The following is a 144,179-nucleotide window of genomic DNA, read 5'->3' as shown; positions in this document are numbered from 1 at the left end:
TCCTCATTCAGTACTTACAGTATATGGCTTATTATCTGTCTACTCCCCACCTTTGTCCGTCTGACTCTGGTCTTCTAGCTGTCCTCAAGAACATCTACATTCTGTAGGTGACAGGGTCTTCTCTAGCTGCACCCCAGAGCTCTCAATTTGTATTCCCAGTGATATCAGTCACGTACCCTTTACTTTGTAATCTGTGGTCCTTTTATCTGTTTTTACATCTACTGTATTGCTTTGAGATGCCACTTTTAAAGGTGGTATATAAAATAAAGTTTTTTATTATTGTTATAGAGAAACATGATCAGATTTTCCCTGGTTCAGAAAAAAAGATCTAAAGTATACTAGTTTGTCACTCTTCTCATTCCCTTTGCTAAATGACTTTTCATACTAATCTGATCAATCTAACTGCCTGTTTTCTGTGCTTTCTCTATCCTGCTAGATTTGCAATTATTCTGAAAATTTTCTTCTTGAAATAACTCATTTCTAAATACCTTTTTTCACTGTTAACATCTTGCAGCAACTCTGCGACAAAACATACACTTAGCTCAACCTGACAGTTCATCCTGCTACCAACATTGAATAAAAAAAATCTTAAGATTTCTATATTTATGTCTTTATTTAGTGGTTTCATTAGTGACAAAGGCTAAACTTTCTTGGAAAAATTTATTTTATGTGTTGTGGAAAAAAACTGACTTGCTTTAACAAAATATGTTTACAAATCCTTTCACCTGGCAATCTACCTGAATGCCCAACTATCTGAGAAGCCCTCCATGAAACCATGGTTGCTATTAATTCATTTAGGGCTCACTGACAGAATTGCTGTTTTTTATGCATGCTAATTTTCTGATTCCTCACTCTGTTTCATGTTTATAGATAAAACTATTGATCGCGAAGGGAAATTGATGTACATGTTCATGTACATGATGAACATGTTTGCATGTTCTTTTGTAACATACACCTTTTTGTGATTTTTTTGTATATCTAAGCAAGTGTTCCTGCATCCCTCTTCTGCACTATAGTCATGGCTTTTTTTCTGTTTGCTTATTTCAAAGCAACATCTCCTCCATTTCTAAAACTTTTTGCTCATGTGCATTTTTGTAGTTTTTACACCTCTAGCACTTTAACGTCCTGAATTTTCATTTGCCTTAATTTGTAGAATGAATTTGAGTTTTAGCCTTAAAAAGCTTAAGTTTTCACTATCTTTTGTTTCTTGTCCTACAACTGTTATTATTGATCACCGAATTATTGTACTTGACATGACTTCATTCAGCCTTTCCTGAACGTCTATGACAGGCAGAGAGAGTGCTGTTTCTGGTGCGATCTTTTGCAGCTGACATTTCAGTTTTAAACGAACAAGAAATTAGATTGTTCATAAATCACTTATTCTATATAAACACAGCGTAATTGCCCTCCGAAAATCCTCTTTTTCTTGTTCGTTTTAGAGACCTTGATCGAAACTGATTTTAGATGTCAGAAAGGATTTATTTTCTCTGTATTTCCTACATTGCTTTGTCGAGATTTTAACTTTATATTTAGGCTCAGATTTCAACTATAAATCGTACAGTAATTAATAGCAGTAAATACTGATGTTTTGCTCCCTCTTACCACAAAAATATATATGTTTTATAGCTGGGATGAACTTTATTTCGTACGCGTAGCTACTACGGCTCGGACACGGAACAGTTAAAGATGGCGACAAATCACGGACCCAGAGGGGTGGGGGGGGGGGGCGTCTTCTCGCCTCCATAACTAAAATGCCAAATAGGAGTGGCTTAAGCGACATACACAGTCGTGTAACTGACAGTTTGAGGTAGCCTATCGTGTAAATTTCGCTTTGTTGCTGATAGGTTAAGCTTTCGAAACTCTGCCCCATAGTCATGTGACTGATTTTTCGCCCTGTTTCATTGGTTAAACGCAATGATCACAAGCACCACCATGGTAACTGGGATGTGTAGTTTTTAATTCCGTTTGAATTATAACTGTACGTACTGTCTTCATATTTGGCCAGGGCTTTAAAGAGAAGGCGCGCCAAAAAATTTCGGTGCCGTCGTCTCCGCTTTAAATGTACCCCCGTGCTGGAAGAATTTGACCTCGGAACGTTTCCCCAGCCTACTTTAACTTGTATTCTCACCAAATTCAAGTATAGAAAGAAATATAAAAATATTCAATTGACTTAAATAGGTGTTTACAAAATATAAAAACACTGCACTCTTACAACATTATTTTATTGACTTATTTTTTTTCAAACTCAGTCACTATTTCTTTAAGATGCATTTTCCAGTGATTTTATGTTCTACTGACATTGTGGCAAGTCCAACAAATCTCTCTTGCACCATTTTAATGCAGTGTTTTTTTATCACTTCTAGCTTTGAGAAGTGACGCTCACTGCTAGCAACAGTATGTAAACTAGCATTTTTTTTTAAATGTATAGAGCTATAAAAATCTTTGGAAAACTGTCTTAAGAGTTTATTTTCACAAATAAGCTTCAGTACTTCTTCAGGGTTGGAATGTTCCGGAGGTGGTCTTGAAAAAACCTGAGGCTCACTACATACTGTAAATCAGCAGCATCAGTGTGTTTTGAATTTCCATACTGTATGCCAATGCCACCTTTTGCTAGCTACAGTATGGATAGTACATAGAAAACCAAATACTGTACTGACTCTAGTTGCTGCACCAGTTTAAATCTTTCATTAACTGAACGAATAGCTGTATTAAGGACTGTAAAGTAGAAATTTACTTTTAAACTCTTTTTTTGGGTTCTGAATGTATGTCTAGTCCTTCATAAAGTATGTTTTTACCAAATGTGAATTGGCCCTGTCTCACATTCTGTTTAAAATTCTATTTCTTCAGCAAGCTTGCAAGAATCTACCAGTGTTCTTTCAAACCCTTCGGAATTCCTCCAGAATATTTTTAGCTTGCCGCTGTTTTTGAATAGCCAAATGTATGTTTGAGTTATTTTTCTGAAGCTGCTTAGTTGTGACAATTGTGTAATACAAAACGAGTGAAGCATCTGAATGTGTTATATTGCCTGATGGTCCAGTAAAGGTATTGTTATCAGAAATTTCAATTAGGGCATCATAAATGTTTTCTAGTTCATAACAAAGAGACTTCAAATGAATAGTTGTTTACAATAACAGCTAATGACAACTAAACAACACATAAAAGTTATCCTATTTGCAAAACATGACATCTCAGAGGCCTTAGTCCTATAGACCCAGAAACCCAGAATGCTAACCCTGTCACCTGAAGTCCTTTGTAACACCTGAACAGGCTAATTAGAGAAACCCCCAGCATCCGGAATTAACAGAATCCAACACAGTTCTAAATCTCCCATCCTGCAATACTGGATGTCCAAAAGTGAGAGAGACTCCATCTATCTATTCTAAAATATAATCACCAAATCCAAGTCTAGAACAAGGTCTACTCACCTACTGCTTCTACTTCATTCTGTTAATTTCCATCTCTTTTCTCTGACCTTTCTCTCTCCTGTGTCTCTTTATGATGTCTTTCTGGGAGTTAAATGTTTATTCTTCAATTTTGATAAACGAGAGGAGAAGATTTCATTTGATCCTGTCTCGCACAGCCCACCCACAGCTAGATAAACAGTTCAGTTTCTGCCTATTGTTTTTTTTAATTTTATGATCTCTTAAGTTGTTACAGTATTATATAATGTATCCCGAAAATTAAATGACAAAAGCATATCTCAGCCCTTATTTCTTACACTCAAGCCAGTTATAGGAAAGAAAGGTTCATAATTACACAGCACAATATAGCTAAGATTTAATAACTCTTATAAAATACTCACATTCTAGACTGTATAAATCTGAAAAACATTACCTCGTAATATCCCCCTTCTAAGGCCTTGCTGAGCGCAGTGACAAAGTGTGCGATGAGACTGGAGTTCATATTTTTCGGTCTTGTAAGTGTATTTCTGATTCTTAGAAATACTGTATGTAGACATTAATTCAAATTCATATTCCCTCCTTACACACACATGAGTTGAAATAATTACATCCTTGTTATTTTATTCATTTCTAATCTTTTAATTTTTTAAACTACAATCTTCTCCTCCAATTTGGCACCCCATTTAACTTGGTGCCGTAGGCAACTGCCTAATTCCCCTGTACGTATGACCCGGTCCTGATTGAAGAGGGCTCTGATTCAGAACATTTTAATTATTCAGACCAGCAATCAAATACAGTACGTGAGCCAATATGAAAATATAATGATTACTTTGTTGTACAGTATATCTATCACAGAATGCTTGTCAATGTCAATATAGTGCTAATTACATTTTTAAAAGAAATTAAGATATTTATTTATAAATAATAAATAAATGTATGTATGCAGGCAGCATAGTGGCACAGTGGTTAGCATTGCTGCATTGCAGCGCTGGGTTCAGTTCCAGTCCTGAGGAGCTATCAGCGTGGAATTTGTACAGTATGTTCTCCTCACATTCATGTGGGTTTTCTCCAGTTACCTCCCACATTAAAAAAAACATACTATTAAGTTACTTGCCTTCTGAGAAAAATGGCCCTGGTGTGAGTGTGTTCATGTGATGGGCTGGCACCTCATCAAGTGTGTATTTTATCTTATGCCTACTGCTTCCCCCCACTCAGACACAGGAAAACATACAAACCCCACACAGATTCCCCAGGAACTGAACCCAGTGCCCCAGCATTGCAATAATTCCTTACACTTATATAGCACTTTTCTGGACACTCCACTCAAAGCACTTTAGAGGTAGTGGGAACTCCCCTCCACCACCAATGTGCAGCACCCACCAGCCATAGTGCACCATAGTGCACCAGAACTCTCACCACACATCAGGCCAATGGGAAATTTGTTTAATACCCCTACTCTTTTCGAGAAATGCCCAGGGATTTTTAATGACCACAGAGAGTTAGGATTCAGTTTTATGTCTCATTCAAAGGATGGTGCCTTTTTACCGTATAGTGTCCCCATCACTATAGTGGGGCATTAGGACCCACACAGACCTCAGGGTAAGCACCCCCTGCTGCCCTCACTAATACCTCTTCCAGCAGCAGTTTTTTTCCCAGGAGGTCTCCCAACCAGGTACTGACCAGGCTCACACCTGCTGAGCTTCAGTGGGTTGCCAGTGGTGAGTTGCAGGGTGATATGGCTGCTGGCTACAAGGCAGCAATGCTAACCACAGCACCACCATGCCACCCCATAGAAAGACATTAGAAGCAAAATTAATCTTCAATATGGGTTTGCATAATCTCTTAGCATTCAACAATCAATTCAACTTTATATTTGTTGAATTTGTTTGCAGATTGATCCAAATGGAATTTTTCTCTCATATACAGTATCTGTCTCACTGTCTCCATTTCTATCACCCCCACCTTAAGACATTATCACCATTTCACTTTTCCTTTATCCCTGCTCATTTTCTTTCCCTCATAGCAAGATACTCTTGTTTGTACAGTATGTTGGTAAACATCAAGTGAATTGTCAGCCATTTACTATTAAGACAATTGCATGTTTCAAGTACATTATTACTTTAGTGGTTTCAGTCACATGCTTGATTGTATCAATAAAACAGATATTTTGTGTTGTTTTGTTGATTGATTCCTAATAGTCAATGAAAAGCTCACGCAATTTACTATCACAGTTGCTGAATTGTAATGGTAAATTCACACGCCACTACACATGTATTTACTTTTATTTTATGTTTCAGGATATGTTTAATTCCTTTTGCATTCTAACATTACATGTATGCCGTATATTGCTTTTCCCTTTGTCAAAATGTCAACAATTATAATCATAATCAAAATTAAACTGTTTCTTCTGATCATTTGTTTCTTTCAATATATTGCTTTTCAATATACAGTATTTACATATATATACACACATATACAGTATATACTGCACCTTTATAAACCAATTTGTACTATAGTACTTCCTGTTTGGCTGCAGTAAGTATTATATAACTTTAATAGTCCTAACTTTGATCAAACAGAGGAAATGCTGAAGAAAAGTATTTCCTCTATGGTGCTGAAAGTTTTACATGTGTAATTAATAAAATCTGCATTATTTTAATATCCCCAGGTTGTCTTTACTAAGCTTTAGTTCCATATAGCTTAGGTGAGTTTTACTAAAGCTCATTCCAGCACAATCATTCTGTGATTTTTCTGTGAAATGGGAGAGATTAAATTACTTTTTTATTTCTAAAGAATCAAACATTTATTCAATGTTGAATGTTGCCATAGCTCACCTGAGTAATCCTCAAACTTTTCTGAGTGTTAAACAGCTTTTCATTGGTAGTTGTAAGAATCTGTTAGATCCTGCTTCTAAGAGAACACAGTCTAAGATGAAAGAAAACTGTTCTTTTTAATTTTAAATGTAGCCCTCATGTACAGTATGTGCAGGTTTAAACATGTTGTCTGAGGTAGTAAAATAAGTCTTTAGGATTACTCTGAGTATGTTACTGTATAATAGCTATAGCCTTCCGGCTTTATGATGGATCTAAAAATTAAATTAGTTATTGTGTTTGCACTAAAACACTGTGGCTTTTTCAATCTATTTACACACAAGCAGAGGAGCTTTTTCTTCAGCATGTATGACTGATGATTTTCCAACAGAGATTTCCGCTGTCCTACTGTCTTCAACGGGATTTTACAGTAGACAGCAATACTAACGGCATCCTCCAATTCCTAACTTAGGTCTACTGCAAAGCATGTGATCACTACAAAACACTGCAGGCAGCACAAGAATGCAGCATTTGTGACTGTTATACAAGTCACCATGTGATGAGCACCAGGCAGCTCCACTGGGGTTGGGTCATTCTAGGAGGAGTCAGGTGCCCCCCCGTCCCCATCCCTGACAAACTGTATTCGACAGCTCTCGTGATGTGTGCTCTTGTTCTTTTATGTCTCTTCCACAGCTAGTCAGAATAATGTTTTAACAATTCAAAACATTAGACACTATTGATCGTGTCTAATAGATCCAATGAGGTCACTAGAACTAGTGCTTTAGCTATGGCATTCAATGGTGTAGAGAGAAAACTAGTGTTTAAAAAAGGTGTCAGAAAAAACAGATGCATGTTTTAAAAAGGTGTTATCATGCACTGGGCAACAGAAACATACATTATTGGAAGGGGAAAGCTGTTAGTGAACAGGTCATTATGAGTACCTGGTTTATGAAAAAAAAGATATAATTATCACAATTTGTGATTTTAGGGTTGTTTACAGCATTGTTTTACCTTTGCATTTATAATTGTTAGTCATTGCGTAGTGTTTTAAAAATAATAAAATATTGCTTTGGAGCAAGACTGCTGGGTGGCTCCATTATTTACTGTACATTATGGATCATATGAATAGTGCAGCTGACCAAGTCACAGGTGGTCAGAAATTTGTATCTACATAAAAACATACAGTGCATAAAGAAGAAACCAAATTTCAGATTGAAAGTGTTTCATACAACAGAAGAGTCCTGAAATTTAATTTTGTAAAACTTTGTTTTAAAGCATTTTATTAAATTTACGGCTTCAGTGTAAAACAAAATAGCAGTATAATGATACACAATGAAAACATAACAGTCTAAACAGTTTATGTTTTACATAAAGTTCTTATTGGGTACATACTTAATGTTATTTACATTTTAAATAGAGACCAGATGTGTTTTTTTTTTAATTGTTTGAGTAGTATAGTTTCTTCAGATAGAAAAATAATGAGCTCAAGTCAAACGTTTTCAACACTAGGTGCTTACAATTTGGTATTTCAGTTGAGATTATATTGCTAAAATAAGATGAGTAACAATCTATATACTGTACAGCAGATACTCGAAAAGACAGTTTTATTTAGGACTAGAACAGAAAAATATACAATAATGTCTCTCTGAAGTAATGTCAATCACCTAGTTGCTGTCAGTATGTTTGTGGTGGTCTGTTTTAAGAGAATTTCCCCAGAGAATGATATGTTATTTTGACAATCAACAGATTAGCCCTAGCAAATCACAATCTCAGCTCTGTGAGGGAAAGCTGTGTTTTACCACACCAGGTCATCACATCCATCTGATTTGCCTGTGTGGTTGCTTTCCTGATTGTAATGTCACTAGCATGAGAGATTCTAGGACCTTGTTATCTTGAAAATAAAGTGCATGCTGATAGTGTGATGTTGGTCAAAGGGGTGCATGAAGACCACCTCCATTGGTGTCTGAAGCTCATGACCAAGCACTAGGTGTGAAGTTGTGCAGCCTGTGGACTCCTGTACCACCAAGGTGAGGAGCAACAGGGGCAATTGTAGGTTCCAGTTCTGTTCAATGACTAGGGACAGCTGCACGCCCAGGGTGCAATTGAACCTCTCAACGAGATGAAGGTTAGTGGTCCAAGTCTTTCAAATGCCCAGGGGCTGGCACATATTCTGGGACACTTCAGGCTCCAAGATGCAAGAACTGCACTCACAATCCCTGGTTTGAGTGCAGTTCTTGCATCATACCAAACTGCCTGAAAAAAACCCTAATTAAGCCCTCAAACACTGTCTCTGCCTCCTGGTCTGGAAAAGCATAAGTCTTTGTCCAGTGTCCAAAATGGTCTATGGCCACGAGCAAGTGTACCTGTTGCCGCAAGGTGTGAGAGGGAGCCAACTCAAGAAATCCATGGTGACTCTCTCCATTAGGGCACCCATGGGAATGGCTGCAGGGTGGCCCAGTATTGGTCCAGAGACCAGACACCACAACGCTGACAGAAGTGTGTGACAACCTGTCGTAGTCTCCTATACTAATAGGTCTGCCAAACTTGCTTCAGGGTCTTTGTGACCCTACTCCCAGTGCACTGTGGAACACATGGAGGACATGAGCCTTAAGTTCTGTGGGTGCAACCACCTGTCACCTGTCCTCTCCTGAAGCAGGGTTCACCCACTGCCTCTTTAACACACCATCCTGGATGCTGTCCAAGCCACTAAGCCCAGACAGCTTTAAGGGAGAACAAACTTCCAGCCATCATTGCTCAGATGGGGCCCTCATTTTTACTCATCCAGTTTTGGACCTCTCTGGGCTCTGGATCAGTCCTCGCTATCTCCCAGTGCTTGCACAGCATCAGGAACCTATATCCTGCAGCTCACTGTTTGGGTGGGTTTCATGCACTTGCATTTGTGCTGTGCTTCCAGCTGGCCACAGTGCACAGTCTCCTGGAGAGTGCATCAGCATTTCCTTGTAGCTTGCCAGCACAGTGCTGCACAGTGAAGTTGAATTCCTGCAGCCTGGAGATCCAACGAGCCAGCTGACTTTCCAGCTCTAGGGACGAGAGAAGCCAGTGCTGTGCGGCGTAGTCAAGGACAGCATGAAGAGGAGCCCACAAATCTAATTCCAGAAATGGTGAACTGTGTTTTTCACCTCCAGGAGCTCCCATCTAGTGACACAGTAGTAAATGTACTACAAAGTAGTAAAAGTGAATGTGTGACTGTAATATGCTATAATTCTATCACCTTCTGGCACCTTCTGTCTGAGCACTGTGCTCAGTACTTCTGCACTGGCATCTGTGTCCAGGATGAAAGGATCCAACTGTGGATCGGGCAAGGTAAGGGCAGGGGCTGAACATAGTGCCACCTTTTATTCAAGGGTCTCAAAGGCCCTCTGTCTCAGCAGGTCCCAGGAGAAAATTTTGCCAATTTCGGGAGTGAGGCAACAGGGTGGCAAACCATATGAATGTTCCTTAGCCCATTCCCTATCTTGGCCGAGCCATTTGGTGCCAGCTCCACTTGCCAGTACCTGCTTTTCAGGTCAGGTTAAAAACCAGGGTGTCTCCATTAGGTGTTTCAGGGATTCCTGAGTGCTGGGTATGGGATATGAGGTTTTTTTCAAGCACAGGTAGTCAACACAGAACCTACAGGTTCTGTCCTTCTTGGGCTTCTTGGGCTTCAACAGGAGAAATCTCATGTTAACAAACCCACTTTTATTTTTGTCTGATCAATGAAATAAGAGGCATCAAGGGCTTAGAGACATATGAAGAATTATATGCTTGTCCAGACTCTACACAACATGGTACAAAATATAGTATGTGTAGTAGATATACTGTATGGCTTGCATTACTTCCATCGGTGGTCATACAGTATTTGATTTATGTGGTTTTCACAGTGCATCCTCTGTAGATCAGTCCTGTTATTGACAAATGTTAAACAGAATTTATTGAATTTAAAATGTTATGTTTATTCAATAAAATGTAGCACTTTCTTACAAAAAATAATTTTCTTGATAACTTCTGATGCTCAGTATGGTTCTTGCAATATATTAACTTGGTTCTGGGTGAATTTTGGACTGTGACAGTCATGCTGTCTCCACACATGTGTGACTTTACAATGCAACTTTTATTGTTCCGTTTGGTTTCTATTTTGCAGTCATTTAAACTTTTAATGATTAAATTAAACATTTAAATAGGGAGCTGATAAAAACAATAGAGAATCTGCATTAAAAATGCAAGGACAATAGTTTTTAGACTGTTTATATTAACAGAGTTTCAATTTAGGGGAAAAACATACTCCATTTATTTTAGACTAAAGACAGTTATTGTTTTCTTTGTAGGCACAGAACGTTGTAGGCACAACTTCACATCATCGGTATTTTAAACAATATCAATATGTGAACTCAAACACAGGAATGAAGAAGTACTGTATTCATATTTACTTTTGGATATCATACCCTGAAATGATGACATAATCTTATTTTAAAAAAACAAACATGCAATTTATACCTGAACGCCTATTATTATTTCATTCTCTGACATGTTCATTTTTACAACATGCATTTATGGAAGTTGACATCATGGTTCAGCTGCTGCATACAATTTCAAATGAAATGAGAAGATTTTCTATATAATTGAGTCAGACACCAGGGACAATAACAGGAAAAAGAATGTTTGAGTATCGAAAGAAATGTCTGTGATACTCCACAACACCAGAGCTACAGTAAGTAAGGAAAATGATGAACAGGATCAAGTTATAAAGTTGCTATGAATTAACTTTAGTTAAGTAGTTACCAGTGTGCTTAGACATATTGTATAAATAGTAATTTTATATAATTGTTCTTGAGATTGTACTGTAAGCATAATGCTTTAAATCTGGTTTAGTTGAATCAGTCTCTAGTATCTGATGTATTTTAAATGCATTGAATTACTAGGTTCTTAAAAATACAGTACTTGAATAAAAGTAATTCTAAAGAACTGCCAAAGTAACGTTTTCTTATATAGTTCAGGTGGGTAGCTGCGTCTGCATGCGTAGGCTGCAAAGGAACAAGTAATACTGTAGGTTTATTCCATGCTGAAAAAAAGAAGAAAGAAAACACAACGTTTCTGCCGTGCCGTGACACCCTCACACCTGAAGAAGGCTCCACGGCCGAACGTTGTGTTTTCTGTCTTTTTTTTCCAGCATGGAATAAACCTATTAACTGTTTTCTTATATATGTACTAAGTTGCTTACTGTTGACAAAAGACATTTTTGCAAAAAGCATGTAGTGACAATAAAAATTCTGGCAGGTGAGAACCAAAATGAGATTTTACAAAAGCAGTATTTTAAAGCGCTTGATAAGGTACAGTATGTTTTGTGATTTTATACGAAATTAACTCCTCTTATCTTGTTTTAAACTGGACCTCGGACCTTTATCAAAATCAGAGGTAGATTAAAATCTTTGGATATAAATGTTTAAGTGATAAACTAACTTTTACATTAGTCTACTCTATACTACTACTGTACCACATGTCAGTTCAAGATAGCAAGTAATAAAGATGACTTAAAAAGTTCATTTTGGGGGGCACTGGATAATGTGTTCAATTTTGATCAAAAAGAGGTTTCAATGCATATTGTAGAAATACGCAAAATATTCTGACTTATGACTTAACATTCCAAAGGAAAAACAAAACTTGAAATAGAAGCCTATATGGATGTTAGAAGATATGACATGGTATTGCAGTAACTTAAATATATACTGATACGCAACATATACGCAACATTTTCTGGAATGAGAATACTATAGTTATAGCTTACAGCATGTACTTTCACAAAAAGTTGTGAATTTGTTTTAAGCCCTCTGACCAGCAATACAGCTTGTGCAGTGAGACATTGCAACTCACACAAAAACTCGTTAGGTGCACTTTTACATAACGAGGTCCAGGTGGAACAATGCCTGATCAGATCACCTTTAAAAAGGCCTTAATTCAAAGCTTAGATCACTGCAAGAAAAAGACCACACTTAGTCAGTTTTCTGTGCATTCCATAATGCCTTGAATGTCACCAGAAGCAAGAGAGAGGGACATTGGCATGCTGCAGGCAGGCATGTCATGTGCCAGCGTTGCCAGACACTATGGAGTAAGCCGCTCCACTGTGTCCCAACGGCAGAGAAGGTTTTAACAGACCGGCAGGACAGATGACTGTCCAAGATCCGGTCTCCCTCTAGTGACCACACCAGACTGGTCCATCTGAGAGATTGTTTCAGATCTGCCACCCATACTGCTGCTGGAACTGACGGCAGACACAATGCCCACATCAGTGACAAGACAGTGAGGCTCCATGCTGCTGGCCTTAGAGCAAGGCGACCTGTCAAAGGCCCTCTGCTCACACCTCCTAGACATCACACCTGACTGGCATGGGCCAAACAGAGGCTGCGATGGACTCGTCTGCAGTGGCATCAGGTCCTCTTTACGGATGAGTCACTCTTCAGCCTGTTCCACGCAGATGGGAAGGCCAGAGTGTGGAGGAGGAGGTGTTGCGTTTCTTTTTTCCATCAGTATATTTTTATAGACAGATGCTGAATGTTTAAATATAACTAACTTTTAAGAGAGAAAACACTTGACTGATTGATTGATTGAAAATCTACCCTGCCACTTGTCAAGCACCTCCTAACGTATACAGAATGTAGCTCATGTTTCACACAGGAAGCTGTTCAAATTCTGTGATAATTGTATAGTTCATATAAATAGCTAATATTGTATACTAAGACTATGAAATGTGAGAAAGGTCACATTAAAAAATGTTTGATACATGGGAAAACAAAATGTGTAAAGAGCAGCTTGGAGACAAAAACAGTGTATTGTAAAACACAAGATTAAAATTGTAGTAAAATGTCCAACAACATTGCCAAATGGCAAAAAACATTTTATCTGTTATAGTGAACTTCAAGAACTTGGGCAGTTTATAACCATGTAATTGATTAAATAGATTACATAACAAAGTCAAATTTACTGTGTATTGAAATAGTACTACTGTAGGTGCTAGGGAGGATCAGAAGTAAAAAAATCACCAGTTACCTAATGGTATTTCCTGAGATGCACTGTACTTAGCTAAGTTGTATCAGTTTTCAGTAACGGCGGGTGTTGCACCTACAGACTGGAAATCGATAATACTGCACCATTAAATAAAATGAATCTATAAACGAATCAATCTTACTCATGCTATTGGTGAAGTTATGACAGTGAGAGTTAAATAGAAGAATACTTTTGAAAGCAATGACATTTTAAGAGATAGTCAACATGTATTTACATAAGATGTTCTTATTTAACTACTGTATGTTACTAGAATTCTTCAAAAAAGGAGATTGTAAAGGGACTAGCTACTGAACAACCATAATGCAAACTGCTATTAAAAGCGGGCCATTCAATTTTTGTCTTTGGAATGCAAACAGAATCCAGAGAAGACCCTTACAGACATAGGATTAACATACAAACTACACACAGAGTATAAATCCTCTTTATTCTCATTGTTTAACAAAAAGCATCTGAATTTAAATTTGTAAAGATAATTTGGAAGGTGTAAAGTACTGTATACTTTATAAGCAAATACTAGAATTCTAGACTAAAGGTAAGGTTTGGGGTAAAAATAAGTATTATTTTTTTTTCCAAAAAGAGCAAGTTATTATTATATGATTCAGCTATATGAACAAAAGTGACATTCTTGTTACAAGTTTGATCCTCATGTAAAACCAAATTCACACACGGCTTTAAGTAAAGCTTTAAGTGAAGTCTGTTCTTGCATGATCATAGAATGCATTCCAGTGGATTATATACTGTATCTATCTTTTTTGTATGTTGATGTCTAAAAGGCATATAGGCATATGTGTGTGAGATCCATAAATAGAAGGCTCAACATCTCAACTGCAGTGACACACAAATGAATCATCACATAATCTGATTTGACTTCTAAAGTCTTTTACAGAAATAAGCTTTGATAATACATTCTCTCTAGAATTAAACCTACACACCTAAAGTGTAAGCAATAACAAACAATGTTGGATATTTTATCTGGTTTCCTTTCCTTATCCTAACCATTAATATCAACTAATAATGGAAGCAATGTGATGTTTATATGTCAAGTTTGGCTGATCTAGCCTACTCGTAATACTTCCTAAATAAAGATTAGGTATTGTATAGTTTAATCCTTTCAGAAAACATTTTCAGTTACCATATCAAATAAAAACAAGAAACTGGAAAGTAAGGGGCAATAGTTTATTTTTTTTCTGTCTTTTGCATTTCTAGCATATTTGCTAAACATTCGGAAAAGGAGGTGTAGCATACTTTGTGTACTGTACATTAATTATTACTGAATAAGTAACGTATACTGTACTGTATTACAAAAATACAATACAGAGAAGTTCAGTAATACAAGACTATAATTTATATCTAGATAAAATACAACTAAAATATAAAATATACTGCAAATACCGTCACAGTCTCATTGTGGCTGCACAAGTTTATTTAGTTGTGAAATAAAAAAAACATAAAAAACAAACACAAAATTAAACATTCTACAACTTACCTCAGCAGAGTAATACACTCATTTTGCAACATCAATTAATATCTCTGATAATGAATTATTTCTAAGGAATAACAATAACAAATTATTGGCATAATGCTTAGCCTTTTGGCATCAGTAATTGTTACTATAGGCAAAGTAGAGAAGAACAAAACAATTATCTGTATATGGCTACCACAAATACCTGTAATTAGTATTGTCAGAGGAAAAATTATTTGTACCAAAATAAGTGTTTGTAGTGTTGCACAACTGTAATGATCAATATCATATTGATGAAAGCTCGGAAAGAATTTAGGTCTTGCTGTCTGTGTCACTGCCGCATTATGGTTTGGGTTTAACCTACTTTGAAAAACTGGTGTCCAATAAAATAGGATGTTCTACATTTGTTTTTAAATAACAAAGTTTCAAATTTTCTGTAACAATTCATTGTGTTAGCTTGGAACATTTTCTAGAAAAATCCTTAAGTAAATTTTCATTAGATGGGGGATTTATTAACTTCTGGTGATGGTAAAATAAATGTAATAAAAATTGTTGTAAATATTTTTAAAATGTTACTGTATATTGCACTAAAATGTAGGCAATGCATTCCATTTTTTACAAGGTATATCTCACCTGGAAATGTATTTTAAATCTACTTAAAGTTAAAATACCACAAGTTAGATTGCCTCAAGCCTTTAGTGAAGTGTACTCATAAGTACTTCATTATTAGTGTCAAACAGGGATTGGCCTAGCTTTAAAAGAATAAGAACCTAAGGCGACTGTCAATAAACATAATCAGATGCTTTCTGTGAGCATGGTTTTGTTTTAAATTTATATCCAATGATTATAAGACTTTTAATTGAGGATTAGTTATCCAAAAAAATATTCTGACACACATGGCCTGCATTCCAGAACTATAAATACTCTAACTCTGAATTTATGCATTTGAAGCCTATTATGTTTTGTTGTTTAATACTAATTTATTACAGTACCTTGAGGCAAAAGCATTGCTTTCAACAGATTACTGTTTAGATTTAGAGTTATGTTTTTATTTTGTATGGTATGCTTATCTTCATACCATGTGCAGTCCATTTCATTTTTTTGAAAACAACTATCTAGTGGAGAGTGGCGCCATGGTGCAGTGGTTAGCGTTGCTGCCTTTCAGAGCTGGGCCTCTGGATTTAATTCTGGACCTAGAGTTTGTACAGTACATTTTTCCTCTGATCTCTGTTTTCTCCAGGTGCTACAGTTCCTTCCCACAATCCCAAAACATACTGTGTTAATGTCTGTGTCTGCCCTGTGTTGGACTGGCATCCAGTCCACAGTCCAACATTTATCCTGTCTTGTGCCCATTGCTTGCTGGGATAGGCTCTGACTCCCCTGCAACCTTAAATTGGATGAAGAGGTAAGAAAATGAAAGAAAATACCAAATGGGTCTCAAAAGATGTATTTTTTATACTCTCAAGCGTTTACTGCCCAATTCCCCTACATTTATGTTTTATCTTGGTAAATCATAAAATATGAGTCTTATAATATTACAAAGGTGCAGAACACACTGTAATTTCTATTCCTACTCTTCCTTTGTTAATGCATAAAAATTCCTATTCCCCTTTCATGGGTGGAATGGAGGAGCAGTGGTTAACATTGCTGCAGTGCTGGGCCCTGGGTTCAATTCTGGACATGGATATGTGTGTGGAATCTGATGTTCTCCCTGTGTTCCTGTGTATTTTCCTCAGGTGCTCCGGTTTCCTCCGACATCCCACTGTCCAGAGACATACTGGTAGGTAAATTGGCTCCTGGGAAAACTGGCCCAGGTGCGAGTGTGTGCATGTTTGTGTCTGTGTATGCCCTGTGATGGACTACCATATGCTGTATACTGTGTCACAACCAGGTTAATAATTCCTTAACTACGGAACGTTTAAAGTCATCCTGTACGTGGTAATTAAATAGAACCTACAGTATTTGTAATGTATGTCTTGCAATTGTATTCTGGGCTCACAGGTATTTCGGGTCTTTCAACCATCAGACACCCTCACCCAGTTGACCCAGCTGTGGTTGATCAGACCCCCGCCTGTATCCAGATAGCGCTAGCCTGAAACAACGGAGCACTTTCCCTGACACGCAGCCTCAGTGGCAGCTCTGATTGGCTTCCTCCTCTGATTGCCATGATGCCCAGCACACTCTAGGCCATATTCAAGGATTTCCCTGCAAAGGCCCTGCGGCCTACTTCAATAGGCATGCACCTTGCCATCCAGCCCTTTGAACAGCACTTCTTTGCCAGTTCTTCATTCTTGGCTCTCTTCCTCAAGGATCAGCTTTCCAAACCTCAGCCCATGACACCTTGAGTCCATTGCTTGCTCCTACATATTCTAGGCTCCCTGCTGCTGCATCTCCGCCATCCTGTTGGTTTTCTCTTCTTCTATTACTGCTCACACTCCCTCCTGGATCAGCTTGCATCTTTCCTTCCCCTGGACCTTGTCATAGCGTGACGATGGAACACTGCCAAGAACAGCTCTTACGGACACAATTCTGACCCACAACAAGCTGTGTTGTAGCCATGCAGCCGGCACCTTCCAGTTCCTCCCTGTCCTCACCTCGATGCCCACTTTAGAATCTTAAGGACCTGTTGAATCTCTATACTGCAGCGCTTCTCTTGTACGAGCAACTTTCAATTTCTCATTCAGGCTGCTAAACAGTAACTTCAGCTTGTTATGCAGCATGTCAAGGCAATCCTGCTCAGTCATAAAGCCAATCCTTCAAATATTAATATTGGGTCTTAGTAGACCAGAAGGGACCAGAGGATCCATGGCAGGATATTGTATTGGTACAGTACATGCATGTTTTGAAGTTACCTGCCTGCCACCCCTCTTGGTTAGTCTGGATGGTTGGCATGTTGCTGCTGTCAGCAAACAATATTTTAATTCATGGTCTGAAATGACAAATATAGTCTTGATTTAATCAATTTTAATAATACAAAGTTTTTGTATGATGAAAGTGTAAAAATAATTTCCAGTTAGTGAGGAAGTTATGACATACAGTGGGTACAGAAAGTCACCACCCTCTTTCAAAATGTGTACCTTTTGTTGTATGACACTCTGAAAATAAAAACAAATTAAATTGGGCTTGTTCCATTTTTATTCACACAAAGTAACCCACATTAGCCAAGTGGAAATAAAATTCTTAAACATTCTGAAAATTAATAAATATTACAACAGTAAAATACCTTATTTGGATAAGTGAACACCCCCCTTACAATTGCATTTGTAAACTTGCTCAGGTACAGTATAACCAATCATCTTACAGATCACACAACAAACAAATTGGCTCCCACCTGCGATCAATTGTGGTGATTTTAATTAGTTCAAAATAAAAGCCGCTGCTTCTAGAGGATTCAACTGCTTGGAAGTGCATTTCAAAGCAAAGATTCCACTATGGGCGGAAAGGTGCTTTCAAAAGAACTTCGAGATAAGGTTGCGAAGATGGGTATAAAATGATTTCAAAGGCTTTAAGTATCACATGGAGCACAGACAAGACCATCATTAAGAAGTGGAAGGCACCACCCAGACCTTGCCTAGATCAGGCCGTCCCTCCAAACTGGATGACCGAGCAAGAAGGAGACAGATCAGAGGCTACCAAGAAGCCAGTGGCAACTTTGAATGAGCTACAGGCCTTTATGGCAAAGACTTGTCATTGTATGCATGTGACAACAATATCACAAGCACTCCACAAATTTAACCTGTATGGGAGGTGGCAAGACAAAAGCCACTACTTAAGAAAAGCCACATCAAGTCTCGTTTATATTGTGCTAAAAAGCACCTTAAAGATGCTGTGGTCAGATGAGACCAAAATCAAACTTTGTGGCCAGAATGCAAAACGGTACATCTGGTGAAAACCCAATACATCTTAACATCCAAAGAACACCATTCCTCCAGTAAAGCACGGTGGTGCCAGTATCCTGTTGTGGGGGTGTTTCTCTTCAACTGGGACTGGGGCACTTGTCAGGATAGAAGGGAAGATGGATGGTGCAAAATACAAAATATAAATAGACTCAAGGCTGTAATTCAAGCAAAAGGTGTTTCTACCAAGTATTACAGTGTTTTCAACATTTATTAAATGCCACTGTGAGGTGACGAGAATATTTGTCCCAAAAATAACCCAATTATTTATAGTTAAAATAAACTGATACTGTATGTGTTTACTCTCCCAAAGAAACAGACAGAGAATAGAAAAATGGATAGTTATGACATAGTAGTATTATATGAATCCATAATGCTATAATGCCTTAATTTTCAATTGATTCGGGCATCTAATTTTCCTTTATTTCAAATTAAATTTGATTTCTGTCACCACTTTACATAAAGATGAAAATGAATACATCACTCCAGGACATTATGATTAATCTGTTTTATATCTCCTTTAATGACTAATCAAGCAATTATTAATCAAAAAGTTTGAAGTGGTGTTTGCCAATATCTGCAAAGAAATTGAAGCTACTTTTCTTGACTTTATGGATATACTATGTACAGTATTGATATAGTTGAATGGGTCATAGTTGAATGTGTAACATTTGCTGTTCGCAATATGTTTAATTTAAGTTGTTTGCTTAGCGGTAGGTGAACTATGAAACAGGTAAACACCTATGATCAAAAGGAATTTTATGGTTTACTCTAGCTAATTAACCTCTTGATAAATCATTAGATGTTTCAAACATAGAAACATTAAAAATTATACAAGAGACAGGACAGGATTACAGAATTCTATATTTCCGGGTCTGTAGAATGTTTCGACATTTTTAATTCCCACTCCATCACTCCCACTGTAACAATGTCATGTATGTACAGATAAGTATAAGTTACGTACCTTAACTGAAGAAGACGAAAATCAAATTTTGTTGAACGGAATGGAAAAAAATGCAAAAATGTGCATCGCAATTTGATATTTTTCCATATCACTAAGTGAAATACAGTTGTCTTTACTGTCTTTTTGACATACTGTAGAGAGAAAATCAAACATTTTCTAAAACATTATGTCTTTTGTGTTGAAACTTATTATCTTCTTTATAAGTCTTTACAAACTTTCTATTACTCTCAGATGTTTTCTTGTGGAAATCAAAATGAAACCTTCTTAAGTATAAATACTGAAAGCCCCTTAAAGTATTATGTTTTCTGAAAGCTTCAAATGTCTGCGGTAATAATGAATAAATAATGACTTAAAATGTAAAATTGTAGAATTAAGAAATATTAAAATAAATATAAAAAATTGAAATAAACTTGATCTACTGTTACCTTTTCTATTTAATTTTCCACTTGTCTAGCAAGGGGGTTCAATCATAGGGCACACACAGAGATGAACACAAACACACTCACACCTGAGCCAAGTATGTTTTTTGGATTGTGGGAGGAAACCAGAGTTCCTGAAGGAAACCTGTGGAAACACAAGCAGAACATACAAATTCAACACAGATAGCACCCTCATTGAAACCAGAGCCCCAGTGCTGCGAGCCAGTAATGCTAACCACTGCACACAGGTTTTTATTATCACAAAAATGAATTTGTTTTAAACTTGTGTTATTTGTTTCTACATTTGGAATGAGCAATATTGTTATTATATATTCACCCTGTTGGGAATTGCATGAAGTGTCTTTACATTTTTGCTCACAACAATGACTCTTATACCCAGAGTGGGTGCATGAGGACAGACAGACTCCTTTGTTCCATCCTTCACCGGCATCACCACACGCCTGCAGGGGCCCAGGAAGTTGCAGCAGTCACCATTTTATTAGAAGGCAAGATGCTTTTGGTTGAGTAATCCGAAACCTATCCAAAGCTGGCCTGAGCCAATTGTTGCCCGCCTCTTGGGAAATTCCAGCCTCAGCCTTCTAATGACTTAACTTAGACTCGAGCACATGACATCTGGATGATAAAGCTCAATTTGCACAGAAAGTGCACAGTAAGTACCTCATTAGTTTGTGTCAATTGGAAAACCTCAGATGTGTGTTAATTTGTGAAGGATGTTTAATCTTTTATCTGGCCGTTACGTTTTGATTACAAGGGATATTGATCCCTCCCCACAGAAACATTTTTCTCTTAAAAGCAAAGCAAAAAGAAACAGAATATACCGTAGTTCATATAAAAAAGTTCATATAAAATAACTACTAAGGTTTTCTGTAGGTAAGATCAGTTATACCGTATAACACAAAATGCTTCCAAATGGTTTAAATTGTCTGCTTCGATATTGCCCTTCTCAGCAGTCGGGACAGTGGAGCGTCTTGCTCCAAAGTGTCTGGCAATGCTAGCACATGACATGCCTGCCTGCAGCATGCCAATGGCCCTCTCCCTTGCATCTGGTGACATTCGAGGTATTATGGAATACACAGAAATCTGACTATGTGGTCTTTTTTATTGCAGTGACATAAGCTTTGAATTAAGGCCTTAAGGAATAAAGGTGACCTGATCAGGCATTGTTCCACCTGGATCTCTTTGGGTAAAAGTGCACCTAACAAGCCTTCATGTGATTGGAACTTTTCAGATGAATAGTGACCTAGTGGGTAGGAGTGACGAGAATTGAGATTGTACAGCTTAGAATAATGTATAATCTTAGACTTCTTTCTGTTGCATTATTAACAATGCACTACTAGTGGATAGGGTATTCACCATGTCAATGCTCCTTCATAAGCCTTGATGCTCAGTGCCAAAGTGGAAATGATATGCTTGAAGCTGTTTTGTCCAGCAATAGCAACACAGCGGTTACATTAAACCCTTCACAGTATAAACATGAATACTATCCAAACTTGAATGTTGTTTGGACTAGGGCTGCTATTGATGCCATAATCTTTATATAAATATGGAGGTCTTGGCTGTCTGGCCTCTGTCTGGGTGTAGTACCCTTGAACAATGAATGCGAGCACCTTGCTCACTGACAAAAGACAGAATCTGCCTCTTGCTAATATGAGTAGACAAGGATTGCTGATGGAGCCATTTTAAGCAATTGAACTTGGTTGCAGTTCTTAGATCTGAGCAAATAGAGCATTACTCTTTCACGTAAATATCAGCTAGATGGAAAGGCCTTTGTTGTATTATGAAAGCTGTGCAGTAACATAGAATGGCCTTGGTTTACACAGTGTGTACTGTTTTTTCAGATTTTCGAAAAGTTATTAAATGCATTTTCCTGAAGAAGGTACTTGTATTGTAGGTAAGTGTATTGTCACATCATATATTAATATAAAAAACTCCTTTTCTTTTCCAAAGACTGGGATTTATTGACTTAGCAATTTGTGGAGAAAATGTATATTTTCTCTTTAGAGAAAATAATTTCCAAAATATAATTTAATTATGAATTATGTTGCATTTTATTTATTCTCTTAGTATTAACAGTAGCAATACTCAGTGCAAAAATAATAAAGTGGTTTAAAAATAATAATAGCAACAGAAATTCTAATATTGCGGTAGGACTGCAATTTAAAAAACAGTATGAAGTATGGGTATTCGTATTTTCATAACACAATAACACAGTTCATTAAGTCAATTACAATTAACTGAAAGCACCATTTTAAATGCAGTTCAACCCGTGGTAAGCCCACAGGTCCGTGCTACACAATTCTGTTACCTCAGAACCAATCGCAATGAACTTGGCTGCTGAAATTAGTCCACAGCACTGTACTAAATCTGTTCTCAGTTGCAACAAACCTAAAGTAACAGCTGCTGCCCTCCAGAGGTTACTAAAGTAGGAAACATACTTAAACAACCTCTTCATATAGTTTAAGCAAGTTAGTAGGATACTAAGCAGATCACTGGCTCACATTAGAATGTTCCTGGATATAGTGGAAATAATATTTCCACTACATTATGAATGTTTTGCATCTGTTGCTTGGAAATTTTTTATAACATTTAACTAAAATTGCTTTCCAGTTTCCTCATTTATTAATAATGAAGTTTATTAATATGTGTTTATTAATGAAAGTGTGATTTATTAATAATGAAGTTTAATATCTATATTTATTAGTAGCTTTACTACAGCTAATGGATGTAGAGCCTTTAGTATGTGATAATGGATTTTCAAATATCCTGGGGAATGATGAGAACATAAATTAAGGAAATACATAGTTAAATGGGGTGTAAGTCTTAAATGTGTCACATCTGGGTGTCAATTGAATAGATTTGATGTATTTTTATTGTAATGGAACTCTACACATGTGGTTATCAGGGGAAATCAGGCATATTGGGAAATTGGGGGTACAGAGAAGAAGGTAGCCTAAATGCTTCTTTGCCAATGATAGGGACGATCTGGAGAGCAGAATGTAATTTAGGCAAGTGAATAAAGTGGGCCTGCCTTGAAAATTGGATGACTACCATCAAAATGACCAAAAATCCTTGAGAAAGGGGCAACGCACTAACAAAATCAGCTGAAATGAAGCTTCGTGGGTGCTGAGGAACAGGCAGGGGCTGAAGAGCTCCAGCTGGTAGTGTCCTAGAATCTTTAGCATGGCTAGAAACAGGGCACACAGCCATATAATCTTGAATAACCTTAGGTATATTGAGCCAACAGAAGTCTCTGTACAGCAACTCCATGGTCTGTGACATGCCTGGATGTCCATCTAGGCGGGAGATGTAACTCCATTGCAGCACGTCATCAGGCCTGGCAGAGAGGGGAATGGACAAATTTACCAGGAGGCAAGTTCACAGGAGCAGGATCAGAGGCCAATGCCACCCTCACAGCCTCACAGTCTCTCCCACCACCAACAGAGTAATTCCAACAATGCGAGTGGATAAAAAATTAATGGGTTCCGTTTCAGCTGGGGACTCATCCAGAGCCTAGTCTGGACAGAGCATCTTAAAGCCTGGCCTGTATGAATTAGAGATGTTAAAACAGGAACAAAACAGCGCCCACCCCACCTGTTTGAGGTTAAGCCATTTGCTCCCTCAATATATGCAAGATTCCTGTGGTCCATATAAACCAGAAAAGAATGTGCCACACCTGCCAGAAGGACTTCCAGAACTGTTTAGCTCTTCCATGAAGTTGTCTCCTTTTGAATGTGTCTATGGTTTTCAACCTCCTCTGATAGCCATTCCTCCTGAGCGAGCTTCATAGACAACTCTCTGTTGCCCACATCATAAATCCATTCTGCCGTCCCAAATCATAACTCCATTCCACTGGCATCCACCTCAAGAACAAACGACTGGGAAGGATCAGGGTGCTGCAACAGTGAGGCTGAAGTTTAAGCAGCTCTTCAGATTATCAATCATGCTTCTGAGATCCACTACCCTATTTCAGACTTTTTATCTTAAGGTTCAGTAAAGGGCACCACAATGGTACTGAAATACCAAATAAAATGTTGATAATAAGTGACGCGTAAAACATGTTGCACCTGCTTTAACATGGAGGGAAAGGGCAGGTCTTTGACTGCCACAACATTCTGGGGTCAGCAGACGGTCCTTTGGTGGATGGTGGAGATGGCAGTTAGCAAGTTCTCCATATAAGAGCTGTGGAGGGTGAATCTGAGGCAGTGCCAGTAAAGAGGTGGAAACATGGTTGGGACAGAGATAGGAGCAGTGTCAGTAGTAGCACCACGTGTACCAAATGCATGATGTACCTGTGTTATGGCTTAAGACATGTTTTTAAGCACCAGTATAATTTAATCAAGACTTGCTTGCTGGGATTTGGCAGCTCCATGATTAGGCAGAGCCTGATGCACAGGTTTCCTCCAATGTCACCTCTTATTGGGGTTCTCAGTTTGTTTTCTAGTTTGTAAGTCCTTCTACAAAAGCTAGGAATTGGGACCAATTTGTCAACATCCTGAGAGCGAGGGCCAGACTGAAGGCACCAACAAGGATTTTCAACCTATCTAGGTTACCATGTTTCTGAATTTCAGAATAATTGAGTGTAGCTTCTGCCTTGGGCTGAACTTTCTAGGAACATAACGTTTACCTCTTCCATGATGTTGTCTTCTTTTGAATGTGTCTATGGTTTTTATCCTCCTCTGATAGCCATGAATCCTACTAGCACTTGTGTCCCTGTGCAGGATCTACAGGGGATTGGCATTAGATTTGTCAGTATCTCTCAAAATTGATTCAGAAGAAGTTTGCTGATCACCATAGACACAATCTTCCTTCTTTTTTGGGCAAAGGGTAAAGGGTATGGTTATCCCCCAAGAGTTCTGTCCAGTAAACTGGCCCCTCACATCATAGGCCCTTTAGGATTTTGAAGAGCATAAATCCTATTTACCGGCCAGCCTTGCCTTGTATTCTTGGTTACAGACTTTCTTTAGCCTTCTGTGTTCTTCTCCTGAAACCTGCCAAAACTAGCCCATTCGTGCTGTCGAACATCCTGCTCCTCCTGTTGAGGGCTTCGTTGACCTGGTTCCTCAACAGAGTATTTACTCTTGTCTGGTTCAGGACAGTGTTTAATACCTGATTAATTCGCTGGGTCGTGGTTTGGAGGAACGAGGCTATGTTTCCGCAAAGGACGTCAGTGCCTTACATCTGAATCATTTATTTATGCCAATTTCCCAAACAAGTGTGGTCCACAGCCAAAGGTCGCCCATTAGGGAGGAGGTACTGTCATATCTGCACTTGTCGGACTGACTACTAACAGCCCTAATCCTGTTATTGAATCAGTAACAACAACAATGTGCTACAACAGGCAACGAGGTCCGCCCACCAGACTCTGTAGTATATAAGGCCCAACTTCATGTGCTTAGTCTTAGTTTGCATACTTGTTGTAGCGTTTTCGTGTCACTTACCTTCTCGTGTACCAACAGTGCTTGCCTGCTCATTATGCTCTTGCATTGCACCTGTACTGGAATTGATTGCTCTGGCTTTGACAATGGACCGCTATTCTATGCCACTTCTTACTTTTACCTCTGGTGCCTTATTCTGAGCCTGGTTGGACTTTTGACTTATGTCTGTACCTGGATATGTTTTGAATAATCTTCTGGTTTGAGCGTTTGTTCCCTGAACTTGGACCATCCCTGTGAGTAAAGAGTTTATATGTTCTCCTCATGTTCTTGTGGGTTTCCTCCCGGTCTTCCAAAATAGGTCCAAAAAACATACTTGTAGGTCAGTTGGCTTCTGGGAAAACTGGACCTGGTGTGAGTGTGTTTGTTTTAGTGTCTATGTGTACCTTTTGATGGACCAGCATCCAAACCAGGGTGTATCCCACCTTGTGCCCCGTTGTTTGCTGAGATTGGCTCTGGGTCTCGCACAACCCTGAAATGAATGAAGGGATTAGGAAATGTTTATACATTTGCATTTTTTTTAAATATCCAATTGATCATTTAAATATAGAATATTTAAGTACTTTGAGGTAAAAAATGGTTTTAAGGCTGTAATGTCACACAGCTTTTGCAGTGATTTTTGAACACTGAAACATATTGTTTTGTTTTAGTCATTTACTCCTTGTAAATCATACAGAGTCAGATGTTTACCAAAAAGACCAACACTAGAGGCCCACCTATAAGTTAAAGCAGGAGAAAATCAATCTGAAAAATGTATGTGAACCTCAAGTAAGCAGATACTTGAATATAATTTTTGCTTTGTATAAATAAACCTCCCACTTATAAGCAGAACAACTAGATTCTTAAGTGTTTATACAAAGATAAAATACATAAGGATTATAAAGAGGTATGCACTGAAAAGTAAATAATAAAAGTTGTCTCTTTTGTGTTGGCAGTCAAAGACCACCAACAGTAAAAAAAAGTACTAACTCTCATAGAGAACAGATCATCTGTTGTTTCTTGGAGCATTTTTACAATATAGACAAACAGATGAAACATGTAACAAGTTCACAGATAGCTTGAGAAATTGTACAGCACAGTTTTTTTCCTGTCATTGTTTAAAGCATAGAAAAAAAATCAAACATTAAGGTGCCCAGGAGAGCTACCTGCATAGACCGTCTTTATTCACTAACGTTATCTTACTAGGTTTGGCAGAAAATTAAGATAATATGTAACAGACTTTTTAACTTGTTTAAATGTTATCTACATCTTAAATAACACAAATACAGAATTTAAATTCTTCTACATATATACAAAACAACCATCCATCCATAAATTCAAGGATAGATACAAGGGATAGATACAACATAGATCTCACTGTACTGTTCCAGCCTTCCTTCTTTGGGTCAAAATAAGTATTTTAATTTTGGCTCTGTTCCAATCTTCTGATAGTCTGGACAAACATGTCTGTTCACTGGTCTCTGAGAGCTAGATGGGGCACATCATCCTTGTTCATCCTACTGATTTTTCTGGGGCTCAGGTCTGACAAGGAGGGCATCCACTGCATAACTCAAATTTTCAGCAGCATGAGGATGTTGGAATGTTGTCAGATCAGGATGAGTCTGCAGGATGGGCTGCAAGTAGAGTCCCAGGACTTGATCAATGTAGGACTGTACCATGCAGTTAGGTAGTTATCACTCTTGTGTCAATCTGAAGGATCATGACTCAGGATCTTTTAGATTGTGACCTGTCATTGATAGCAGTTGTCCTTGGCTATAATGTTTTGCCTTGCTAGAGACTTTTGACTGTAAACCTTTGGTGAAAGTGAAAGTGGCACAGCCTCCAACAAACCAATGATACAAAGGTGGTGTTTTCTTGATAAGTGGGATTGGGATTTTAATTTATACCAGGTTTGACATTCAATAGATTATATCAGCTGATCACCAGAACTCAATCAGTCACTCAAGTGTGTCATGGCCAGTCATGAATTAGCAAATAATAACAAAATGACACCAGAATATTTAATCAACATCCAGCATCTGTATAATTTATTTAAAAAAACATATCTGCTTAAATAGAGGGGTGAGTTTTTTGTGTTCAGTATTATTTACTCAGGTCAATATTTTTTTTTAGAAGGCATCAGTTTTCCTGCAGTTCCATGCACATTCTTTAGAGGAGCATTAAGCCTTCCATCTGTAAACAGCACTCAAGAGGTCAATGCACAGTTGCCTGTCTGAGAAGCATGTCTATGTGTTTAAATTTGATTTGATATAGATTTTCAATAATTTGTACTGCATGTTCAGGGAATCTTCAATACAACATTAATTACAAGAGATCTGTTGAAATGTCTTACTCATCTTAATATTAATTTAAAACTTAATGTATTATTTTTAAAATTCTTTTTGGAGTGGGACTCCAAAAAGGGTTACCATTCTACCAGAATAAAGTTCAAACTAACAATAAATTTTAAAATAATTAAAACTCAATTTGGTTTTTAATGGTTTCAGTGCTTGCATTCACTTTGACAGAACTATCAAAGGCAGTGTAATGCATTTCAAATAATAAATATGTTGCATTTTATTTTTTTTTTACTAACTGTTTTAATCTGTTCTCTGACTGCTTTATTGTCTAATGGTCATCCACCTAACATACAAAGCTACAATGATACAGTTTTTAGTGTTCAAAATTCTGGATAAGTAGAGTATCAAGCAAGGTTATCATTGGAATACATACAGTACTGTGATCTCTGCCTTCAGCCTCCTGAGATTTGTTTTGTAGGTGGGCTGTTCTTTCATTGCACATTGAAATCAATTATTGGTTTGATTCATTCAAGCACTGTTATTCAAAGAACCTCATTAAGACCACTAAACATGGTGTGAGTCACACTCAAAGTGATAAAGAACTGATCTATATATTACTATAAAATAGGCACAGGAATGGGCTAGTAGAAAGGAACAGAAGAAGTTTAATTAGTAGCTCAAAGAGGAGCTTAGAACATTGTTTGTGGTTTTGTGTAACTCCCTCAAACTGTAAATAATGAGTACTAGTATTGTACTGTACCTTATGGTTATATTTGTGTCTGTATTCCTGAGACCAGCTTCTTAAAAGATTACTTACTATGTCCCCCAAATCTAAGGATGTATCACATATTCCACTGTATGTTCCCGTACTGCAAGACTTCTACAGAAACATCTTATTTTCATTGTGCCCATAAACACTGATATTTTACTCTTTCCTAGAACTAAGATATATTTATATATCTTATAATACAACACAATTACAATACAATATTTATCCACGCATCCATTTTCTAATACATTAGTACATATTCGCTGGAAGAGTCGGAGTCTAACCCAGTAAGCAATGGGCACAAGGTAAGATATGCTCAGTACAGGATGCAGGGATACAAACACACACACACCTACACCGGGGTCAGTTTACAGAAGTATTGATTTAAAAAAGTTTAAAATTAGTATAACAATAACCACTCAAAATATATAAATATTTTGTATAAAACAAAGTTTTGAAAACTTAACTTGTAAGCATTTTCAGTGTTTGAACCCACCATCTGACAAATTCATTACAAGCCAACAACTACAATATATTATATTTCACATTGTTCAATATTATAGAGTTGCACATATATTTACTAAAGAGAATACATTTTTTCTAGAGTTATTGTTAGTAAAGTAACACCACACTACAGCTACAGTATGACAGTACAAGAAAATAATACATACAAATGAGAGAGCCGTTTCATGAAACAAACTCAGCTGTTATTTTTTATCAAAGGATTTATTTTAAAATAAATTCATACTGTCTATTGTTAACTCATTCTTTAACAATTACTACATTTCTTGCAAAGGAATGATTTTCTTTTACCTGAATCTGTATTCGTTATACAGTATATGTTGTTAGGTTGGTGGTTCTGAAGCTTGTGTTAAGTTATGTCACATAACATACAGTATAGCTTAGGTTAATAATCATGTTCAATATTTCCTTAGATTTAGAAAAACTTCATTCAATTTGTGTTTTTGTTGTTCTCAGTTTTATTTCTAGTTCAAGCATATTATCTTACTGTTTTTTTCACTCCCTTTACATAAAAAAAACAGATCCAGCAGCTTTCATAGTGTTCCTTTGATTGTAGTGTTACATACAGTAGTGTTTCACAATTAAAAAAAATAGTTATTGTATAATTATTTACATTTGTTCAAATTTTATTTTGGGACTTAGTGAAATGTACAATGTAATTAAAAATGCTACCATGAATGACAAATAACTCATGTATTCTTCAATATTCTTAGTTTTTTTTCCAAAGAAATAAGATTTTACACAAAATAGCAGTAATGTTTTATTTTCTTTATACCTTACAGGTCCGTTACTATGATGCTTTCATTTTTAGTTTTCTGTGACAATGCCTGGTTTGTCTTAAGCAGTCTGATGATGCAGTCTTGCTTGCAGATCAATCCTCTGATAAAAAATATTAACATGCAATATAGCCTGCTATATTCTTCTTCCAATGTTTCTAAACAAATGAACGCCAATAAAGAACTGGAAGATCTAGAGAAAAAAGACATTTTAAAAAACTTTAATTGTAATACCATATTGGCTTATTCCACGATTTATACATTACTCACAGTATACATCTGTTGGTCTCTTAAATATTTGAATATTACTTTAATAAGGAAAAGAGTAGATCTGTAATGCCATCAAAAGTACATATTGTATGAAATAATTGTTTTTTTCTGTTTTTTTACTGATGGCAATCTTCACTTTTATCTATTGCTTATACTTTTTTGGTGTCTGTCTTCTAAGAATAAAGAATTCCATTGTTTGTTTAAAGAAAACTTAATGTATACAGTTAAAAGTCTACATTACAGCACACACGATGGAGAAATATCGCACAGCCCACTAAGAAAAAAGCTTAAATAAGAACTAAACAGTGAAACAAAGTACCATCCCTTTCTTCCCTAGTAAGTGTATGAACATTCTTATGTTTTCATTTTCATAAAGTACCTGAATTATGGTGAGTCCTAAGCCAATGCTCAAAATTCCAAAGATATTCTCTGACAGCCAGTCATCTATTTCTTTTCCACAGCCCTTTCCAAAAAAGAAACAACATAAGAAAAAGAGACCCATCAGTATTCCTCTATAACATAATCTATTAATGTCAGTAGATTATGCCCATTCTTTAGATTCTACCTAAGGAAAATAATAAAAAATAAAATTCTTTAAAAAATCCCTGTATGTTTCAGTAAAGTTGTAACAGAGATGTGATAACTACAACACTTCATAGGCAATTGGAAAGACTGAGAAGGAAGTAGGTTTCTGGGAAGGACTGAACAATGAGGTAAACACTAAGCACATACTGTATAGTATTTCTCAGGAAATATTTAATTAGTTTATGATAGCTAACATTACATACATATTATAAAATAATAACACATGTTTTTTACACCATAGGAAAGACAGAACTGAGAGTAGGGGGTTATGCAGTACTTTGTAAACTTTAGTAGTTCAGGTGGGTAGCTGCATCAGCATGCGTAGGCTGCAAAGGAACAAGTAATTGGTTTATTCCATGCTGAAAAAAAGAAGAAAGAAAACAGAACGTTTCGGCCATAGAGCCTTCTTCAGGTGTGAGAAAGACAAGGCAGTAAGCAAAGGTAATGTAGCAGGAGAACAAAAGCTGGGAGAAAGGAGGAGCAAGAGGCGGGAGCAGGGGACAGAAAGAGATGCCAATCAGGAGGTGTGAAGTCAGAATAGGTGTAGAGAGGTGTAAAATGAAACCTCCAATGAATAGAAAAAATTAAGAAGAAAAGTAGTCTGTCGTTAAGAGAAGGGGGAAGGTGTGATCCTAGCTGCAGGATCTTTTTACTTTGTAAATTTGTTTAGACCCTTACTATGGTGTCCCATTTTGTAAAAAATACAAAATGATACACACCTACTTTAAAAAAAAATCTGAATGCTCAAATTGAAGACTTCTAAGTGTAAGATACTGTATATACTGTATGTTACAGTAAATGAAAGCAAGAATAAAATATGGAATATATTGAAAAAAACGTATATATGTGATTGCATAAAGATTCAGAACAGTAAATTCAATAATTGGTGAAAATATTTTGGGTAGCAATTAGAGCAGCACATGTTTGCCCATTCTGCATGGCACATTTCCTCAGGCTCTCTCAAATTGCTTGGGAATCACTTACGGACAACGGTTTCAGATCTTTCCATGAGTCTCAATAGGATTAAGGCCAGAAATTCGACTTGATTAATTACTTTTTCTTATTCTTAAGTCACTCAAATGTAGTTTTGGCCTTGTTGTATGAAACATTGTTCTGCCTGCAGAAAGGTGAACAATAGTCTCAGTTTTAGATTTGAAGTAAGCTTTCCTCTACGATTTGCCAGTACTTTGATCCATCAATGCTCCAATCTATCTCCACACGATTCCCAGTCTTTACTGATGGGAAGCAAAATTATACCATAATGCTACCACCACCATGCTTGGCAGGTGGTGTTGACTGGGTTGATTGAGTGTTGCATTATGTGGAGTGTGCGTCAGAAGGCTTTGCATTTAGATGAGAAAGTTCAAATTATGTGGTGCCTGATCACTTAGGTTTATTGTTGTAAACTCATGCATATTTTGAGTTTTTTGTTCAGTTTGATATAAGCTCCCTTTGTTGAGTGACTGGGATATTGTTGAACTATCAACATTTTCTCCCATCTCAACAAATGAACCTTTTCAAAGTCAGCACTGGCTTAAAGTGGCATCCCTAAACATCTACTGATTAGTATCTACTCAAAGGGGTCACTCAACTATGTGACTTATTAAGATAACTTTTTACAGCTAAACGTATTTAAGTTGAACTTTATCTACTCTAGTCATCTAGCATAAAGTAGATTTTGAGGGATTTTAAAGTAACATAAACTTTTAATAATTTGGCTAATATTCATGTCAATCATATTCGTTTGTTAGCTTTCATTCTCACCCCTCACGGTAGACAGCACTGACTCTGTTCCATTAGTACTAATATTAAAGCAAAAAAGTTAGATATTAAAACCTGTACTCTAAAACAGACATCTTAAAATTGCATACCTTTTTGTAATGGTGTAGATTCTGCTCAGTTTCAGAACAAAATATCCTTGAAGTTGTAATATTAAAGCAGGAGCAAGGATAAACACTGGAATCATTAAGTGATGCAATGTAGCCATTTATCCACCAGTCTGTGAAGTTGTATATTCCACAGCATTCCAGCTAGGAGAGAAGGAAAAAATAGGAAATGGATAATGGTTATTTCAATTTCTCAGCTATAGAATATTTCTGTAAGTAGTATTTTACAGCTACAGGAAAGCCTACAGTGATATCATGTATTTTCTAGTTAATAAATCCCATCTATTATCTGTTATTCTTTTATACTATAATGATTCTAATTGATTATTTTATGTTATAAAGATTGGTTCTATACTGACAATAATAACTTAACACAAAGCTTGTTTCTATTACATGATTCTTTTTAAACTTAACTATGAATTTAATTTGCAAAATTTGATCAATCAAAAGTAAACAAAAGTTACTTTCAATTTAATTCTACAATATAATCTTGGATATATAAAATCTTAGTTCAAAAGATGGCATAAAAGTGATAGTATTGTGATAGTACTGTACATTGCCTTTAAAACACCATTTAAAGACTTCCGTCGAAATATATATACATACATTGTGCTGCACTGCATCCAGAATTTTCCATTCATTTTTGCTGTTGTCAGGTTCTGTGGTGCCATTTCCCCCATAAGTTGTAATCATATGGTGAATTTCCTTCTCTAGGACATCATTAATCTAAAATAATTCCAATTTATTTATCTCATTAATTTAATTTATTTTTTTTAGAGATCACAAATACTAACATTTTCTCTTTTTTACAACACTGATTGACAAATATAATACATAACATAACTGTCATGGATGTTTGAAGGGATGAACCGTGGAATGGCAGGAGAACGATAAAGACCCATATGCGTAGCGGTGAAACGGGGAATTAGCCCGGGCTCAGCAGTTCAGGAGTTGTATAGAAACCAATGCCCTCAGGCAGCGGACGTGGGGCGACCTGGTGCTAGGCAGGTCTCAGGACATCCGAACGTCAATGCTGAGCGAAGGTAAATGAATGAACCGGAAATATATATCCCCAGAGAGAGAGATACCGGAAGGACAGCAAAGCGCAGGAAACTAGGGACAGGACAGAGTAGGAGCACTTACTGGCTGCAGAGGGCGTGACAATAACATGCAATATCTTTAATCGTAATCATAATATCGTAAAGGCAAATGATTTTATATCTATTTACAAGTGCATGCTGCACTGGACTGAAAACAGTCAAGCTGATTAGAGACGTGAATATACGTCATATACGTATGGGTCCACAGAGGAGAGAGTTATGCCAGGAGTTCTTTGAACAGTATAAAATCAATTTACCATAATCCATTAGAGTTGAAAAATACATATTACAGTTGTACTGTTACTTTGTTTGCCAACCGCAAGTAGTCAGCCAATTCTAAAGTAGTTGTGTTTTAACCTGGTGAAGCATAATGGAATAATATTTGTTATTCGATACTGATTCGTCATTTAATTTATGAATTGTTTGTCAGCGAGGGTGATGTAGATGTGAGTTATATTAGTAAGACGAGACAATATTAACTTTCAAGGGTGTCCCACTTGGCGTATCTATTAAAAACATTTAAAAAAAAGTTGATTTGTAATTGGCTATTACCAATTGGGAACTGTAAAAGGGGCAAATGATTTGCAATTCTCACTTAATTAAAACATTAATCTACTTGCCTCTATAACAAAATGAAAGCGCTTGCATTTTATAATAAAATATTTCTTTGATCAATAAATGAATACATATTTGGAATATTTCATTTTATTCTAATATAGAAGTGGACGAGCAACGTTGTCATGTTTAAATTCTTTTTTCCCCCATTTAATATGGTATATGGTTAAAGAATGTCAATGAACTTGGTGTAATGTCAATGAACTTGGTGTCACTCTCAGTCCTTTGCTGCCCTACTCTCTTTACATATTTTTTGTTTCACGAGCTTGCACTTTATTTCTGAACAATAATTGCAGAAGTCATCATTTTCTCACTAGCTTGAATCTAATTAGTTTAATTCAAATCCCCAGCTTTGCTTAGGTCATGCTGCAACAATTTCTTCTGATTAGCCTTCATGCTTCTGCCATTTGTTTGGTTTCTGAAAACTTTGCTTTTCTCTCTGTACCCTTTCTAACTCACTTATCTTGTGTTAAAATGACAAACATTTCACACTCTCCATCAGTTTCTTATCCCCTACTCAAGTCCTTTGTTTTTGCTTACAGTCTTTATCCTCTTATCTCCCCTTATTCCCTCTCTCAACCACACCCCTCCTCTCTTACTGGTAAATGGAAATACCTTCTTCACACTCTCTATCATCACAATCCCCTCCATCTGTTACTGTGCTCCAATGTGGTGAAACCAGCTACAGAATCACAACCAGGTCTTCCTCACATCTAAGAATGCACTTTGCCTCTGCCTTCTCATTGCTCTTCTGCTCTGTTATTGGTACTGTCCAATTTCACCGTACATGTATGATGCACCGTGACATATTTTTTTACACTTCATAAAATTCTGCGGTTTGCATACTTTTATTACTGTATGTTGTACTGTGCTGCAGTTTTATTATAATAATAATAATTAATAGTAATTGCTTACACTTATATAGTGCTTTTCTGGACACTCCACTCAAAGCGCTTTACAGGTAATGGGGACTCCCCCCCACCACCACCAATGTGCAGCATCCACCTGGACAATGCGACGGCAGCCATAGTGCGCCAGAACGCTCACCACACATCAGCTATCAGTGGGGAGGAGAGCAGAGTAATGAAGCCAATTTAAGATGGAGATTATTAGGAGGCCATGATTGGTAAGGGCCAATGGAAAATTTGGCCAGGACACTGGGGTTACACCCCTACTCTTTTCGAGAAACACCCTGGGATTTTTAATGACCACAGAGAGTCAGGACCTCGGTTTTACGTCTCAACCGAAGGACGGCGCCTGTTTACAGTATAGTGTCTCTGTCACTATACTGGGGCATTAGGACCCACATGGACCGCAGAGTGAGCGCCCTGCTGGCCCCACTAACACCTTTTCCAGCAACAACCTTAGTTTTTCCCAGGAGGTCTCCCATCCAGGTACTGACCAGGCTCACACTTGCTTAGCTTCAGTGGATTGCCAGTTGTGAGTTGCAGAGTGATATGGCTGCTGGCAGCCATATTACTATGTAATTTACTGTATTAAGATGACTGATGAGATTTCCCTCTTTTTAATTTTGATTGTATCTTTCAAAAGCTAACTTAGACAAAGTCTTCAGCAAGACAAATAAGGAAATAAATAATTTCATCCTTATGAATGCAATAGAGAGATGAGATATTATTGAGTACTTGGTGTGACTCACCTAGCTGGGTGAATAGCAGATTATTGTGAGGAGTAAGCTAGGGACTTTGCTGCAAGGGTGAAGATGGGAAGGTGGGGAGGATATGAGAGATGTGAAGGGAAGACCTGGGTGTGAGACTTACTGTATAGTATATACTGTACAGTATGTACTGTAGGTAAGTGGAAGTGTGCAAGATTGCAAGAATTTTGCAAGAATCTAACCTTCCTCCTGAACTTCTGTTTTAAACATCATTGATTACCAGTGTAATGGGAATATTGCTATTGAATTAGAATTGAAAGTGCAGCATATGTCAATACAGTGTGACAGCAAGTGTGAGCACAAGATAGTTGAGATTTGTCAGCTAAATAAAGCTTATCCTACTTGCATTTAATATAAACTCTTCTGGACCCCACAACTATTTAAAAACACAAGGATCACAATTATGGGAAAGAATTAAGATTAATTTCTAAGACACAAAAACATATCTGGTAGTTATGTAATAAATATGTGTTACAAGTATTTTAAATCATCCAATCTGTTTTTTTGGGGGGTTAAAATAGTTTGTTATAATTGATAACATTCCAAGAAATACACTAACCTAATCTGCAAACACAATTACTCACTTACCTTATTTTTATTAATTAATAGTACCAAAGTGATAAGAACCTGGCCAGAAACTATTATGATCAAACAGCTCATATACTGAAAAAAAGAAAAGAACACAAGGAAACAGGTTAAAAATAAATAATATGCACAAGGGAAGTCAGTATGTTGCTGACTTTAAGGCGAAACAATATTTTATATGAATTGTTTTTGACTGTGCAGAGTAGTCTGGACAATGAAAATGTTTTATCGGGGAAGTTATGTATGGTCAAAGCCATTACAAAATCCTATATTATGATATATTCCTTCAATCTTATTAACATAAGTGTATACACACAAGGCAGCAAAAAAGTCATATATTGCATCAGAAGAATAAACATACTTCTTTGAATTGTGTGACCTTTCGGCCTGACAACAATGACGCTTGTTCTGCATCAAACTTTCTGAGGTCATCTATCATGATCAACACCCTGGGTATCTTACTGTCACAATAATATGTTCAGTTTCATCATGGATTTCCTTTTTATGTACTGTATATTATTTTTAAAGCTCCTTCATAAAAATTAATATAGCAAAGTTCTTTGTATTGGTTAAGTTAAACATTAATCTTGTTGGGTGCTGAGTAAAGTATCTATGTAATGACTAATTTAAATTAACTTTCAAAGTAAGTATCTCTGTTTCTTTCAGGACTAAAATGTCGTTCAAATCCCAACTGTATCATAATGATACTGTGTTACAATAGTATAAAAGTGAAATAATAATTGCATGTAAGATTTTCTGAATACATTAAATAACACATTAGTTATACAGGACACTTTAAGCATTATGTTATTAGCTTTCAGTGGGTGGAAAATAAAATGATAAATTATTTGTTTAGATACTCACATCTGTTGGAGAATTAACAGATTTCTTTTTAGTTTTGTTGAATATTTAACAAGTACTGTATGCTTTTTAATTACATTTCTGCACTCTGGATATTTCTATCATAAATAAATTGCCTATTTTGTCATTAAATCCAGAACTCACCATTAGTAGAAGGCATCTTATTTCTTTGTAAGCACCCAAACAACCTATGAAGCAGACAACTGCAACTACAAAGCCAATTATAAGAAGACAGGTTGCAACAAATTCTACAGGTTCAATAGGTTGATCCTCAGCTCCTATGAAAGTAAAATTACAGATTTCAAATAAAGAATCTAGGTAGGTTTGTCAGCACAATTACTGTACTCTTCTACTATTGCATTCACTAATAAATAGATATCATATTTTAATCTAGACAATTTAAACAGCTCTTAATTGTCAGATTCTTTAAGTTAAGAGTTTAGAATGCAGTGCCCAAGATAGCAAGAGACAAAATCAGACGAAGATGGTTTGAAAGAAACAACTTGAAGGTTTTTTTTTAGAATTGTTGTATTTTTTTTTTTAGGATATGATATGACTGAGAAGAGAAATGAGAAAAGCTAATTATTCACTATTGTATTTCCACAGCTGCTTATCCTGATAATATCCTGATATTGTTGACATGATATACTGTATAAGATATAAACAGATTTCTGTTGATCAAGAGTTATATTTGCAATGCCATTGCTGAAAAAATATTTAATATTTAAATCCTAGAAATAGTTTTATACCCCTGGACTGGAAATGCAGACTCCACTGACCCTTTATTAGAAAACATTTCCTGACAGCAGCAAACTCTAATCTCTCTAAACATGATATATGACTTACGTTGCCTTTTGAGTACCGGATACAAACAGTGCATTATATATATATGGTTTACTTACGTATTAATGTGATAAAACTATTTCTGTCAAACAAAATCCAAAGTCCACTTCCTAGAAGCAAGAAACCCAGAACCTAAAAAGGAATATTTACAGTGCATTGTTCTATAGTCCCATATCATCTTTCTGTATATTTACAATTTAATTATTTTGTTGATTTGTCCTGTAATCAACATCCTTGTTTCTTTTTTCTGGCAGTTTAAACACTAATAAACATCCAGGGTCACAAGTGTAATAGTCCATTATACCATAAAAATAAAAACATATGGAACTTTGGCACTCTTTTTTTCATTTTCTAAAATGTTCACATGGATTAACTTAGTAAATAACTTGATACACATGTAAAGTTCTGATATAAAAAAAGATTAAAGTTTTGTTTTACTTGTTTTCCCATTTGATAAACTTGGCATATTATCCTTTAGTGCTAAAAGTCAAAGAAAGTCAAGAATATGTCCTGTAAATAAGGATTAGAAAATACAGATTTGCCACAAATTCCTATTGAGTGCATTTTTAAAACATCATTGTGAAATGTGTTATAAAAACCATTTGCAACAATTAATATTTAACGATTCTTAAAAAAAACGTTAAACTAAGGAAGTGCAAATGAGTACCATGAGAAACCTACGTGACAGAAGCTGAAGAAAACCACATGACCTGACTCCATGAGTAAATGATGCTCGAGTCAGAGCTCTAAATGCGTGTACAGTTACCCGTTACAGTCCCTTACCAGGAAAACTCCATTGAAAACCATCAAAAAGAATCGGAGAATTTGTATTTTGTCTTCAACTTTCATAATGGTTACTTCAAGTTTTACCCTGTAATAAAAAAATGAAATAAAATCCAGAACACTAGTTTAGATCAAATGTGTGTAAAAACTGCGGCCAATGGCGACAGCTATTCAATTGTTATACTATAATGACTGTATGTCCCAAACTGTCATCAGTCATAATTGAATTGTCGCCTACTTTCGTTTTAATTCATATTTTGTTTAATTATTAACACATACAAATAGAGATTCCAACATTTCCAACTCCGCACTTTACGGTGTGCAAAAAAAAATAAAACAAAAGGAGATTTAAATTCATAATTAAACAAATGCAAAGAACAATTCATTCTAATCCATCTGTCCGCTCTCGTTGAATAAAGGATAAACGTCTCGTTTAATTAAAAAAAGGCTCGTAAATTCTGCTTTTTAAAAACAAATAGTTGATATGTTAGTAAGTTACTGCACATTTATGATCGATTTCTACCGATTTAAGTGAGTTTTTATTTGGTTTCTCTTGTTTCCAAGGTGATGACAGCCTGACTGGCAAACAGGATCTGTGGACTAACGAAGGATTGCCCATGCCTGTTTTCTACAGTACAGTCCAGTACTGTATGTCGTTCTGTCTTTCTTGTTCTCGAAACATTAGTTGACGGATTTATTGAGCGCCATCATGTTGTGAGTCACCACCCACTCCTATTACGGTTTAGTAATAAGCTGTGAAGTCAAGCTTCCTTTACTCGATCTGAACACACAGTGACTTCGGTTTTCTTCTTCTAAGAAACCGGGATGCTTTAAAAATGTGTTGAACTTCAAAGTGCTGTCAAATCTACAACTGATAAAGTGAGGGAGGTGATGAACATGTCCTACGGTGTGAATGTATTGTACCACGCAGTTTGGGACCCCAAAAGAAATTATTTCTGTAAACTGACAGCTTTTTTTTTTAATGGAGAAAATATTCTAGGTTTTAAGACTCCCATCCCTCTCTAGCATTGATACCAGATTGCTCACCCAATTGAAGTGTACTGGGGTTTCAACCCCAGACCAAAATTGAGAATTCCTGATCTATACTAGACGGTGTAGATGAAGAATATGTGCACCTTTCTTTCTGAAAAGTTACCACATCTTCTACAGCATGAATTAATTCTTGTTTCTCTCATTTAAATTCTTTCTAAAGACACAATATGCTGTGTAATAGTATGTGTGGCAAGATGAACAAAACTGAACACAATATTATAAGTGGGATCTTACTAATGATTTTAAAGTTTAGCCATAACTTCCTTTGATTTAAATTTTACAGTTTTGCTTTATATCCTAAATTTATGCTTCTGTTTATGTTTATTGTTGCTTCCCCAGATCCAAATCACCAATGTAATATGTATAGTGTAAGCCCTTCTTACTAGTGTGAATTAATGTTAAATTAAATTTGCCACGTGTCTTCCCACCCCATGATTTTGATTTGATGATGAACCTTTCATGAGTGATCTTATCAAAAGCATAATGAACATCATCATAAAAGAACTATGCCTTTGTATCCTTCTATCCATTTGCAGTATAATGTGTATGAAAGTTTCATGTACAGTATATTTAAAATTGATAACTTAATTTTTCAATAATTGAGAGAATTCATTCATGAAAGGACTTCAATATCTTTTCTAAACAATTATTATAAGATAATACTGTACTTTAGAAACTTAGCATTTTTAATCAGCAAAAGATATAAAATTAAATTTCTTTTTCTTTTGTATCTTTTCTACTTACAGTATAGCAAAATATATACAATAATAGTCAAAGTTACTCACATTCAACATGTTCTTTGAATAATACTCCAAGAAATGTCCATGTGGTGAAGTGAATACATTTGGTCTTAAACTCTTATGTCAGCTTTTACTGGAAGAATTTCCTGGTTCAAAAGTACAGCTTTCCTTCCTTGTTCTTTAGTACTTAATTGCCCTGACTGTGGCTGCATAACGTATCATTAACTTAAAATGTCCTACTTATAACACTGTTTTCCAATTTTCATTTAATTTAAACTTAGGTCTTGTGGTAGGCAGTTCATTAATGCATTGTTCACAGTCAGCCTGCTTTTGATTTACTTTAGGAAAGTTCTGGTAAGAAATAGTAGCAGGTGTTGATAGAAAAGAGGTACTGAAATAATAATAATAATAATAATAATAATAATAATAATAATAATAATAATTGCTTACACTTATATAGCGCTTTTCTGGAAACTCCACTCAAAGCACTTTACAGGTAATGGGGACTCCCCTCCACCACCACCAATGTGCAGCACCCACCTGGATGAATACTCATCAGCATATCAACTGTAGCACTTAAGATGTTCTTATCCACTTTATTAGATGCTAGTAGTGGGTTTTGAAATTAAATGACTGCCAGTTGACACTTTTATTGAAACTACTGTAGTCAAGAGTGGTTTACAAAATATTAATATTTCCATAATACTCTTAGATTAATGATTAACACATTATCTGGAGTGAAAGAAAATCATTTTTAAATAGTTATCTTAGTGTTTATGGCTATGACTCTGCTCTAAATTTACAGTTGTGTCATTTGTTTTACAGATAAAAAATGAGTTTTTAGTAATAATGCATTAGAAAAACATTAGAATATTCACGTTTTATATTTTTCTTGGATGCCATTGAACGAATGTAAATATTGTTTTTTTACAACTTCTTATTTACTGATATATACTGTAAGAGTTTCAGCATATATGGGTGTTTGGAACAAGCTACCCAGCCTTGGTATCAAATTTGATATCCTGTCTTCTTTCAAGAAACTGGAAAGCTTCCTCTTGTGACTTGGATACTAGTAATCAAATGAGGAAGATGGGCAAAAGGGTCTGTATCTCTCTTATGTTCTTATTAACAATATGTGTGAATAGATGAAAGCTCCCTGAAAGGGCATAGCATTTTGTTATGGAACCATGGTAAAATTTGACCTAAGCATTTGTCACTACTTATTTAATGCTGAAAGTCAAAGTCAGTGAAAAAACTTTAAAGATAGATAAAAGCCATCAAAGCAAACAGTAACATGACACTAATGTTGATTCTGAGGAATTAAGACATTATTTGACCATAAATTAAGACACATAGTGTGTGCTCTGTATTACACTAAAAGAATGATAAGGCACAAGTAATTCAACAGTGTAGCATGCACTCCCTGCACCTACTGTATCTCACCTATCACAATGTGATTGGGGGGTATGGGGCTGTGGGTTGTATATTCTAACCTACTGGGATTTTGACTTCAGGACAATAAGGATGATTTAGTAATGATTAATTTATTATACGATTTATAGAAAAATTCACATCACATCACTGCCAATAACTGCTTAGCCAATTCAGGGTCACACTGGACACCAGCTGTCCCAGGGCACGCACACACACTGACACCAGGGCCAGTTTTCCCAGAAGCCAATTAACCTGCCAGTATGTCTCTGGACTGTGGGAGGAAACTGGATCACCCTGAGGAAACCCATGTGACCCTATTGTGACAGGCTATTTAAATATCATGCTTTGTTCAAAATCTAGATATTTTTTCATACACGTTATTAATAGGCTTTAGACAAATAAAATTATCCTGATCTTTTTCATTTATATTATTAGTTAAATTAAATCTATTTGGATGATTATCATGTTTTGAATTCTACTTAGGTCAACGAGTAGTAGCGTCATTCGAAATAGAGTCGATGTTCTCCTTGTTACTAAGTTTGACCCTAATTGCAATCCATAGACTATTGGTGGTGTTGTTTCTATGGCAACTGCAGAGCTGAGGACGCGGTGCTACAGTATGTTACTTGCGTAGGAATACTTCTCTGTAAGGTAATCTGCGGCGTTAAATTCAAGCTTTTATTAAAGCACCAGCTGGAAGTTTAGTGATCTCACTGTATGATATTTGAATGATAAAAACAAACCGCTCTTTATTTGGAGTTGGTGTAGTTCTTTTGCGGTTTTCGTTCTTATTGGGAGTATGAAATATGCATATTGTTTTTAGTAAGATATACGTCTCTTTAAGAAACATAACGTACAGATTGTCTTTGTAAGTTTATCATCAGAACACACACACACATTACGGAGCGAAATTAAATATTTTGTTTAAGATCTGTTCTTATATAATTGTTAACCTGTCCGTCGTAGTTTGGGCCAAGATTTGGAAATCATGCTCCTTTTCTAATAAAGACGACAATAACAGGAGCAACACACATTTTCTAGACTGATCAGTCAACTTTCACGATGTGGCGATTGCAGTTTTATAAACAACGATTTATTCATTCCGTTGTTGCGTTATCATGAATGATTTAGGACTTATACAATATGGAAATAATGCCGTAGTACCGAAACAATTATTTTGTGAAATACAACATACAATTTAACGTGTCTGATGAATACAATATACAGTACATTTCTCTGTATTAATGGACTATATGCATATAGTAGGTAGGCCTATAATATATAAATTTTGCATGTGTTGTTTGTTAGCACACTTCTTAATTTAAAGACGCTATTTTATTGTATTTTATTGATGCTTGCTTTTTCAGAATTTTCTTATTTTGTTTCGAAGATAATGAACAACAGGCTAATAGAGGAAGCTATTGAACAAGAACTGAGCAAAATCTGCATTAACCCTTCAGATACTGAAGTATTAGAAACTTTTTCAGAAGATGAAACAATTTTTGATGAAGAACCAGTAAGTTTTTTTGTACAATATACTGAATTAATATAATATATAGTAATGTAATATAACAGTTAAAACTGTAGGTTTATAACTCTATCCTCTGCAATCCTGAATTTTAAAGTTTACAGTTGTTGTTTTTTTACCATAATGGGGCTTTTGAAGTATTTATTTTACAAAATAGTTTTGTAGTATAGAGACCATAGGAAGTTCAAAATAATGTACAGTAAGTTGATGTGCTAAAAGAAACATTTTACTATATGTATGTGTTGATGTGGTCTTTTGCAATAATTTGTATTAACAAAAAGGGTAAAATATTAACAGATATTATAATACATGCTGTGGATTGTCTATTTTGCATGCTTGAAGGTGTTAATGTTTTAAAAATTACTTTCTTCATTGAGTATAAGTTTTTGTAATCATTTTGGAATTGCTTCTTACTTAGGTCCCTGATGAAATACCTGAGTCAGTTCTTTCTTGTTTGGAACTGGTTAAAAATAGAATACATAATGCAGAACAACTCATTCTACAGGACCTAGAGGAAACAGATTGTGGTAAGATAAAGTGGTTACATTGAGATTAATGCTAGAAGCAGTCCCCGAACTGAATATATGGATAATGTTTGTGTGCACTAAATTAGTTTCTAAGATCAAGTCTCCAAAGGCACTACCCACAAAAAATAGTGAAAAGATGTTTTCCATGTGTGGTCATCTTTTGTGTAATATTTCACTACAAATGCTGACTATAGTTCTATGCACATTCCTTTTTCAGATTTAATAAAAAAAGACATGTGTGGCACCATTTCAAATCACAGTGAAGATTTTTGGATGAAGCTGGCGTCTGATTATCATGAAGATCCCATCAAGTTAAAAGAAAGGGTCTGTCTTGGGGAAACCTGTTAATATTACACACAATGACACATGGTGGCAGCATTAAGCTGCTTCTCAGAAAGATGCATTTAGAAATCTTTTAGTAAAACAAAAAGTAAAAGCAGAGAATAACAATAAGTGGTGAAGATGACTAAATACTGATGGAAGAAGGGTAGTCAGTATGGACAGCTGTAATTTGGAAACATTTTTGGTAGTGGTAGTTATTTTAAAAGATGCCAACAAAATAAATAGAAGTAAGGCACTTAGAAGAAAAGCAAAGTAAGTCAATAAAAGTAGAAGATACAATAAACAAAAGTTAAATAAATGAACAAGATGATTTGGGAGTCTCTGATCGGATTGTTTTGGATTGTAAGGTCTTTCTTTTTCTTGGTGAGATTTCTGTAAATCTCGGTGAGATTTCTGAAAATTCTGCTTTTGTGCAAAGACATAAAAAGCCATGAAGTAATATTTATGGCACAATATTACAGTTTCACTTTACAATTTAAAGCAAAAACATTATGATAAATAAAAGGTCTAACCTTGGAGAATACCTCCAAATACAAACTAACATTATACTTTTACCTAGATAATTCATGAAATTGAAGAAGATGAATCACCGATAAACCAGCATAGGCCAGAGTTTCAGGTTGGATCCCAAGAAAATGTAACTGAGCAAATCCCAGATGAGGACAAAGGTACTGTATGTACAGTACTGTACTGTATTTTCAGGTTGTACTATATCTTTCCTATCTTAGCTAGTTTAAAATTTTCTTTTGATTATAGAGGAAGAACAAAGTGTACCCCTGACCCTTTTCTGTCAAGCAAGAGGCTTAATATTTGCTATTATTCTTTTTTCCTCCCACATTCCAGTACTCTTGAGGGAAGGAAGGTATTTACTCCACAGTCTTCAGTAATTGCTCTGCCCAAAGCGTGTCCCTGTAGGGAGTTCCCTTATATAACAATGTGAATTTTTCTCTGTTGACTTTGACTTTACCACAGGACAGGTTTATTTGGTAATAGGCCTTTGTCTTTGCACTAATCTTTTTTTTATTTTTCCTCTCCAAGTCAAGAGTGCTTTATTTTCTGTCAACATTATCTGAGTAAGGTTTTTAGACCCAGAACCAGGACTGTGATAAACTTCAATAACTGACTGTGGAATGTAATAATGTCATATTAAATGAAATTTTAGAGAACCTAAATTCTACTGCTATCATTTATAATTGGATTGAGGGCAAATATAATTGTTACTTTACTTTTCTGTTGGATAAAGGTATTTGCTAGAACTTTGACCACCCCATTAGCTACATATTGTAAGCGTACTGTAAGTAATTTACAATTAGCTGGTGAGTTAACGTTTTTAATTCAGGCCATAATTGATTAACTATTATTTAACAAAGATGTCTGTAAATGAGGTAAAACACAATTTTAAAGTTAGAACTGTCCTCGCATATCAACTAAACTGTTGAACTTGGGTATCTGATAATGTTTACCTGAAAGGTTAATTGTGGCTGATTTGATATACAGTACATTAACTCTAAAAGATATATTTTCTAATATTATATATATCTAATATTTTCTTGTGAAATGATGTATTTTATAACATCCCAATCTTTATATAAAATAGTGGCTTTTGAAACAATGTAACTGCCCTTTAACTACAGTATTTATGATATAACCGCATATATTTATCTTTTCTTTTTAGAGAATATTGAGGCTACTTTGGCTAATATGTACTTAGAAACTGAGAAACAGTGCCAGCTTGAACTGGAGATCTTGGAGAAGAAATTTAAAGAAATGGAAGAAAAAAGAGCTGCAGAGCTTAAGGCAAAAAAAGATCAACAGTTGAAAGAAGAAAGAGAGGAGGAAGAGAGAAGGAGACGCAGACAGAAGGAGTTTCAAGAGGAGTTAAAAAACATAGAGTCTGAAAATATGGTAAAGGATGCATTACACAGCATAAACACAAAGGGCAGTGGAGTATTACAGAATATTACACTTAAAGGTTTAAAAAAATCACACACTTTATCATTGTTTAATTATTACCACTAGCGTTAGTAAATGAACAGAGGATATCAAGCATTCAACAAACAATTTGGTTTATAAAAATGTATAACAAAACATTTATCCTTTTTTTGAGAAAGGCAAAATAGGCTCTTAACCTCAGACTTCGTGAAATTACATTCAAACAGCTGATAAAAGAACGTTGTAACAGATAACATGGAATTTTAGACTGATAATGTATTCCAAAGTATTATTTGCAGGAGGATCAGAATGAAGTGGACGAGACTGAAAGAAAGGAATTTGAAAAATTACAAGAGGATTTACGTGCTCAAGAGGTAGCCTGTTTTTGCTTAGATATAAATACTTTGATGTATTTCTATGCAAATGTAATAGACATTAAGAATTTTAAACAGTAATGATCAGCCAGTCTTTCCCTTCATTCATCCATTAGCATGAGCAGCTTATCTTGCCGCAGACCAGGGGTGCAAGGTGGTACAGTATTGCTCTCCCTGTGGTTAGAATGCCATGTCATTGAAGCACAACAATGACATACTGTACAGTACAGTAGATGTCCTCATTAGGATCTCATCTGGAAAAAGGTAATGAGAAAAGGACTATTTAGAGTAGCCTCAGCCATGTTTTTAAGATATATAGTTTAGGATAGTTAATTGAGCTAATGAGGATGAAAATTTGAGATTGAGGCTGGTGAGTTTTGGTAAAGCACAAACTGGATAAAAAAGAAGACTTAGACCTGTATATAGTATATGTATATGTCCCAAATCATGCACATTTCTTTTTTTATAGGAAGTGTAAAAAGATAATTACTTTTATCTTTAAATGCACATTACTATATTATGATTGACTTTTTTTTAAATGCAATGACTTTTTACTTCACAGGAGCTCATAAAACATTTGGAAAAAACTATGGAAGAGGAGAGGACAGCCTTTGAAGAGCAGCAAGCTATGGAAAGGAAAAGAGTAGAAGACCTTCGGCGCAGAGCGGCAACAGACATTCAGGCTGCAGTTCGAGGATTCCTGATACGCAGGGCGAGTGCTTTCTTACTAAGCCAGAGGAGAGAGGAGAGGAAGAAGAAGAAAGAGCTGCAGCTGCAGCTGGAGCAAGAGCGGAGGGAAAGGGAAGAGAAGTGCAGAAGAAAGCTAGAGGAGCAAAAATGCAGAGAAGAAGAAGAAAGGAAAAAGAAAGATGAGACAGAGAGGCAGGCAAGAGTGGAGCAGGAGAAAAGACGCGCTGCTTACGAAAAGGCCAAGGAAGAAGACCGTTTGCGATTGGAGGAGGAGCGGAAGCTGAAGTTAGAAGCTGCAAGGCAGAGAAAGAAAGAAGAGCTTAGAAAAAGGGAGGAATTGGAGAGAAAAATTAAACTGGATGAAGAAGACAAGCGGAAAAAAGAAGTAGAAGAGAAGAGGTTAGAGGAGCACAGAAATCAAGAAGAGATGGAGAAGAAAAGATTCCGCGAGTTCAAGAAGAGGAAGGAAGAGGTGCAAAATGCAGAACGAATCCAGGAACAAAATGTAGAACAAATCCTAGCAGAGAAACAAAAGGGATCACAATGTGGCGAATCTGATGAATTTGAAAATAAAGGAGATGGCACTAAACTTAACGATAAACTTAATGAAACATTACAAAATAATAGCACAGACTGCAAAAAAGTCAAGCATGATTCAGGTTTTTCGGATTATGATGTTGACAATAAAGATGCTTCAGTTCAGGAAGTATCTCTCCAAAGCAACAAGAAATCACTTAATTGTGCTAGTGAGGAGATGCCATGTCTAGAGGATAATGAAGATAAAACAAACATGGAAAATGCAAAGAAAAATGAAGGTCTTTCCCAGCAAGAGGGTGAGAAAAGCCACAACATGGAGAAAGATCTAATTATGTCCTTTAGGCCAACGGGCTGTATCCCAGAACCTAAAGGTAATTATCATGGTGCTACTGCTGTAGACACGTATTCTTTAACAAACCAGATGTGCCTTCCTGAGTGTACTGAGCAGAAAAGGCTAGCTTGGATGAAGGCTTGTACTCCTTGGTCTAAAATTTCAATGCAAAATAAGAGAAAAGAGGTGGTGAAAAGGAAGGTGATAAGAAGAGGTTCAGCAGTTCAGCTGCCTGCCCTGAGTACAAAGACTATCCTTCAGTCTGGTGACTGGATTTCCCTACAGCAGGTACTTGAAAAACTAATTTCTCCTGTCATTTATAAATCTTAAAGTAAAATAATCCCTCACTGATACATTGTTTTTTTTTACTTAGTGTTGTTTGTCCTCAATGAGTTTTTTTTTCATGTCAGCCTTTTAAACATTTGGAGGAATAAATTAATGAACTTGGTTGAAATTATTGCTGAACAGTTGCTTGTTACAAGACATAAGTGCAAAAAAGTAAGTAGCAGTAGTAAAATCATGAGTATTTTCTTCTTCTTTTTTCACTGTGAGTTGTAGGATTTGCATTATTGTCTCACTTTTTAATGACAGAGTCTTGACCTGAGACTTCATAAAGGAAAGCTGTAGTTTATTTGAACAAAGTAGCTGACAAAAAGAGTTCCATATTCAGAGTAATGGTAATGTTAGAGAAAATACTTTTTTGTTGAGTATTAAATTTGTTATTTCTGTATAGTTTTGATTGACATGCACATTTTCTATTGTAGGTTACAGCAGTTACCCTTCAAGACTTACCTGGCTGTAGCCTTTCTACTCTGTCTGAGTGTACTAAATTACAAATGCTGACAATGAAAAGATGTGGATTAAAAGCTTTAGATGGTATCAGTGGGTGCAAAGATCTTAAGTATATTAATGTGCAGGTAACATTTAATTTTATTCCTTAATTGTAAAGTTTTAATCCTTTAAGTGACCTGAATATATTATTATGAATATTTTTTAACAAAATCAGTTTGATCAAAAAAAATCTTGATTCACAATTTTTGATGCTTTCAGCCTGTATGACAACACAATTATTTCTTTATTTTGTTTTTCAAGGAAAATGCAATCCAGTACATTAACTGTCAGGGTATGGATAACCTTGATGTTCTTCTCCTGAATCATAATCAGCTTGCATCTATTCATGGTTTGGATGGAGCTGTTAATCTACATGCACTTGAACTGTCACATAATCACATCACACGTATTTGTAAGAAGACATTTTTGTTATATTTTTAATTTTTAATTATTATGTATTTTAAAATGTACTTAATAATGTATATTTAAAGTATATTTCCACTTCCTAGTAAAACCCTCCGAGAAGAAAGCAAGTATTTAAAAATCGTAGGTAATTTAGTGATATTATTGATGTGATGTGCAGTATAATCCTTTTAAGAAATACTGTATGATATCTATACTATTTTATTAAAATCATATTATTATTATTTTATTATAAAGTTTTATTACATTTATTAAAACCCCAATCTACCTGAATACTCCAAACTGATTAGACCTGTGTTTAGAGCCTTTTTATAGGGAGATGATTAAACACAGTCACAAATCCCTGTATTTCTTTCTCTCTCTAATTGGTCTCTAAGTAGTAGTGCAGACCAACACAGATGACTCTGAGAAATCTGTTACAGTGCCCATTTGTCTGTGTTTCCTTATTAATTTGTGTCTATTGCTACTTTTTTAAGGTGACATTCTGTCAGAAAATCTCTCCATCAGGACACATGCAAATAAAGAATATTGAGTGTCACGAAGGTCAAAAGCACAAAATTAACATAATTTTCTTATTATATTATTAAACTATTGTAAATTTAAATCCTTTTAAAAGCAACATAGAATTAGTATTGACTGTAGATGTAATTTGGCAGGAAAGTAAATACGGTAGGAGTACAGAACATAGAATTAACTAGTAGTTGCAGCCACTAGATGGCAGTATGGTATTGTGCAAACTAACAAAACTTTGAAAGTATTGTGAACAAATAATAATGATCACATTTACTTAAGAAAATAATTATTTCATTGTAACAGAGAATCACATGTGGCTTTTGTACTCTTTCTTATTACATTTAAGTAACAAGGTATTTATCATCATCTATTAGTAATTATGAATGAAGCAACAAACATTATGAGTAGTGATTTGCTTAGAAGAAAACATAAACTGAAAATGGACTGAATGAAAATGAATGTTCTGACAGAACATACCTACTGGTAAACTGTATTATTCTATAGGATAACAAATACATAATAATGATATTATGCTCAATAAATCTTCATTTGACATTGATTAATTAGAATATTTTTATTAAAAATGTTGGTTCCCTAGAACCTTTTTTTAATAAAATAGTATTTTGTTTTATTCAAATTTAGGAAACGAATTGAATCAAATCATTTTTGCAGTGTGTGATGTGGTGCTGTTGTTCTATAATGCAATAATTAACAATAATCAACACTTAATTAAGTAATTAACAAACTAGAGTACTGGTAAATATTTATGAATGCATATGTAGTAAACTGTGAACTGTTTTGAAATTCATGTCAAAATGACATGAATTTGACAAAATGTCAAAAATTACCAGTCCAGAATTCAACTGCAGTGATTTATTCCTATTTATTTACACTAATTCCCTCAGCTGATTCTATGCTGACATATTGTTTTTTGTTTCATATTCTAGGTGGCTTGGAATCTTTAAAGAAACTCCAAAGGCTAGTGTTAAGTCATAATCAGTTAATCAGCACCAAAGGCCTGAAAGATGTAGCCACTCTCTTGCACCTTGACTGTTCCTACAATCATCTTACAGAAATTGAAGGGATAGAAAATTGTGCTCTGCTCTGTACATTGAAGCTACAGGGAAATAATCTTACAGAGGTAATATTAACATGACATGATAGCTCCTTTATTATGGAACAGTATTACAGATGTATAGAAAATCATAGTTATTAAAGTACAAGCCAAAAAAGTACATATTGATCCTTGGGTGATTTATGTTTTCATTTATTCCAGGTTTATTCTTAGTGTGCATAATTGATGTGAAAGGATAAGATAAAAAGACATACACTTTGAGCTGATCACTTTGACTAATAACCTTAAATTGAGAAATAATCTACCTTGCATTTCTTCATTTGAGTTAATATTCAATATGCTTTGATTTGTAACATGGTTGTTTGGTATTTAGATGTTACTGTATGTCTCAGAAGATTACTACATTTATCTGAATATACTATATATTCAGTGTAAATACTGTATATACATTTTCTGAATATATGCAGTGTAAAGTATGAAAGACAGATATGTAATGTATGGCTGCTTTTCTAAACATGTTCTAAAAACAGCTACTGTATTTGAATGCTTTCATTTTTTATAGCCACCCAGTTTGGTAAACCACGTCTTGATGAAGGAGTTGTATATAGATGACAACAGCATCACATCACTGGAAAGCTTATCAGCTTGCTGGCTTCCCCTTTTACAGGTCCTTTCATTATCACAAAACAGGTGAACCGCAAATATTTTTTCCTGTTTTTTTAGACATGATGAATTCTATTTGCTGTAAGTAGCAAAAGAGATATTGCTTCCACCCTCATTTTCAATTTCACATTTGCTCACTTTCTTTTTTACTCATCTATTTAAACTAACTGCGTGTTTTTAAAGACAAGCCTTATCTTATGTATGCTATTTTTAATGATGCTCATTTATTATTTAGAAATCACAAAACCTTCAGAGATCTTTACATTCTTGTTAACACGTTAATGTAATTGGGTGATGCAAATGTGTTTCTTCAGATGCTGTGGTGTGATATGGCATTTAAGAAACTTTAACACTGTTATTATTCTGTCATACCACTATACAGCATCTGATGTGTATAACTTAGGCAGTTCTCAGAATTTGATGCCCTATTCTACTTGCCGTTACATTAAATTAAAACTTTTTATTAAAGAGCCATTGCACATGTAATCTGCAGTACACGTTTTCTCCGTATCTTTTCTTAATAGAATATTTTGTCTTGAAAGAATAAGACAATTCTTCTGGTTATCTCTGGAGATGAGGGGTTATTGTGTTTCAGCTGACTATTACTTCTTTAAAAGGGCTTCATTTTCTGGATTTGATTTCTATGTAATTCCATTATTGAGAGAAAATAATATTGTAAATGCACAGGTACTCAGATGCAAATTTTTATCTACCATGTAAGATCTAATATTGCTATTATTACCAACATGTTATAATTCTGTTGCTGATTTCATTACTTTTGAATGAAGCAAACGTGTTCCAATTTCTACCAATTTAGAGAGAAATCTTGATAGTATTAACAATGTTTACAGTTTGAAATGTATTCACAGTATGAATGTATAATTATACTGTATATTGTATGTGAAGTTTAATTCTATAATTTCTCAAATGTATGTATGTTCTTACATTACTTATAGCTTGACCCATATACCTCCACTGCTTGACTTCTTGTCTTTAAAGGAGCTTGATGTGAGTTGTAACTGCATATCAGGTATGTTTATTTTTGTTGATGTAAAAAAACACACCTTTCTAGATATCTCTAAAATGATTTTAAATAGGTGTACAATACATTTACCTCATGTATTTATAATCAAAGTTAAATTTCAGTTTGAGTAAATATTTTAGTAAATAAAATCAATACAATCAGTAACACAATTGGTGCACAAGCAAACATTTAGTACAGAATTTAAGAATATAAACAGATCAATTACAAATTGTCCCAGATGTATTGTAGACTCTTGTTGATACCATACCTCTCTATTTTCAGAGCTGAGAGATGTTCATTTGTCCCTTGAAGGCTCCACAAATCTCAGGGAGATTAATTTGACTGGAAATCCTATTCAGCAAGAAACTAATTGGAGGTAAAGCTTTTTTTTTCTTAAAACTGAATTAGCGTTCCTTAAAGCATTTTCAAGGCACACATCGATCTCCAATTAATCAGCAGTGCTCTATTTCACTGTTCACAAAAAGCAATACTAAAGAAATAAAACTATAGTAGTAATTGTTATTTACCAGTTAAAATATACATAAATATAACAAATATATTGTTAATATATGAGTAAAGTGGCATAAACACCTACTATTGTTTATATTATTGTCTGTTTTCTACAGTTTTCTGTATTGCAGCAGTTTGTAAAGTTAGATGACAAGATTTTTAATTAGCATAAATTAAAGTTACATATTGCCACAGTCTCAATGTAAAAAATATATAATATGGAATAATACTGTATTCTTCGTTGTCCCATTTAAAAAACTTCCATAGTGTATCTCACTAAACTCTTTTTTATACTAATTTTATATTTTTTAAACATTTACTTAGGTTACAATGTTCCAATTACCCAGAAGCAGCAAAAAGTATAACTATGCTGCCACCTAACGTTTTACAGTGAATCCTCCTTGTAAATAACCTATACTGTATGCAACATGCCTCATATAAGACAAAGCACAATGAGATTCAGAAACAGCTGAAGATATTTCTTCCTAACAACGCAATTATACTATGTGCCTTGTACATAGTATAATTGTACCATAAAATACATCTTGTGTATAATATTCATAAACACACCTAAAGAATCTAAAATGTGTCAGTTAAAATAAAAATCTGATTCAGGTGCTACAGTATCTAGCTTCTAATGTTTCCCAAAGTGTGACTGAACCCTGGAGTACCTGCAGAGAGTCAGTGGTAGTAAACAACAGCACGTTAACCTATGGATTTCATATCCTCTTAAAGACTTATTACGTATTCTTTCCTGATATCATATATAATTTTTTCATACGTCAAACAGGCATAGATTTGTTTTTTAACCAGAATGTGCTGACAAACATTCTTTAGTAGATTTTTTTTCCATTTGTCATACAGTAAACAGTGCTTGGTTTAAGCTTTTATAGGCTACACACAACAAGATAAGTGAAATAATTTCTAATACTGTAGGTGTAACTAGCTATCCAGTATATCAGTTATTAAATATAGATCAATAAATAAATCTGCAAAATATTGCACTCTCTGTTCATTGCTTGTTGACCCAACAAATACCATATGATGTGTACTTGAACAGTAATAAAAAGTGTAAGTGTAGATAAAAAGTGTTGCAGAAAATCACAGCAGGTGTTTATTTCTCAAAATTTAAAAACCACTTTGTAGTTCACAAGAGTTAAATAGATGGATTAGGCTTGGAAGACACACAAAGCATTCCAGGTTAATATAGAGTTTCTTTTACATTTTACACATCTGTGGTTTATATGATATACTGTAAGTATACCTGTAGTATATACATATGATTGTATATCTAATTTTGTCATTCTCTTAAAACATTAAGTTCTAAATTCCATGTGGAATTCAGCTTTGCTTAAGTACCAACATATATCCTTATATCTCACAAAGTTTGAAAGTCTTTTTGAAAACCAAGTTACCATATTCTGTGAAATAAAAATATATATTTTATAATAAGCATTCTAAGAGGTAAAAGATATGAAATAGAAATGGCAACAGTATCAGCACACTTGTCAGAATAGCACACTTGTGCCACAAGGGGGTGTATGAATCACATTCTTAATTGTTGTTTCACATTCGTTTCTATCATTTGTATCCAAAAGCCTTCTCCAGCACAAAATAAACATTTTATTTAGTTTTCAAAGAGTGAATATTACCAAAGAGAAGCTCAAGCACTTCAGATACATGTCATTTTCCTATAACAAATCTTTCCATACTTAAACAATAAAGGGGTGTGTACTATTTTGTTCTGGGTTTATACCTTATTCACAAAAAAACTATATATACTATAACTATTTTCTAAAAAATTTAAATGGCCTTTTATAAACGTTGAAAATAGTGAGATGATGTTGAAAAATATGTTTTCTGACTACAGTTTATTGGAATATAATTTAGTCATTAAAACCTTTAAGTTTAACACACATATTAGGGTAACAATTAAACACAATTATTTTGTAATTAATCTCATCATATGTTCCTCTGTCATATGTTTTTTTTTGCAAATGTTTTTCGGCACAGGCAGTTGTTAAGACAGATGCCCATACATTTGAAAAGAACCATACTGATAAAATGTATACTTAAAATCTTAGTATAAATATTTTTTTTTAAATTAGCTTGTGTATATGATTGTATTCTAATGTAAAGATTTTGACAATTATATCTTCTTTGCATTAATGGTCAGCAACTCCACCTTCTCAACAAGTTTTTCCAGATTCAGTTGAGCAATGTATGATATTCATACAGTAATATCACTTTATTTAGGCCAAATATTTTTAGCATTGGTATTTTAAGTTCTTATTGTCACATTCATATGAAGTGATAAAAAATACTTAGCTGATATATAACATCTCAGTACCACCAAATATGTAAAAAAATATTATTTTTTCTTATGGAATGATATTAATCGATTTTGATATTTTGAATATTTAGCCTTACAGAAAGTAAAAAAAGAAAGCATTACAGTCTTAAAATTAACTGATTAACTTTGTGCCTTTTTTAGGACATTTCCTTTTTGGGAATTTTATATAATGTTAGTCACTGTTATAATAATTTTCATTAAGCTGTGCTAGAAAAACTGTTTCATGTTTCTGTAACTTCCATGAAGTCTCTTATTTAGTTGCGTGTATCGGCACTGTCAGATAAGGAAGTTAGATACTGCTGTTGTTTTTATCTGCATTACATTACTTATAACCCTTTCAAGGCAACTTGGCTAATGCTAAGTCCTGCAAACAAACTGAAATATTTGTTGGTTTTACACAGGGATTTTTTTTAGGTTCCACCATTGACTGAAACTTAGGCCAAATGTTACATTGAACTTTGCGTAACCCTTAATGCCAACAATGGAATTAGCTATAGTCTTTCCCAAGTCGCCCAACACTTTCATCTCTGGCCAGTGATAACACCAGCTAAATTAAAGCACTAAAGAATATTGCGAAGAATTATATTTTAAAAGCAGTCTGAGCTCATGAAAAGGAGTGCATTTCACTTTTGTGATGATTAATTGATCCTTTTTAAGCAACAGTGTTTTCAAGGAAGTTTTTACTAAATGAAATACAGTTTCATTCCTTCTCAAAGAAGGCAACAGCTGGAAATGCTACAACCAAGATCATTCTACTTCAAGATACTTTCAAGTTGAATTAATGAATGCTCCCAAACAATTTGTTTTTCTTACTGTACTCTGCATGTCCAACTATTAATGATATGTACTGTATGCTCACACTGTAATATTTTTCTTATCTTTTTACTTACATTTCAATTGAAGCTAAAGGATACAAACAGTAATTTGTGGAGTTTAATAATAATCTGCAAATGAATTTACTGTCCAAAAAATTATTTTTGTAATGAGCGAAAAAAGGAACTTTTAATTTGTCTCAGCATTGGCATACGTGATCACTGTGCCTGCTAAATAATGTACATGTCAGCTACACAAACAGTTATTGTATGATACAAATTACAAGAACAACAAAATGACAAAGGATTATATTATCTTATTATATGCAAATTTTATTCACATAAATATGTTTATAAGATTGGGCATATACATCATATTTATATATGTATATAAATATGATATCTTTATAGATATATTATTTAATCCATATGTATTCCATGCTGTAACATTTAAAGTTGATTTGGATGTATCAAGCATATTTTTTGGATGTATTAAGCTATTAAGCATAAATCACCAAAATACAAAAAGAAAAGGCAATTTTTTTATTTCACTTGTCTTCTCACAAAATAATTTACAGTGTTTGACAATATATTAATTTGTTTTTATTCTGTACATTTTAACAACACAATATAAATTAATACAATTTATAAGAAATGTCTTACTATTTCATTTTAATATATGAAATAAATACTGGGCAATACCATCTTGGCTTGATTGTGTTTCTTATAGAGATTTTTTAGATTCCATCTAAAAGCATGTCCTTAGCCCAGGGCATGGGGTACATGTCATAATATCCTACAGCTGAACTTTCGGTTTACATCAAGGCAACCAATAGCTGCTCAGATTTAATCACTTAAGTTTTAAGTCGTAACATTTTGAAACAAATAATGCTTGACTGGCAACCTAGAGTCCAGGCATGAATTGAAGCCCAAATACCCCTTTAGCCTTTAATCTACACTCCATGTCATCACATACTTCCTTCATGAGAGCATCAAGCAAAAATGAAATCTTTTGTTCTGTATTGACAGCAATCTTGTTGACTTTCTGGGGTCCTTAATGTCAAACTTGGTACATATTTTATCCACATTTTTAAGTGGTTTCATCTGTTCAAAGTAAACATTTTCAAAACTAAAAAAAAAGAAAAAAGTAAGTGAGTGGTTGTAGGGATCACTTGTCTTGCTGCGACACATTGTGAACCTGAACATTTCAGACACTTTAAAACCATATGTGTGATGCATTTGGACAACGACTCCTAGATATTCAGAATGGTATGAATAACATGCATTAGAATAGCAAGAGTTGTAGGATAAATTAATTTGAATGTTTTTTAAAAGCTAGGTATATCACTAATTGATGTCTTAAAAGAATAAACCATGCAGTGATCAGGTAGAGTATGTTTTAATCAATATTATTAAGAGGCTTAAATCATGGACATGAAATATGGAACCATGCAAATATATCATATTCAAAGGAAAAAAGGAAAGTAATTATCAGCTGTTTTTGAAACCCATTAGTCTATGTTGACAAGATGCATTGCAAGTGCGCGGATGCTGTTAGAATATATTTTTATACTGTACATTAGACCTGAAATATGCAATCCAAGCCTCCCATCCCAGATTAATAAACATTTAATTTTTTTAATGTTAAGTTAATACATTTTGGCTGTCATATCATTTAATCATTTGTAAAAAAATTACGTGGGACATGCATTACATTGCATATGGTCTTGTGGTATTAAAATCCATCACCTCTGTAAGTTATTTACACATAATGTGTCCACTATCAGCTCAAACAAATGCAACAAACGACATGGTACGTATTGGTAAAGCCCTACTTTCCAATAGTGGTCAGCACATTGGTAGATCTGATTCATCTGATTCTGAATCTGGAATCAAGACTTAAATTAGCTTTATAGATCTTCAATGGTCCCCAGTTGTGGTACCAGCCATAGTTGTTTCTGTACAGGAACAATCCTTCAGGGAGTCTCTTGTGACTCATTACAAGTGGTTGAATAGGTCTATGTTGATTACAAGTGTTTCTTGTCAGTTAGTAGCACTACTGGAGTAGAGTAATGGTGGATTCACAGCCCACAAGTTCTCGGGTATTGCTGCTTTGTAACTTACCTGCCAGCAACAGCAACATTCTTACAGAGGGTGACCTTTCTCTTGCTATGAGCTATGACATTATGTTACCATAAGTTAACCTGGGTGCCTTATATGTGGAGAAAAGAGAATGTGAGGTCTCAGATTTTCTACCAGCATACTATATCCATTAGTAATATCATACTCAAGCCAGTTTAAGTGGTTAAAAATGTGTAGTAATAATGTTCTGTGGATACTACACAGCCAGTGTTTACTTGTTCCCTCTACTCTGGGATAGAGTTTAAATTTGGAAAAAAAAATGTTTACAAAAGGTATGCGTAAATGTTCTCACCTATAAGTGTACCATTTTTAATGCTTCAGTGCACATGCCATGAATGTTTGGAGGCCCAGTTTTAAAGTGGAACCACAAAGATCAGTCTAATATGATTTGACAAATTAAATGCAAATTGTAATGTAGGTTAACCCTAAATGTATGACTGATAACTATAATACAGTTATCAACTGTAATATGTAGTAACTGTAATATGATAACTACAGTGTAATAACAATTTATGCCGCAAATGCATTCTTCATTTTTTTCCTGACTTAAAGATCTATAAATATACAAACCCAATATACTGAAACCCTTACCAGTACAAAAAAGTGGATCAGGACTGAAAGTGAATAGGTAGATGGATCAGAATATAACAGTACATTTATAAATATCCTATTTTAGAATGTATTAGAATTGAAATTGAAAGATTAATTCCCTGTTCTTCAGTTTTTATTAATAAGCGACTACACATATATGTTTATTAAAAATGTAAAAAATTTAAAATGCAGTTCCTCAGTTCTGTTCTTAGATGGTTACCGTCTATAAAAAGTTCTAAATGCCTTTAATTCATTGTCTACTTTACACCTGAAAAGAGAGTTAAATTAATTTAATTAAGCAAATAATTAGTCAATTGGCTAAATTAAGAGCTTATGTGGGATGAAAACCAGAGCACTGAATGGCCCTTGGAACCTAGAGCTCGCTAACATTGACACTGATCCAGAGTTCACATAAGGGTAAGACGTTTGTGTTCAAAAAGTGTATGCAAAGGGTGTGATCACAATGAAGTAAAAAACTAGACACTGGGAAGAAAATGTAATGCATGATCTAATCTTACTGTAACCTTGCTGGATACATAGTATTTAATTTTTAGTAAACAATTGTAATATATAACAGTGTTCTCTGTTAGAATTCCCTGTTTCTTTGTCAAAAAATAAGTATGATGGTTTATAAGTTTTTTATAGCAAATGAAAACCAAGAATCTTCAACTTTCACTCTTCTGCTTTTCAGGTCTTCTTTGCAAAAGATATTACCTGGCTTAAAGAAGATTAATGGGGAGCCTATCAGTTCTACACAAGTATATCTCACAGACAGAAGCACTAGACCACCGCCAGGGAGCTTCTTGGCACTTTGTCAAGCACAGCTTAAGCAGCTAGAGCTCCTGCTCAAGAGACATGATAGGGAACTTCAGTAAGTATTATTCTTTAGATTCTACCTGCCTTGCTGTCTACAAAGTTTAATCAGGCTGGACCTCAGCAAATGAGCTAGTACTGTACCTCACAAGATGTGTGCTTGCTCCAGGCTTTACTCCATCTTGACTAGAAACCAACAGGAAATGCTGCCTTTGGCTGTCTTTACAGAAAAGTCATCCAGTGAGACCTGGCAGAGGTTGTGAGAGCTAAGCTATGGGTTTTGTTGTTTGGCGCATACACTGGTTATTTTTACCAAGTGACCTGGCTTTTTAAAAAGGTTTAAATCTTTCTTAAATTGTATTTTTTCATTACTCTATATGTGGATTTCTGTGGTAACATGAAGTGGTGAGAGAAACAGGACAATAATTGTGATGGAAAGGATAAAATCACAGATTACATTAAGTGAGAGAAAGAACCAAAGTTGAAATATGGTAAATTTTGAATCTGTTAGAGCATGTGTTGCAATGTTAAGATACTTTTCCAAAATAAATAACACTTCATATGATAAACATATAATTGTGGCATGGTGGTGCTTTGGTTAGTGTTGCTGCCTCACAGCATGGGGGTCCTGATTCAATTTCAGTATCTGGGGTGCTACAGTATATGTGTGGAGTTTGTATGTTCTCCCTGTGTTTGCATGTATTTTTTGTTTCCTTCCGCAGTCCAAAGGTAGAATAGTTGGCTCCTGGGAAGTTTGGCTTGGTGTGAGTGTGTGTCCTGTGATGAACAGGTATCTTGTCCAGGGTATATCCCAGAATAGACTGGGATATGGAATCCTCCGCAGAATGGCTCCTCCGCAACCCTGTTTTGGATAAAGTGGTTAGAAAATAATGGATGGATAATTGAACAGTATAAATAATGTTAATGTTTGCTGTAGTTTCAGATTCTTTTTAACTTAAGAAATGGTTACTTGAGGCTTCCCAAGTGGCTCAGTCGGTAAACGTGTTCACCCAAGTGCACGTTGGGCTCTATGCTCATGGGCCTGAGCTGGCATCAAGTCACTAGCTGATTGGGATGTATGGTTGAACAGTGGACTGAGTGCCTCTGAGGGTGAAGTAGCATTAGTCAGCGAGGTTTCTCAGCAATACTGAGGCCTCTTGAGCACTTGCAGGCATGCAGTGCTGTCAGTGAGGGATGTGTCTTTTCCCCAGTCATTGTTGAACCTCTGGTACAAGACTGTGTTACTTGTGATGTGTTAAAAGAAAAATGGTTGGACATGTCTGCATGCACTTACTCATTCTCCCCCTGTGTCCAATCATGAGGTTCTTAGCTGCAAACTGAGATGTAAAGAACAAAATTGGTTATTCTAGAAATCAGGTGGATATAACAAAAATAATAGACAATTCTAACAAAATATTAAATAATTTTTGTGGTGCCTTACAGATACAGTATAGGCTATAAAGCAATACAATTATTATTATCCTTAACCAAGGCAGTCAAACCCTTTGAATCTTCATAGACCACCTACAAGTAAACTAAAGGTTCTTATGCAGTGTTATGACATTTTGCCTTAATCCCTCTGACCTTTGTAAATTATGCTTTGGAAAAGATGAAAAGCAGTTGAGCCTCCACAGCAGTTCAATTTGGGGTCTCTCATGACAAGAGCACTACAATTGTTTCAGTTTAGGCTGCTTTGTGCAATTTTTTTTTTCATTGGTGTGGGCAACGTTGCTTTTGGGTTTAGGTTCAGGCCACCATAACCAATTTACGACCTGACCCGATGTCAGACTATGGTTTACAAAGGTGAAAAGTCTGTCTCAAGAGCACTGTGCTACAATGATCTAAAGTAGACCGCATAGCTGTAGTACTACCAGATATTTAAACTGAAGCAGTGTCAACAACCAATGCTTAATATTATAAGGCTGTTTTATGATTTGATCATTTTCTCTGTATTCTTATTTCTTCTCATCCTATGTCAGTAACTTCAGTTCCCTTTTTAGTTAGTTTTATCTTGCAAACAGAATTATTCTTTAAATAATTAAAGAATAAAAACTTCCACTTTCATTTAATTTGTTACATTTTACTGTTTTATTTTTTTCCTTTAAAATATATTTTTAATGGTGTATTTCTGGAATAGCTGTCAGTCTGGACTCCTATAAAAGTATTTTTCTATGGCATAATTTTCTGGTGTTTGTAAATTTTGCTCATTTCCATCCATTTTATTCAGACAGCAGTAATATTGTATCATTTAAAAATGACAAATCTTTAAATATGAATTACAACTATTTTTGCTATGTATGGGATAATACACTTGATTAATTTTAATAGTTACGGGGATGAAACCCAAGCCAAATCTCCATTTAATTGTGCTACTCTGCTATTTAAGCAATCTACTACTGTGCTACTATGGTATTTAGCATGTTTTAAAAACATGCTACAAGATGATGATAAACATAGTAAATGATTTTGACCTCCTGTTGAACAAGCAGGTATATGGGTGATGATTACTGTGGGATGGTGCCTGAGATACTCTTTCAGAGGATTTGAATAGGAGCAGCATTATTAAGAACTTAAAGATTTTTGACCCATGCTACCTAGGTCAGCTCAGTTGACCTAAATTGTGGTAGAGATTACTACAAAGGTCGGTTGGCAGGGTTAAGAATCCCACCATTGCTAATAGAATAATTTGTCATTTAGTAGTCTTTGTACTGTTTTGTACTGGGCTTAAAAGGAAACATTGTGACAAATACTAATGTGTTTTAGGGATACACAGTGTGCCCAAAATAAACTCTATTGATCACACTCTTTTTATAATATATTAATATATATACAGCTTGTAATCGTCAATAGTTGTGTTTTGCTGTTTGTTTCAGACCTCCATTTTAACTGATTTAAAATGATGTGATAGAGTAGTAGGTATAAGACTTTTTAAGCCAATTACTTGGTCTACTCAACAATTGTTCATTACTTTTTGATAGCCAAACTGCTTATGTTTCTACTGAATTAAGATGGAATAAATGCACAAAGTTAACATTAATTTTGTTGTGGTAGTTACAGTATCATTGAAAATGCTGTCATCTTTTCATAAAAAGTCACTTAATCCATTAATAATTAAATTAGTAAAATGATAATTTAATGAAAGTAATTCAGTTTTATAATGTCTTATTTAGAAGTATTCTCAGCCCTCTGGATGTCCCAATGATTAGAAGTCAGCAAAGCGATGAACTGATTACACTAGCTGAGGAACACAGATATGCTCATGAATATGGAGATCTGAGCGTCAACGATGGAGATGAACCAGAAACTCAAAGCAACCTTTTGATGCAAGAAGGCAGTGACAGGCATCAGCACAATATCCCTTTTATCAGCAAAGCCAAGGAAAATAACCAGGTCTCAAAAGATCCTTCTACAAGATGGATCACTGCAAGCCAAGTTCAGCCTACAGTCAACTGCTGCACAGTCAGCCAAGAAGAGGGAAATCAGGAAGGCCAAATATCAGGAGTGAATGCAGAAATTTCTTCACTTAGAATTGGAGAAAGTAAGGAAAGAGTTGTCAAAGACAAAAGGGAGAGAAGTGACACTGCTGTGTCCTGCCAACACATTGAAATAGCTCATGGCCCTTCAAGACTGCTCAGAAAAAACATTCATCACTGTCAATACAAAGACATTAAAAAGTAATGTTGGAATTTTTTTTAGTTTGATTTTTAAACTTAATGTCATATTACATGGTTTTGGTTTGTTTGTGTTACACAGGGCAGATTCGATTTATTCATCCCTTGACTAACAGACCTAGCCTTTTCAAGAGTTAAGAATGCATATAGTAGTGGTTCTGGTGGGTAGCTGCGTCAGCATGCATAGTCATAGCCTTCTCTTCACAGCCGAAATGTTGTATATAGTAATATTCTTATTGATTTGATTTATATCAGAATCTATTGTATTCAACAAATTAACCTAAATAGGTGCATTGCATATTTGGTCCTAGACTAGTTATCTATGCATCTGTTGTTAAAATAAGTTAAAATATGTTTTTGTGAAGAATTTGCATGTGTGAAATAATGCACAGTATAAGGGCCCTGATATTACAGTTCTGTTCTCTACAGCATTGCAGCAGTTGTTATCCAGAGTCATTGGCGGGGACACTTATGCCGCAGAAATATTAGATTGCTCCTTGCTCAACAAGCTGCTGCCTTGGTGATACAGTCAGCTTGGAGGAAATACTCTATTTGCAAGAACAACTGGAACAAAGACAGCTCTTCACATACCTGTACTTCACAGGACATATGCTTGGATATTATGGAAAGGGCAGCTATTGTCATTCAGGTAGACAAATCTTAATCAGCCTGTATTGTTTCTGTTTAATTCATAACAAGTTTATGACATAGTATATTACTTATATAAGACAGCACAAAATGTACATTATATATACTATACAGTTCATTTCAGTTCCAATGAATCTATGAACATAAATGCTTTTAATCTAGTGTTTAAAGTGCAGTTTTTTCTGTTTCTTTTAATTTCAATTTGTCCATGTTTTGCTTAATGCAAATCCTGTATGTTCAGTATCTTTGGCTCACTTGGCTAACAGTTTATTTAATTTGAAACAATCACACCATATTATCATTTACTTTAACATGCGTTAATCACTGTTCTGTGTTGATGCTGTAATAAAGCAGTACAATGTAGCCAAATCTGCACTATCATACCACATACATTTAACCACATTAATGGTGGTACTCATTAACACAAGACTTGTGTTCTTGTGTCCTTCATGCCTATTGGAAAACATGTAACTTGATTTTTAACTTTTGCTCACATTTCTTTCTTCTTTTACTTAATAGGCCCTTAAGGATTTGAAAAATAATTAATTAGATGGACCGGTTTTGGAGTAGTGGGAGCTATAAGATTCCATTCTACTTACTTGTGAAACCATTCCATGGGGAATTTGAAGATTTAGAAGCATTCTGGCATTCCATTTGTCTTGTAACTTTAAATGTCACACAAAGTTCAGAAAACAGATCACTCAGCAATTATACTGAGGTTAACATGTTTTATCTTCCTAATGGGATAACATATAATATTTACATATGAATCTGATCTATAACTTTTTATTTTACCTTTAGGCCACTTGGAAGGGTTATGTTTTGAGGAAGAAGTTGGCTTCTGCCCTTGCTGCTGTTAAAACCAATGAAGTGGATGATGATTTTGAAGAAGTTAATATGGAAGATTTTGCATTTGATGAGGTATGTGTCTTTTTTACTGGATCTGTTCCCTGTGAAAGGTGAATTACAGTATATGGATAATCTGTTTCTTTTGCAGTCCATCTATTCATGGTTCGCACAAACCTACATTTTAAAGGGAATAGGTACATGCTTTTTGTTAGTAATTTTTCAATTCTAATTTCCCAAACACATGAAAACAGGATAAAAATAAAAGCAACCTGTCTCGAACCCACAAGAATCCCTCTTAACTATTCCGTTCTGGGGTATTCCTCTCTACGTTTCTACCTAAGGGCCTTTAAAATACAAACAGCTACAGTATAAGCTGCTGGAACCCCAAAGCAATAAAGCTTGAACTGCATTAGCAGCAGCATTCCAAGCCTCCACTGTCCTCCCACTGGTACCACACACCCTAGGAGCTGAAAGTTTCATATAAATAATATCAAAACAGGACCAGGATCTACTGGCACCCAGGTGGATGCATAGGCTCCCAACACAGTCAGCTACAATCAGACCAACTAGCCAGATCTGTTTCTGCTGAGAGAGGCCCAGATTACAGTGATTATCAAGCAAGTACTAAATGCAAACAGGGGATATCCCAATTTGGAATAGGGAAAGGCATGTTTCCAGAAATGAGTAACTTCTGGTCTCTCACAAAATGCGTTAATTGTGCCCAAACTGCATAACGTACGCAGGAGACTAGATTTAGGTGACTAAATGTGTATACAGTATACTGATACCCAATGAAACAGTCCTATTTTCCATCAGTTGTGTATGTGCACATGTATAATGGTATTTATATTTTAAAGAGTGAGCGGATAATTTTGTTGAATATTTGATTAGTATTGTTCCTTGGGATAACAAATTTCTGAGCCAAAATTATTGGACTAAGAATCTGTATAAATAGCTATTCAAACGCACATTTATTTAAAGCAAAAATATAGAAAGTAATGCAAATCATATGACTGAAGGAAATCTATGTGTGATAAAAGTTGCCAGGATAATAACATGTTCTGCTTAAACAGTAGGGCAGTCCAAAGAAACTAGGAACCTATTTTTTTCAAGTACAAAATGATCATGCAAAGTATTTGAAGGCAAAGGATCAACACACTGGACAGGACCATCACTTAGGTCTGATCTATCTGCATAATTGTGGTCACACTGTAGTAGCTACTGCATCAGACATTGCTAGATAAAATAAGTCGGGCTTCAATGCTCAAAGTTCATTCAGAGGTAATATTAACAGCTAAGAGATGCCCTCAGTTCACCAGAGTTTTATTCACTGATAAATGCCATTTTATATTTGACAAATGTGGAGATCCTGTGATGAGCATTATACTAGCAAAGGCACTGTTTATTGTATTGGAAGCAATCCCTTTAACATAATACCTTTGGTACATATTGAGGGTCAACTTGCTGCTGAGCAATGTTTTGAAAAGTTTTTTGAGCTGCCAGTTCATGCAAGTCAACCAAGCCATTTTCTAGAAGGATAATTCAAGATCACACAATGCTACATTTACAGTAGAATGACCTTAGGAAGGTAGTAGTCAGTTCTCTCTTATGGACTCCAGTATAAAATCAATGGAATCACCAATGCCACCATCAGTAGACAACTAAAACAGACCAACTTTTGCCAGCTAGTTGCAACTACATAGGAAGAGAACATCTCACAGAAAATGTCTGTCAATGGGCTGATCAGGAAGTTGTATCAATGTTGCCAGGGTTGGTTTATAATTTTTTCATTTTGACACTTTGTCAAGTTTCATAATCAACATATCATGATTCTTTGATCTGTATTGTTTTTTTAAATCCAATATATCCAATTTTATCAAATGAACCATTTGTTAACTCAAATTGTAATGAACTAATGTAACACTTTATTTTCTGAATGAGGTTGAGCCACCAAACCTGAAATAGAGATATAATAAGTGAATCTTACTGATTACACATATATATATATATCCAGTCTCCTAAGTCATTTCTTAGAGGAAACACGTTTTGTAGCAATTAGTCTTTATAGACAGGTCTCTACCAGCTTTGTACTGAGGGATGATTTGGACTGTGGGACCCCTGGAAAAAGTCCCTTAGTTTCTTCTGGATCATTGATGAGTCACAACTTTAAAGTCTCAATATAAATCTTCTATTAGTTTGAACTCAGAACTTCGACCGCGTCACTCAACGACATAACCCTCTTGCATTTCTTCCATACAGGATGGGTATGTGTTGGAAACAGAATATTGTACAGTGTATGAATGACACCCATTTCATAGAACATTTTACTCCAACTCTTTCAAGTCAGTCACAGTGGCATCCCTAACCATTTTCCTGGTTGCCCCTATGCTCAGTTCAGAAGGGCAGCCTGATCTACAATAGGTTGCATCTGGGTACCATGATACACATTCCTCTTTTTAATGATTGATGATATTGTAATTAAATGGAGAAGTTAACTTCTTCAGATTTATTTCACTTTATACATACAGTAGCGTGTTTTGAAAGCTTCTTTATACTGTATTTTTACTGTGTCTGTGGTGACTTGAAATTTGGTATTATCGCACTTACTGAATGCAAGTAGAGATGTAATTTCAATTATGACATTTTTAGCTTTGACTAGATTGTGAATATTCTAAATATAGAGTATCTTTTAAATATGGTGTCCTATTTAAAAGTGTAATAAATGTAATTTGAAACAACAAAATGTGAAAAGTTTTAGGGGGTTGAATAATTTTGCAAGACATCATACATGTATATACAGTATGTGTAAAACTTTTCAGAAAATCCATTTCACCTGAGTGTTGCATATCCCTTTATGAATTTTGCAAAAACATTTACACACGTTATGAGTCAATATTTATTTTCAAACAGTTTCAGTGTTTCCCAACACAAATACATTCACTCCTGTTTTTAACAGGATGAACATCATGGACATTGCATTTTGTTATGTTGCATTATGGCAGTTTTGTTGCTAATAAAGAACTATAGAAATGTACTGTAGGTAGAGTAGCAAGTAGAGCATGGGTACTGTATATTCTTCTAAGCAGTTGTAATTTTTAATTGAAAGAATTCCTTTCACTTAGCATCCCTATTTTATTTATATTTTTTCAAATACATGTTTCATGTACCTAAAAAGATGCAAAATGAAAACTTTTTTGAAAATTGTATCTCGATAAAATAAAGCTTAAATGATAATGATGATAATGATAAAGGAGTTATTATATGTAGTATTACTGTCATATTTTTTTCTATTTTTTTAGCCGTTTGCACATTTCATGGTTTTGCACCCTTCCTTTCACCCTATCATGATTCTTGCAGCTGCTTCTTGTCCCTAGTGGGGGGGATTTAGAGCCTTGTCCTAACAGACAGGCTGTCATTCCCTCAACCATGTGGGTTAAGCCAATAAATTAGTTACTTCTCTACTTTTAATTTTATTGGGAGTTGCCAGAACAACTGAATTTAGTGACTACATTTATTTTGATTAATGGCACTCTTTTCACTTCTCCTTCCCTCAGAGTATGACTTCTTTAAACAGGTACAGTGTACCCCACACCATCAATCAATGTGTTTATTCCACAGGGGTCTGATATTGTAGCTCTGTGTACTCCTATAAAGCAAAATTAAGTGAACTTTCATAAGTTTTACAGTAAATCTTGTGGTTATACTAAATATCATGTCAGTTTCAGATCACTGAGATTTTAAAGTTGCTAAAAAAATCAAAGGGTTTCAAAGGGTAGCCATCTATCAATTGGATATTGCTAAGTAAGGAATATGACACTTTATCTCTGACCCTATTCTGAGGGGATATAGGACTGGCAAGTTTCCTGCTCTTTCTCTTTTGTTTACATATAGTTGGTACTGTAAGTGACTGAGCTTATATTTATTTCTTATGTTTACCTCTGTTATCATTACTATAACATCATAAGTATCATGAGCACACAATTTATGTAAATATGTTGCACAAAAATATAAAACTAAAGTATATGGATTTTGGATATTGATTAAATGCTTTTGACATATTTTTGATTAATCATTCATGACTCACCGTGATACACTCAAGTGTCTATTGCAAAAGCGCGATATCACTTAGTGATTTAACCTGTTGAATGTCAAGCCTGGTTAAAATCAAGAAAGAAAAACATAGAAACCAATATAACCCACTTAAAAAGGAGAACAACACATTCATGCATTTGGTATGTTGGAGGCTGGGTTCACATTGGGTGGACTTGCCAGCAGGGGAGCCAAGTCCCCTTGGAATGAATAAATCAATGTTTTTTTTTTAGACCACCCTGATGGAAATCAGATAATATAGAGCAGACATGCAGAATGATACGTTAATTGCTGTGCCAGACCAATGGGTGGGGAGGTTGACGTGTGATTGCCTGAGCAGGAGTGTCTAGTCACTAAAGAACTCCACTTATAGTGACTGATAGCAACCTGACTATATGGCAGTCCACATTGGTCATTTCCCTTGACCTCACTTGCTGTCCTTTCCACATGTCTATCTTGACATAACAACGATGCAGCAGGACAATGCATTTTATGCTGCTTGTGTAACAGCAGCTTTCATGTGAGAAAAGCTCCATTCTCACAATAGGCCCTATTCACCACCTGAACCCCATTGATGAGCTAAAGAGACATGTGGTACAGTATATGTAGTGCAGAGAATAGTGAACAGTCACTTTCAGTATTTGTGTTAACTAGACGAGTGAGGTAAAATCCCAAGGGACTACATCTTGCCTCCAGCTGTAGCTACATGCTATTGGTCTAAGTATTTCACAGTAGGGATTGTTAATTGTTAATCAGTTTAATAAATGTACTTTTTTCATGTTCAATAAAATGTCACTGCACTTGCTATTCAGAATTGATTTACCCCTGCTTATATATTACAGATATCTTTTGTTTTATGTCATGCTCTTTTGATGTGTGTTGGTTTTCCTTTCTCTTGCCCTTTTTAATTACATCAAGGATCATAAGATTCCTGTCCACTTGTTTGCTTTGGCATTTAAAAACAATGAGATTTTTTTCTCTAAAGTTAAGAACTGAGCACATCTTATTCCCGTTTCTATTGCATTCCTTTACTTTATGAATTGGGTTGTTTTATCATCATTATATTTGATGATACGATGAGTCATTTTATCTAGTGATTTTAAACACTTAATATCTGATGGAAGGTGTACACCCAAATCTTAGCTCAACTATTCTTGTTTCTTAATAACCTGTGTTAGAACTATGCAAGAGATTTTAAACCATAAGTGAATACACATCATAATACCTATAGAATGTACAGCTGTAGTATATACTGTAGTGTATAGTGCATTAATAAAGCCCCCTTATCTGTTAGAGACATCCTATTATTGATGCTCAGGCATGCATGTTCTGGCGCAAATATGCCTACATTTCACATGGTCTACTATGTGACAGCATTGGTATTCTTTCCTACTGGCTGGTGGCATCACTTCAAAATGAAAGGGAACATTGGGCTGCAGCTATATTATACATTATACAGTGTCTTTCAACAAAAGAGGAAGAGCAGGAGGCACTTATCTCATCTTACAGCCTCATATCCCATGAAGATAAAAAAAATGCACCTCATATAATTATGGAGTCCCCCCCCAGGTGTGGCAATATCCCACTGGCAATTACTGTTCACATTCAGGGTACCAAGGTTAACAGAGTAAGCTAATACTCCTTTTCACATTTTAGGATTTCCAGCATTCCATCTTCAATGTATTAAAACACCATTGACTACTGTCATTATCGTAGATTGCAATCAGTTTCTCTAAGTTACTCATAATATATTTATGTACAGTATATTTCCAGACTCTCATCCATAAATACATAGTTAAATTAATTTTCAGACTCCTAGCTGGAAATCTGTATAGTTATATTTTAATTTTTAACCCCAGATAGGCAAACCCTTTTTTAAACTACAAATATAACATTACCTACATCAGTTACATAGCTAAATTGTTATTTGTTTGATTTCTTCCATATTTTGTTTGAAATTAGCATGACATATGACTCTGTGAACATTTGTATTTTTTTCCATAAATGTTTTTAACAAGCACAATTAGATGATTAACTGTATGGCTCTTGTATTCTCTTTTAGCATAGCAGATAAGTCTTTTTAAAAGAAGTTTTAGTTTTTTGAATGTGTATCTGGTAGAACATTAACATGTCATCTCCAATGCGAGGTTTGCTTTCCATGAGGAAGCAGATATGAAACAGCCTTTTATGTTGAATGTCAGAGTAGTATGACACTGAAAAAGCATGTCTATCGGATTACCTTTGTTCTAAAATTATTTTTCCGTGCTTTGAAGTATGAATGGTTAAGTATAGCAGTGTCTCTGATATATGAAGTGCAAACATCAGGAAGGTATTTAAAAGTTTTATAGTATTTAATTTTTTTTTACTTGAATTATAAAGATTTTAATCTTTGACTGGTTGTAAACAGGCTGCCTTGGAGAAAGAATGGATAACTCTGGATTCGAAATGCTTCCCTTCCAAAATGCTGCCACTCTCAGACCAGCTGTACTGGCCAAAGGTAACAGCATGGAAATCTCTTAGCCTTCAGTCTTTCTTTATTCCTTGAGGATATATAGTACTGCTGTGATTAATACTTAAATTTATTACCTTGAAAAACACAATTACTTTAAGAAGCCTCTAACTTCCTCCACATCACCAGATGTCATTTTTCAACCAGCCTTTTCTTCATTTTTTCTTCTTCTTTATTTTGGATTGCTTTCAGCACTTTACATCACGGTAGCAAAACATTGATCGTTTGCAGCTGTGAGCGTAGATTTTGCTTCAAATTATTGTGACAAACAACTTAAAAGGTCCACATATATACAGTTCTGTTAATTAATATTGTGTTGTATGATATTATTTTATATCATATAATTTTGCAAAAATGTTTATAGATTTTATTAAAATGTAATATTAACTTGTGAGATGGATACGATTTAAATGAAGCATAGCGGACAATTTTTTGCTTTTGATTACAGCCTCCAAGTCACCAAGCCATAAAGGATAAAAATATGCCTGTAGTATTATGCAACCCAAAACAAGCTTGGTTGAGTGAAGACAGTGAAAAGATGACAAAAGAGCAACAGAATTCCTCATCACTAAATCCTGAGAGTAGCAGCAGGTACTGTATCATTATAAAGCCCACACCAGAGACATGGGATTGTCTGTAAATGATTGTTGTGTTACAGTTTGAGTTTAATGTAGCTCCAATCTATGACTGATCTGACTGAAGCAGTGATTACAGAGTAACTCTGTTAATTATTTATACAACAGATGCACAAATGCTTAATGCAGACTGTATACAGAGGACGTAAAAATAAGATATAAATCTTATTTCATGGAGCTGGTAATGATTGTGTGTAATTAAATTTTGTCCAACAGTTTAGCAAAAGTATTCCTGAAAATGAGTACTGTACAGTTCCCTCCAAAAGTATTGGGATATTGATATTGAAAACAAAAGTGTTACTGTTTGGTTTACAATCAAGCAAGTATTATTTATTTATATGAATGTTATTAATATGTTAATATGAATGCTAAGAACAGTATGATACATGTATAACTTTTGATTATATTAAAACAAAAACATACTTTTTGTTCAAACCAGTCAATTGGGGTGTTCTGCAATTGGATTTAGATCTGGAGACATGGACAGACTAAGATTTTCCCCATTTTTCTCTTGATTAATTCCTGGATTGCATTTCAGTACTGTATGTGTTGGGTCAGTGCATGGTAAAGTGCTGCCCAATAAGTATGAAACTATTTTCCTATATATAAGCAATCAAAATCTTTCTGTAAATTTAAGAATTTATTCGGTCTTATGGTATTATGGTATTATGGTATTATGAATGTCCAGGTCATGCTTAGAATTTCCTTGGAAGTGCATTTGCAACGAATTGGAAATGGTCCAAAAAATACCACTTGATCTGTGAAGCACCGTAAAGGGAAAAGTTATGCAAGGCCACCTCTGGAGCTGGCCCAGTCTTATTAATTGATAATGTCACTAATGATAGCGGCAGAAAGAATTCCTATTTGTAAATAAATACTGTATTTTTTCTGCTTTTGTAGCGATAAATACATATTAGGCAGAGCTGACCTAAAATAGGAACAAGTAATAGGTTTATTCCATGCTGAAAAGAGAAGAAAAGAAACACAACATTTCGGCTACGGAGCCTTCTTCGGGTGTGAAATATATGCCAGGGCAACAAAGTCCATCAGGAGAAAATGTTTTAGACTAGCCAGGTCAGTCGCCAGATTTAAATCCGATTGAGCATGCATTTTACATGCTGCAGAGAAATTGAAGTCAGTGCACTCCACAAATATGCAAAAACTTGAAGTGGCTGCAGCAAAAACTTGGCAAAGCATCTTAAGAAATTATACAAAAAATGTGGTGATCTCACAGACTTCATGCAGTTATTGCATCAAATATTTATGCATCCATTGGCTTTAACATTCAAATAATACTTGACTTTGCTAGCATAATACTTTTGGAGGGTATACAGTATGTGGTTTTATTTTTTTCTGATTCAAATAATCTCTTTTTTAATGGATTGATAATACCATATTATTTTGGCTGCACAACAATGGTTTTTATACAGTATTTTTTTAAGAGACACTGCATGTCAAACTGCTTGTTTTACTGCCCATTCTGTTTTATGTAAAATGATTGTTAAACTGTACCTAGAAACAAAGGTTTCTTTTAGTCTTTGGGGAAGATGCTGAGGAAAGAGATTCATTATTAACATTAATCATTTACGTTTTTAAGTAGTAGTACTCATTGACTGACCCTGAAAAGATACTGTACTCGTCTCCAAAGGCAAAAAGACACATTTGTACTTATTTCAGAAGGATTCCTTCCAAAGTGATGGATAAAAATTAAATGCTGTATCTTAGACTAATGATTTCTCATAGGTTTCAAACTTGGGTCTCCATGGATTGCTCAGAGCATGTTTCTTTACCCCAGTCTGTAAGGAGCTTTTAAATTTAGTTGGCTTTTCCTGTACCATGAACACTGTCAACCCTGTAGCACTAATGATATTAGCTTCAAATAAAAATGAGACCATAGGGGACAAACTCCAGTGGACAACTACCAACCACTGGGTACTGGCATCACCATTGTTGACCACAAGGCACACAGCACATTCTTAAAGTATCTAATCTGGATGACAGTGCTCCTTTTTGGTATGCGTATATATATTTCATGGTCCCGTTGGTAATCTGCAATTTTATTTTCACACTAGACGTGATATTGAATATTCCGTGAATATTCCAGGTAACCTTCCAGGTATCCTTATAAGCAACCTGTACTTTTTTTTTCTCAGAATTTATGACTGTATATAACTTGAGCAAAAAATATTTCCTCAGGACTCTTATTTTCCATTAATGTTAATTTTTGTTAAATTTTCTTTATTTAATAGAAGACATTCATCTGCTTCAAGAGCCGAGTCTGCTCTCACATCAGAAAAGGAAAAACTGTTAGAAGAATGGTATGTCGAAAGGATTCTTTTCTAATGAAATAGTTGTCAGGTTTTCTAAGTAAAAAGAGTGATAATCTGGTATTTAAAGGGTATATTGGGAGGGAATAAAAGTAAAATGAATAGCAAGTATCAGCTCTTCTTGGTACTGTTTTGAGAATATCTATATATATTGTGTTTAAACACAAAACAGGCATTTTTATTTATTTTCATTCATATTTCATTTATTTTAAATAACTATACTGTAGTTATTTAAGTATAAAATGGTTTAAAATCTGTAACAACGTGGTCGGCATAGTGGCACAGATGCTAGCATTGCTGCCTTGCAGCGCTGGGATTGTGGGCTCAATTCCAGACATGGAATAGCAAATGGCATGCTGTTTGTATGGAGCATGTTCTTGCCATCTTCGCATGGGTTTTCTCCAGGTGTTCTAGTTTCCTCTAACAGTCCAAAGACATATGGTAGGTTAATTGCCTTCTGGGAAAAGTGGCCCTAGTGTCAGTGTGTGTGTGTGTGCCCTGCTCACAAAAAAAAACCCACCAAAGTGAATTGTTTCTGTATTGGTCTTTGGAATTGATAGTATTGTCTTAAAGTCTGAGTTATTTACAATGCAAATTATTTACAATAATTTAAAGTGATTACATTAAAATACATTATTATGACATATTTAAAGAACAGTATGCCTATAGCATGCACACAATGAACAGTTTAATATGATCCTTTATATTTTATTTGTTGCCTGTACTTAGGGTTTGAAGGTACTGTACATAATCAAAACATAGATTACATTTTATGTGTTTATTAAGTAATCTTAAATCACCACCTTCTGGTATTAATTTCTTCTTTAATTCAAACTGTATAAACTTTATGTTTATAGGGGAATAAAAGACAGCTATACTGCTCATTTGATATTGAGAAGAGCACATAAAATGAAATCTAAGAAACAGCAGCAAAAGAAATTACTTGGTAAGTAACTGAAACAATGGTCTGCAGTTCTGTCTTTAGTAAATCATCTTTAATACTTGATTACCTCTCAGTTAGTCCATTAAAATATTTTAAACAGATTTTAAAGAAACTTATTTCAAAATTCATGTACAATGTTTGTTTAAGCAGCATCTGAAAGATCCTCTTAAGTTTACTTAAATAACAATTAGTCTGCATTTTTAGTAACATTTATTGACAGTTTTAATTAAAAAAATAGCATACTGATTTTCACTCCTGCTGCTTATCACTGCATATCAACCTATACAAAATTAACTTCTTACATTTAATTGCAGAGTAAATTGAAATGATTCTTTGTGCAATTATTTTTTATCATGGATATTTTAAAAATGGTTGGTAAAATTATGTAAAGAGACCTTTCCTTTCAATAATCTATAAACATTCGTAACAGAATTACATAAAATTGATATTTAATATAATGTCTTGTTGTCTTTAAGCATATATTTTCTGAAGTGGAGTTGTCTATTTTTAGTCTGTTTCCCACTTCAAAAAACTTTCAGATGCATCAGAGAACTTTGTTCATTTTAAAATAAAAGTATGCACTAATTAAGCAGACATTACATCACAACATTACTTTAAAAAACAGATCTAAAGGTTGTGATAATAAAATGTAAATTTAATATTTTAAATAAAATGACAGTGATTTCATCATTTGATTCACCTTTAATTGCCTCACTATTTAATATCAGAAATCCTACTGCCATACTGTATATCTAATAAAGTTAGTTTTTTTGCAATGGGAAATGGATCATATTATTATGCTAATTACATCTGTTTGGTCATTGCTTGTACTTAGCTAGTCAAATTTCAAATATTCCTCTACCCTGTTATGTCAAGTCATTATCCCTGTATACCTGGTTTTATGTTCATTCTGATTGAACATTTTCTACTATTTGGCCAGACCCAGCTGTGCGTCTGGCATTATTCAAGAGCAATGAAAATAAACATACCCCTGTGAAGCTACCAAAGAAAATTTATCCTCCAAAACTAAGCTATTTTAAAGGTAGGTCTATACAAAATTGATTAAACACTTAGCAGCTGCAGAATATATGTTTGAAACATTGTAAGCCTACTTAACAGGACATGCCATCATTCCATCCAAGGAAAATTAATGTCAGCTTCAATACTAAAGATGTTTACTTTTTTTAGAAAAATGTGTTTGTAGATATATCCAGTAGTTTTGCACAGAGGCATGTTATTTTGTAGGCAGTTCTTTTTGGTTAAAGAACTGGAAAGTTTTTCTTTCTAAATTATGGGAGGGTACTGTAAATATGTTTAAAACAGTTATTTCTTGGTTTACACAATGGAAATGGAATAAAGAATCATGCACCCAGTAGCGGGGTGGACTAGAATAATTTCATTTGATTTCTTATACTGCTGTTTAAGTAGTCTTCCATCTTGCAGAAATGCAATGTATGACCTGACTTCTTCCAAATAATAATGTAAATATCACCAATTACATTAGTATTATCATATTAAACCTCTGTCTTTTAAACCAGTATCAAAAGTGTAAGTTGATGTTGTCATTTAGTACAAGACATAAATTATGCTTACCACATCCTCTGAGATTAGAGAGTGTTTTACATATTTATGTTCCAAAAAGATTTAACTAAATCAGATGTCATTTGCTTTTTTGGTTTAAAAGTATTTTAAACAGTTATTAATAGACTCATATAGATTCAATAGACATCTTCAGATCTTAGACAAAATTATTTGTTCCTTGTTACTCATCCATAAAGCTAAAATGTTACATTTTTGTAGTACAAAATACAGATCTGTAGTACAAAATGTCAGGATTAGCTAAACTTAAAAGAAAATAGATAACATTTCAGTGGAAGATCATCATAATGTAGAATTGTGCATGAAGATTGAAAAATATTTAGTGAAGAATTACTCAGTGTAAATATTCTTTTAATAGAATGATGCCAATACCTAAGATGTTTCCACAGCAGTTCAGGAAGAATTCAACTTACTGATATTGATATATTTGCGTATCATAAGGTTTTGCACTAGGTATGAGTGTGAAATCCAATTTACCAAAGAGAAGTAGACTTTTGAAACATTTAAGGTTAAATTTAAACCTGACTGATTTGGGGAATCGGCAGTTATTGCTTTTCCTTTTTATTTGCCAGTAGAGACCCTACTTAACAATAGAGATCAACAGGAGGAAATATTTTCTCATATTGAGAACTTTCATGGCTTCTTACCAGTGCCTGCACATGTAAACTGATAGCCATTTCAAGTAGGTTACTCATGTCCAGTACATCCACAAAAGAGCCAGGATAAAATAAACACACCGAGTTAGATATCTTGGAAAAAATCTGTCATGGGTTTGGGTTAATCATCTCCAGAAGACGTTCAACTTGATGCCTGAAATGTAAGACTTGCTGGGGAAAGCGGTAAGGCCTGAGGCAGTGTTGATCTGAAAGAGTGCCTTCCATGGGTCAGAGCTGCTCTGCTGGCAGAGTGCAAAGCTGGTTCACAACATCAGCTCTCAAAGAAAGCTGTAAAAGGCTGCAGGAGCCATTCTTGTGCACGCATTCAGGTTTCAGTTACACTTTTAAAGCCCTATCTCTGATCATAAACTGAATCTGAAGAAAATGCAAAATCTGTATCTAATTTTCCGACCTCCTGTCTATCAGCTGTTATATTTAGTCTCCTTCACGCTTTGTAGAGCAAGGTATTTCTTTATATATACCTTTATGTATATCATGAAAATCTATATATTGCAATGTAATTTATATGCAATATACAATTTGCATATACAGTACTTATATGTGGTACCTAAAAGTGTTTTTTTTTTAATTCAGTAGGATTTCTGCTGTGCAACGAAATACAGAAAGATAGTGTACAAGGTAATTGCCTTGTACAACGTTTTTTTTTTAAACAGATCTGTTGTGCGGCATAATGAAATGTGTTTTAGAAGTTTGGAATCCTTATTTGGACAGTTCAATATCAATAAAACTGTAAGACAAAACAGATATGCTGGCAGATAAAAATAATATTTTAAGAAATAAGTTATTGTATTTTTTGATTTTGTGCCAATGTAAGCTAGTGCTATTTTTTTCTTGGTTTTCAAGTACAATGTGAAAAACCAATTAACTGTAGTACAATAATAAATACCAGTAATTTAATTGTAATTGATATGATTATATACAGTTTATAATCATATATATATTATATGGTATATATAGCTTATGTTTGTATCTACATTTCCAGTTGATATTCATGAGACTGCCATTTGGTGACTTTTGGATTCTCACAGGATACCAAAAGTATTCTCTAAAACAATTATAACTAAAGTACTTCTTTTCTGGATATGAAACCACATTATATCTCTTTCATGGTTCATTTGGACTGAAAATAACTTGTACAGAAGTTTTGACCAGTATTGTTTATGACAGATCTGAGAATTTTTCCTTAATGTCTCCTGAGATCGCAGCCATGCTGTTCTGGGGATCTAAAAATTCATCTTGTTAAAACACTTCAGTTTGTATGCTAATACCACAAATAATAGCATCCATCTGTTTGACATTGGTAGAGCTCTATTATTTTAGCAACTGCCAATGTTCTTTGTTAAAATTTTTAATATAAAACCTAAACTAATTTCACAGACGATGCAGGTAGACAGACATCTCATATTTAATTAATTCATTGTCAGGTGTTCAAAATCACTTCTCAAGCATGGTTTCAGAGAGGTTACTTGTTTTTCTCAGCCCAGGTCATGTGAAGCCCTGACATAAAGGCATGAAAATGTGTGTTCATTGATTTATAATACTGTACGTTGATTTTAACTGTGTTTAAATCAAAAACTCCTTTTTATCTTTAAAACCTTAAAATTTATTTTGGTTAAATGATTGAAAAAGAATGGATAAACTAGTCCTTTAGAATACTGCCTTTAGTTGACTCAGTTGATAATTTCAGAATCCTATTAATGAAAAAGTCAGATATCTTGTGCAACCATATCTTAAGAATCTTTTATTGGAGAGTAAAATGAACAAATTCATTGAAGTCTCTTATTTTTTATTGAGTACCAAGAAAATGTTAGAAATGTTTTTAATGTTACAACCTTGAAAGTTGTACATGAATCTGTTTATCCATTTTCAGCACTTTAATTTCATAATATTAAATTCAATTTAAGTTAACTTGAATTATTAAAAAATAAACATCCTGTAGATGTTGTGTTATGAAACACAATAACAGAGTAAAGGTGAAACAAAATAAAAGTAACTGGAAACTGGTTTACTGATAAAGCTCATGTCATTGATGGCACCCCTTCTAATTTTTGTCTGACTTTATCACCCCAATTAAATCCACATTTGCTTTAATGCTTAATGGCATATGTCCAAGTTTTTTTTTTTGGGGCGGGTTGTTAATATGGTCATTATATCCCTTTTATTGAAGTATGAAGTCCTAAATATTCTGCAGATTACATTTCACTGATGGAATTTACTGAGACACCAAATTGTATTTGGTAAGGTGCTTTCTCTCCAATTGGAGATGTCCAGCTTAGTTCACTGCTATCAGATGAACACATTAGACTGTACAGTACATGTAACTAAAGACATGGTCTCTTAGTGTGCCGTTCTGTAATTAGATGCTGACAAGGCTTCCTACCTTTGGCAAGAATATTTATGATTGGTTCTGAATAATTGTGCTTGGGCTAAGGTTTCAGCAAAGGTGCTTCAGCAATGATGTTGACCGGCAATAAATGTTCTTTCTTGTTTGCCATTTGTCATGAGCACTTGCCCACAATGCCAGTTCTCAACTTTGTTCCTCACTCTTTCTTTGGATTGTGTAGTTCAGGCTGTTTGCCAGTCTACCAATTTTAATTCTGTTATTGTTTATAATTTTTAATATTCTGTACTTTTCAATGCAGATTATATACTGTTATTATATCGATATGTGAGCTATCGTTTCAATGCCTGCTTCACCCGCTAACCATTGAGGAAAAGTAATTGTTAAAATGTTGCAGAGGAACAAGCTGGCCTACCTCCAACCGAACTACTGGTCAAACACTTCAGACACCTTGATATTGAGATCAGTGCTTCTTTACAAACCTCCATGGTAAACAACATTAAAAATATGCTTGAACTTTAACTCATTTGCCTCCTTCTTTTAAAACTCATATTTCCATACTAAAAATGAATATGCTCCCACACTTATTTTTCTTTTTCGTTCTGTGATTTCACTTTTCCCTCCTTTAGGCTATTGGGATAGACTACATTCTAGAATTTCAAAATTCATACAGAAAGGGAAGTGACCATGTATTAAATTCTCTATTCTATAGCATGAAAAGTCTGCAGGAGGCCTGGCTTTGCCAACATTTTAAATTTTATTTCTACACCTTTTGTTTTGTTTCTATTGTCTGGTGTAATTCTGATACTCCTGTATTTTGGCGTCTACTTGAAGAATGTCTGACCTTGATATTTAGACTGCAAGACCTGATTTATGATGGGGTACTTTTAGATAGTGTACATTACTGTTAAGTCCAACATTACACAAATACTTAAGATATGAAGTTCAGCACAAAATTGCAGAAAACATGGTATGTCCATTCTACCAATTAAAGGCAATTCTCTTTTCTGTTATTCACACTTGAAAAAAATATCTGAACTTAGTGGTAAAAAAGGGATTGGTCTGCCTTATGCTTAATATTAATCTTTTTTTTTAATTGCAGGCTTCATATAATTCTCAATCAGTGGTTACTCATCAATGGTTAATAAAGTAAGGACTTGATGAAGATGAAGCTGTTTCCTAAGGCAGTATTTGGGATGATACAGTATAAACTTTGTCTACAAAAATCCTATTGGATCCTTGACAAAAAACAATGAAGCTAGTTTTTAATCCATGGTATACACTCTGTCTCTTTGAGGCACATTTATACATGTTTTGGTTGGAAATGTCTAGAGGTGTTTAAATTCTGGAAACAGGTTTCACCTTTTAAACAGAGCAATCCCCTGTTCTCACTTGGTATTGTTGATGATGACTCCAATCTGGACCTCTTGCAGTGACAAAAATAAGACCCAGTTGGCTGATCTGACTGCAGCTAAAACAAAATCCTGGGACTGTGCTGGGAGCCTCCACATTCCTTCTCCTGGCACTGGATCGTGTGATCCTGACCTGACTTAATATCATTTATATGGAATTCCCAAGTGCTTGGACCTAAGGTACCAGTGAGTGGACAGCAGGGGCTAGGAGTGCTGCTGCTGACACTGTCAAAGTCTTCTTGCATGGAGTTTGTGCTGAAGCATTCTAACTTTTCTTAGGCATCTATAAGGGAAGACTTGTAATCAGGTACCACTGAGGTACAGGGAAGATGGGGGATGTGACTTTATTATTTTTTTTGTGTTGTTTTGTTAGGGCAGCAGGCTGGTGTAGCATTTAGCATTGCTCTTTGGTTGCACTTGGGTTCTGACTTCAGTCCATGTTTAGGGCAGCTTGTGTGCGGAACTTGTTGTTTTGCCAGAGCCTCCACTTCCCTCCCACTTTCAAGAGACATGCTGTCTAAGCTAAATGTAATCTCTAAATAGTTTCCCATATGAGTGAATGTGCATCGGCTGAGCTCAGGTCTAGTCTGCCCTGACCTTGCATTAGACTATATAATTACTAAAAGTGGATGGAATGAAAAGGTGTTTGAAAATAACAAAACAACTCTATAAACCTGTGTTTCAAGAAAAAAGTACATTTGGTTCTGAGATGCTACACCTGAAATTGTATAATGTGTCTTGAAAGGAAGAAGATCATATGAGGGATTTTGGTGTATTGTGGATAATAGTTTAGGAAGAGCTCAAAAGAATATCAGAGGATATTGTTCTCTGAAGTATTAATGCAGTCAGACAGCATTGGGAGCTTGAACATTGAACTTTATTAATCTAATGTTTTATGCACTATGAAAAATAATTAGAGCTATATTATTGCTGCAAGTTTAAATATTAAAACCTATTAAAAATGTAAGAACTACTAGTAAAGCTAATGCAGAAATGTAATCTAATTCTTTCCTTAGACATTAAATTTTGTTATTATGGAAGAGTGTGGACATTTCACTTTAAGAAATCTTTGTTTTTTTTTTGTTGAGGTCTATGGAACCTTAATCATTATTAACAAGTTTTAGACAAGTTGTTAATCAAGTTGTCGTTTTACAGAGCTGTAGAAAGATCCAAAGGTTTTGTTTTAAGCAGTTGACTGTGGTAGCATACCTGCGATTTGTTATATGCTTTACCCATGTTTTGTGTTGATAATGAAGGAATTAAGGTAAATATATACATATTTTCACTTTCAGTCATTAACAATTAACTTTAAATGTTAAAGTCTGCCATTTCCTTCTATGACCTCTGAATGACCAGATAGCCGTTTCCTTTGCAGAAGTAAGGTCATGACCTGGGCCATACAGAGCAGGAGACAGTCCATTTTTGGACTAGCTGGCTTTTTAAACCTACTAATTAACATTACAATCGTAAAAAAAAAACATTATACAGGTGCTAAAAAATCAATTGCATTATGTCTGCGTTTTAAAGATCAGTTTTAAAGTACTGTTTTGTTTGTAGGCTATTTATCCTTAACAATTGCAATGGCTGTTTCTTTTAGGTTAAAAGACTACTATGTTGATTAGAAGTATGATCAGTTTTAAATAAAATATAAAATCTTATATAAAAGTATAAATCTTATACAAAATAAGAAATATAAAATTTTACATTTATTACTTTTTGAAAAAAGCATTTAGAATTAGAAGTAGTGAGTCAGAGGAGAATTATTTGGAATTTAGACTGGAATTTAAACTTTTTTTTTCTTTTGTCATACATTCATAAAATAAAGGCCTATATTAAATGAAAATGTCATTATATTCTCAAATCAGTCATGACAAAGCTGATAATTGATGACAATTTTATGGGGTTTTCTTACATTTCTTGCTTTTACCATGAAACTCCATTTCACATGCTGGGATTGTAATTTTTGACTGGCAAGTGGGTTCACATTTGGATTCAGACTGCTTTTGTATAGAAGGCTGAATGTGTCTGAATAAACCTATTGTTACTCTACAGCCTACGCATGCTGACGCAGCTACCCACCTGAACTAAGTATTAAAAGTACTATACTTCTATTTAAAAGGCTATTTGTTGCAGGTGTGTTTTCTTATTCATTCAAACATAATCTGTAATCTGAAATATAATCATAATCATAATCTGTAAGAAAAGTAAGCAATAAAATATGAACTGCGTTAGGAGAAACTGAATTCATATTTTAATAATATGTGTTAGTCTGGAATATTGAATCTTTCAGGTATCCCCTACAGATAGATAAATGTCTCAATAATGTTCTCTGCCATGGATTTCAGGAACTATGTTTAAAAAACCTCTAGTGTCAAAAGTCTGCATGATGTGCTTCAGACTCTGAAAATTCACCTAAGTGCATACACTAAGGCTAATAAACTGCTGGCTTTATTTTTGTACAGCTGTAGCTTACACACTGATACAGAATCTTTACATTTTATATAGAAACTGATTTGAATTAAGATTTCTTGTTTATACGAACATTCTTTATAAATGAATTTTTTTACATTAAAAATATGTAAAATACATTTTAAATTATACTCCAGTAGTTGCTGTTTTTTTTTTTTGCTTTAGTTTGCTTTTCTGCAGTTAAAATACTGCACTGAAAGTTCATTCTATGTTGAAAGAAATACCTAGTATCAGGTGATATTTCATTGTTTATTTGTGTCCTAGTTTTGACTAGGAGAATAAAGAATTAGAATTATATGTTTTTTTATTAATAAAGAGTGCAATAATAGTTACCATTACAAAATGATGTTGGCTGTATGCTATCTGTCTCACATTTTGAATTATACTTATTCTTGTGTATTGATGATTATGTAGACATTTACATGCATCTCTGTCATTCTTTTTCTTGATTCCTTTAATTTGGATTCAAGTATTAATACTTTAACAAGATATTGAAAATCATTGCATTCTTTTGCTTATGTTCAGATTAAACTGCAGATGACCTTGATTTGTTTGCTCAGAAGAAGGTTTCTAAAGTGCCTGCAATGAGTCCCTTTTTAGGACTTAATTGCTGCAAGCCTTGACCTTCTTGACTGTCCGTGACTGGCCCAGAACAGTTCTATTCTCTGATATCGTGACATGGCTCCTGTTACCTCGATGGTGATCTTAAGGTTGAATGATACCCCTGAGAGCTCTACTTAACAAGCATGACTCCTGATCTCCTAAAGGGTTTGGTGAGGAATAATAGGGAACCTTGTGCATACAATTAATCTTTGTCATTAATATGTTAAGAATGTGTTACGTGTACAAAGTGTATTAGTTTAGATTTTATGAACAGAGAAAGAACTTTCCCATTTGTGCGGTCTGTTTTTCTCACCCACATCCACTGCTGTCACACTTATTCTTCTGATGGAGAGCATAATTCTCAAAAAATATAAAATCTGCAATAAATGTCAACCATTGAATATATTGTGTGAATGTGTGTTACATACTGTATTAAAGTTAATTAAGTAGTAAGTATTTACATTTTGACAGCATTAAGTGCAATTTGAAGTAGCTTTTAATTTGGCCTCAGGGGATATGTCAATCAATCTGACTGCAGATTTTAGTTAGTTATTAACCAAGAACAAATGCTGTAAATCTTTACAGACTTTTACTCCAGCCTTGAAAACCATGAAGATTTTTTTTATTAAATGAGACATTCGTTTCCTCATAAAACTGTCACAAGCAATTACTAATGGATGAATTACTTTGTCTGGAAATGTATTGTTGTGGGTTGTCACAGTATTTAAACTTAAAAAAATGTCTTGACTTGGATATCCTGTTTGCTGGTTGTTTTAGACTGGCGGTCTCAATTTTGTGGTATTAAATCTTATTTACTTATTGCATTGCCTTGGGCAAATCTATTACACTTTAAACCTGAGTAATGTTCTACAAGCCACTGTGCAAAACAATATACTGTACTTAATTTCATATTATTAAAAAAAAGGCTTTTATCTAGTGATGATACACAACTGGGTGAATGACATGGTGATTTGTAATATCTTTAGCTACATCCATAAAAAATAAGCTATTTCTCCATTCAGTAATGTGGAGTAGGACATAAAGAGTGGATTACCAGTATCATTTAGTAAAGAATGGAAGAAGCCAGATTTGCATAGTTTAGCTTTTTGGATCTTAAAACAGAATAGACTCATATCGGTGAAAAAGGAAAACAAAAATTTTGTAGTGGCCTTTTACAGTATATCCAAATTTTTTGTTTTAAATGTCAAACTTTAAAAAAGGAAGGAAAACAAAAATAGGCAACATCACATTAGTTAAGATGTTAAGAAGATGTATTTTCAGCTTTCAGATTGTTGAAGCCAGTCATTCATATTATACATAAATATTACCCTCGAGATAAAAATCTGGTAATTCCAGAAGAAAGCACACATAAGCATTGTTCTGTTCGTTCCACTACTAAGTTAAATTTTAAAGGTTTGTTTTTCTAAAAAAACGTAATTTATGTGTCTCATTTAAACTCTTCAGAATTCTGATGTGGCTGCTTCTTTATGTGGTTCAAAGATGTTTAATTTAAATAATTTCTTAAAACCTGTCAGTACAGGTATGTATAGTAAATCTGTTTATTTTTTAAGTCGGTAAAATAAAATACAATAAAAGGATGTAGAATTTCATGATTAAAACCATGTTGATAAAGCAGTCAGCACTGTTAGTAAATGTTCCGACTTATCATTTCAACAATCTAATGTTTTCAGAGTGAATACATGTAAACCTTGATAGTGGGCATCATGTTTTCTTGGATATTTAACATTTAAATGTATTTTTAATCCTCTTGAGAAACACCACAAATATTGCTATATTTTCTAATTAATAACTGTACTTAGTGTGCATGAAATTACAGTTTATACTGTATAAAATGTAAACATTAACCACAAGTTTTATTTCCTTATTCTTATTTATGTATTCATTTCCTTAAATCTGTCTCATGAAGAACTTGCACATTCGGACACAATAAAAGGAGATCAAACTGAGTGCAGTAAAGAAAGGACATATCAGTGGCTTCACGCACAACCTGTAATTTCTGACACCAGTTTTATGAAAAGGTGAGGTTTTTTTTTTTCTTTAAAGTACATTTTCTGCCCATCTGGAATTTCTGTTCTGTCTTGGAATTGCTTGTATGTACTTGCCGTATCAATGCTGTGTTAATTACTGTTAAGCAATTATTGGACAAAATAGTAAACAAGACCAAACATATTTAATTATGGCAACCTCACTTATTATTAAAGGTTCATTTACATTTATATATAATAAAGATTTTCTTGACTCAAAAAAACTTTCATAGTTAGCATGTAGTCAGAATTTTACAACTGACCTAAATCAACAGGACAGCACGTGGTGCCGTGATTAAACTTGGTGCCTTGCAGCACTGGAGCCCAAGGTTTAATTCCTGGGATACTATCTGTGTGGGGTTTGTATATTCTTCCAGTGTTTGCATGGGTTTCCTCCAGGTGCTCCAGTTTTCTCCAAAGACATACTGGTAGGATAACTGGCTACAGGGAAGATTGGCCCTGCTATGACTGTGTGTGTTTGTATACTATCTGTGTGGCCCTACGATGGTCTTGTCCAGTGTGTATCCTGCTTTGTGCCCATTGCTAGCTGGGATAGGTTCCTGCTGCCCTGCATCCCTGTATTGGATGTGGTTAAAAATGGACCTAAAACTTTACATGTATTAAATATTCTTCAATAAACTGTTTTGTGTTTTTCTAAAAGAGATTAAGGCAAAGGCTGTGCAACATTTGGTGGCATTGTTTACTCTGTCTTGCCATATACAGAAGAAAAACCTGATTATCCACATGAAAAATGCATTTTTCAGATGAACAAGTTAAATAATATGGACATTTATGGACATTTTTGCAGTGACCGTTTCCTTCCAGAGATTGATCCTGACGTTCTGAATGGTGGACGGGTTCAGCTTGTGGTAAATATTGATCTTTGGATCTGCTTTTTGTTTTTCCTTTTGCTGAAATATTGTGTTCCTAAATGTAACGTTGGTAATCATTTGTTATACATCAGCTTAAATGGCCTGTGAATTTGTACAAGTGATTCTGAAAGGCTGATGACTGCCAATAGTGTGTGAGCATTGCGATGTTTCATTAAAATGTATACAAATTGAATTTAGTTATAGATTAATAACTTGATTAGAATATAACCTGTTTCCTTAATAAGAGAAGAATTGCAACAAAAAGACAGGAAATATTAAGAATGTAGTTTATATGTTTACTTCGCAGTAAGGTGGAGGTTTTGTAGTTGTGGTATAAGCTTCCCTGAGTGATTATTTTATATGCATAAATTACATGATATTATGTGTTACAGTGAAATAATTATTTATATGACCATTCAATGTTGTGCTAAAAAATCTGTTCCCAAATCATCCTTTTAATTATTTCACTTTATTATTTTTATTTTTATATAATATGAAGATGTCAGACAAGAAAACATATTTACAGTACATACATTTCTTATATCTTAAGAGGAAATTATATGTTGTGTTATGGAGTTGGAACAGTCTAAACCTCAGATACGAATGTCATAGCTTTGCAGTCACAGACAGCTGTTAGATGCTTTTTATGATGTTTTTACATCAATGTTAATAATGCAATTAAAATAAATCCAAAACTACAAATTCTATACATTAAATAAAAATAAAGAGACCTCATAGGGACCTACTAATTATATATACTATATATTCAGTTCCATTACTGTTGTCGTGGTGGTTCTGTTCTCACTAAATCAATTTTATATTTATCTACTTCCTTTCCTTCAGTGTGTAACAATTCTCATTTGTATTCTTCCATTGGCGGCCAACCAAAAGCGCACTTGTGGGAGCAAAGCATCCTCAAAGATAGCAGCAGCCCCCAACAGCAGAAACAGAAAACTGGCAGCATCCTTCCTTTCTTTAAATCTGTCTATATAATCTTTCTTTAAATTGGTTTGACAAACTGTATTAGTGGAAGTTTATTTTTTATATGTATGAACTACGCACTGGGCCACAGGTTACCTTCCACTGCTCTAGAAACTCTTTGATTTTGGAGTGTTATCTTGGTTTTATTGAATTAATGGGCTTTCTTGCATATTGTGCTTAAAATAGCTAATACAAAAAGAATAAAAATACAAGTACAGTACTCTCCATCAGCATAAAAGTATAGTAAATAATATACAAAGTTCATGAAACTTCAGGCGGGGATGGTGAGAAGGCTCTGGCCTGCCGTCTGCTTCGTTTAAGTAGGCAAATAGAAATCTAATTTAGCATACACATACTGTATGTCTGGGTAATACCTTTAATATTGTGCTTACTAAAACAGTGCTTTATATTGTATAACTGAGTTCGTAACATATGAAAGTTTTTTTTTTAATTCTTTTTGAGAAAAAGAGGATGTTACATTTCTGGGTGGCAGGGGAACTGCTGTTGATATACTGCGCAAGAAATTATGATGATTAAAATTGCTTCTTAACTACTTTCACAGTGTAAAGCAATTGTAAGATGGCCACAAGAACTGTGTTACCTAAAATGACTTGGTATATTATGGTGCTTACAGAATGGTAGAGATGGAGATGATTAATATATCAAGGTAGCTTTTTTCTGCTACATAAAATAGTATGTTACCTTTTCAATCAAGAGTTGTGAGATATGCCCGACAGAGGGCCCATTGGTAACTGTTCAGACGTAATCGTGACCATATGTGCACCACGTTGGTGTGTGCTATATCAGCATCATCATCGTCAGCCTTTATCGATCCTCAGCTGGATTATGCCCCCCCTGACATTCTTCAGCAAACTCCTTTCTTTGGTTATCCTCAAAGGAAAATATTTAGAACATTTGTAAAAGCTAGTGAGCACTTCTGTGGTGAAATTTAGTGTTACTTATTTACAGTTTAATACCAAATTGGCATTTAGATGACCAAAAATATTTTTGTCCTGTGGAATAAACTCCACATTCTTGTTTAACAAATGACAATGTTCAATAATCTGTTATTATTGTAGCCAATAGTAGTGGTTACAATATAGTCAGTAACTTTACTGGCTTATTATTAATTCTGTATTTTAATGTAACAGTTTCTCTTTTCAAATTTAATTTTAGAAATCTAAGAATAACTGACCATTCACTCTGATTTTCACCTCTAGTGATGAACATTTCATACATTGTTATTATATTAAACAGACTTAATTCATTTTATTGTTATTTCTGATAATCATCATCTTTCATAGAAATAAAATTCTTTGCAATGTGGTACTTGCAGCTTGGTGTAAAAATAGAAGTGGGAGCACCCATTAGTGCTTTCAAAGAACTCATATTTCATGAATGTGCTGTTTATTTATTTAGAACTGTAGCGTGAGCTGCATGAAGAAATGACAGATTTTATTTCATGTTTGTGTCTGTTCACCCCTGCTGCTCCCAGGCAAGCCCTGTAAGCAGAGAAGGTCTGGATCAAGAGACTCTGTCCATGGCCAGCGGTAGTGCTTTGACTCAGCCTTGCAGAGAATATAATCAAACACACAGACACTCAGTAGGACGTACAAGTGAGTACTGAGATAACAGATTTGTAATTTTACATCCAATTTCAACGCTTAAGGTAAATGTGTTTGATCTATGAAATAGCCTTTCTTAACAAATGAACACTCAAATATTTTTTTGAGAAATGTAGTTATTTTTGGCTATTTGTAGATCATTGCTGTTTGAAATGGTTTTGAAAAATTAGCTTTACTAGCACTAAAGTCCTTCAAGTCTTCATACAGTACAGGTTTATTAAATATAATATACAGTATATATAGTTTTGTGTTTGATTTTTGATGTTCGCTTTATATTACAGCTGATCGATCTTAGATTTTAAAACATAAAATATCTTGTATATAATTGTAATATGTAAAACACATACAATACTACAATATGAATTTTATGATTGTAGTAAAGATTATACTATACAGTAGGTAGTATAGTGTGTTAAAAATAACACATTGAATACTCCATACTATTTTTTTGCAAACATCTTACACTTATTCACATTTATCTTTGAAATATTTGTCAGTTATTCTATCAGTTGTGAATTTTCGTATGGTTTTATATTCTAAGTATTTTTCATTTTGATCTAGATTATGCACAAAGACATGCTGTTATTATCACTATAACCTGTGAATTCTTATAAAGTATGAATGTTAAAAATGGCATAGAATTGAACCTGATACCTTTTAAGCATTTGTATTTCAAAACTTTCTCAAAATTAAACTGTGATGAAAATAAATATTGGCATTAATTGTTACTGCTAAGGTTCACAACTTTTAGCTTTGCCGTTCTGGAGAATGTTCTAATACTATGTAACAAAATACAAAAAAGACTACAGTAATCTAATAATACCACATTTACTATTTAATAATGCATACGATATCAGTTCTTTTGCTCGTTGGAGGTAAAAAAGGTCATACAGAGGACATCACAATGAGGATTTGCTTCAGCAGGAAATGGCAAAAGGCCCTTTTAAAAGAAAGACTATCCTTCTGTCAAAGGTTTTCCTTGGGGTCTTGTGTGACAAAGATGCTACACATGGAGAGGGCCAAGAAGGGCAATGAAGTGACTAGATTAAACAAGTTCTTAAAAAGCGTATCACAATAGAAGAAAACACTGTTCACATTAACAAGGACAAATTAGATTTTGATGATGATTGAAATGAAATCCACGAGGAAAGCAACTAACTTAGTGAGAAACAAGCAATTTATCTTTGCAATGAAAGAATACTTTTTTTCTAAAAAGTAATCTTCTTAAGATCGAAGTTAATTACACAGCAGGCTGAGTAAATACCTTGTCTAAGAATTTGTGGTTTCTGTATATATAATAAGAAGATAAAATGGCAAAAAAAAAAAATCTAGTTCTAATAGCTCCCTTAGCTCTTTTTTCTCATGATAGTATCCAGGTTGCCATAACATATTCTATATACTGTATGTATATTCATATACATATTCTTTTAGCCATATTGTGTACGTACTATGTAAAACATTTGTCAGTTCTTCTAGATCTATTCATTTACAGTAAAACTATTTAGAAGAAGTTTTAAAAATTGTGAGAGCTCTCTGTTGGTCATTTTAAATGCACGTATTTACCAAGCTTAGGAACAGTAATGCTAAAATTAAATCAGTGGGTTTGGGACCTTACAAAGTTTGTATTTGAGTTATAAAAATCTCCAGGATTAAGATATTCTGTTAATTGTACTTAAAGGCACAAGAGATGTTATTCATATACTGTTAACTACTGTACCTCTTCCAATAGTCACTCAGGACAATGGTAATGCCAGCTTACTGGAAAATTACTAATGGCTGTCTAGAAAAAGCCAAGTCAATTACAGACCAATAAATCATACTTCTTTTATATGTATTATAAATTAGAAGCTTTAGAATAGGTAGATCTTTCTTACCTGTGTTACTGTGAGTTCTTTGAAATAGCAACACAGGCAATCATTAAAAACTGAATAGATAGTTGGATTATTTAGATTTTAAAAGGTTTCCTTGTAAAAGATGATCAAACTTAAAATTGTAAGCATCCAAGTAAATATTGTGTATTTTGACAACTCGAAAACTGTTCATATATGTGTGAGCGCTCATGTTGGGGTGAAGTAAGTTAGTGGAGAAGTACTGGGGTCTGTATTAGAGCCACTGCTGTTCCTAATTTATAGCAAGTCTCTAGATTTTGGTGACACAAAAGACGTTCCAAAGAAAATTAAAAAAATTATTTAGATAAAACTCAAACCTAGGCAAAAATCCTGCAGACGATGTTTATTGCAGTGCATAAGTGCATAACAGCGATATTGCCTCACAGATTTTGAGACCTGTTTTTAATTCCTTCAGTATGGAACTTGAACTGTATGTTCTTTACATACAGTACAAGTATGTTCTTTACTGTATGTTTTTTACTTGTGCTCATATGTATGAGCTGTATGTTTCCTCCAGGGCTCCTAAGTGGGGTGGGTTTTCCTCCCACAGTCGAGAGGCATGCTGTCCAGGATAATTGGTGTTTGTAAATTGCCCCTGGTACATCTGTGTGAGTGAATGTGCAATGTACTGTGATCCCATCTAGGGACAGTCCTACCTTACACCCTGTAACAGCTCTAGTTCACTGAGGCCCTTTTATGACAAAGTAATGACTGAAAATGGATAAGTACATTTAATATGGGAAACATCATACATGAAAAAACTACTTATGAAAAAAACCTCGGTATTTATATTAACACAGTTTTAACATCATCCAAACAGTGGGGGAAAGTAATACAAAAGATAAGCATAATGTTAAAATAAATAGTATAAAGTGGAACATTTAAATCAAGGGATGTTACAGTAAAATCATACAATGCACTCTTAAGAATGCTTTTAGAATATTGGTACAATTCTGTTCACCATGTTACTAAAAGGGTATTGCTGCTCTGGAATCTGTGCCAGGCTTAAAGGAATGCTCTGACTGACAGGGTAACAGAACTGAATGTTTTTAGGCTTGAACAAAAAAGAATGAATAGGGTATATTTCTTGAATTCAAAATCATCAAGAGCATTGACAAAGCCAACCCAATGGACTTGTCAATGTTAAGAATCAGCAGTGAAGTATGAACCAGATGAAATAAGTCTGGTTATTTCCAGACTATTATAAGTCTGGAAACTATGGGAAGGAGCATTTAACATTGATAATATTAAGTGTTGGAGGCACTTTTTTATACTATATACTAACAAGTTACTGTATGTTTTCCATGTTGATTGTACACTAAAAAGGCTGCATTAGATCCTCAAATGAATTAGCTGTTAGCAGCCAAATGTAACTTTTTTATGATAAGGCTATAAAACTATGTAAACACTCTAGAAGTTATCAAAGATTTCGCATTATGATACTTGCTGCTCACCGGGGCGTTTCTGTAAAATGCATTCAACCCCACATTTATATTTATTACTTACATGTACATGACAGTAACCATTTTGGCCAAGTTTACGGAGTTCCAGTGTTCTAAAGCTCCAAACATAATCTGAGTAAAATAACTGAAACAATTTGTTTGGTCATTGTGGTTAAGAGAATGTACAATGACTTTTAAATTATCAGGACCGCAAAAATAATACAAAAATAGTACAATAGTTGTCTGCAAAATTAATGTTTTTAACCACAGCTGTAATTGTGTTCCTGGCATACAACACTATACATTAAATGAAAAATGAAATAGTATCCTTCCCAGTCAGTTTTTTATGAAATTTTTAAGTAATAGAGAAGTGTTTACAGTACTTAATGAGACATAACTTTGAGATCATGTAGGTAGTTCCCCAGTTTCTGGGCAATTATATTACCTGTAACATGTGCCGCCTCCAACACACAATCAGATCACTTTATTAGCCTCATACAATTTCTTGCATTAGGAATTTCTCTTTTTGCATACCCCAGCTTGCTCTCTATGAGACACACAGGCACACCGACGGGGAGAGAGAAGCTTGGGTCAGTGCGCAGGGTCAGCAATTTATACGGTGCCCCTGGAGCAGTTGGGGTTAAGGGCCTTGCTCAGGGGCCCAACAGAGTAGGATTCCTCTGCTGGCTGTAGGATTTGAACTGGCAACCTTCTAGCCACAGGCGCAGATCCTTAGCCACAGAGCCACCGCTCAGCCCAATCACATACCACTTTTACCCACAATAAGTTAAAACCCATTTGTAAGCTAAAATGTATGCATGTGTATGTTAAGCTGTGTGAATAACACTTTCTTAATCACATTCACAGAAAGAGTAAGTATTGTCAGTGTTAAAAAGAATCTGAATCTTCCAAAACTAGAAAGTCTTCCATTAAACTCAATATTAATGAAGAGTACCTATTATTGTTTGCTTTTTCAATTCCTATCAATATATATTGTTTTGTCAAACTATTGTGCATGTAACTTAATTAATGCTTCATATTATTTTTATACCTTCCATATTAAGTATTTTTTTCATTAATGAATAGAACAGATTCTGCGACTTGGCAGAATGCAGTTATTTATTATTAGTAGTACACTGTTAGTATATTTCTAAATATATAAACTGTACTTTTTCACCCCTTGATAAAAAACAATAATGATTGTCATTGATGTTACCTCACCTTATTCTGAAAATGAAAATCATGTTTGCATTTTTTTTTAAATTTAACAGCGAATAAAGTACCAGTTCCTGTAAAGGTTGAATCTGCTCCATCAAAAAAAGAACGTATTTCATTTCGGGACAATCCTGTTCAGCTGAGTACTGGATGGGGAGGAGGAAAGAAGAGGACCAGAATGTGTAAATAATATTTATAGCACATGCTAATGTAACAAACTAATCATTATATTTCTTTCACCTTCTCTGTATTTTGTTTAGTCTAAATACTGTATATTGAAAATGATAACATTTTATTAAAATAAATATACATATAGGTTTTTTTTGCTGCTATTAATTATATTAATTTTATTTCAATGCTGTAAAGAGCATGTTTGTATCTCATTGAAGTGTTCATTGAATATATTCTTTATTGTACTCACTGGTTCTATTTTTGTGTTTAGTGTTTTCATACTATGCATATTTTCCTATAAAGCTAGTTTGGGGAGGGGAATTAAGAATTGAAACACAGGAACCTTTATAAAATGAATGTAGAGAAAATACTACAATTTAAGATAATAAATCTTAACATTATTAAGATAACATAACTCTAATATATTCATTTAAGTACCATTGACTTTAACATGCATTGGTCCTTGAAATGTGACAAACTTTAAAAAAATGTATATAATGATCTTATTGCTACTATGAACAATATGTTTATTTTTAAAATTCATTTTAATAGATTCACTTATCAGAATATCACTTTTTAGATTTTAGATTTTAATCCGACTCTAAATTAATTGGTAGAACAGACAAACAGTGCCATTGCAATTTTGTTTTTGTTTTTTTACAAGAAAAGACTTATATGCCTCATTGTTTTAAAACCAGTTAAAATTATGTTATTAGATGAATAGACAAATTCTGTTTTTTTTACCATGACAAATATTGTAGGTTTATTTGTTTATATATAATCTGAATTTGGATATTAAAAACTTGATACACGAGAAAAGTTTGTCTACCTTCATGTCCTGTTCAAAAAAAGACATAAAAATCATATTATACAGAATAATACATATTGTAACTTTCATTTACATTTGACATCTTTATAAAAGAGAGTCAACATGCACAAAGATTATACGTTTTAGATAATATTAATTTTGATTGGATATTTAGAATGCACTTTCATTATTCATATTCCTGCTTTTGTACTTTTCTTCCTTAAGATTTAATATAAATTAATTGAATCAATGTAATTTTGGGATATACCCACACACAACATCACAGTTAATTTTTGTCATCTATATATGTATTGAAATATACCAAATAACAGATTTTATCTGTTATAGAGAAGGAGAAAATGAATTACTTTTCTCAACCTTCAGATTTATTAAAGCATCCTATCAATATTTTGTATTTTGTCATTCATACAATATGCTTATGTTATGTATTTTGAACATGTAAGAATAATATTTCTAAAAAAACACTCTTTTCTGCAAAACTGAAAAATTAATGTTTCCCTTCTCCATCCATAATTTGATACTCTCTGTATGTTTAAGTTTCTAAATTTAAGACATAAAAATGCATAGAAATATGTTATTAGATTTTATGATGGCAAATTTGTATTTGTTTGGGCTTGAAAAGCTATTACATGTGAAAAATATTTGTATGCTAAACAATGCCTCTGTGTCGTAAATTGCATTTATTCTATCCCCCCAACTTTACTTGTCAAGTTGTGTGTTGACAGTATGAAAATACCAAGAGTTTTAAGTAGTTTTTCCATGATGCGATAATTTTCGCAGTTAAAATCTTTATTATTTGAAAACGTAGACTCCACTATCTTTTAATAGTGAGATCAAATATTTGTGTCCTGTGAATAAGTCTGTTAATACACACTATACATTTTATAATTCATATCTACTTTTATATCTACTCACAAAGTGAAATGAAATTTAACATTTTTCCTACTCTCTTTATTAGTACACACAAGTGGTTTTCTTATGTTATTATTTAAAGGTGTTTAAGTGTAAGGTTCTAAAATAACAGATGTTTTCACATGGAAAATGTCATAGTTTAAATTATGAGATACTTGCCTTTCCAAAAGGGTGCTCCTTTGAATAATAACTTTGCTTTTCCTATGGGGACAAATCTCTTCAGGATTCTCTTTACACAGTTAAGGTTATAAATGAAACTAAACTATATTCACATCCCCTTGCTTTTGAATCCAGAGGATGTGAAATCACTCATCTACAGTATGAACATTAAATACAATTTCAAGAAAAATGCCAGTCAGCACTAGATTTGGAAAACCAAAATCTTTGGCACAGGAGATATGCATTTGTGTTACTTTTTGTTACATTTTCCTTGAATGAATTGCTTTGTCAAAAGTCTCCCAGAAGCTTTCCATGTTTCTAGATACTGATCCTCAAATCTTGCAGAAAAGTTAACTTTGACATGGAGTCAAAATTAATTCTCGTTCTTTGCTACTATTTCCTGGCTGCTGGCATTCAATGTAAAATATACTAATGAGTGATCACCCATCAAAAGATGAGAGACATATTTAATTTGCCATGTTTTAAACCAGAATTTTTATCCAGGTATACACTATATGAAAGCCAACAGTGATTGTAAGGATTTTGTTTTCTTTCAACTTTTGAAACTGTTTGAGCTTGAAGACCTGGCAGTGTAACAACTCATACTCAGCAGTTATACCAAAGGGGATTAATAACCTATTAAATACAGTATGTGAGAAAAACTGGGGTCATACAGATGCAGCCATCTAGAATGCGCTAGATGTTAGTGACTTTTTTTTTGATAATCTGATTTTGGACTGTACTGCACTGTAAAACTGCCAGGTGGCACAGTGAATCCAGTACTGCAGCTGTTGTCAGACAAATCAGTACATTATAAAATGTTTATTAACCTATTAGTGCACTCCTGCACTCCTGCACTAATCATTCTGTAGCATACTAGCAACATTTTTGTTAAATACAATGATTACATTGTTGAGACAGGACATTTTATAAAAAAAGCTCCAGCTTTCCAGAGGTCATTTCCACCTGGAAGGAATGAGCCCTAAAACATCATGCAGTGAACTGGAGTCAGGTGATGTTCATCTGGAAGACGACATTTTATTGAAAATGTGAGATAGAAAATAGTATACAGTAAAACTTGAAAGATTTTTACTGAGAGACATTGCCACAGACAATCACTGTTTTTCAGCTCGATGATGAACTTTAAGGTGCAAGTAGGCTATTTTATTTTATAATGATGATGCTAGTGTGTGATATCAGGGAATAGGGGAGGGTGATCGACAAAAATATTATATACTGTACTGCACAAAAGTCACTTTCTTTCACAATAGTTGTCCTGCTATCTTCGTATATGCAGGACCAACAGTGTATCAGGAGTAAACTGTCTCCTCACCACACTGATACTATGTTTAGTTGTTAATTGACCAAATGGTTTTTAAATAGCAGAAGTTAATGTTATGGGCCTCATATCATCAATGAAGAAAAACCAATGATGGGCAGCTATTTCTATTTCTTGAAAATATAGCATATTTTAAATGTGGTTCAGGTGGGTAGCTGTGTCAGCATGCATAGGCTGGAAAGAAACAAGTAATAGATTTATTCCATACGGAAAAGAGAGGAAAGAAAACAACGTTTCGGCAGTGGAGCCTTCTTTGGGTTTAAGCAACATATTTTATATATAAATATAAAAAATACATAGCCTAGCTATCATATTAAAATGTGGCTGTAGTTTTTTTTCTAAAAAGGGGATTACAGTACAAGCCACGAATGGAGCCTGGATTGGACCTCTGTTTTTTAATGTGCCTCGTTTCAGGGAAATTCACAGAAAACAATGATTTATATATTATATAGTTATATATAAGTTATATAGTTATATATTATAAGTTATATACAGTGAAGCTAATAAAAAAACCACAGATATCCACACTGTACATCAACTATAGTATTAGCAACATTTTTACAGAATGTACTAGTAGATGCCATTACTCACACCACTGTTGCAAGCAATCATTAAAATTATATTAAAATGTTTGACAGAACCCCAACAGCAAATTGCAATATTAACATTTTAAATATATTGATTTAAATCTTGTTCAGATTTCTATCAGATACTGTACAATGCAACACAACAAAGTTACCCAAATTACTGCTCAAAACCTATATTTTAATATGGCCACTTTTTGTTTTTTACGTGTTTATTTGCTTTTACAACTGATATTTTAAAGCCACTAAGTATAAATTATTTTTTATAATCCAAATCTAAAATATATATTTTTTATTCTATAGTTACTATTCATACACAATTACTAATAGTTTTGTATACTCCATGCAATTAAAAAATCTCAATTGGAGTTGTAGCAACATGGTGATGTTAGCTACATTCTCAGTCTCTTTGGTTAGTTGCAGCATGGAAAAACATCTCTATTTTAGTCCTGAAACTTAGTAACTTTTAAGTATTGTTGTGATGACTCATAGTTTAAAAATTATTTTAAAATTGAATCTTAAAATTCAATAATCAATGGATTTGCAAAAGCCTCAATGACTCATTGTTGAAATAAGCCAATTAATTATATATTAATTCATAAATTTTATCCATATACCCAATCCCAGAAAAATCAGAAAAATCTGAAATAATCAAAAACAAATGAGAGAATAATATACACTGTAAGACAGACTTGCAAAGTAAGTGGTATAAATACAGGTTAATCATAAGTATATTATTTACTATAGTAAAAAAAAAAACATATAAAGCTAAACTCACTATTAGTCATACCAATAGTTAAATGTTGGCCCATACTTACTGTAAGTCTAAGGGGAACCTACTTACGACTACATGAACCGTAACACATACAGCTCTGGCAATTTTGTCTTGCAACTGAACTGCCTCACAAATGAATCAAAACTTGGTAAATTTCACAAACAAACCTCATTTCAATATAAACCTCACAAGTTGCTGTGATAATTCTTCTACCTATACCATATCATTAACTTCTTGGAAAAATGCAGTCTCTTACGCAAAGTGCTCTTGTGCAAGGGTTATTTCACCACTTAACTTCAAACATCATGTGTTCACTGAAGAGCAATGCAATTAAAATACAGTGAAATAGAGTTTGTGCGTAAACCAGGAAGGCGGCTTGACCACCATTTTGTTCTTTTGTCAATACTCATCTAGTACCATGATCTGCTCCTGAGCAAAAACTGTTAGGTTGTTTTTATTCTAAACGTGGTAGGTATGATTTTAGTGACATTACAATTAATATATGGCTAAATCAGGTTCCTGCACTCACTTTGACTATCATTGTGTTTGCAGACTTCAGAATACCATCTGTTTTGTCTTGGTAACCATTGCACTGGTCAACCTGACATTTGGCAGGTTTCATTACATTGAGACCTGATAATGAGTTTCACCTCATAACACTTTATACACCCACATCCAGTCATCACCTGCTTGGAGAAATGCAACCAACCTGTAATTCTAACTGTTGCTCTTCAACATTCTTGTGGTCACAGAATTACAAAATTTGTAGGTATCATTCTGGTTTTCCTTTTCATCAGTCTCTTACTGTGACTCACACTATTCATGTACAGTAAGTGGGTTGGGATGTGCTTTAAGTGGCTTGGAGTTTTCTAGTTTCTATGTGCAACTTACTGTATGCTGTGCCTTTTCACATATTATTGGGCCTTGAATTCAACCATTTATTCTAAATGGAGGTTTTGAAAAAATACTACTCTTAATGCTCTGCAAAAATAAAACACTGCCTGTATTTGTAGCTCTCTTATCACTGAGTACCATATGGACATTTTTATTCAAGTTTTCTATTGCTTTTTAAGAATTAGCTTAGAGAAATTTCAAACGATTTCAGTTTCCAAACTAATGTCAACTGCACTTTGGGTTGATGGAATTTTTCATGCCAGAATACATTACAACTCTTGAAGGAATTGAAGTATGACAGAGGTTTATTATTGTTTTAATTACTTCAGTAACTGTGAGGCATATGCACATAAACATTTACTGACATATTTGATGAAGCCCTGACTTTTAACAAACTCGATCATATGGCTCTTACTTCTTAGAAAAGAAATAATAAAGCATGAATCAGCTGTTCAATTGTTTATATATAGTCAGATTTAAAAGAAAAACAGCTCCTTTGATAGCAAGTGTTTTGAGGGATTTAAATTTGATGACTATTGTAGTAAAAACGATAAGACTTAGCTATAGTAATATTCATTTATACACATAAATTAAATACATAAATTACATAATGCTTATTGTGGTAATCCCCATAATTATTATATCTTAAAATTCACAAAATGTAACACTATAGCCTTTTCGTTATTAAAAATATGTGGAGAATATAACAACAATCTTGGCTACCCATTCATTTTCAGACTTGTTAATTACCTAAAATTAATTTGAAGAACACCTGCTGTATCAAAACTACAAATTAAGTACAAAATGTAAATCCAATTCTTAAAATAGATAGCAGTATTTACTGGTTATTTTCAAATTTGATATAAATGGAGAATTTGACATAATGTAAATGGAGAACCTTGACATTTGTATATGATATGTACAGTATAGAGTACAATATATCCATGTCACATAATAAGAACTATAATAAGTCAGATTATAAGAAAAGGTGAAAAATCAGAGAAAGTCTCCGCTGATGGTTGTGACACTAACAAAAGAATCTATGGACCTTGGAAGAGGAGCATTGTAAGGGATATTGATAGACGCTCATGGGTAATCTCCAAGGCATTTTATCTTATGATGTCAGCTATAAACATTTTTGCAGTTCAAGAGACACAAAATGATCATCAAATTCCTTAAACTTTCAAAGCTAATAAACAGAATGGAGACTTGCTCTAAAGGGGCATTGGGAGACCAACAATCAGGTCCAACATAAAAGCATATACCATAATAATGACACTGAGAACCATAGTAAATATCTATTTTTTTTCCAGAGTCTCTGTCTCCACACAGATTTGTAAGATTGAGTTCTTGACAAGTGGGCTACATGAGCAGAATGGCCTATTCTCATTTGTAACCTTTCTTATGTTCTTATGCAAACAGATATCATCCTGCCTGAAGATTAATAGCAATTTTCAGAATTGTCATTGAGATGTACAGTAGCGGTTGAGGTAGAAGTTTGAGTAGAGGTTTCAGTGATAACGCCAGTCATATCTGAAAACATAGTCTTCTACATCCAAAAGTGCTCAGTTAAAGAACACTCCCAAAACATGTAGGCAAGTAGTGACTACTTATGTTTTTGACAGAGTGGGTCATGAACAATCTTCATCTGGTGTTGTGTCCAGTATGTTATAAGATCATGTTTAAAATGGATTATATGGTATGCTAAGTGCAAGGTTATGCTAAATTATACTAGGGTAAGAGAAGGTTTCCTGACAGTCTCTGTCTTAAGACTACTATCCAACTTTGAAGCAGATTGATTTTATATAAGAAAAGAGTTATCTAGGATGGCACAGCGATGCAGTGGTTAGCACTACTGCCTCGCAGCACTGGATGTTCATTTCCAGACCTAGTGTGCTATCTGTGTAGTTTGTACAGTATGTTCTCCCCATGTTCGCATGGGTTTTCTCTGACTGTAATTTCCTCCCATGATCCAAAGGCATACTGGTAGATTGGTTAGCTTTTGGGAAAATTGTCCCTGGTATCAGCGTGTGCGTATCTGTCTCTGTGTGTGCTATACGACGGACTGGAGTCTCGTCCAAGGTGAATCTGCCTTGCTCCCATTGTTTGGAGAGATAGGGTCTGGCTCCCCCATGATGCTGTATTAAATGAAGCAGTAAGAAAACAGACGAATGGAAGAGTTATCTATGGCAGAAAAACAAAAGAATTGCTAACCTTGTTCACACGAAATGTAAATACTTTATTATTTTGAATACAGCATAAGGTGACACCAGAAGGCATTCTATTTGCTGTACCCATATTTCTTCAGTGCTGTGTATGGTCCAGCATGAACAGGGATTTCAAAAATGATTCAGTCTTGACATCTATTTACTTTGCTTGGTTTCTTGATCTCTCTTGGTTCTGTCAAATGGCCAATAATCTAAACACTGAAACCCAGAGTAAATGTACTGTTCATCAGCATTGGCTGCAATACTAATCATCCAAGGATGATGATGTTGTTGTTGTTGATGATGATGATGATAATAATAATAATAATACAGTATGATTTCATGATGTCTGTACTTGTCTAAGCCTGCACACTAAATATAATGTTAGACATTTTTTATGTACATCAAAAAGTAAAATAAACCACTATAACCAATTTAATAATTAGATCCTTGACAAATCTGAATCAATGTCTCTTTCAGTCTCAATATATTATTTAACAAAAGAGGAAACATAGTATAGACTCTAATCACATGTTGCTTCAGTATTGAAGTTATATTCTGAGATGGTTTATTAAAGAGGATTTTGTTCAAATACAGTGTTTGCATTATTATAATTACATAAAATTATTTTAAGAAAGCATAAAGGTATAACATTACAATCCATATTCAGCTTTTGTGGTCATATATATGCATATATATATGCATATATAAATATTTACAAACCTTATACTTCAATGACAGAATGTGAATATATCAGTGTTGGGAAGTTTACATCACATCTTTGAAAATAAAGTTGTTGAAAGTATTTGATTACATATATTTGACAATCACAAAAATTAAATTTGACTACAACCCTTATTAATCCTGATCCTGTTACTATATACAACAAAAATACGATGAAAAAGATCTTGAAAAGAAAGTGTCCAAGCCTAAAACTAGCAGATTTTAGATAACCAATTTAAATGTGGTTGTATTTCTACAAAGTAATGCTTGTTGGTTTTTTTTTCCCAGACCTTAATGTATAATATTACTGAAAACTTGCTGATAATTTTAGTTATCCTTCCACTGATGTGCTGTAGGTTTTTCTCTAATTTGTACATGCCCAAAACCACTGTGAGTATTTGCTGGTCTTGTGTCCTTGGTAGAGCAAGCAGTGGTTCGTGATTATAGTATGAACACTTCAACGTGGTTATTCTAGAAAGGCCATGGTTTCAAACTATATCTTCAGTTATGCTGTTCTAAAATCCCATGGATACTGGATATCTACTGGTGTCTGTACCCAGAGGAAATCACAAGGCAGGTGAGGTTTACTTAAAAATTAAATTGTATCTAACGATTTCTGTTTTCTTGTCTTTATTTCTTTGTAAGTTGAATGGGTGGTGTATTCTGTTATTATTGCCATTATACAGTATGTGGATTGATTGACGAGTTAACTGAGTTATTGATTCAGTAAATTTAATCTCGGGTATGGTATGCTTTCAAGTGCTGCGCGTATTTGTTTAAGATGTTTTGGTCATTGAATGCATTTTACCTCTATTGTTCAAATATTATGAATATTAAAGCAAATAAATTCAACAACATAAAACATAACTATTAAATGTATATATTACTTCTGTGTTTTAAACGATTGATGTAAAACATTATTTCGAGGCTACTTTTGTTTAATGGAAATACGAGTGATCCTCTGGTTCCGTGTTATTTAAAGTTTGTGGCAAACTTTTAAAGTTCCACGGATTCTTGGTGAAATTTAATTAACATTGTTGACTATTGGAACACGAAACAAGCTCAACTGATGTCAATAACAATTTTAGCTTTAACCTCAATGGTTCGTTTTGAAACTTTTTTTTGCTTTTTGCTTTTACTTAGACGACATAATCTTTTTTAAAAAGAAAATCTACCATCCGGTCTGTGCTTGCAAGTCAGTGTTTTAAATGAACCATTTATGTAAAATGACTGTATATGTTAAGAAAAGACATAAAACGCGTTCCAGAAAATCGTTCCGTTTAACTTCAACTTTAAAGTTTTTGTGCTTAACCGTATAAATGAAGCGCTGAATAAAACTGACAAAAGTGCCGACATGCAGTATCATGGAGGTTTTATTTTTTTTTTGTTATTTTAGGTGATTTGTGTTCTTCACAGGTTGTCCTTATTTTCAAGGAATCTTTTTTAAAGATACGCAACAGGTTCCGTACATTATGCCATTATTATTATTATTATTGTTGTTGTTGTTGTTGTTGTTGTTTTTGTTGTTGTCGTTAAAAAAGACATTTGTTTTAAAGTTTACAGTCACTTCAGATCAACAGAACTAACAAATTAAAGTAGAAGAACGTTTTGTTTATAAAATTTTATTTCATAGAACTGGAAATCTATTTTAAGAATATAATGACATTTGCTAAATTATAAAATAAAATGTTGCGGTATTCCTGAATACAAAGGTTTCACCATTTTTCCCTGTTTTTTACACAAATTAAATTAGCGGAGAGTTCTTGTTTTTCGGAATTTTTGGAATAAAAACCGGCCGTGCACTCAAACCACTGTTGTAAAACGAGGAATATCTGTGATGATTATAAAATTATTATTATTTGCTAAGGGTTCACCCAAACAACCGTGGTGGTACAATACAGTAACATAAACGAAATCATTAATAAAATAAATGGGGCGATTACAAAGTAGTCGAGCCAAGACGTTTCTGTCAAACACATGTAATAGTTATGATTCTAGGTATACAGAATAGAGTATACGGTAATGTCAATTCTTTGGATCTGTATACATTGTTTACAGTAAGCATCTTACTGTATGTGCAATTAGCAAATTACATTATCTTGAGAATATAAAACATAACTGTATTCGACATCTCTCAAAAGTCTTATTTAAAGTAATAGTTAATGTCTGCAAAATACTTGAAAGGTCTACATTAATAAAATATGTATGTTTAAATCATGAAACAAGCTGGTCTTTTTTACATTCAGAACGTGTGTGGTTATATTTAAATTAATACCGTTCCCTGTGACTTGTGGTATGGTTTAGATTATTTGGATAATGTAAATGTTGTGTTTCAATTAGCTTTCGACTTTTCAAAATCTCCAATCAATTAGCAAGGCTATTCATTACGAGGAGTTCATAAATCATCACACGTTTTTTTACATGGAATGTCACAACATATGTTGCAAATGAAAGTCAATTTAATAGTTCCTTTTATTTCAAATCGTTTTACTATCACTTAAGTCCTGTTTAGCTTGGATTTGGTGTCTGGGAGGAGTCTTAACTTTTCCATATTCATTAGAAGTTGGGAGGCTACTTTAGGGAATGCGTTGGGCTTCGTGATATAAAAAGAAGCCTCAGTTTACAGCGAGACAAGACAAATTAACAACCTTTGCAAACAAAAGATCTGGGAAACATATTGCCGTTATAAAAACTTAAACAGAACATTTATCTCATGCGCCAAGTTATCGAGCATCGAGAAAGCAGTAGGCCAATAGATGATTATGGAATATATGAATGAGAAGTTTTCTATGAAGAGCCAAGCGGTTAAAGGCAATGATTTCTACATTGGATCGGGAGGCACGCTGGATCAAGTTATGGAAAGCTTAGAGAGTGTACAGTTCTATAACAAGACCTCACTCAAATGCGGGCAGGCCTTTAATCTTCAGAACAATGATCACCAAGGACGACTCGAAAGATCATCACCTTGTAAGGACCAAAACGGTGAGACACTCGCTTTCATTACCAGTGTATCCAATCGGACGTAAGATTGGTGGTAAACTGTTTGAAGAAGTATTTTTTTCTAACTTCTTATTCTTTTTGTATGATAATTATTAGTAAGAAATTTTTTCAACTTAATTTTTCTATGACTCTTAATTTATGTTTATTTTGTACAGCAGGTCACTTGCTGTAGTCGTTTCTATTCAGCTTTTTAACTGTTATGCATGTTAACATCAAAGCACAATCATATAATAGTTTCTTTTTTCATTGTGTTCTACTCCCCTTAACTGTTTTGGAGGCAATATTCCAGGGATAAAATGTTTTTTTTTTCTTGCATGCTATTTATAAAGAACAATACACTATTCATATTTCCAAACCAGTACAATTTGTTATGGTCATCAAGTGAATATGTGATGCAGTTACCATACTAGAAATATTTTTACTTGTGTACAGTATATTCAGTATAGTTGTTTATTTATGTAACACTTGATGCGCATTGATAGGCCTTGTTTTAGGCCTTCAAATACAGTATGTGTTTTACCATGTTTTATTAAATGATGTACTATAATGTAAGTGTTACTGAATATAAAGATTGCAGTGAAATTAATTAAACCTTACTCTAATTAAATATGTAGTAATAGCACAATATTTGACACACTTACACTTTGTATAAATATTTGTATAATTTAAATCATAAATATGAAGTGATACCTGGTATTTAATATCTGGTTTGCATTACAACTGGTGACACTTCGCCAAATATGTACTGTATACCTAGGACGATATTTTCAGAATTTTCCTGCATTTCAAAGCAAAACTGCGGGACAGGGATCAATCAATTAATGTCATTAATGATTAATTAAATAAGCAGCCCTTTCATTCAGGAAGTGAATTTAACTGTCGTTTACTTCTCAAACTTAATTTAGATACAACATAAGAAGGGATCTTAACTGCAGTAACACGCAACAAGAAAACCTCTCTGAAACAGGTTACACAAGATTTCAAAAGGCTCTGACGTTCTGTTTATGGAAAGAGTTTAAATACTTTAGCTACTCTTTGAAATAGCAAGGCTTTCTCAAGGCACGAATGCACAAAGTAAAAAAGGACGAAAGATTGTTTTTTCTTTTTGATGGATTTTAGGAGTGTTTCGTTTTGTCATTGTGTTTTACCAATTTCGGAAAAATCTCAGCTGTAATTTTCCTTTGTAATTCAATGTAAAACATCTTACAGACTTTGACTTCCTGTAACATGTAAAATGTAAGTGGATTTATACAAGTATGCTTACAAGTACATGAACAATGTTTATTGCTTCCTCTCAGACCCAGGTTCTCACGGCATCTGTCAGGATGTAATGAAATATGCATCTACCAGGTTACTGTATACGCGATCAAATATTCTTATATTGCCGATTCCCCCCTGAAGATTTTTGTGGTTTTCCTGTCACTTTAGTCATTCTGTGGATATTGTACTTTGTTGTATCAGTTGTACTTTGATTAAACATGTTCATTAGCATTCATAATTTAGCATTATTTTCTTAATAAAAAGTAAAGAGAAAAATGCGAATACTTAATGGAACATTTCGAAATGTGTATTACTTTCTTAGCGAACTACGGAGTTCCTAAATCTGAGGAGGAAAGTCTCCACACAGATCTAGGAAGGTCAATGGAGAATTGCTGCAACCTGAGAGTATCACCGGCAACTCAGGGCCAGGAGAAACCTGACTTGGACGACATCAACGAGAAGTGCGACAGCAACGTGTCCAGCAGCAAGAAGAGGCGGCATAGAACAACATTTACTAGCATACAGCTGGAAGAACTCGAAAAGGTTTTCCAGAAAACTCACTATCCAGATGTTTACGTGAGGGAACAGCTGGCGATGAGAACGGAACTCACAGAAGCTAGAGTACAGGTGACCTGAGTTAATGTCTTTTAAAGATAACGAAGATAATAATTGTCGATGTAACTAATAATTTCAACATTTAGACTATAGAGTAAGAAAGGATGGCGTTTTTGAAGACGTTTCTTCTGGTTTCTCTTGCTAAATTTAATTTTTCTTCTGTTCTGCGGTTTACAAATCAAGAAATTACATAGGCCTAATGCAAAAAAAAAAAAAAAGACCCAACAACTAATAAAATAGCCAAAACATTTTGGGAACATTTTGTAAATGTAAACTATAATTATATATGTAATGACGTTATACTGTCAGGAATAATTTAAACGATTAGGAATGGGTGATTTAAACACTTGAAGTGACATGCAGACTTGAAAGCTGTGACAGCTGTGTATACGGTTCTATCGATGTTTTCATGCATTATATCGGTAAGATACATTGATTTATTTTTAATTTTTTACTATTTTGTAGGTGTGGTTTCAGAACAGAAGAGCTAAATGGAGAAAAAGAGAGCGCTATGGCCAGATTCAACAAGCAAAAAGCCACTTCGCAGCTACCTACGACATATCGGTCTTGCCAAGGGCGGACGGTTACTCACAGGTACTGTAGTTTTTTTTCCTATTATTGGTTTTGTGTCAGTGCCCTGGATATACTGTGTCTTGCTGTAACAAGCAGGGTTTGTTTTAAGCGATAACAAACGTCAGTATTTGGTTTGTAGTGTACGTGCGTGCTCTACTTGCTACTGTATGCTTTGAGATTTTTAATTTAAGATTAATACCCTTTCAAATAAAAACACCATTGACAGGCTTTTGTTTGATATTTTAAGTGCCACACAAACGCGAAATAAGCTGTTTAAATTATTTCACGAAAGAATCTGTCAATGTAGCCTTAAATGAGTTTCTTTTCGTTGACTTATTAGGAGTTTATAATTAGTAAGATATTGAAAGTGCGATTTTTTGCTTCACCTAAATAATCGTTAACGTTTTCAGTATGCTCAGTTAAATGTTTATTTCGGTTTGCACCAGTAATTAATGGGAACAAATCATACCACAAGTGGAATATAAGCAGTTAAGGTATCATTTGTGTTACCGTATGTTTTATTTCTATTAGCAACTCCCCTTATAAGCAAAATCAGAATTAAATCTCTGCAAACACAATGTACTAGAAAGTTAATTTTAAGAACATTTGTTGAATATCTTAGGAAAAAAAGGCATAGTTCCTACAACAAAAGTATTTCTGTAAAAATATACAGTAAGTAACCTTTATGGTCCTTCAGGTTGTAGTTTGAAGCAGTTTATTTTCATTTTAGACAGCCGACGGCAGTTCTCAGTTTTGTCGAGAAAACAATTTATGAGTTTTCTTGCTTTCTATGGAAGCACAGTATTATTTCTTATTTTCTATGTCACTATTTTATCGTATATCATTAATTTATGACAAGAAGGGAGTGAACAGTTGTGGTAAAAGTGCCTCTGAAGGTACTGTAATTTAGTCATTTTGCCTCACCTTTTTTGAATTCTTAAATTAAAAAAAACAAAAAGTAAGAAAGAGGATCTATTACAAATCTGTTATAAATGGAACTCATCAAAACATCATGAAAGATTAATTTCATTCTAATAATACAAATAAATATTCTGATTTTTTTTTTATCAGACCACAGAAATGTTGTTCAAGACAAGATTTACCTCACATATATAGAATTTTTTAAACTTAAGAATGTCTTTGAATCAAATAAGTTATTTAGTGTTAGTATTAATGGATTGTATCCCATCCTTGGTTCAGAATCCTTATTTGCTATTTTTGGCCTTGATTGGTCTTCAACAACCAGGACAGTGAGCTAAATTTAAATTCATAGTCAAAAATTACTTTTAATTAATAAACGTAATTATAGGTCTACATAAATGCCAGCATTAACCCAAAGACCTGTGTTATTATTACTAACATTATTAAAACAATACTTTCACAGTAGACATCCTGTAAAATTCATTACTTTGCCTTTAAATGAAGTCAAATAATTAACATTGAAAAAGTTCATAATATTAATCAGAAAATAGTTACCAGCTACAAAATATAGGTTCCTTTCAAATTGAAATGTCCTGTTGCAGAACCTAGACGCTCTACTGCATGTGTTACATACAAATAAAAACTTGCATATATTTCTGCATACATACAGTAGATGATTTTCATTGCAAAAACATACATTGCTTTTTTGGTATCTGAGCATGGTTCATTGGTACTAACTGGAGGCACCATATATCCACTTCAATATAATATATTGAACTTTAAAGATAAAGAAGAAACACATGCCAACAATATAATAACACAAATTTCAAAATAAAATCTCCAATGTTTCTAGATGAAAATGTTAATAGATGCTTTGTTTATTCATCTCAGATTCAAAACAACTTGTGGACAGGACCAGCCCCGAGTGGTTCTGTGGTTTCTTCATGCATGATACCACGTGACTCTTCTCCCTGCATGTCATCATACCCACATTCACCCCGGAGTGACCATGGATATGTGGGATTTCCTAACCAGCAAAACCAATTTAGCCATGTTTCTCTCAACAACTTTTTTACTGACTCTTTACTCTCTACGACTCCTAATGGACATGCATTTGAAACAAAACCTGAGTTTGAGAGGAGATCCTCTAGTATAGCAGTTCTTCGAATGAAAGCAAAGGAGCACACAGCTAACATTTCATGGGCTATGTAAGAAATCAAGCCAAATGCTTTTCATTTATTATAATAATAATAAATAATAATAATAATAATAATGCTTCATTTTTTTTAAACAGACATCAAACACACCAGACAGAAACTGCTGTTCTTGAGAAATTACTGTAGTAAAATGCTATTAATGCCAATTCAAATATTTTTTTAAAACCACATAATGACATGATGTTTCTGAAACATTGGTGCTCTTTTAAAGCACCACTATTCCTGCTTTTAAGTTAAATAAAAATTTGGAGTTTTCCCCTTGTATCTTGAAAGTGACTATGTAGACACAACAATTCTAAACTCCCTCAACTCATTCGATATTTTGTGCCAGTGAAATTCAAAGTCAATGCTGACGATTCAATTACACACAATTTTCAATGGCTGGGGTCACCAAATTTTTAAAACTGGCATATTTAATTACATATTTTGTTTGTTTTACAGCAGAGCTCTTTATTCTTATTTGTCTTTTCTAAAGCACAAAAAGAGTTTTGTTTTTTTATGTGTAATATCAAATTAAAATTAACAAACTCTATTCATTTGTCTCGTCTTTTTCAGTACACATTCTATGCTGTAAAATGTGCATTGTAGAACAAAGTGTAGATGCTGTTTTTGTGTGATACAAGTATACAGTGCCTTGCAAACATATTCACACCCTTCCTACGGAGCCCCTTTTTGTAAAATTATAAGTTTTAAAGCTTAATATTTTACTCAAAAGCTGAGTGCTCAAACTGAAGACTTCTAAGGGTAAGATAAGTTACAGTAAATGGCAGCAAAAGCTAAATAGAAAAAGTGAAATATGTTGATTGTGGAAGTATTCAGAATAGTGAACTCAATATCTGACAGAATCGGCAATTATAGCTGCATGCTTTATGGGGTAAGTCTGTAACAACTTTGCACGTAATTTTTTTGTTCAAGCTTTCTCAGGTGATTTGGGGATCATTTGTGCACGGCAGTTTTCAAGCCTTTTCACCAATTCTCAATACGATTCAAGTGAGAAGATTGAATGGGAAACTCAACCCATACAGTATATACTTTCTTCTTCAGCCATTTCAGTGCAGCTTTGGCCTTGTTTAATCACTGTCTTACTGCAGGTGAATTTCCTCTTTGGTTTTAAGTCTTTAGCAGTTTTCCACTGGTAATTGCCTGTACCTTGCTCTGCCCATTTTTCCTGTATTCGTAAGAAGAATTCTAAACCCTAGTGAGGAGAAACATCCTCACACAATGATGTTGGCACCAGCATGCTTAACTAAGGAATGGTGTTGACTGGATGTTTTACTACATTGTTTTCACTGAATGTAACATTTTTGCCTTTAACTCAAACTGTTCTAGTTTTGCATTTTCTGACCACAAAACATTTAGTCACATTTGCACTATTAAATGCTTTGTTGAAAATTGTTTTCTTTGTTCAGTACAGGCCAGCTTTGACTCAAGAACATTTTTTTCATTTTTCATCATATTTCATGAAATATGAAAAAGATGCTCTTGGCTTCACAGTGGTATTGTTAAACATTCTCCTTGACAAGTAATTTGGAGGGACAGCTTGATCTAGGCGGTGTTGTAGGCGGGTGGTACAATACATCTTCCCATTTTAGTGATTGACTTCACCATGGTTAAAAAGATATTGAGGGTTTTACGCCATTCTTGTGGTCTGTGCCTATCTACAACTTTATGCTTAAGTTGTTTTCAAAGAACCTTGGTCTTCATGGTTGAATCTTTGAAGTTCATGAACTTTGCAGAATCATATGTATTAATTATGAGATCCTGTGAATGAATGTTATTATTGTGTGCAAAGGCAACTCAACTTATTACCTCATCTGACTCATTAAGGTAATTTTGTGCACATAAATTAACTTTTCCACAGCAAAGGGATTAAATATTCATGCAATTATGGATTCCAGTTTTCTTTCACATTATTTATTTACTTCTTTTTGTTTAAATTTTTGCTTTCCATATGTAGGTGCTACTGTAGATATATAAATCTTAACTGCTACTACAGAGTGTCATGACTGCAAGTTTAAAGCAACAAAATGTGCAAACTGTGGAATATCTTAAATTTTTCCAAGGCATTGTATTCATACAGTATATATAGTACTGTGTACATATACTGAATATAAACTGTAGTATTATTGGAGAAAACCATTATCCGTAAAGGGTGATAATATTGGACCATTTTCCCCTTTTTGTCATCTTTTAGAAACATCTTACATTTCTTAGAGTCCTCAAGCTTTAGGATGACTTAAAACACAGCCGTACGCACATTTTTTCCTGAAGCAGCACTGAAGTATTAATACTTTAAAGCAGTCTGCCATTTTAGGCTTACTCCACACTGTTTGTTGAATATTCATATCTTTCTTCCTGTGTTTTAAAATGTATCTAAAATTATATTTTTGAATAATTTATTTTAAACCCGTTAGTTGTGCTGTTTTTTAAAAAGAAAACATCATTTGCTGATTTCTAGTCATAACTCACAAGAAAGAGCACTGTTACAGAATAATAAGAATTGTAAGATACAGTATGACGTTGAAGGAACTCGGAATTGATCTTTGTGTCCCCTTTGACAAAATAAAGAGAAAGAGCTATCATAAAGCATAAAACATCTGAGAGTACTGTATATGCATTTATAAATACATACACTTATATGCAAGAATAACAATTGTCATAACTGTAATTACCCTAATTGTAGTACACCAAAATTTGACTTTATTACTAGTGTTTAAACTGAATGAAATAATTAAGAAAAAAACAAGTTTCTTTTGTATTCATTTATGTAGCTGTTCACATCTATATACAGTTGATCTATGAGATCACTTCCCTAGTAAAAGATAGTTATCTGCTGGCTTCTTCCAGAAAACTGGTCTGTATGAATCATCCTAATCTAATTAAAATTTAAATCAATGTCAGATGTGTATCTAGATACGTATACTTTTGCTGGAGATGTTTACATAGCTGTATACCTGCATAAGCCCTAAGCTTCAGTATGTTGTGGAAACATCAGTCAAACAGTTATCTTCTACTCTTTCTTGGGAACTGAAGTGGTTGGCCTCCTTTCTTCCAATGTAATTTGCATAGATTAACTGAAATGAAGTTTTGATGTTCCTTTAAGCCTTTTTTTGTGAGATTATATAACACTCTGTATATACAATATGCATACTAAAATATTATGTAATATAGTATAAATGTACAGGGGCAGCACTGTGGTGCAGTGTTTAGCTTTGCTGCCTCACAGTGCTGGGATTCTGGGTTCAACTCTGGTCCTGGAGTGCTATTTAGGTAGAGTTTGAATGTTCTCGCCGTGTTCGTGTTAGTTTCCTCTGGGTGCTCCAGTATCCTCCCACAGTCAAATAACATATTGTACATACTCTAGGTTTATTGGCTTCTGGGAAAATTGGCCCTGGAATGTGCCTGTTTAGGTTTGTGTCTCTATCTGCCCTGTGATGGACTGGCATCCCATCCATCACAAGGCACAGGAATTGGAAGAGATTAGAAATTACTTGGATAGATACAAATACAGTGTACTGCAATATGGCAGTCACCCCAATTTGTCACATTTTGTTGAGTTACAAGGACATTCGTTTTCTTCTTATACTGTAAGCTGCTCTGATAAACTGTAGTTAGTTTCAGTCTTGTGCTTTGGTCATGGTCCTGCTGAAAGGTGATTTTTTTATTCCAGTCTTAGGTCTCAAGCAAACTGAAGGAGGTCTTTCTTTAAGATTTGCCTATTCTTTGGTACAGAGATTGACATCTTGAGAGGCTTCCAAGTTCCTGCTGATGAGGAGCAACCCCATAACATAACTCTTTCACCAACATACTTGACAGTAGGGATAGGGTTGAATATTGACGTGCTGTTTTAGGTTTGTGCCAAAGATGTAACAATTTGCATTCAGACCAAAAGGTTTCAGTTCTGTCTTGTCTAACCACAAAACCTTATGATGCATGTTTGTAGTATCACTTAAATGCTTTGTTGCAAACTCCACTTAGGGATTGAGATGCATACAGTATATTAGTCATTTTTCTTGCCACTCTGCAATACAGGCCAGTTTGGTGAGGTGACTAGAATATTGTTGTGATTTTCCACCATCACAAATATTGAACTCTGTAGCTTTTTCAAAGTTGCTGTTGGCCTCGTGGTTGCATCCCTTACAAGATTACCCTTTTTCCTTTCTGCTCCTGGAGGAATTCGTGTCTGGATAGTACATCATCTGATATACAGTACATTCCACTTAATGACACACCATGTTCAAAGGGATACTCATTGTCTTCATTTTTTATACTAGTTTGTGTCTTTCTACAACATTATCCCTGAATTGTTTTGTTATTGCATACAGAATGGGGCCATTCAACTAATTGTGTGACTTGTCAAAATATTTTGCACACCTCAACTGCTTTAGGTTTTCCATAGCAAAAGGGGTGTAAATTTATGCAATCAGCATATTTTAAAGTTTGATTTGTATTTACAGATTTGCTGACATTCACGCATATAAATGTTCATTTTGAGCACTCACGATTAGACCAAAACATTGAGTATGTGTACATCATTCATAATTCAAAAATATGGGACATCGTTGGTCATATTTTTTTGCAAAACAACTGTATATACTGTACTCTATATACACAGCTCTATAGTAGGAATTTACAAAATGAATGTATCAGTCCCAAAACTGATATTATATAATAATAGTTCCATGCATTAAAGTTCTAATAGTGCAACTACTGCACTAATTGAATTAAGTGGAAAATGTATATAGGCTTAAATTATGTAGGCCACATTAATCAAGTCTAAAATTAAATGGCAAGGACACTGATGTTCACTCTATTCTTACAATGTTAAGTTTTGAAGTGCCATGAAATCATTATTGATCGAATAATCAGAACTTAATTTTAACATCTTATCTGAATGATGGCAGCTCTTGCAACAAAGTGCACTGTGTCACCATATAGAGGCATATATACATCTGATAAAGAAGGAAGAGTTTGATAACAAAGGGGTAAATACTAATGCAATTACTGTATTTTAATGTTTGATTTTACTAGTCCAGCAATACCACTCACAACAGCAGCCTGATTTCCTTATTGCTCTCTTAGTTTTAACCATTTAGCCATTCTGAATTTTTGTAATCTCATGAAATCAAGCTTCAAGACAGCAATGCTGCTATTAACACTATTAAATTGTTTATGTTCTCCAGTGATGCAGTATGAAGACCAATATCTTTTTTTTTACCGTTGGGTATGTTCATCAGCATTGTGCTGTACTGGCAATAGTGTAGAATGTCTGAAATATAGACAGATATGAACAGTAGAGTAAGGAACGTGGACAGAAGTGAGCAGCACCGTAGTGCTGCCACTACTGCAAGCTCTCAGCACTGTTTGATCAGTTTAACTGTCTTGCAATCTCATCATTTAGCTAATCAAATTCAACCTGTTTCTTAATTTACCCTTTAAAATACAGATTGCCTTTCTGACTTGGCTTATGGTATGATATCACAAATAATTGTAAAGAATTAATTTTGTTACAAAAAATAGCTTACGTAATTGGTTTTATTGTGTTATTACTAGAACTTACATTGTGCTAATACATCAGACAACTATTGAGACTGATGTATTGTCGCTAGTACATCTATTATGACAATAACTTTGAGTTTCATTGTTTGCAATGTTTTCCTTAGCTGTAGTATGCAAATATAACTTTGATTTGAAAAACTCGTTCAAAATGAGTTCACATGCTTTCTTTTTACTACAGCATATGCAGAAATGGGGGACAGTGATGCCAGTCACAAGCTTAAAAACAACATGTTTACAGTTTATTCGGCAAATATGATCACGAAGATTTTTATTTTAAAAATTATATTTTGTAACTACAGTGGCAGTTGTTTGTTTTATTTTCAACTTTGTAAATAAAGCGAGCTGAAATATGTACAATGCATATAAATCTATGTAGCTGAAGTTTAAAAAATATCAATAAAATATATATATATTTATAACATATATATATATATGTTATGTGCATAACATATAACATAACCTAAAATGAGATTATCTGGATTTTATATGATTATTAGTATGAAGTATTAGTATGAAGTCTGAAGTTTATTCAAACTTTTTCATTTTCAAGAGTCTTTCAAAATGATCTAATAGTTGAACTATGTGCCTTTCAGCAATGAGAAAAAAATTATATCAGTTTTGGACAAGGGAGTTTAACTAACTGCCAAGAGAAGTGACATATTATACAGCAAACCATAACTTCTTCTTCCTTTCAAAGACTGACCATGAAATTCATTAATATAATACAGGTTTTGCCACCAGCGTGCTAAATGTAATATAAAGACTGAGAAAAAAGCATTACAAAGATCTATGCAGGGTAAAATTGTGCTAAATTATATTGTTAGAATTGTCAAATGGATCAATTGATACATTTGCCATTGTTATCTTTCTAATCAAGAATAAGGAATATACATTATGTTAATATCCATCTTTATAAACAACAATTAATCAAAATCCCAACAGTATTGTCTGGAATTTACTTGCAGTTTTTGTAGCCCGGATCAAAAAAGTTAGAATTAAGTGGAAGGTTATAAATCTCTTCCTGTTTATGGGGGTATTAGATGATTACTAGTTCAACAAGACTTTACAAAGTAAATTTTTAAAGGATCATTGTGAATGGTTCTCTCAAGTGGAGCAGAGACCAGTAAAGGTTTTCGGGCTGAGTGCACACTGAATTCTATGCTCATGATATTTCAGGTTGATCCTGTATTCATGACAGTAGCCCACTTTCACCATTATACCTTTAAATGCAGCATTGTGCAGTACTGGGTGTTTGGCTGGGCTTAGCCATCCAGAATTCTCATGGCTCCCTGTGAAACAGCAACCTCTGTGAATTCCCAGGAGCCTACTTGATGACCATGTCAATGAAGGAAGTACCATTACTTCAGTTATCACGTATAGTAAATAATAAAAAAGCTTACAACAAAACAACAAATCAAATTTAATTAAATATTCATCTTATGTCAAAAAGTTGAGTGTCTCAAGAGATGGGTGAGACAGTGGAGCCTGTGTGAACTTCCTCATTCTCATGTTGGGGGGACCATGTTTGTCATTGGGAGACAAAATGTAAAGATCTGTTTGGAATTCAGTTTCAGCTTGGAGTAAGTATATCTATCCATCAATCCATTTTCTAACTGCTTCTTTCAAGTCATGTGGGAGCCAGAGCTTGTCCTGGTAAGCAGCAGGTGCAGGGCAGGGTACACCCTGGATGGGACGCCAGTCCATTGCACGGCACACACAGACACAAACACAGACATGCATGTATGCGTTCACACCAGGGCCAATTTTCCCAGAAGCTAATTAGCCTACCAATATCTCTTTGGACTGTGGGAAGAAAACCAGAAAAATCACTGTGTGGCCGCTGTGCCACCCTGGTAAGTATAAAATGAAAACAAATCCTTGTATATTATCTGTTATTTGTTTCTGCTATATGAAATGCATTCATAGCATTGCTGAAATAAAGAGAATATTTGTATTATTATATTTAATGATGTCACATTTGAATAAACCTGCACATTGATGTAGTTGGATGGATTGAAAAGAGAAGAACAAGCAAGCCGAAAGGTGATGCTGTTTTCTTCAGATGATTATGCTACACGTGTAAGCTCTCACAGGGGAAATGCAATATATCCATCTGGCCATCAGTTGCCCTTTTGGAACTCCCTCCTCCTCCAGAGAAAGGTTGAGCTTTTCTCTACATCACACAGAGATGAATGATCCTTCAGAACTTGCACAAGTGAAAGAAAACATTTCTCTATGGTCACTGCATTTGACATAAATCATTTGGAGAATGGAATTGACCTTGAAAGGTTGACCAAAGCAATTAATAAGTGAACCTCTATGGGGAGTCTGCTGGTGTAGGAAGAGTTAGATGGAGTAGTGTGGGGCCTTATGTGTGGGTACCTTGGGGTGTTTTAATGCAGTCTCGCTGTAAAAATATATGATAACTTATATAGCATAGGATATAGCAATGTAATATAATAAATATTGCAAATATAGTAATATAACAATATATTTGAACACCAAATGCTTCAAATAATTCTCCAGCCAATGCCTTTCAGTATGTAGGGTTTGGGCAGTATTGTGTTTAGTAATGATAGCATTCTTAAGAAATGCTAATATGAATAAATTACATTAAATACACTAATTTAGATTAAATTGCTTGTTTATATTAAGATTAGCACAAACCTTTTTGTTTATGAAAAAAATGTTGTCGTCTGTGGGGTCTCTTCTGAAACTTTGTATGGATCCAACTGATTATATTAATAACCCTAAGTAGATGTCTCTGAGACATTTGGAAAGTAGAGCACTAAAATTAATGTATTTAAAATGTATTGATGTTCCTATGTACCTGGTTTCTACTTTAAATCTAACATCTCAGACAACTGAAACTCCATTTGTAATCTACAGTAAAGCAGAATATAAGTGACGTTGTCATCAGTTGGGACCTATCATTCAAGTATAATCCCCAAGAGACAGAATTGATTAGTTCAAAAGCCAGCCCTCATTGACTTCACATAGACCATTATAGAGTTTGAAAAGGAACTGTGGTGCTAGTTTTACATCAACCCTGTTGATTTATTGCAGAAGTTTCTTTAAAACATTTGAGCACTTTTCTCCCCAAAAAGGAATCTGAAATAAATTATAACTTCTGGAAAGATTTTTACTGGTTTCATTAGGTCATGGCAGCACAAAGCATTTAAGGACTCAGCAATGCAATAAATGTCAAATTGAAAGAATCAGTTTTAAAAAGGAATGTGATGCAAATTAAAACATAGTAATGGACAGTTAACTATTCAAAACTTAACTGTAAATGCATTCATTTAATTTAAAGGTTACAGATGTTAAATACTGTTTTAAAATGCAGGTACACTATATTCTTAGTTGGCAAAGTTTAAGTTATGCACATTGGAAGAAGTTATAGGACATATTCAATGCAAACAGTTAAGGGAGTGCAGCATGCAAGGCTTCTCAAATATTTCACACTTTGAACTAATTTTTAATCAGTCTATTTTCGATCATCTGAAAAGCTATTGCTGTTTACTTATGGTAAACGTGACTAGTAACAGAACAAAGTAACTGTGAATTGCAATCCACCATTTCTCTCTATGCATATTCTAGGTAATAAGAATTTCAAAAGTTTCTAATGTCATACTGTTAGAAAATAGCTAGATAGACTAGCTATTTAAAAAAAAACGTGTTCTAGCAAATCTACAGTATGTAAATGACAAAAAAACATGGCATTTAGACTGTATTTTTAGGGTTGTCTGCAAGTGCTTTCCCACACTAATGTTTGGTACTGAACATTGATCAATTTTCTAACCGCTTTATAGAATATGGGGTCGTGGGGGAGCTAGAACCTATCTTATCAAACAACGGGTTCGAGGAGGGATTCTTCCTAGAGAGGGCACCAGTGCATCAGAGGACACACACACTCACACCAGTTGTCTTTTATCTTTTTCACTATCAAAGCTGTCAAGAAGAGCGTGAGCATAGGTTATGTTCATCAGAGTAACAATTTTTTTATGTACTCTAATTAGTAATAATAGTAATAATAATTTGTACCATTGTTCTCATCAATAACTTTTAAAGAGAATTGTGAGTTGTTTATGTAAAACAGGCATTAATGGTTTTTACTTCACAACTGTTTTTTTTTATAATGTAGATATCTGCATGTTGAGAACTCTCTTGCAAAGGAAATTGTTAAACATTTTAAACATTTTTACCTCAGAAATAGAGGCTACTCCTATACAGCAGTATATTAGTAGAAACTAAACTATACAGTATGTACTTTCCTCTGTTAGAGAGACGTGGTTTTGTTGGGAACAATAATGTTCATTTATGCATAGGTTGCAAAGAAGAAACAATCTCATTTGGTTATGATCAGTCTTATTTGATTAGTATTAGCAGTATTTGTCTAATAGAGCATCAGCATTAACATTACTACATACATACAGTACAAACACCAAAACATTTTTCAAAAAAGAAGGGCTCCACCTTTCAGTTCTAAATACACTTCCTCTTGATATCCACTTGTTCCTGTTTTCCATTTTTCTCTGTTGGTTGGTCTATTGGTTACTTGCTCTGTTGTAAACTTCCATCTAGTTCCCTCATTACCTCCTCTGTTCAGTGTCATGTGGAATTAGGTTTTTGAACCTTTACCTTTGTACAAGATTGCTTTGAGATCAGGAAATTCTTTGCTCACTCTTCCCTGAACTCTTTATTGGGTATCAATTTTACTTTCTTAACATTGTGAATAAACCTGTTCAAAACATTTATACTCACCATAATCTAACAATTTGATTTACCATTTTATTGAATTTCACATTTGTTTAAAAAAAAACATACCTTTCATCTGTTGATTTCTCCTTATCAATGCTACCTATCTCATATTTGCTGTGTACATTTTTGCTACCTCATGCAATATTTTGCACTTGTTCATACTAAATGTCAGGTGTCTTCCCAGTTCCAAAAACCTTTGCTTTTGCTTCACTGTTTTAACAGTTTTTAAAACAAACACTAACCCCTGCTCCTCACATATAAGGTACACCCAATTAACTATTATCAGCACAACAAGTTTCATTTTTAACAAGTTTCATTATCTATGTCAGAGTCAAGATAATTCATAAAAGTTAGGAATAAGAACAGTCTTATTACAGTTCTATGATACTAAATTGTCTCTCAGCTTTCTCCCTTTTTCCATTATCTGTGCTTTTTTTTATAATAATCGGTTCTCAGTTCCCATTCACACATTGCTTTGAGTTCCAAAATTTTTTTAGAATCTTTATTTTTTATGTGGAAAGTTGTCAAAGACCTTTGGACATTTACATATATTATGCACCAGTATTGAATTTGTGCAGGTACTTTTAAGAAATCTAGCAAGCTGCTTAAACAAGGTCCGCTTCCCCTCTTTACTGATTATTCTCTATACTCCAGCTGTAATATAGCTAACATTAAGTTTATCTTGATCAGTGAGCACGTTGAATGAAGCTAATACTTTTTTACAATTCAAAACAGTTAAGAAAAAAAGTAACTTTTAAATTTGGATTTTTAGATAACTTAGAAACGTACTAATATTGCAGTTTGCTGTCGGCTGGCATGTCAACTCTTACTTTACCCATAACATCATTTCTTATAAGTAAACAATGGAAGTTGCCTTAAAGAAAAGCAAAAGATGATGAAGTGTCTAAGACAAAAAGAATAATTTTAGAAAAAAAATTATAAGTGTATTCAATTTATATTTTCATTAAGGGTTTTCTAGGGAAGGAACTAAGGATTTGTCACAAAATAAAGAATGGCTTTCTTCTGTAAAGCTGAAGTGTTACAGCTGCTTAAGGGTAATAAATCAAGAGAACATGGTGGTATTTTGCCCTTTATACTGCAGGAATTTTTTCAGTGACCATTAACAAGATCTTTCAACAGAAAACTAAGACAAGGATAATACCTATGGTTACACATCCACAAAATGAAAAATCAAACTGGAACAATCCAAAAACCTTTACTTCTTTAAAGTACTTATGTTACACCCACATAAAATTGTAATGTCATTCAAATTACTAGAACTAAAATGTTATTTAAAATCTAATATGATGCAAATATGTTTTAAATTAAAAAAAAAATCTTTAGAGAGTAAAAAATAATTGAAATACATTACAGTAAATGTTTAAAAAGTATTTTAAAGCATTTTTAAAAACAAAACAATACTTTCAACTCATGATTAGTAGTCACGTCATGATCAGTTCCTGTTTTCTCAGTAAGGACTGTGGTTGGACTAAATAATTTGTAGTATCATTAGTCAATTTAAACACATTAGTAGATAAAAAAATCAACCTTATGAATATTCAAATCTGCAAGTATCCAGCTGTGATAATGATGTTTGTGACTGCAGAGAATGAACCAAAAATAAACACGCAATTAAACCTACAAAAACAAACAATTACTGCTCTTATTAGCCAACTGACGTCTTTCAATAATCAATCAAATTAAGGAGCCAAGATGTTCATGAAGCAAAATGAAAAACAATACAAATTATGTCACGATGTACCTTAACTTATTATTTTTTGCTTATATTTTAAATATGAATATGATCTAAATACAGATTTAAAATGGCACACCCTGTTTAATAAAACATCAGTCAACTAGAATACTTATCCTAAGCTTTATATACTAAACAATGCAAATCTGAACTACAAAGAATTAGTAAAAATTAATTGGCTGATATTGAAGAATTTAAACCACACTTCTGGAAACATTCAAGTTGTAAAGATTTCTGTGTTTTCATTTTTATACAGATCTACAGTACATAACAATGTGATTGTGGGGTATTTGCCTTTTTAGGTTTTTTAAGTTTCTTATCTAGACCATTACACAGATCTCTCTCTTCAACATCTTGCATCCAAAACAGTCTTACAATTGTCTAAAATTCAACTTCTACAAAGTTCCTTTACATAATGTTAATCCATTGTTATTGTTATATCATTATTCCATCCGTCCATGTTCTAACCACTTTATCCAATGCAGGTCTTGGGAGAACCAAAGATTACTCTGGCAAGTAACGGGCACAAGGTGAGATATACTCTGGATGGCATGCCAGTACAATGCAGGGCACACAGACAGACACAAACAACAACTCACACCAGGGCAGATTTTCCTAGAACCCAATTAAACCTACCAGAATGTCTTGAACTGTGGGAGGAAACCAGTGCTCCTGGAGGAAAGCCATGTGAAAATGGGAAGGACAAAAAAATTCCATGCAGTTAGCACCCCAGGAACTGAACCCAGCCATCCCAGCATTCTGAGGAAGCAATACTAAACACTGTGCATCTTTGCTGCCCATATCTCTGTTCCATTTCAATTTTATTTTCTTTACGCTAACAATAACACAACACACTGATGTCTGCTGTCTCATGCGTTTATTTTTTTTTTCTGCCATGGTGTTGTTAATAGTGTTCAATTCCATGCTTCTTTGTACTTATCTTTGTTTCTGTAGTAACAGTCATGTCCATGCTTTAGAAATATATGTGAATATACTTTTTGTGCATGAACACGTATTTGTTGAAGATTTATGAAATAAGAAAGGGTTTTTCCTTCCAGCTTTGTATTTAATTGGTTATCTTTTTTATTTCACTCTTATTGTTTGCATTTGACATCACTATTTGTCTTAAATACGTGTATTTACAGTACTATATCTGCTACAAATGACTGGTTACTTCTTCAAGCTTAGTTTTCTGGTCTTCAATCTACATTGATCAATCACAATTCTTTTAAATTTGCTTCATTCAGTTCATACAATAATTACAATAGTTTGAATTTCAGGGTTTAGTGCATATTTTATGGGCTCATTAGCCAATTACATCTCTCACGTAGGTTCCATCAATCTTTGTCTAATGTTTTCAACTCAAGTATTCCACCAATCCATCTTCTAACCGCTTTATCCAATACAATATGTGGGAGTAGATCCTGGCAAGCAAAGGGAGCAAGGCAGGATACACCTTGCAAGGCACCCACAAACACAAACATGCACACACTTACACCAGGGCCAATTTTCCCAGAAGCCAATTAACCTACCAGTGTGTTTTTGGTACATACTGTAATTTTTTGGGTTTGTGCTCATCCAGCACAGCATAGATTGGGAGCGAGGGAGCTGGAGGAGAGGATACTGGCAAACCTCAGAGGGAGGATGAAGTGCAAAGTTGCCAAATGGTGCTTCTCTGTGGCGATTGAGCACTGGAAAGGAATTTGGGCCCTGTACAGGGACTAAGGAGAAAAAAACTGTTCCTTGAGCTCCTGTGGAGGACTGGACCACTGCAGTTTCAGAGCTGGGACAGGGAAAGGACATGGACAACAGCAAGTGGTAAGGCTTGGAGGGACTCTTTAAGTGTGCAAATCTAGCCCCAGCATCCACTTGCTCTAATTGATAAAGTACAATCATCCGATTGAGAATGTTTTTCATTAATCTTTTTTTGTTTTTTTTATTTCATTAGAGTTTAATGGTCTGTTAGAGTGTGTACTCAAGATGACTTATTGTGAAATAAAGTTTATTTTGATAGAGAAACAGTGTGTTTTTTGGACTGTGGGAGGAAACTGGAGCACTACTGGAAACTGGAAGAAACTGCCTTGAACACAAGTGTCTTATATTTTTAGTAAATCGTTCTTGATGTAGTGTTTCCAATCAAAGGCAGCCACTGAATGCATGACAGAATGTGTCAGTCACTGCTGTTAGGGTACTGTGATAGAAAGTGCAAACAAAAATTTATCAGGTAGGAGACCCTGAAGGCTGTGTAGCATCATAGATCCAAGTATAAAATGAAGGCTTGCAGAATCTAAAACATGTGGATAGTGCCTCTCTGTGAATGTATGCATTTTCGCACAAGCAGCTTCAGAAATCAGTGCACAAAAACTGAGATTTCAAGGAAATATTCAAGTACTCTTGTTGATTTGACCATGATTTGATGCAGTGACATAGAAGAGAAGATCCTTATGGAGAAAGAGGTGTCACTAACAACCCAATAGCAACAGAGGACCGCCAAATTTTAATAGTTTAGTCAAGCAGTCACCTGGGATGGCTGAGACAGTAATATTTCTAAGTCCTACTGTATGTAGCCGAAAGCATCTCCCCTATTAGATGGTTGATTTATTGTCCAGGCAATGAGGATGAGGCATTCAGCTGCACTTCCATACAAGTCAGTCAGACAACAGGTCTAGAGATACTGATTCTTTAATTAACTACCTGCCATGACTGTTATGCACTGTTAAAAAAGACATTGCCAAAGTTTCTCATGGAAAGATTGTTACCAATAAAGCACCATCAGGAACATAACTTACTAAAAACTAAAAAAAATAGAAATAAAGAATTTTCAGAGTGTCACAAAAAATGGACAAAATAGTTGAACAGTTAAGTAGAGTAGATTGGGATATACTGTACTTGAGTCCATTTAGGGATGTGTCTAACAAATTTTGGAAGCACGGAAGTGATGATAGATGAGAAATATCCCTATGACTGCACAAAGGAGACTGGTATGGAACTGAACAAAAAACATGTCTCAAATCCTGCATGGAGTTTTGCAACAAAGCCCCTTAAGTCATATTGCTAACAAACGGCAAAAGATGTTGTGGTCAGACAGGACAAAATTGAAACTTATTCTAAAGCATTACAGTACATCTGACTTAAAACCTCAACAGAGTGCATCATAGTATGTATGTTGGATTTGTGTCAGTACAACACCATCCCTACTAGCCAAGTATGTGGTGGTGGCACCATTATGTTATAGTTTGGCTTCTCCATGGCAGGGACTGGGAAGTTTGTCAAGACTGATGGGAACATAGATGGAATAAAGCACTGGCAGATTTTAGAGGAAAACTTGCTTCAGACCTAAACCTGGGACTATAGTTTTCCTTTCAACAGGACAATGATCCAAGTGGCTCAGTAAAATCCCTGACTTGAATCCTTTTGAAAATCTTTGGAAAGACCTCATGACTTCACGATTTTAGACTTCAAAGCTATTGTGCATAAGCGATCTCTGAGCTTGAACAAATCTGCCAAGAAGAATGGGCAAAATTTGTTCCATGCCAGTGTGCAACGTCGGCAGAGACTTGCTGAAATAAGCCTGCAGCTGTAATTGCTGCCAAAAGTGCTTCCAACAAAAAGTTCACAGGTCTGAATACTTATGCAATCAACATATTGCCGACATTTTCTGTAACATATCTTAACATTAGATGTCTTCAGTTTGAGCTTTCAAGTGTAGAATAAAATCTTACGTTTTATTTATATGTACAGTATGAAATTTATTGTAATTTCACAAAATGGAACACCATAACAAGGGTTTGAATATTTTTGGAAGGCACTGTACTGTATATGGCACTTAGGCATGTACAACACATACAATATATTTATAAACCGGTGCCATTTTATTTTAAATTTATTATCAAGAATGATAAAGCAAAAAGTAACATTGTCTTAACTGTTGATGTTGCCTTAACTCAGGCATTAAGATAATCCCATCTTTCTCTACTCACATTTGCTAAATGCTTAGGTTTTGCTTTGGTAGATACTTCTGTATCAGCTAAAATTATTACACTCACTGGAAACTAGTAACTGCTGTTCATTAAAAGTTAAAAAGTTTATTAATTGAAAGAAATATAATGCCAGTAAGCATAATTGATTTCAAAAGATATCTCAGTATAATTATATTTTAGATGTATAGAACACTTGTTCATTGTGCCAAGGGTAGGAATACATTTTAATTCTCAAAACGTCTGCAATTTCAAAACAAGCTAAAAAAAATAATTTTAATAATAATTTTAATTGTTTTAAATGCCTTTTATTTGGAATGAGTATCCTGATAAAATACAAGAAATTGACATTTAATTTCAACTACGTTAACAAGTACATAATAATACTGTCAGCGTTCCTCAAGCTGTGTTGTATCTTACTGTGAGAGACACAGCGAATATGCATATAAACAATAGCCCAAGTGCTGGAACCCCTTGAGGATCATATAGCTGACATAATGCATGCCATAATGCAGCTGATCTTAATTAAAAGCTGCAGATCTTACAAAAGTTTAAGGTGGTTACAGATTTCTTCATTTCAACTTATTTTGTGGACCACATAGCCATAGCAGGGCTAAAGCTTCCTTCTCGGAGTTGCAGATACAGTGTCCTGCTTTAATTAAAGTGTTTATACTATAATCTCCCTTTCATGTGGGCCCAGACCAAGTCCCTGAAGCCATACCCTGCAGTGAACTGTTAAGATGGGTTCCAGACCCCCTTGGTGAGCTCCCTCTACCTTGATCTGAAGCCAATTAAAAGAACCAGATTGTACTTTCCTGCCTATGGTATGCCTCACACTAACCAGTCTGTAGAATTGCTCTTACCTACTGAGTTACCAAGCAAGCTGTTAGTGCATGCTGAGTCAAGTCTCCAGCCCTAACAAATATTTTGCCACCTCCTTCTTAATCAAGCTCACTGCTGATCCCCCAGCAGGTCATCTTATTTTTTTTGGAGAGGTGCTAATGCTTCCAATGCACTTTTACCCTTGTTAGTATGCATCTCTGTGACGTGGTGTCCCTTGGGAAAACAAAGGTATCAACAGCAGTGTCGCCTGCAGTACTACAGTAGCAACCACACATCTGGAAAGAAAAGAGTTAGGGATTTAGTTTATAGTTTTTACACATCCAGAGAAGAGATTTTTTTGCAGATGTCATTTTTCCCATTGACAAAATACCTTTAGAAATCTTTTTTTTCTTTATTTTTTAATTATTTAAATAAATAATTATTTAAAAATATATTTAAATTATTCTTTACTTATTTTATTTACCTGTGGTAATTGTAAAACAATTGTAATTGTAAATGTGTAAATGTGAAAACCCTTTTGAATCCGTAAAATCTGAAGGCATATTTTTATAGTTAAATTGGCTAAATGGCCTCCTCCAGTTAATAACCTTGATTTTACATTTTATTACTGGCACTTGTCTTCTTTATAATATATAATGCCTTGTACAGTATATTATAAGAAGATGAAAAGTCCTGTAGGTCTAATGGTAAGTATAAAGATAGCTGTATAATGGTCAAAAGAATGAAGGTATAAGTGGTCATATGCAACATACTATACCATACAAAAAAACTGGGCCTTCTTTTAGTTCTAGAATGTCCCCATAGTGTAAGTTCTAACATACAAATAATTAATACTTATACTATTATTATTATTGTTGTTGTTATTGGTAAGTGTTGTTGTACCCTTCAGCAAGGTACTTCACCCAGTTTGCACCACTAAATGCCCTGTTGTATTAATGAGTACAAATGTAATCTGCTTTAAATAAAAATTGTATGCACGTTATTCATAATTATATATATACTTATTTTATTGCATTTGATTTCTCAAAGGTCCTGTCCATATCTGTCCTAACATAGACCATTCATCCATTAAGGATGAATCTGATGTTCAACGTGTAAACCAACAATTCTTTCTTCTTTCTAATGGTATTATTTTGCTCTTTGGCTCTCTAGGGTTTGCTCACTCTACCTCATCTGTCACAGGTAGTGATCACATTTTCAATCTAATCTTTTGTAGGTGTGAACTGAAATCACCACATCTGACCATTTTTTTTTATCACTACAGATAATAACCTATGTGTTTGTTCTCCTGTTGCCCCTGGAATTGTTGCTGCCATCCAAAAAGAAAACTAATACAGTTCTAGCTTGCCTTGTTGCTTATTGCAGTGCGGGTCATAGCTGGCATTGAGAGCACAGACTATCTCTGGTCTTCCTGTGTTGCCCAGTTTCGATGGCAAGGCTGTAATTTGTCAGGGTCTGTTTCCCCTTGTTGTGTCACACCCTGGTCAGTACTCAGTACAGTGCATATTGTCATTTTAAGGCCTGATAGTATTCTAGTTTCTGTGGTATTTGTGTGTCCCAGTGGGTAAATTTGTGTTGTTTGACTTGTGCTGTAGTTTGTTTGAATTTGATTTGTGCTGTTTTAGCAGCACTGTCCTTAGGATTGTTTATGTTAGTGTGGCTCAGGGCAATGAGCTTCAAGAGGAGTTTGCTGAGGGGGCTCTTCTCTCTGGGCACAGCTCTTGGCTCAGCAGGGCCTTGTGGTGGGAAGAGTTCTGGTTATTGTTTTTTAGGTGTAGCCATTATTTCATCTCTTTGTTCTGTATATTGATTAGCAGTGGGTAATGACCCAATTCAGTCCTGCACACATTTTTTGTATTTTTCTCTACACATGGAGAATGTTTTTACAGAACATTCTGTAATTCTGGTGTGTGATTGGACTCCACACTTCATTGCCATATAGGGCAATGGGTTGGATTACACTTTCAAATATTTGAAGCTAGATTTCTGAGGGGGTGGGGGTTGGGGGTTGATATTGCAGAGACTCCTTCTTATGGTGCACAAAAGCCCTGCATGCCTTCTATTTCAAGTATCCTCACTGCCAGGTCAAAACCCTCTGATGATCTGATGTTTGATTAATGAATATCTCTGTCTTTTTCATTATTTTTGTGAACTACTTTCAATAATTAGATCTGAGCAGTATCTGAGCAGAGATCTGCATGTAAATAATGTCTCAAGAGGACACGATCAAATGATACCAAGGTAGGGAATGCAAAGGATCTGAACACAATGTCAAGATATTTTTAGTAGTGGTGAGACCAGCCAGATTTGTTTCTGCTGCTGCAAGAAGCCAAGATTGGTGCTGTCACCTAGAGTACTAGGTGAGAATATGTAATATTCTTGTTTAAAATGGTGGACAAAGAAGAAAATGTTTAGAAAATGTAAAGAATTCTGAATTCTACCAAACATGCAAATATGTCCTTATAACATTTAGTTCATAGACATGCTTATGGATTAGGGGTAAACATGATACAGTATGATAGCTTCTATGTAGGGTCAAGGGGTTTTGGATGTTGAGGTTATGTTGCTCAAATATTGTCCCAGATATTTCTTTACCTGTAACATTCAAATCTTTATTCCAAAGAGTACATCTGATGAAAGTTTATATGAATTATCTATATGAGATTTATGATCATGGAAGATCTGTGAAAGACACAGACACGCACACGCTCACTCCTAGGACCAATTTTCCCAGAAACCAATTAACTTTCCAGTATGTTCTTGGACTGTTGGAGAAAACCAGAGCAGCAGGAAACCCTTGCAAACAAGGGGAGAACATACAAACTCCACACAGATAGTACCCCAGGTCTGGAATTGAATCCAGGGCCCCAGTGCTGCAAGGCAGCAATGCTAACCACTGTCCCACCATGCTGAAAGTATTCATTTTATTCTTAGCTTTTTTATCTTTTGTACTTCCTTTCAATATTACAATGCCATGCATGCTAGTCTAGCTTGAATATTTCAAGTTTTTCCATTTGGTTATACATCCACAGTAATTTACATAAAATCATATATTCCTTGGTCATACAAATGCTAGTAGTTAGGTCAATATACAGAATAATATCGTAACTTAAAATTTTAATTTCTAAGGATCTTACAGAGGAATGCTCAGAAACCTTACAGTTTAGTTTTCCCAGCCATCAAAGCTGCAGGCTTTACTACTTACCAAATTCACAAGAAAGATTACGTGGGAGGCAACATTCTGGGTTGTGGTTTCCTTCAGCTTCTGCACATGGCAATAAAACCTGATCCTTAGCAAAAGAATGTCACTTTCAAGTTCTCCAGTAAGAGTGCACTCTACATATCTCTGTCTGGGCCAGTCTCAGCCAATACTTCTTCCTGAAAATGTGATGACATGAAGAGAGACAGGCCTTAGGAAAACTAATCAAAAGAAATCTTAGTCACTCTATTATTACAGTTTTATCCTCTTACCACATGACGAAAAATATGTACATGCCACGTGCAGTTCAAAGTAGCTCTCTGACATAATGTGTCTGTAACACTAAAACAAAACACTATGCAGACTAGCAATAGGAAATCAGAAGTTCAATTATAAATGTCTTACAAGAAATCCACTATTTAACTTTTTTTTCTGAAGTTTTTTTAAACAAAATTTAAAAAACAAAAAGTGGAAAGAGGCAGTCTGGAAAATCAGTAGCGATTATTGTGCCCTTGTCAGAATAAGCTGAAACTGTCTGAAAGCATGTATGCAATACTTTTAAGCACAGTCTCATGTGCAACTATTTGCAAGGAGTCAACATGGGAATACACAATAAGTCTAATTGAGAGCCACTAGCCAAAGATAGTTCAGGTGGGTAGCTGCGTCAGCATGCGCAGGTGGCAAAGGAACAAGTAATAGGTTTATTCCAAGCTAAAAAGAGAAGAAAGAAAACAACGTTTCAGCTGTGGAGCCTACTGTGGAGCCCACACCCGAAGAAGACTCCACAGCCGAAACGTTGCGAACTAGCCCAACATGTTGCCTTCAGTGAAGAAATAAGTACAAAGTCACATATTGGAGATCTGAATATTGCTTAAGGTAAATACATCCATGGATAAGGACTTCAGATAAACTTCAGATCTCAAGTTTTCTAGTCCACATTAATTTAGACTTCATTTTTAAGTGTGTTTGTATACATATCAATCCATTTGTTAAATTAAGTAATTTAGGTATATAAGTCTAATTTAAAATGTGGTGTTTTAAATTGTGATGACTTAAATTAAACAGATCACTAGATTAATCCTACAGTACTTAAACTGTTTTTTTTAAGTCTCACAGCTTTCTGAGATGATCCCAAGTTTTATTTGGTACTGATTGACAGCGGCTGCTCACAGCATGCAAGATAAACCTTTGGAACTCTTTATTAGCTTACTAGAGAGACCCTGGGGGATCCTTCTGATGGCCTGGTGCTGTAGCAATAAGTAAACAGCATCAGTGATGCGCCTTAGTGTTTATTCTCTTTCTCCCACAGCACCCCATCACATAATGAGTGAAGCTTTATACCTACTCTGCTTCTAATTAATGAGCCTGGGAAATTGGTCTAGTTCTTCTCCTCCCTTATACTTACAACCTGGAGGTAAATACAAGAAAGTCTGCATGATGGCATGCAGATGACATCGGAGTGTGTATTTGTGTCTATGTTTCATTATATTTCAGGTGTTTAAGAGGAAGCTACCAATTTTACCCCCCCTCTCTCATTTCTTTGTTGCTCTCTGTGGGTGTATTCACTTTGAATTCAAATATATATATATTTATTGAAGACAGTACTGTGAGTAGTAGCTTTTTTATGTGAAAAAATACTGGGTTAGTCAAAAAGTATAAATGCCAACTATTTTATTAAAGTTTCATTTTCTCCTCCACAGATGGCGAAGTATTGTAAGGTAACTGTTAGAAACGTTAATATTTATGCTTTCGTTTGAAACCTTTTTTGTCACAGTAACCCATGCAATTAATTTGTAATAAACTGTCGAAGTTGTCGACAGCATTTTGACTAACCCTGTATAGGCATACCTATCTGCATACATGACAGGAATGATAATGAGGTACAGACTTACAAGACAAACGCCACTAATAAAACAAAGAAAAAGTAAACTTCAACACAAGACAGTATTGAGCTGTCCAGTTAAGTCAATGGGACTTGTTTAAACATAAGATTTTAAAGGGAACTCTCACATATTGTGTTTCAATTAATAAACTGCACTCCTGCACTCCTGCACAAAACAACCACCAATCTCAGGTCTAATGGATTAAATAAAGTATTTTAAACATAAATCTAAAACCTAATCATAGAAAAGGTGAATAAGAATAAAGATCAAAGCACCATGGCAAGGTTTCAGTATGAAACTTGACACTGTCAGAATTAAAACATTACAAAATTTCCAGGTTGACTTGCAGAAACAGAAAAACTTCTCACTCAAAGACAGAGTTTTTCTCACATCATCACAACTGTAACACACAACTAGTTCGATTGAACTATGCAACAGCCACTAAAGCACTCACTATTGTCTTCTGTCAAATCTGTTAAAACAGCATTTGTCAGTGAATTAAACATACTGTATTTCCACTCTCTGCTGCCATCACACTATACTTGGGCCCACAGAAAATGTTGATTTCATCTAATAACTATTTATATATTACTGTTTAACAGAAACCATGCATTCAGATAATTTTCAAGCAAAAGGTGAGATACAGTCATTCTGCTGATGCAAGGGTTATTATTTTCTGGGTTTCTAGTACTGTAGTAATTAAGCAGACATATTGATCCTGGGCTCGTGTGCTAACCTTCTGCCAGTGGCTTGTCCTTCACATAGGCAGCTTCATGGTTTCTCTGGATTAGTCTACTGATTGTTGAAGGAGAATATTCAATTCTCTGGGCAACGTATTTTGCAACTAACCTGTCTTTGATCATTTGTAGAAAAGCAGAAAGGCACTCTTTGCTTCTCATGTGGTACATGGTCATGTTTTTCATTAATGTTGTGCTAGTTAAAATCACGTCTTTCTTATTGGCTATTTATATAGTCTTATCAACTCATTTGGGCAATTATGACTGAAATTTAATACCAAACAGCAAGCACCGACTCATGAAAGCACATGACATGAGCTCAGGAATTTTATTTCAAGGGACAGTATGACTCAAACAATCAATAAACTTGTTTGCTCATTATTTTAAAATATAAATAACATTATGTTTGTGCCCAGTGAACTACTGAGGTAAACGTTTGCATTCATTTTGTACCATAAGAACATAGGAAAAGTCTGCAAATGAGATGGGATCATTGGGTATTAGAATATTAACCAAATTCAGCTGAAGTGCAAAGTGTACAAATGTACGTACAACACTTTTCAGTAATGGCTTAAACCTGGCAGGCACATTGTGACCCTGGACAGGAGACCAGTGCATTGCAGGACGCACACAAACACAAATTCATGTTTCACTCACACATACTGTATGAAGAGCAAATTAGAGTGTACAGTTAACCTGTGTTGGTATAAACACAAAGTGTGTGTTAAGACTGTGGGTGAAAACATGAGTACCTGGAGAAACACGAACATGTGAAGACAGGAAGAACATACAAACTCCGCACAGACAGGATCAGATCTGAACTCAGGACCCTGGAGCTGTTTGTACTTAGTAAGCATATATAATTATATACAGTATAATATTGGTGTACTTCAATGCATGAAATTTTGCATGAGAGACCAAAATATCCACTTTCCAGCAAAAGCAGAATATTTACAAGGGGTACAAAGAACCTTTTGTGTGTCTTGGATGGGACAGGACCTGTAGGAAAAGTACATTTAAATAATAAACAGTTTATTATTGGAATCTGCTTCTGACATTTGATGGAAATTGATTCATGCTGTTGATTTTATTCAACACTCCAGAAACATAATCTAGCCACATTAAATTGGACTGTTGGCATAATACTACTTAGGTCTGATTGTGTAACAGCCAGGAACAGAAGGATATTGTGAAGCTGTGTCTTCTGCATAATAATTCAGTTTTTCTACTTTTTGCACTTTTAAAATTTTTACCTGTTTTGGTAGGGGAAGAAAAAGGAGCAAGACTAGTCACAGCACGGTAATATAAAACAAGACATAAAATGTTTTATTACACATTAAAAATCCTCTGTTCTTTTCCAGACTTAAACTATCTCATTGAGCTAACTCATTGAAATGTGACAGGCTCTTCACTGACTGTGGTCTGCATCTTTTTAGATTCTCATTTCTTTAACCCACTTGAAAACTAAAATGCTGTATTTTTACATTTGGTTTTCGTTACTGTGATATTCTTGTTAACAGAATAATGCAATGCACAGTTTCTAGGCTTTAATATTAATACATCTCACTGCACCCCACAGTCTGTCTATCTATCATAAGTGAGACTTGTGGTTCGGATATAGCAACTCGTGCCATATTAAATTAGCTAATGAGAACAAAGTCCAGACCTGGGGGGACATTAATTGCATATTCAAATTATTAATTTGGAGGTGGGAGAAAACCACCAAGACAAGGAGGACACACAAAAGTCACCTCAGCCCAGAATCAAACCCACAGCCCAGTAAGGTAATAGTGTAAATTACTGTTCTACTCTACTCCCACAGTGACATCCTTTGAACCAAATCACACAATAACCACCTAATACAAATTACATACACTCATAATGCACATGCATGTATAATGCATATACAGTACATATTTGAGAGTTTTAAAAAGATTATATTGAAACTGATTATATGTTTTTGGTGTTAATTCCATAGCCAGAGTGATTAGGGACTATATAACAAAATTCTTTTTTTAGGCACCTCTAAGGAAATCTTGGAGACCATCATTTACCTTTCTTAGGGACAACTAAGAAATACAAATATTATATGTTCCCTGTTGTCTTAATGAATTCACAATACTGTACTGATACCTTAAATAACCTGCAACAATGGGCAATAAATTAATTTTAAAAAGTGTTTTCTATAACCTTCCAAAATAATAAAAAACAGATGATTTGCAGTTTTGTTATATGCTTATATATTCTTAAATACAGTATGTTATGGATTGTTAGATATGTCTTACAGTTCAAATTTCATAAAGTAACTCAATTATACATTTTTAGAATAAAGAATTCTAATGATGTTTATAGCATTATTTCAAAGATGATCATTTTCCAGATTTTCTTTCCATCCTGCTTTACATCCCAAAGCAAATTAAATTTGGCTTGACATCTAACTTACCCTACTAGCTTTGGAGTGATCAAAACATCACATTTAAACATCACATTGAACATTTAAGTAAATGATTAGATTAGCAATCAAGCAATGAGGATTGAAATAAAACCATACGGTAAAAAGAAGATAAGCCCCATTAGGACTGGGCTGATCTCTCCTTTAAAAACTGCAGTTAGAGAGCCAAACTAACTTGTCGATGTTATATGCAGTCCTTGCTAAAGTATTCAGCACTTTTGCTGAATGTGATATTTCCATGATATCCCATTTTGTTCAATTACAAATTATATATACATATTTTGTTAAGTGAATATTTTTAATTAAAGTGTAAATGCTCAAACTTTACCTTATCTAGGCACTGTGTACACATATTGCATGTTCTGTGGATGATGATTTTCATTTAAATAACAGAATGACATAAATGTAAAGAAACCATCCGTCCCTCCATTAAAAAAAAACTGCTAATACCTGATAAGGGTTTTGGCAACCCAGTCTATCCTAGAGGCTTAGACGGCAAGGCAGGATTACAAATGGATGAGATGCTACCACACACACATACTTTGTACACATTTTAAAAGACACCAGTTTACCTAGCTTCCATGTCTTTCAATCAAACAAGGATCTAAACATTTCACTTACTACTACACCACTGCAGCAGCCACTTAAGAAAATAATCATTTACATTTTTCCCTTAGAAATATTATTAAAAAAATATTTGAAACCTAGTACATCTTTCGGTTTTCTATAATGGTATGGAAGTGAAACTATTACTCTTTTAAAATATTTTGTTTGCCTACTTACACGCAATTAATTAACAAAAGATTGCTTTTGCATTCTAGTTATTTAGGGGAAATGGAAGCGTTGTGGTTAGCACTACAGGGTCATGGGTTGTGAGCCTATGAAATGTGGTACCGATTCAAATGCCTACGAAGTTTGCTTCTTACTTAACCATAAATAGAGAGACTTTGGTGGCTCACTCTCCTCTATGTCCTTACTATACAGGAAGATTGTTTTCTCTTAAAAAAATGTTTGTATTACTATTTTTTATTTTACTGGGGTGTTACTGTTCAAAAACAGTGTATTATAAATAAACACATTCACATACCTACTGTATACTGATATGAGAATAGGTAGACCAAGTAGCACAACATCATGTTTATTTTAAACTTTAATTGATAATATGGTAAATATTATCAATTCCATTTTAGAATACAAATGTAGTTATATGATGAATATATGGAATATACAGTATAAGGAATATATGCCGTATGTAGCATCCAGATCTGGGAATACACTCTTCAAGTATACAAATTCACTGAAGCTGTGCCTTGTGCCACACACATATTTTATATCACAGTGACATCTGCTGGTTAAAGGTCAGCATGTTTTCAAACCTGTTATGCCTTTACCTCAATTAGAAACTAAATCCTTTAGGCTCATCATGTTGGATACAGCCACTATGCTAAACATTTTTTTAATCAAAGTTGCTGGCCTTTAATTGTTATGACTGAACGGGTAATACTGATGTGTGTCTTTGTATTTAGGTTTGTTGAAAACACATGCATTTCAAACATTCACACAAGCTGCTGACCTGCCTATTGGCATCTCATATCTCCATCAATAAAATCAATCATTTATTTGTCTACAGATGAGTCAATGACACCGTCTCCTATGTTTGTGGGACACCCTTTTGTACTACCAAGTGATTTTCTAAAGAGATTACAAAATTAAGATTCAGGAAAACAATACTAACATGCGCACTTCACTTCATATATAAATATACATATTACATACATTTGTGTATATATACAGTATATAGCTCAGGGACCAAATAATAGAATTGCTTATTTCAACAATATTGAAAGGTCCTCCATAACATTGAAGCACAAATGTGTTGACCTGCAAGGTGACTTTTCTGAAAAACAAAACAGCAATTCCAGCGTGTGAAGCTAATTTTATGATTCATTAGTTCACTTAAATTATGGAATTTGTCTTATGTGGGTATGTGTATTTTAATAAGTAAAGTTATGAAGTTATAAAATAATATGTCTTAACATTATTTTGATTTAATTTTATTTTGGACTGTGTTTTTTTTTCTGCATAAATAATTCTGTATGCTTTTACATGTGCCATATAAAATAAATGGCATTTAATTTTTATCAGTGGAGGGGACAATTATATACACTGCTAATGTCATCAAGTCCACAACTACAATTACTTTATCACAAGACCCAGTCTGTCTGTGTCCCATTAATTTCCCTAGATCCCCCCCCAGAACCTTACCCTGGCAAATAATCACAATGCCATGTAACAAGTATTTCCTTTTCTTTTAGCTTTTCCAAGGTCGGTTATTACTATAATAATAAGACCTTGGTGCAGTACGACAACACATAACACAGTCCTGCCCTCTACTGCTACCTTTCTGTAACATAAAACAGGTACAGTATTCAGAAGTTCTGGTTCTGATTGTAATGTCTCATGTTTCTAAAATACAATAACACATTCATTCTTTTTTATTTTGTCTTATCAATGCCAGATAAAAGGTTAATCTCTCACAATACAAAACCTCTTTTCTTGTCATAAATTCTATAATTTACTTTGATTCTGTGTTTTTTTTCTGTTTCAGATTGCTTTTTTTCAGTATTGTGTATGTAAGAGGACTGCAAACCTAAATTTCCATTATTACTGCAGGGTGAATGCATTATACAAAGAGTCAGCCATGTTTTTAACTAATTTCTCATATGATAAAAATTGGTTCTTCAACTTACAGTACATGTATATTAGTCACTTATATGGGCTTATGTCAAATAGAGTCTTACACAGAATGAAAGTAATATACAACCATACTGGGTATATAATACTACTAACCAAATAGTGCAGATAAAAGGGGGTTATTCCTTTCCTAAGAAAGACCAAGACTGTCCTTGAACTAACATTCCCTGTTACCTGGTAGAGAAGCAATTTTAATGCCCAGTTTTATTTTCCTTTTCCTCAAAGTATCTAAATGCCTAACAATTGCAGCCATCAAATAGAAAGAGAAACTCACGCTGTTTGCTTCTACTCTTCTTGCCCTTGGCAATACTTTATGTTAATATTTTATTCAATCCATAATGGGTTTTACTAATTTATCATAGAACATAAAGTTCATATTTTGTTATAGATACAACTCTAGTTCCAGGTGTCATATTAAAAGTTTATGTTGAAAATGACATTTTTAGAGAATACATTTGCTGAAGGGTAATCTGAAGCAGTCACTGTCTTTTTAAATGTTATATGTTTGTCTACTAAGAACTCAGAAAATCCAAGTCAATGACCTTTAAATATGCAGAGGTTATGACATTTGACTGCAAGCACCACTTGAAATTCCATTAATCCATTTATACAAACAATGTCCTCCAATTGCAGCCCAGGCTGATTTGCAAATTAATTTAGAAACCCCAACAGGATGTTCACCTTATTCACCAGTCAACTACCTGATTTGTTTTATAACTGGCAACATTAACCCTGGTCTTCTTCAGCCACATTCTAGGAGATGAGTTTAATTCCCTTTGAAAAGCTGTTAAAACGAACATATTTGTCACCAGCCAACCCGATTTATACAACTGATATAGAGAATGATCCTTGTTTACTCTCATCTGAAGAGGTCAAAGGTCCTTAGCCGCCTACTCTTAGCTCTAGTGTTTTACATTACCACTTACCCTTACACTCCAGAAATTATACCATAAACATCAGCTAAAATTTCTAGGTATCTTATTGTAAAACAATGCAATTAAATATTTTCAAAATCTACATTCTACAAATCTACATTCTATAGAACATGGATTATTGATTGTAGTTATAATATTACTTTTGTGATACAGTATACATTAAAAAGTTGTATAATATAACTGTCTATAACTGTCTATAATTATGATTTCCTTGTGATTGTAATTGGAAATTATAAATGATTAGCATATCCTGACACTCCAGAACAGAACAAGTTTTGTCTTGCTGAGATGGGTGATTTTAGATATCAGATATTTTGTAAGTGATGAGAACAGCTGGAGTGAATTAAAGTGATGACAGTAGATACTGTTGAACTGCTTGTTCTCATTCTCTTGCTGCTTGTAATTAATTTTCAACACTTATGTAACAAAACACTGCTTTTATACAGTTAAAGTATTTTATTAAAATGTCTTGTGATGAAGCGATAGTGTATGAAATTCCATTATGTACAGATGCATTTTTTCCATAGACTAGTAGCTGAGATATTTATCAAAATATACTATATCTGACTTTGCAGTGTGGCACATCACTTTTAAACCTGAAAAGTAAAATTAAGAGAAAATGTCTGTTGGTTTAAAATATTTTCAACTCAATGGAGGTGAAATGTACAGGTGTGTGGGCTAACAGAAAACATTTATCAAATTTGTTCTTTTCGTCTTTGACACATTAAAACAGTGCTGTCCTTTGACAAGAAGAATTACAGTGAATTGTGAATAATGATTGGGGTAAAATGTTTTATCCCAAGCTTTATATATCAATTACTTGAAAAGTAATTAAGAAAGTATTAAATTAAGAAGCAATTATGGTCATGAGAACTTTAAATTTCAATTTTTACTCTTTTCTTTCATTTGGGGAATGTTTGGTCCCAGAACATCATCAGTGTAGTGTAGTTTAGTCAGGTTGCCATCAATCACTATAAATGCTGAAGTGTAGTAACTAGACAATTCTGCTCAGACTATCACATTTGAATCTCTGCAACATCCTGTCTGTTGTACAAATCAGTGTTTCACTTTGCATGTCTGAGCCACAATTGCTGACATCCATTTGGTCTTTACAAAAACCTTGACTCATTGCTAAAGAAGACTTGGTTTCCCTACTGGTGAGGCCACCTGAGGTAACTTAGTTCAGCCCCCAATATACCAATAGCATGATGGCCTTGTATTTTTGGTATGTGGCGTACAGTATATCAGCTCCTTTTGTGTTTTGCTTTCTTGCCTTTCACCAGCCAAACTAAATCTCCACATTATCTACAATACTTTATTTTTCTAAAACCATTATCTACATACATTATTTTTCTATCATACACACATACAGTACATAGAATGATAGTTTTACTTTGGTTTTCAGTATATATTACCTAATACATGATTAGACTGTATAAGTAAAAATATGTGTCAAAACATTAGAGCATTGGTATAGGGCTCTGTAAGAAGTACAATATATGTCTTTGAACAAACAAAAAATGTGAGTATTTGTGACACCATCTCAACAACAATAAGAATAACTGATCAGTAAATGTGTCCACATACTATAGAATATAAGCAAGCTAAGCAAAAATAGCAAGACTTTGAAAGATTAAACAGAGCTCACATTAAAACATAGCCAAAGCATAGTGTACAGTATGCTTCTGATGTTTTGCAAAGTACATAATTCTATGGTTTATTAGTATCTTTGACATTTTTTCCATATATAATTGAATTTCTGTCCAGTATCTGAAAAAAACAATTTACTACAATTATTCATGTTTGACTTTGGTATTCTAGAAAACATACCTTAAAGTGTTATATTAAGAGAAACGCTTCTCTTTATATTTTTTGATAAGGTTCTAAACTATCTGGACTAATTTAAACAACCTTGTTTCTGCAAGGTATATTGGTATTACTGTAGAATGGATTTACGTATGTGTTCTGATACTAATGAGTCAGTAAAAGGGAATGTTTGGGGTTTTGAATTCTTTACCGTAAACAGCCAAAACCCTCATTAAAAACCCTACCTTTTGTTGTTCTGCAATTGTCAACTCCACTGTTGGAGTAGCCCCTTTCAACAAACAGGTGGCAATAAAAAAGAGAATATTCAAACTACCATCTGTTCCTTTCTTTATTCCACTCTTATTCCAGGCTTCTGCTATAACTGAAGAAACTTTCGCTTACTCAGTGTTAATCTTAACTGTCACTGGTTCATCATTGTTTTACAATATTATATTCACTTCTGGCTTAGAGCAACAAGTAAGAAAAAAACTTATATCTATAATATTCAGAAATTAAGAAGTAACTCTGGGTGTCTGATTGAAGTATCCATAAAGATGAAGTACAGAGAAGGAATGGTATTTAAGCTTTTCTTTTGATGAATCAACTAACTTTCAAGCACAGAAAGATCTCTAATACATAGAGATATGCAATAATAATAATAATAATAATAATAATAATAATAATTAATATTACTACCACAGTATATCATACTGTGCTGTATGAATAATAATAATTATTATCATACAATATAGTGCCTTTAAAAGTTAGCTTCTAAGAGCATTAAAATATGGTTTAATACAGGTCCTTGAACAATTTGAATGTTACTGCCTCAGAAGCCAGCAGCTGTTCAACTGAAACACTGGCGTGCTTTGTCATGCCCAAAAGGAAGCTTTTAAAAAACGTGTTGCAAGAGAATTGTGACTGACATTACATCAAACAGTTTAAAGTCCTATTGTCCCTAGTGGCTGAGAACCGTCTTAACACTTCATGTTTTCTAAGAATATGAAGTGCTAAAAGACATTTTGCAGTTACTTGAGACTTCATTACACTGAAATGTTGACTGTATGTGATTCTAGTCACCAAGGAATTGGTTTATAGATTTATGCTCTATAAAGTAGTCATACTGAATGTAGATATATGCACTGTTCAAAGTATTGAATTAATTATTAATTGCTCAATTTATCTTCTCTTGCTTTCCTCTCCTCCACATATCACTTCATCTAGGAGACAAGTGATTGGGAAGGTCAGCTGAGACTCCTTAGAATAGACCTCCATTTGTGTGGGATGATTAGAGGCTTTATTGCTTTGTGAGTACAACTTGATCCTTAAATAAATTAGTCAGAAATGAAATTTTCCTAGACAATCTGGAATGTTTTTTTCTACATACAATGTTATTTTTCAACCTTGAAAACTAGATTTTTTTTATGTTATATTCTGATGCATTGAGAAAACCTTTGTGCCTAAAACAGACAGTACATGGAACATCAAATGTTGCCTCAAATGGAAAATCTGATTGCCTCTTTACAACAGTATGACTGTAAATCAAAAAAGTTGCTTTGATGGATTCTTTTTTGATGTACATGGTTTGTTGTTTGGTCTTCCTTGTTGTCGAGCTGAGATATCTATCACCAGCATAATGCTTTTCTGTACATCACCTATGGATGCCCAATACTATCTTAAATGACAGAGGTACAATACAAGCCTTTCATCAATGGCTTGGTTTCTGTGAGCATTTTTGGACATGAGAAGTGGTTTGCAGATGCACATTTGAGAGAAAAGCTTGTGCAAGTGTCTAAAAAGCTATGTGTTCAAATTGCATACTGAATAAACTTGAAAAACAAGGAAAATAATATATACCGCACTTGATACTCACATGGTCATGGAAAAAACAAATCATATGAATATGTGAAGAAGCTTATATATCTGAAGGCATAAAAGTCACACTTGAATACAGGAGTTACACAGTTGGTAATTTGTTTTTGGAATTTTCTTTGCAGGTTTAACTTATATACTCAATATACTATGAAACACGTTTAAAATATGTATTATGCAAATTGATTAAAATAAAAAATAAACCCATCTGACAAACTGCATTGTGGAATATTTCACCACGTACCTGCTTTCCAAATACTTTTCAACAGTTCTTTATTAAAGTATTATGAAGGAGTAATGTAAGGAAGTAGGTGCGGAAATATGCATACTTTAACTGTATTCACTTGACATTTATCCTTGTTTTGACTGAGGAAAAG

General features: G+C 34.3%; 3 protein-coding genes across 3 annotated transcripts; 2 read left to right on the top strand and 1 right to left on the bottom strand.

Annotated features, from left to right (window-relative positions):
- Positions 1-29,274: 29,274 nt before the first annotated feature.
- Positions 29,275-40,925, bottom strand: LOC148829302 (tetraspanin-19). The gene is made up of 9 exons (XM_088923584.1): positions 40,852-40,925; positions 39,014-39,101; positions 38,290-38,362; positions 37,532-37,665; positions 36,530-36,604; positions 33,158-33,277; positions 32,537-32,695; positions 30,460-30,543; positions 29,275-30,003 (listed from the first exon to the last, which is right to left on the bottom strand). Coding segments are annotated over exons 1-9 (792 nt in total). The 5' UTR covers positions 40,854-40,925; the 3' UTR covers positions 29,275-29,946.
- Positions 40,926-42,220: 1,295 nt separating this feature from the next.
- On the top strand, positions 42,221-95,282 carry lrriq1 (leucine-rich repeats and IQ motif containing 1). The gene is made up of 29 exons (XM_088922589.1): positions 42,221-42,270; positions 42,837-42,891; positions 43,631-43,756; positions 44,187-44,295; positions 44,513-44,619; positions 45,197-45,305; positions 46,313-46,542; positions 46,869-46,943; positions 47,506-48,789; positions 49,266-49,418; positions 49,594-49,744; positions 51,216-51,409; positions 51,906-52,033; positions 52,963-53,036; positions 53,313-53,406; positions 60,130-60,309; positions 63,422-63,925; positions 64,352-64,571; positions 65,372-65,491; positions 71,916-72,005; positions 72,466-72,608; positions 74,902-74,970; positions 75,837-75,925; positions 76,863-76,964; positions 78,772-78,816; positions 86,951-87,062; positions 87,877-87,937; positions 90,417-90,537; positions 95,149-95,282. The coding sequence occupies exons 1-29, from the start codon at positions 42,221-42,223 to the stop codon at positions 95,280-95,282; spliced, it is 4,929 nt and encodes a 1,642-aa protein (XP_088778715.1).
- Positions 95,283-106,441: 11,159 nt separating this feature from the next.
- Positions 106,442-111,266, top strand: alx1 (ALX homeobox 1). The gene is made up of 4 exons (XM_088924011.1): positions 106,442-106,667; positions 108,268-108,572; positions 109,026-109,154; positions 110,946-111,266. The coding sequence occupies exons 1-4, from the start codon at positions 106,442-106,444 to the stop codon at positions 111,264-111,266; spliced, it is 981 nt and encodes a 326-aa protein (XP_088780137.1).
- Positions 111,267-144,179: the final 32,913 nt, after the last annotated feature.

This window comes from Atractosteus spatula, chromosome 8 (genome assembly GCF_055471065.1).
Source record: "Atractosteus spatula isolate fAtrSpa1 chromosome 8, fAtrSpa1.hap1, whole genome shotgun sequence".
In the NCBI taxonomy this organism is placed as follows: domain Eukaryota; kingdom Metazoa; phylum Chordata; class Actinopteri; order Semionotiformes; family Lepisosteidae; genus Atractosteus; species Atractosteus spatula.
The sequence above is the reverse complement of the archived record's forward strand: the minus strand, read 5'-3'. Positions and strand labels throughout refer to the sequence as shown.

Bases quoted from the DNA above. Each gene is read 5' to 3' on its own strand.
- lrriq1 (XM_088922589.1), top strand. From the start codon at position 42,221: ATGCACTCCCTGCACCTACTGTATCTCACCTATCACAATGTGATTGGG. The intron at 46,944-47,505 runs GTAGCCTGTTTT...TTTACTTCACAG, and splicing joins AGGATTTACGTGCTCAAGAG to GAGCTCATAAAACATTTGGA. The intron at 72,609-74,901 runs GTACTGTATCAT...TTTATTTAATAG, and splicing joins AATCCTGAGAGTAGCAGCAG to AAGACATTCATCTGCTTCAA.
- LOC148829302 (XM_088923584.1), bottom strand. The intron at 36,605-37,531 runs GTGAGTTCTGGA...TCTTTTTTTCAG, and splicing joins TAAGATGCCTTCTACTAATG to TATATGAGCTGTTTGATCAT. The intron at 33,278-36,529 runs GTAAGTGAGTAA...GAATTATTTTAG, and splicing joins TATTAATTAATAAAAATAAG to ATTAATGATGTCCTAGAGAA.
- alx1 (XM_088924011.1), top strand. From the start codon at position 106,442: ATGATTATGGAATATATGAATGAGAAGTTTTCTATGAAGAGCCAAGCG. The intron at 106,668-108,267 runs GTGAGACACTCG...TTACTTTCTTAG, and splicing joins ACCTTGTAAGGACCAAAACG to CGAACTACGGAGTTCCTAAA. The intron at 109,155-110,945 runs GTACTGTAGTTT...TATTCATCTCAG, and splicing joins GGGCGGACGGTTACTCACAG to ATTCAAAACAACTTGTGGAC.